Raw genomic sequence first — 121,896 nt, 5'->3', positions numbered from 1 at the left:
GAGCAAACTCAATCTGGTCACATGACCAACTACGTCACCAAGATAAAAAGTGTTTAGATGAATTTGGGCAATCTTATTATTCTTATGCTTAGCGAATAAAACTCAGTACATTGTTTTTTTATGCTCATCTTAGAAACTTATTCTATCCTTAACTGTTTCCTCTAGGGCTTCATTTTGCTTTTGTTGTGTAAGTTTATTTTTGTAAAACACACAGGTTTCATTCATATACACGCAGATACTTTTTTTCTGTCTGAATTCTTGATGTAAATTATAATATACTGCAAATATGTAAATCGTTAATTTAATGTTATGAATATTGTTTTTAAAAGAAATGTTACATTCTGTTATACCGAAATTCTCCTTCGTGTGATTTAATTCAATTTGATTTAATTCAAGTTTATTTGTATAGTGCTTTTTTTTACAATTGACAATTGACATTGTCTCAAAGCGGCTTTACAGAACAAAAACAGAGAACAAAAGGTTATTATAAAGAATAATATAAAGATTAATATAATACAAAACTCAAGATCAATATTAGATATATGTAAATGTGTATGTATTTATCCCCAATGTGCAAGTCAGTGGTGACTCAGGTGTCTGTGGGGAGGAAAAACTGCCTTTAATGGAAGGAAGAAAACTTGAGAGGAACCAAACTCAATGGGGAACCTCATCCTCATGTGGGTGACTTTAGTGGATTTAGGTTTACAGTATGTTTGTTATTTAGGTTTGTTATATTTGTTATTTAGGTTTGTTATGGGTGGATTTAGTTTGTTATGCAAATGAATCAGGGATATATCGATTACTTCATGATATTATCTTGCCGTTCTAGCGACATGCATTAGCTACTTTCCAGTGAAAAGAGTTGGAAGAGTTATAAATATTTAGAGAATGAGGTCTTACCTGTCTGCAGCCCCCCTGAGCTCAGCTCCACTTCTGACCACTCAGTTGGACTCGAAATGATGGATTTAAACAAAAAAAAAACAAAAATAACCCACGGTGTGGTTTTCAGTATCATAATAAATGTTTGTTAAAAAAAAAAAAAATACGTTAAGGATTTAAAAAAAAAAAAAAAACGTTAAGGATTTAAAAAAAAAAAAGTTAAGGATTTAATAAAAAAAAACGTTAAGGATTTAAAAAAAAAAAAAAAAAACGTTAAGGATTTTTAAAAAAACGTTAAGGATTAAAAAAAATAGTTAAGGGGATTTAAAAAAAAAAAAACGTTAAGGATTTAACGTCTCCTGACGTAACGCTTAGTTTAATCGATTTTAAATCCGTGTTTAAACTATTCTGTATAAAATACAGACACAAAAAACCCTTAAATAACGTATTTTCAAAAATTGACACTCTATCTACCAAAATTACATCTTATATCGAGTAATTAAATTACGTTATTAATATTAAAGTTGTCGGTTACTATTGAACCCTCACCAAGACGACGGCTGTTCAGGCAGCGCGCGCATATTCAGGAGCCGTCACCAGCTCGCGAGCGGCTCCGCCCACCACATTGCCTCCGACCAATGGGATTCGCGTCCGTTAGATTTCCACGCCCACCCAGGTTAGAGTAAATAATCAAAATAAATAAATAAATAAATAAACTAGAAGACAGACACTATGGTTGACACGCTCATTTTTATCAGTTGATATTACAATCATTCTTTGTCAGTTGATTGCTGATTTTCTTGCAACTCATGATTATGAACCTTAACAACCGTAATCATCTAATTAAATATGCACACACAACCAGCCAATCAAATGGTAGCAGTGCAATACATGCAATCATGAAGATTTGTTGTGTTGTTGTTGTTGTTGTTTTTTCCCATTGTGCTTAGTGCTGATTGGATAACTCCATGAATGTTCCTAATAAAGTGGACTCACTTCTTTATGTTTAGTCAATAATGTACTGTTTTGTATATATATACATATATATATATATATATATATATATATATATATATATATATATATATATATATATATATATATATACACACACAATCAACATTGGAAGATTATAATAATCCTTCTAATTAGAAACAGAGATGAATATGTAAACCTTAAACCAAGAAAAGAAACAAAATCAAAATTGTTTCATAAAACTTTTATTAATTTATTTATTTTCGTATATATCCTCTTTTCAGTTCAGTGGTACAAAATGGCAATGAATGGAAACTAAGCAGACAGCCAATGAACAGTGGTGGTGTCTGATCTTGCTTAAAAACTTTAGTCCCATGCTTTCATAGCCTAAATGTAATTTTCTGTTTTGTTCAACACCTCTTTTACACAAAAGTTCTACAATGAGTTTCTCAATTTAACCCCCACAAATGTTTTTTTTAATTGATAATTGTATAAAAAAAGGCAGTGAACCCCTCATAGGAATCAAAATTAAATAATGTCAAACATATATTTGTACATGCACATGTCATTGTAACATGCAAACATAAACACAATGTCCACAGGTCAACTGAACAAGGTACAGCATGAGGATGACAAAATGGTGCTGTGTTAAATTTGGCACCTGGCAGAAAATTTGAGTACAATAATTATTTGTAGCTTTTTTTTTATAGGAATGGCTTTAGAACAGTTACAGATGTACTAGGCGCACAAATCACATCTCCCTTTCAAAAGGGAAAATAGAAGGTAAAACATGGTCAAAGATGGATCACTTTGAGGTTGATTATTTTATATATAAAAAAAAAAATCTTTAAATCATTCACCAATTATTATGGACTGTACTGAGCCGAACAACACAAATTCAAATTCACTTTTGAGGACAGGACTATGGCATGCATTTGTCCTGCTTGTACACTTGTAAACAGAAAATTGGCCTTACCAGATTTCCAATCAAATGTATTTCACGTACAGCACTGTAACGTATAAACTAAATAAAATTGTCTTGGTCCCAGAACTGTCTAGTCTAGGAGATAAAGCTACAGAAGATGAGGAACGATTATAAAGTGTCGCCATGTTGCATAGCCCTGCTGTACTGTTTCTCAACAGTCGTCTCATCCCTGCAATTACAGGACACAGGAAGCTTGTCTGAGAAATATCATCTACACTCACCAATCACTTTATTAGGAACAATAAATTCCTTTCATTCATGTAGTTCATACATTCATCCAGTTATTCAACCAATCAGCCAATCATGTGGTAGGAGTTTCGATGTTTATAAATTTCGGGTTTTAGTTAAGCGTTCACATCATGCATTAGAACTAGGGAGAAATGTCATCTCGGTGACTTTGTGGCTTTGTTGTAAGTGTAGTTTGAGTAGTGGGGCTCTGGAGAAAGTGAGGGACAGTTCTACTGGTAGAAACATTTTTTTAATAAGAAAACTCAGAGCAAAATGTCTGGCATGAATGCTAAGGTAACTAATAATCACTACAACCATGCTGAAAAGCATCCCAGAATGCAAAACATGTTAAGTCTTGAGGCTGGTGTCCTACAACAGCAGAAACCTACATCAGCTTCCACTCCTGTTAGCCAAAGTCTAACAAAAATCTGAGGCTACAGCAAGTACAGAATCACCAAAACTAGACAGGTGAATATTATTAAAACCATAAATAAGGTTGCTCAAATTTTCGGCTATCTTGTTTCTGTATGTGTCCACTTTAGCATTAGGTTCCTGTTCTTGGCTGTAGCTCCACTGCTTCATAGTACCATAGGCTTTCTCTTCTGACCTCTTTCATCAACGAGACATCAATAACTACAGATCTGTCACTAGATATATTTAAATGGTTCTGTGTATTTTTAGACAGGGTTGTGCACATGAAAATATTAGAGGTTCAGCAACTTCTGAAATACTCAAACCTGTCCAGCACCAACAACCAAGCCAAGTCACTCAGAGATTTTTTTTCCTCAAGTAGATATTTAACTAAATATTGACTAAATATCAAGTAGATATTTAGTCAACTTTAACAAAAGCTCTCACATGATTGGCTGAATGGAAAACTGCTTGAAGGTTCAGTTGTACAGATGTTCTTATTAGAGTAGTTTGTGTGCGTGTGTTACAAATAAATATTCATTTTGTCTTATTATACAATGATTTGATGACGATGTTTGGAACTAATCAAAGTCACCCAATGTTACCAAAGAACCACATCTTCCTTCTTTACCATGAAAGGGTACAGCAATATGTTAAATTTGATAGTATGAACAAAATGTACATGATTTTAGTGAAATATATAGATTTTTCAGAATATTATTTTATGTTCCTACCAAAATGTATCATGTCTTTCTTGACTCCATGTAATTAAATCAGTTCTAATACTAGAAAGGCAAGAGCTCACCATGTACTCTTTGGCAAAATAAAATTGTACATCACACAATGCAGTTACAACAACACCAACACCAAGTGTAGAATCTCCCAACATGCATTCGATTCAGACATAGTGAAAACATTTTCAGCATCATTCAATTCCCTATAGTTCATAGTTACGGTACCTTCTTGAAGCTACGTTGTCGATGCTATCGTCACTGCAGCGTACAGATTTTTTTTTACTCACGTGCCATACTTTCAGACAAACATCTATAAAAATCTCACTTATATTCTCTCTTTTGTGCAATGTCATAATCTCTGTCTTCATAACATGCTATGATAAATATAAAGAACAAATATCTGTGACATTTTACCTACAGTGTACAGTATCCAGTATTTGCCTTTCTCAGGTTAATAATGCCTCACGGTACATCATACTCATACAGTAGTTAACCTCAAAAGGTTAGGCACTTGGTAGTTTACCACTTGAGGGTAATTTTATTTATTTTTTTTTTTAAAAAAGAGTAGACCTTACAGGATACCCAGCTACAGTACACACTTCATGTACAAGGTACAAAAAAAAAAGAACACTGTTAATAGATGCTTACTGTACTGCTTATAAAACAAATTACGATTTAGCTACTGGGACCATTTTATCTGTGCCACTTTCAAGAGGAAGAAACAGCTTGAAGCAGCAGCAGGGAAAAAATATGAAGATTAAGAATCTGGACAAAACTAAGGATTTAATATGGGTTTGTTTTTAAGACATAAAGAGAGGTCCAGGTTCTTAACAATACCATATAGATGAGCAGAAGTCCTGCACTTCCATTATAGTTTGTGCTTTCTAATCAAACATGGCTGTATCTCTTTGCCCTCTGCCGAGTTTAGCCCTATTCATTTGATTTCAGAGAGCAGAGGGCATTGCTGAACTATTTCTCCTCTTCAGTGGCAGACAGAGCTCACCTTGCTTTATCAAATTCATCATGGCACTCATATTTTCACAAACTGTACCACGTTCATGAAAAGATTTAACTCAACCCGTCTTCTAGAGCGCCTCAGGATTCCATTCTACCTTCACACAGTCATCGCACAATCTTGAGGCAAAGATGATAAAACTCATCCTGCACATTTTAAAGATACATTTAAGACATATATTGGTTACCATTTCATCAGCACCAGTCATCTTTATCTGTATCATGATAGCTTGGGGAAATCCTGGTACTGGAGCCCAGAGATGTACTAACTCCAAGGGTAAAGTGGTACCCGTTAGGTACTCCACTCTGACTCTGCTGAAGCATGGATGGCACCGCCCCTGTGGATGAATGGGTGGCAGAGACTGTTCTTGGAAAACGTCCTGAGCTGTAGGTGCTCAAAGCATCGTGGAAATCTTCGGCCTCTGACAGGTGTGGGTCTCGCTGCAGTGGGCCGAGGTTGGGGTCAGATCCGATCCGAGTAACAGGCACAGGAGATGCTTGGTGAGTGATGCCGAGCAAGGCGTCGTGCTCTGACTGCCCTCGACTCAGGTAGGTAGGGACTGGCCCGGATGAGCGGGTGGCAGCCATCTGCAATGGAGAAGAGCTGGTAGACTTAAAGGCCACTGCAGGCCTTGGGGTGAGCGGTGTCTGAGGGAGCTGTCTTCGTCCACGGCATGGTGTACTGGTGCCTGAGGTGAAGACCATCGGGCTACCCTTAGCTGAGTTACCACCCTGCAGAATAAAATATAATGAAGCACAGAATAAAGACTAGAGGTAGATTTTGGGAGCTAAATGTATACATTTGTAAACAGACAGACATACATACAAAGATATGAAAGCAGAACCTTAGGAGTTTTCAAAACTGAATGACATCATGAAACTATAGATAGGTACCGTTTTGAATCTGTTGGGTTCTTGTGGATCTCCGGGTGATGTCGATCTGCTTGGCCCAGGTGATCGGCTGTGAAAGTGCTCTCTGTTTCCATAACGATCACAGGAATAGTAACGTTGCTTTCTATCTGGGGCAGAGGACGAGTGGTGCTTCCGCTCTTGAGAGCGACCTCGGTCTCTGTCCCATTCACGTGCTCGATCCCGCGGATCGCTGATTAGATCCGGCGCTGGATCTAAAAAAAGGTCAAATTGCTTAGACACGCTTTGACTGCTTCATTATTGAATGAGGTTCAAACACAGCTGCTCCCTATCCACAAAATGAATAACATGATTAGTGCAATAAATGAAAGTATCCTGTCTGTCTGAAACAGTCATGCTATTTTCTCTTGTGGTTTTTCTGGAAAAACACCTGCACCAGTTTAGGAGTTGTGAGGCAAAAACCATCCCCACGGCAAAATGTAATCACTCAGACCTCTATCTGTGTTTATTTTAAGTTAATATTTGGGGGTTTTATAGAACTGTTATGCTAACAGAATATAAAAGCCATTACCAATGGAGAGAATAAGAAAAACTGAAAAGACACTGAACAAGACACCAAAGTTGACCAGCTTTTTGCATTCCGTTTAGCACAAACTAAGTCAGAAAAATGTGTCTAGATTCCTTTGTAACATTATTATAGTTTTCTGATATCCCCATTGGCACCTGCTCACAACCTTGGGGTAACCATTAACAATCAACTGTGCATTTTCTCCCAGGGTGATAATGTGACATGATCATGTCAGTTTCTTCTGACTGCTGCAATCCCTCCAATGGCTTCCGGGAGCTGCACGCATCAGATTCAAACACTAATGCTTGTCTACAAAGCCAAAAACCGACCAGCTCCTTCTTACCTCAAAGCTAATTTCACTCCTTGCACTGCACCTCGCTCCCTATGATCTCCCAGCACTGCTCGACTGGTCCCGCCATCTCACCAGGTATACAGCAAGACTCTTTTCTGTTCTGGCACCGAAGTGGTGGAATAACCTTTCCCGAGAAGCCTGAACAGCTGAGTCACTGAAACACTTAAACTAGCTCTTATTTTGCCTGTTTGTTTTACATATTTTTAAAAAAGAAGATAATTTTAATTCCTCTCAACAGAGTATTTAGGCTACTGGTACCCATGTCTGTGACCTAGTGAACCATTCATTCATTCATTTTCTACCGCTTATCCGAACTACCTCGGGTCACGGGGAGCCTCAGGCGTCATCGGGCATCAAGGCAGGATACACCCTGGATGGAGTGCCAACCCATCGCAGGGCACACACACACACTCTCATTCACTCACGCAATCACACACTACGGACAATTTTCCAGAGATGCCAATCAACCTACCATGCATGTCTTTGGACCGGGGGAGGAAACCGGAGTACCCGGAGGAAACCCCCGAGGCACGGGGAGAACATGCAAACTCCACACACACAAGGCGGGGGCGGGAATCGAACCCCCAACCCTGGAGGTGTGAGGCGGACGTGCTAACCACTAAGCCACCGTGCCCCCCCAATGAACCAGTGGTAATATATTTATTGATAGAGACTTTAAAGCACTTTTGTTATGACTGTCTAGATAAGAGTGTCTGCCAAATGCAATAAATGCAGATGTAAATGTTTTGTTAGATACTTTAATAGACACATAATTCACAGGCAAGTACAAACAAAAAAATAAAAACATGTCTCCATGTAAATTTCCAATTACAAACTAATCAAATAGCTTTAGTTATGAAAATTTACCTCTACCTCTGGGTTTTTTTCCAGTGAAATCTGGTTACTAGGTTATATATTGCATAAAATATCCTTTCCTGGGGTTCAACTTCATACCAACATTCCCATCATGTTCCAACAAGCTACAGCTGAGAACTACAGTATAACTCATCTCTAGATCACTATACCGTAGACGTACATATTGCTGTGGGCGGAAATGTTGTGTTTGTATCTGACTCATGACTCATCTTAATTTACAGAGACATGACATACCCATACAATATGATACCTTTCAAGTTCACTATGCTTTCCTTAATAGTGTGTGTCTCAATTGAAAAAATATGTGCATTTATGTATGAATTTTCTTACCCAAAGAGGCAGGCTGTTCTTCACTGATAGCTCGGTCCAGGGATTTATGCTTCTTGTCTCGGCGGCGGTGACATCGATGATGATGATGATGGTGATGTTGGTGCAATTTGTCTCTGTCTTTCTCCTGAGTCTGTGCTGCTGGGGGCCGCTCCAACGTATAGTCCCTCAAATTCAACTCTGTTCCTCCTCTCTGAGAAGCCAAAGAAGAGGCTGAACGCCGCATGGGACTGCTGTCCGTGATGGGCTTTAAGATAGAAAAAAGTAAAAGAGGAACGACAAAATGAGGGTTCTAATCCATGAATTAAATGGCACTTCAGAAAAGTCAGTAAAGTAAGATATTCCCATAATGTTTGAAACCAGCTCAGTGGTTTGCAGACACACACACAAAACACACACAAATACTGTACATATCAAGTAAAACAGGAGAAGAACACCATCACTGTTTGATGCAAACACTCAGTTGTTTGAATGCTTTCATCGAAATGCTTCTTAACCTTTACAGTTACTACAGAATGTATCCAAAACCAAGCAGTGACAATAGCACAAACAAAATCCTGACAAACGCGCTATAAAGTGCGTCATTTACTGCAATCCACAAAATAACAGGTCTGTAAGCTTTATTCAGTTAATCATCTGGCAAAAGACATGTCATATCACCTCACACAACAAAAAAAACAGCGTTTGCTGATTTATTCTTATTAGTGTTGTCCACTGCTTGATAACAATGTGGTTGTTGGCTTTATTTATTTATTTATTTATTTATTTATTTATTCCATTGTCTTTTTTTTTTTTTTACATTTTTTTAAGAAAACTCTTCACACATCAAACAAGCTTGGCCAATCTGTTCATTACATGTCCTACAGTACATGCACCACCGTAGACACATCTAAAATTTCTAAACTACAAAACAGCACTTCTCTTCTTCTATGAGGAACGATGATTTGTTGATTTGATGATTTGAGCCATGCCATGGCAAAGGGTCTTTAGTGAACTTCATGGTTGTGCTACCAAGTGCTTAATATAGACCCAGTAGAGACGACAAGTAGGGGAACGGTTATATGTAGGAAGATCCTAAAATTCACCCCATGAACTGTAAAGACGAAGTATATCCTGGCCAGATTAAGGTTACCAAGACCATCCTCTGCAACCAGGTCTGAGAATGCTGTCCGCAAATAGTGTCTGGAAGACCAGACCACCAATGTAACCCAAGAGCTATCTGGTTCTTGCACCAACTACAAGATGAATAGTAGGAGTCAGTGAAACACCAAACAGGCATCCAGTCTGCAGTCGTAAAAAGAGATTAGACTTTTGCAATGGAAACTGTTTTGGGGTATATGGATTGCTATTTTGCTGGAGATGAAAGAGTCTGAGTTTGGCAGATATAGACTAGATATAGTCATCCTTAAATCCACATACTCTACAAGCTCAGTATCAAAGGTCTTGATCAGAAATGTGGTCACTCTTCTACTAAAGACTTCCTACAGAAGATTGTCCTCAAGCAGGTGTGGGAATACTTGCCAGTCAGGTGGTCTAGATTGTTGCCTTTATAAGTAGTCTCGGAAAGAAAAACTCTAGAGGACACCTGAAGAGGATATTGGATGGAATGATGGAGATACTTGGAGGGGTATCACTGAAAGGAATACAGTATATACACCAGAAATAAACCTGAGTAGTGGCCTATTCGATTGTGCAAGCCATAGACCTTCAAGAGCAAGTGTTTTGTTTGGACACAAGATTGCTCATAAGATTAATTGGTTCCAGAGCACCTTTGGCCTAAGGTTGTGATTGTATCATCAAAATTAAAGCCATATGTTTTGGACACTTGGCTAAAGAGAGAGGCGGTACTGCCAGCCGATTGCCACTTGGTGGTGAGTTGGGATTATAACACAGGGTACTGGCCAGATCTACCTGGTAAACTCAGGAAGGCTTTCCAGCTTGTTTTACAGAAGCTTCATTGTAATAAATGTAATTCCAAAACTGGAAGGGATTTCTCCCTTATACCAAGTACAAGGACATTTAACAGGGTCAGGGACATTGAGTCTGAATGGGCAAGGGCTGCTACAAGAATATGTGGCTGTTGGTGCACAACATTACAGTAAGCCTCTAGTAGTCAACAGTGGTGAGGGAAGCTGTCAGCTGTCAAGTTGAAGATGGAGTCATTCCAAATAATGCTCATGGAGGTCTTTCCTGATACAGTTGTGGGGTACGAGGAAGCCAAATTGGCTGCAGTTCAAGAGAAGAAGACTATTGGCTGTTGAAACTGCAAAAGACTTTTGCATGTATATATTGCAATGAAAAGGAGCACTCTGAGACACTTCATAACCCAGTAGACACATCCTCCATTTAAAAGTCATTGCAAGAAATCTTTGGTATTTTATTGTCCATGTTTTAAGTTTATTTATTTTATAGCAGTTAGAAAATTCTATAGTGGCAAAAACGCAAGTGTGGAAGAGATTGATTTCTATTTGGCTGGAAATGTTAAATGCACTGGCAATTTTTTATTTATTTATTTATTTATTTTGTAATCTTACATCTCTCATCCCTGTCATCCCTGAAAAGACTCTCTTGATTAAACCTAGTTCAGTTCAGAGGTTAATCCATAGAGAAAGCAGATATCCTTAATGTGTGAAGAGTTTTAAAAAAATATAGTAGTTTCTATAGTTCTATAAGGGGTTTATAAATTGCTAAAAGTAAATACAAATTGATTTAATAGTGCTACCCTCACAAAAAGAACAAAACTGTAGAACTACAGTATAGCTATGCAGTTCCTCTAGCCACATCATCCTCGGTAGACATTTTCTATGGTTACTGTATAAGGGAGCATTTTATTAAATCCACTTGCATCAGGAATTGTCAATAAATGAGGACATTTCAAGCTGAGGATGTGATAAGAGAGAACTGCATCATCACTCCTACATAAACATATACCATAAAGGTATATTACTCAGACATATACACCAACAATACACACACATACATGATTCATAACATCCCATCCCCAAAATGTTATCTATATTAAATTTAGTTGTCTATAAAATACTAGAAATATTGTTTGTGATCTGACATGACCAGGCTATTTATATCTCTGAATCAGTGTATGGGACAAGCCAAGAAAGCATGGACTGGAATGGGAAAAGCACATACAGGCCAACACAGAAGTGATATGAGTGACACAGAGATTGCAATAGAGAGAATTAAAGGGGAAGATATAGTTTGAGATATAGAAGGGCTTGGAACATTGGTACATACTGCTAGGTACATCCCGGTGGTGTGGCGCAACTGGCTCCGCTGTAGGACAGGAAGAGGACACACAGGTGAGGAGAGCAGGGGAAAACACACAGCCAACATTGACTCATTCAGCATCAGAGAGACGGTGGAGCATATAAATGAGACAGCAGAGGAGAAAAGGAAGCATAGAGATGATAATAATATGTGATGATTCAATGATAAGATGGTAAGATGCTCATATGAACAGACAGATAGAAAATAAGAATGATAGAGACAATATATCAGAGAAAGTGAGAAACAGATGACGACACGATGACAGACAAGCTGGCAAAATGATTACAATGGGATTAATCAAGTAGAAGGAGGTATGGGGAGCAAGAAGGACAGAGGAGGAGGAACAGAAGTGTCTAGGGAATACAAAGGCTCTGGTGGGTGGGCTGTTAGAAAAGTGGCAAAAATTTACACAAGATAAGACAGGAACAGACAAGACACAGTACAATATTATACAATATATGTGACAGATGATGAGACAGAGACAGAAGGCAACAGCACAGATATATACAGTCTTTTACGGTCACTACAAATAAGTGAAAGTAAAAAGGTAATAAAAGACAACAGAAGGGAGATGAGAATGGAAACAACTTATAGGACACACAGGTTACACATAGGGGACATATGTATAATTAATTACTAGTACAACATCATCATTTGAAAAACGGTGTGTGTATTTAAATTTCACTCAAAAGCACATTTATTATTTTAAGATTATTAAACATGCCTATTTTTGTGCATATATGCTAATTAAGCCAAAAATCTTTGCCACATGAAATTCTAGAAACTTCTTTATCTTTCAATTCCATTGGAAAATTCGATGTATATAGTCCATGTGCTTGTTTGTCTCAGTAAAGAAGTGAAGAAAAAAAAATCATTCAAACAAAGAAAGAAAGAAAGAAATACAATCTAAATGATATTATATTAAATTATTAGCTACTTTAAATCTAGGTTTCATCCTTGACCATAAATCGAGATGTCGGTTGTGTCATCTTGATAGGAAAGATACACAAAACTAATAAGAATATGGAGTATCGCATCTAGCCCTAGTAGACGTCTATTCATTTATTTGCCATAAAATTATCCTTTGCTAACAAGAAAATTATCGCAGGCAAAGAGAGAACTTTTGAAACAACTTTTAGTTTTTCCACAAAAACAAAAAGTGTATGTCAGTTCCATGTGTAAGAAAACAGAGAGGCATAAAAAAAAACAAAAAAACTGGTGCTTAGTTACTCAATAATTGTCCCTCTATTCATTTACAACAAAAGAGACCCACCCACTTGATTTATGATGGTTTTTTAACTGAAGGTGTTCCTCGTATTGACGTAGCAAGGGATCTGCTACATGTAAGCCAGGAATGTTGTACACCCATTCAAACATGTATCCATCTATCCATCCATCCATCCATCCATCCAACCATCCATCCATCCACATCCAATCTAATCCATACATCCACTGATGCTCACAGCTCATGTTTTTCCCTTCCTCTCATTTCTTCATCTGTGTGCCTCTCCATAACAAAATCCCTCTTTAGAAATATAATAAGATTGCTTAATGAATGAGAATAAAACGATCACCGGCTTACCTGGAAGCCTGCACTAAGTCTGGGCATTGAGGCTGCCCTCCCGTGGCCCTCCAGTGTGGAGAAGCCCACTACATCAGAATTATTCTCCATATCCGTCATCTCTACTAATTCCTGTAAGATCCACACAGCGCACACAAACATATGCATCGACGAGTACACATGCATCACAACGCACACAGTACAGAGATATGCACATCACTATGGTTCGACAAAGACGTAAATGAGTGAGGTTTGATACTCGCTTGAGTAATCGACAAAAAATCCATTTGGCTTTTGGTTTGTGATGTCGGGGGTGCACTTCTCAGACGAGAACGGAGGTCTTTAAATGATTAGGCTTATAGTGCACTACAGACCATGAGCCAACGTGCTTCTTTATAAGTCTGGATTATTTATGGTAACATTGCACTAACATGATATACATATAGTATACATAACAGGTTACAGGGCACTATACAGTGTCTAGTGAGCTACAGTATAATAGGCTATAAGGAGGTTAAATGGGAATATAATTGAACTTTTTATGCTATAATTGTAAGTGTATACTAATAAAAATTTAGGCTACAATAGACTATAAAGGATTTACACCGGATTCCAGTGAGCTACAGTATAAGGATCTGTAGTGGACAACTGTATTAATATAGAGGGCTATAACAATATATTAGAGGTTATTATGGGTTGGAATCAGGTAGAAAAGTCTGCCACAGGATGCTGGTTAGCCACAAGAGGTGGAAACTGGTTAACCAGAACTCATCAGAGTACTCCAATACCTGAGATTCAGTTTTTGGCACATCTTCTGAATAGACGGAATTCTTGCCCTCCTGAAGCGTCTCTGCCGAATGAGAAATCTTCATGGTACTGCTTTTTCTGTCATGACACAAAGCACACATACAGTACACGGAAAGTCCATGTTTTGTTTATATAGTTATTCAAACATCCAAACCTTAAAGATGGATAACAAAGAGCCCAATATAAAAGCCGAGCATGAAGTGTTATAGTAGTGAGATACTCACGCTGGCTCCCCGTTAGTCAAGAGAGGGGTTGTGGGCATAAACTCTGGATGTGGAGATGAATCAGTTTGGGAAGGAGGTGGCAGTTTGGCACTCCTGAGTGATGGCTCTTGATCGTGTATGTGAGTGAGGGGCAACATGGGCTTGAACAGAGACCCCATTTTACCCTGCAAAGTAGGGAAGGGGAAAAATCTGTTGTGCTCCTCAACACAGTTTGTGTTCCAAACAAATGAGAACGAAATCATTATCCCTTACCTTTTGTAATCAACTGTAATAAAAATCCTGTTTAATTAAACATCTCACATGAAAATTTGAGCCTCAGTTCCTTTAAATGTAATTAAATCTATTCTTTTCATTGCATATTTCACGTCATGCTTGGACGTTCCCTGTCGGAACATTAGGGGGCGTTCCAGCAGCGTGTATTTTTGTACCATGTATCTTTGTACATGATCTCTGTACACGTGTGTTTGCCCCACCTTACCCTTTATCCCTTGCCGCCTCTACAAACCTACCCCTTATGTCCCCTAATTACCCTGTCTATTTATTCTCACCACGTTGCCTGTTGCATCGTGGAGTCCATGTCTTTGAGTTGGTCTCTTCAGTTTCTGTATGTTGTTTCTTTGCTCTATGTTTGGTATTTATTTCTAGCCATGTCATGTACCTGCTTAGACGTTCCCTAGTGCTCCCTGTTCAAGTTATCTATATTATTTGTTAATAAATCGTGCTTGTTTTTATTATCCCTTCACTTGGGTCCCTTCACTTGGGTCTGGAATTTTTTTACCTCAAAAGCAGTTGTATACAATGACAGAGGCTTTGTTAAAGAGTCACATGGATAGATCAAGATGGGTGGAGGAACACAATACCAGTGCTCCGGAAGTGGACTGCTGCTCCTGGAGTCTTTTGGCTCGATTCTGCTTGTAGTAATCAAAGATCATCAGCGCAGCATACACTTTCCCAACCGTCAACTCGTTATCTGATGTACACACAGAAGTTATAAGTGATAAGAGCCGTGGCTCTTATCATTCATTCATTCATTTATTCATTCATTCATTCATTCATTCATTTTCTACCGCTTATCCGAACTACCTCGAGTCACAGGGAGCCTGTGCCTACTGTATCTCAGGCGTCATCGGGCATCAAGGCAGGATACACCCTGGTGGCTTAGTGGTTAGCACGTTCGCCTCACAATTCCCGCCTCCACCTTGTGTGTGTGGAGTTTGCATGTTCTCCCCGTGCCTCGGGGGTTTCCTCCTTGTACTCCGGTTTCCTCCCCCGGTCCAAAGACAGGTTGATTGGCATCTCTTGATTGGTAGGTTGATTGGCATCTATGGAAAATTGTCCGTAGTGTGTGAGTGCCTTAGTGAATGAGAATGTGTGTGTGCCCTGCGATGGGTTGGCACTCCGTCCAGGGTGTATCCTGCCTTGATGCCCGATGACGCCTGAGATAGGCACAGGCTCCCCGTGACCCGAGGTAGTTCGGATAAGCGGTAGAAAATCAATGAATGAATGAATGAATGGATGAATGAATAAATAATAATACTAACAATAATAATAATAATAATAATAATAAATCCCTGCACTTTGTATTTGTATTATTTCTGCACTCTGAATAATTTTTTTGGTTTTAGTTCTGCAAATATAATACCAATGTTTTAAAATACGGGGAGCAAATAAAATTATTGCCAGATATTAATAGAAAAGAAATGTAAAAGTTTTTTTCCAGATTGTTTAATATATGAATGTATAAAACACCAAACTTACACCAAGCTTCAAGCAACCAAAAATGAAAATCAGTATAGTAAAAAAGTACAGTAAATCTTTTCACTACTCGCCACTAGAGGGCAGCAAACGAACACAAAACCACTGATTATATTTTAGTGAATATCAAACAGAGCCTTATAGAGCAGACATACATATTCCAGGTTGCATTATTATATTTCATTTGTGTAACTTAAACACAAATTCACCTTCCAGAATGTAAAGGAGCAGAGCTTACGTTTATGTGGTGTCACCAGCAAGTCCACGGTTTTTGATGACAGGTTGGGCCACACTTTATTTATCTCCCTCTTCAAGTCAGCATCACAGAGACGCTGGGCAAGAACACCTAAAAAAACAAGGGCAATCATTACAGTAAAGCATTGTGAACTTACAGTTCGGGATTTAATTCATCTAGTTACAAATCAGGTTTGTCTGTAAGATGAAAAAAAAAAAGAGGGCAAGGAAGTCAAGTGTCAGAGGGGCTGGTAAAAGAAAAGATTGCACCAAAGTTGAGCTGAGTGGCCATGAAATGAGCACGCACCTGATGCCAGTTTGATATCCAGGGCGGTGCGTATGAGAGCCATCAGCGTGGATGTGAAGTGGACTGTGTTGTCATCAGCAATGGGCATGTTCATCCTCACCAAGCGCTGCAGATAGGTTTATATAGAATCAAGATTACATGCAAAAGACGTGACAAGGCAAAAAAGCTTAGCATGTGCTGGCTGAGAGGAATAAGTATATAAGTGTATATAATCATGTATATAACCATGTATATAATCTGTAATATATATATATATATATATATATATATATATATATATATATATATATATATATATATATATATATATATATATACGTATATATATATATACGTATATACATATATATATAATTTATTTATTTTTATTTTTAAATTAATTTATATTATTTTCTTTTTTTTTAAAGATTTTAATATTTTACTTTTATATTCATTCTCATTCTCATCAGCACACCACATGACCTGTCATTTCATTAAAAAAAAAAAAATAATAATAAAAAACAATATGAGGGAAGAAATGATATATCATGCAGATGCTGTTCGGGAATAATAAGCTTTAGTGACATACAATGGACAGTGCATCCGCTCCATCATCGATGGGCAGCAAATTTTTAGCCATTTCTATGCTTCAATTCTATTCTTCTGAAACCTGAGCACATGCTTTGAGCGAGTTCAATTCATAAAACAATAGCCACTGATCAGGGATATGTTGATTTAAGCTTCTTTCATAAAGAAAGCACTTGGTGTCTCTTTGTGTAAACACAGCTGCCCGCACAGGCCACAGATTACTGTCCATGTATATTTTGCATTCACTGGATGGTTAGTGCTAAATTGAACAACATGGATGCATGAAGAATGTGGAGGTTTGCCCATAATGACTGCCTTTTTTTTTTTTGCACATTCAGAAAGATTGGAGAGAGTGAAGGGGGAGAGTGAAGAAAAGCTTTCGCCGAGCAGAAAGGATGAAGGTACGTGACAGGACAGAGACAGTGAACAGAAGGACACACTGTGGGACACAGACACTTATCTGTATCTGCATCTGTTTACTGCTGCAAATATTCATTTCTGTATCTGCACTGTAAAGACAAACCTATAGAATCTACTCAGTTATTACTGTTAATAAATAGGTAGATAATGATATATACGTAGTGAGGGTAGAATTTAACGATAATTATACTCCACTTGCTGATTAATAAACTTAAATGATTTGCATGGGTTGTATTTAGCAACCTTTAATATTCAAGTCACAATGCGTATTGAACCCCAAAGTGGGCGTGGTCTAAACCAGTAGGGATGTGCACAGGATTTCTTGAAACGTGTGTGTGTGTGTGTGTGTGTGTATGTATTGGATTTTTTTCCCCCCAGACTCATAAAGCTATTATTTCTGTTTGTACTACTAACTACACCAGTCATTTCAATCATATTCACAATGCAACCCTGACCATATAATTACTAATGATGAAATAAATACGTCATTGTAAAAGCATCACTTGGGCACATTTATGAATGTTGTATTCTTTTGTCCTGTGAGCTTGAAGCTTATATAAAATTCAAAATGCCCTGCTCATGTGACCACTTTGTTGGATCCGACAAGATCTCATTCCCGATGTACAACTTTTGTCACAACCGAATTAAAAAATACCAACAACAACAACTACCTAAGCCCACTGTACTGTAACACAACTAAAGGTGAATCAGAGAGCAGAAAAGCAAGAGACAAGGGTGCTGCGATGCGATTAAAGCAGGCAGCAACAGACAGTCCAGCACCGCCTTTATTAGACTCGGGCCCGCCTGAGAAAGATCAACAAACAACAAACAAAAAAAAAAGAAAAAAGAAAGAAAGAAAGCACAATTTATGTGTGTGCATTTGGGGGATGGAAAGGGGGAGGGGTGGCATGTCTCGCTTCACTGAACACACATTTACAGCACACTATTTTTCCCCCTTTCATCCCAATCAATTCACTTCTCTAAAGCGAGGGTGGAGAGAGATGTGTACACAAACACTTAGAGAAACACCGAGCACACACAGATACAGGTCTCGGAGAGCTGCCTGATAGACAGACGCATGTATCTCAGACACGCGGACGGCTGAACGTCGCCGTCTAGAGAAGACGCAGCCGTGCCGAATTCCTGACAGGTGTTTGTGTATTGAATGACCTGATAGTATTAGCTATCATCTACCGCTTGAATGAATATTTTTGCGTCGCTGAAGAGCATTTGGCTTGAAATGTTTAGTAAAGTTTTGAACAAGGCAACATACTGTATGCAACCTGCAAGATAACATTAGTTCTTTTTAAGATAAATCTTTCAGTACACGTGGACGTGTTAGCTCGTTCAGAATTACGCAGCTAAAAAATGTGATGTCAATATTTTATGTATGCACTGATTTTCTGTGGTTCCCATTCATATGATACACACCAACATTAGTCAGTTTGTAGTTCCAGGTGTCCGGGATAGAGCTTTTTTGATAGTGCTCAGGAACTTTCCATTAACTTTTCCAAAAAAAATAAATAAAACAATAAAAAAATGTTAAAGGTATTAACTGTAACTAGATTTGTAAAGTTTGTCGCAACAAACTTTGATGTTGGCTTTGACGAGGCAAGTATTCGCAAAGGCCGGTGCTTTTTGGAGGGGAGTGGACATACTGTAAGGGTCAGTGTTACTTTTGGAGGCAAGTGGACAGAAAGATAGGGTGCCAAAACATTTGGAGGCAAGTGGAGACGAGCATGTGACGTCATTCGAATACTCCTGAGGAAGTTCATTGGGCTGATTGTTTTGATATGTCACATGTTCATGTTGTGCTAATTTTTGATTTTCACGTGACATCACTTGAGGTCATCAGAATGCACGTGAGGAAGTTCCCCTCATTGTTGTGAGTGTTTTGATATGTCACATGTCCATGTTAAATGCACTTTTTAAATGTAAAAAGTTTTTTGATTTTGCATATATTGGGGGCGGGGCTGCGGTACAACGAAAGGCCAGTCGGTACACCAATTTAAAACTTTGTTCAGAGTATCACCCTAAAGGAACTGGCCGAGTTTGGTTTAGATAGTTCGAAAGCTTGCCGAGTTATAAACCTCCAAAGTTTATAATGGGAGTCTATGGGAAAAAAGGCCACTTTGAGACCCGGTACCGGAGGTACCGGTACTCGGATCGCTTATAAAAGCCATAGCAACAAACTTCAGACCAGGGTCTACAACATATCCGAATTTGGTGCATGTGGCTCGAAAGCCCTAGGCCGCATTAAATTATATAAATTTTTGTCTAAGATTAAATAGGAAAACAGAATGTTGGCTTCTACAAAGCTACATAATAACCTGCAGTTTAACATGACATGAAAATTTAGCTAACACAAGCTAAACTTTCAGGTTTTCAACAGTTATGATGGGACGTTAAAGCAAAGGCAACAAGAACACAGCACAGAGAACACGAAAAGTACTGACACCTACAGCACTGGAAGCCTGACACCAACGTTATATGGTGAGAGACGAGAGCGTACACACAAAGCGGGTATAGAGAATGTGATTAGGTAAGAAGAGGAAGAGGGCGGGACTACCTTGTAGGCAACTCGTGATGGACATTTCTTTCCCAAACCTAGCGGAGGGGACATGTGACGCAGCATTTCGTACATATCGAGGTAGGATATGCGCCCACTTCACAGAGGTGGCAGCCACAGTTCAACGGTCAAAGATCACACAAAAGGGATGGACAGCGAGCAGGAGGAAGACAGTGTAGATGAAAGAAAACAAAATAAAAACATAATCAGAGTGGAGTAACAGTCATTATAAGAGTCATTATTATTTTGGGGAGAAACTGTATGGCTGTGAGACAGCATCTTTGCTCAAAGAAGGAGCACAGATGAAATTGGGATGCAAAAGAAGAAACTCGGCTCATGTAATGAGGCTGTAAATAGGAGGGCAAGGGTCAGATGGTGAACAGGGCAATAATCTTGTCCGTCTCTTTCTCTACGGCATGCTTTGAAAGTTTGAAAGTTGATTAACCAACCAGAGCCACAGGAACAAAGCTCACACAGTCGTTTTGTTTTTTTATTCTAAATCATCACTCAGCAACACTTTCTAAGTAGGCCATAAATAACGATCTACAGACGTATTCATATTAATTACGTTATAATGCACTATAATAAAGATAAGATTCATTTATTTATATATTCATTTATTTACGTAAATGGATTGCACTTTATAGCCATGTATATAACGCAGTACAAATGGTTCACATAAACACATTATAGTTTAATAACTCTAATATAAACATGACTGTATATTATTCATTATTAGACATTTTTTGTCTATTAATAATTTACAGTTCATTCTTGGGCTGGATAAAATTCTGAGAATTTGTTTTTTAACGTTATTAACTTTATTTAGAGCTTACTAAAAATATAAAAAATTATTTAAAAAACAAAATTATTTAGAAACTGTAAGAAATAAAAACAACTAAAAACGTTTCATTAATGAACTAATTAATTCATTCCTTAATTAATAAGTACAAAACTAACTAACTACCTAAATAAATAAAGAAAGAAAGAAAGAAATAATGTTTAATAAATGTATGTTAAAATACACTAAAATATAAAGTGTAAGTTTTAAATATGTATAAATATAAAAGCCAATTAAAATGTAAATAGTTTTAAATAAACTAGTTAAAACATTACAATCAAATATATATATATACAATACACTAAATGAGATATATATTATATCTGGTGAGAAAATGTTTTAGTAACGTTTAGTAAAAGAAAAAAAACTAAACATACTGCAGAAAACAAGCCCATTGTTTTCAGACTCAGTTGATGTGATGTTATAATAAAGCTTTCCATTCACCGCAATTCATAATGCATAATAAACACTGTTATGAAGTTCAATTAGATCGATATAGCATGAATGTGTTTATAAATGATTAAAGATATAGACGTCGTAGAAATTGCACGTGCGTAAATGACATAAAGGATCAGCATGAGAGGAATGACTCAGAACGCAAGCGTGGCTTTGTTTCCTGTAGTTTCCATGGTTACCAGTATTTAGATTAGTGAAGAGGGGGGAGGGATGGGTGTAATAATTCACTAGCATTAACCAGACAGTTTTACGAGCGTTGATTAGCACTACAGCACTACCCTTTGTAGGGGAAGTGTGTAGGTTTGCAAACCTTGTATGCTACCCTATTAGGGCAGTTCTTTCCTAAGCCAAGAGGGGGCGAAATGACACGTAACAAATTGTACATATCCATATAGCGTATCCTTCCGCTGCAAGAAACAGATGCAAGTTAAACCACAATTCAATACAGAAGCTTTTATGAATAAAGGCGAAAATGAAGAGTTGACTGGCTTGAATGGCAACATTGGTGAATCTTTTCTGTTATATAATGCCATGTAGGCTCAGTACAGCTGGATTAAGTGCTCAATGCTGAATCTTTTGCTAAACCGTTACAGTTGTCATTCAGAATGTCAGATTTATGTGCTTCAGCAATGACATATCCCTGCTGTTTTACTTTGGTTTCATACTCTTGACAGGGCCACTAGATTTCTTAAGGATGGACTGTCTGTGAGTGACACATACCAGGCAGCAGGGTCGTAATCTGCCCAGACGCGGATGAACTCATCCAGATGGTGAGGACCGAGGATGGAAGCATCTCGCGTCAGGTACTCAAAGTTGTCCATGATGACAGCCACGAACAGATTTAGCATCTGAAAAGGAATAAAGAAGGACTAAGAACGGCACATCTATCGATATCTATAAATAGCTTGGCAATGGAGCTATAACGGCTTTAGCAAGGTCTCATCAGTGGAATAATAAGAACGATGTGAAGGAAACTTAAAGCAGACAGACAGCTGCATTCATGAGTGCATCTTGAAAAAAAAAATCTGTAACGCTCTACTGAATTTTTGCCACGATAATCTATGATCAACGATCATAAAGCCATGAACCAAAAAACATTAAACGTATAGCTCTGATGTCAGTCCTTTTGTGTAATTTGTACTTTGATTACACAATGTGTGCTTAGTCTATCAACGGTTCATTTCTCATCTGAAGGCATTCTGCATAAAAATTACAACAAAGTCAATAATCCACCTTATTCGCCTTTATTACACTTGCAACTATATTTCACAATAACCTTCATGATGTGTTCCAGATGCGCCCATAGATTTTAGCCCAAATGGGGAAGGGGTAGCTCAGAGGTTAAGGTGCTGCTTCATAGAGCAGATGGGTGTGAGTTCAAAACCCAGAGCCACCATGCTGCCACTCCTGGGCCCCTGAGCAAGGCCCTGAACGCTCCACTGCTCAGTTTATAAATGCAATAAATGTGTGGCACTGTGGATAAGGACATGTGCCATAAATGTAATATAAATGGAGTTCATATCTATAGGGTAGTGACTGGTGCTTCACTGCATGAATCTATAGTCTAGGGGTAGAAAGAAATCATCCCCAGCCTGTGTGTCTTTATTATGACCACCACACCAAAATAGTCTACCTATTAGCTATACAGCAAAAAAATCAGCAAATAATATTTCTATACGCATGAATGTGTGTTTGTACAAACCAGGAAGGAGCAGAGGAAGATGAAGGAGACAAAATAGAAGTACGCAAAATCACTGCCACACTCATTTCCATTGGAGCCTGAGAGCTTGTCACATTTCTTGCCACCCAAACATGACAGCATAATCTCATGCCACGCCTCGCCTGTGGCACTCCTGTTGTTCACCGCAGACACAAAACAGAAAAAAATGAAGTATAACGTATAAAAATACACCCATGAAGAAATTAGGTCTAGAATATTGGACTGAAGAAATCCATCTACATCTATGGAATTTTACCTGAAGAGTAGCATGAGTGCCTGAAAGAAGGTCTGGAAGTTGTTGTGATGGTTGATTGCTGAATCATAGCTTAACTCGATGTTTCCAAACACCTAACACAAAGACAGGAGTTGGATATATGACAACACGGCAAGTGGAACTGCACTGTAACAGCTACAGGGGCGAAATAAATAATTCACACAACCTGTAGGCAAGGCCACATTCTCCAGTTTCTTATCTCAAAATAACTATGAGATGTAGAAATGCATGATATCCTAGGAGCACAGGATATCACCACTGAGGTATGTGGTACACTATTACAAGTGGTTGGGCTGACTTTGTTAATATGTTATTGAGTTATCGTCCCTGCCTGTTACTCAGTCATACAAAACTAGTCGTGCATTAGTGATTTCATAAATTGTTCAGTTGTTTTTATAATCATATAAACCAAAGCACTGTTGTATTTTTGCTCTGAAGAATCATTCCATTCATTTTCTATACCAAAAACTCTGATAATAGTTTTTAATTAACACGGGGGACGTGTACGATAGACGCTCTACACGCTAATAAAAACTACTTAAAAAACCATGATATTTAATAAAGTAAAACAGGATATTTCCTGACATATAATATATATAGAACTCTGTGGTGATTACAGTAACACTGCTTCACTTCACACCTCATTACCTCACTCAGTCTTTGGTTATTTTCCTATGCCCCAGTCATGATTTATTCCTTATCTAAACTAGGAAAGGAAATTAAATTTCGCATTCCCATTTCTACACACAAAACTATTTGTTACTTTAAATTTGCGGTTAATTTATCAGTCTGACAAGGTAGCTAACATGAACAGATTAAATTCATTCGAAATTCATGCTTTCATGAGTAAACAAGCTCATTTATCAACCTATGATTGTACTGCTATTGTAAAAAAACTGTATTGATGACTAGCACATGCTCAACAGCTACCTCACTGCTAGCAAATTAGCTCCCACATAAAAACATATATGGTTGTAATTCCTGTTAGCTAAAGCTACCAAAAATACACCATGATGACCATGTTTTACGTTTACATTACCTCAGTTAGATAGATATCAAGCATATGTGGCTAAATGTTTACAGTTTGAGCCTGGTAAGGTAGTTAGATAAACGTTTGTTGTCATTGCTGCTGTTGTAGCATTTTTTAATTTGTTTTTGTGTCTGACAAATGCTAGTAATCTTACATATAAAAACAAGGATCGTTGTCTTAACAATGCACATATTAGCCAAAGCTATCAAAATACACAATAATCACCCAAATCACAAACATTACCTCAGTTAACATTATTCAATGCCTCACCATAATTTCTGTGACTAAAAGACACATGAAAGTCATGTGATCCAGAGAAAGAGTTTTATGACAGTGCTGCAAAATTAAATGGAAATGTTAATTGTATTAAATGGCAATATGTGAACTGAGCACTGTTGTAACAAATTTCACCCATCTGTCTAATCATAATTAACCATAACCATTCAAGAGAAGGTTGCTATTTAAAAGTCTTGCTTTTAATTGCTTAAAAATAGACACATTTACATAAATCAAATAGCACTGAATACCAAAACATGCAGAAAACCTTAATTTGATGACGCAGCCTACAGTAAGAGACCGGCTTGGTTAAAAAGTGGAGCAGACATTTATAGATGAAATATAATTGAGTAAAGGGGTTCAGTCTCAGCATACGGGTGATTATACAGCTCGCTGATTACGCAGCTCCTCTTGCATATGATGCAATTAAGCATTGATTTACAATGGCATCCTAAACGAATGAATAGCAGGCACCCTAGTTTCAAACACAATATAGGAGATTGCCTGTGCAATAGCTAAACGAGCAATCAAACTGGGAATTGATGCCGAGATCTATCCATTAGAACGAGGAGACTGCCTTCTTGCTACAGATTTCGCTTAGACAAAGCTGAACATGTCTCATCACGAACATTTTTTTAATTAAAAAAATAAGATATAAGGAACTAGAACTTTTCACACCTCATACATAATGTTTGGTTGATGGCTGTTTTACCTGCGTTTTAAACAACGGTTCAGTTTTATATCTTAGGATATTTTTGATTATACAGTTCACTGATTACGCTGCTTCTTTCAGTCCTGAAATGCAATGAACATTGATTTACAATTCCATCCTTATCGACTGAACAGCAGGCTTCCAGAAACCAATAAGCAAGATGCTCTTAATTTCATTCCGTCTGAATTGAAGTACAGGCAATGGATGTAGTAACAGATGTATTGTCCTCGTTATTTCATTAATCGGGTCCATTAAAATTATTACTCAGACTAGAATGATTTACAGATGAGCACACTTTAAGAATGGTGCTTTATTATTACAAGGTTATTTACAGCAAAATGAAGACTTAGAATGAAAATCTTATTTAACAAACATTAAACTGTTAAATTACACGCAAGATATTTTCCTTCTGACTGGAATCGAGAACTACTTAAAGAAACAGTTAGGAGTTTCCTTAGTTAAAAAAATAAATAAATCTGTGATGAAGAGAATAAATAAATCTGTGATGCAATAAAAGATAATGGAATATACTGCTGTTGCTAATGTTCATGCCCAAATGAAATACTTTTAAAACATTAAACGATGCACTGAGTATCTTTATAAATGTAATTGACAGAGCTGGAGTAGTGCTCACCTGCATCCCAATGATGGCGTAGATAAAGAAGAGCATGGCAATGAGCAGACACACATATGGCAGTGCCTACAAAATAATAAACAACATTTAATATTAACATTAACATTTTTTAGTATTAGAAATTTGTGTTATGGCTAACCATTTATATAGGTTTACATATACATCGAGATACTAAACAAAGAAAAAGTGAGCACTGGTCAGAATGGTGTGTGAATTCATACGCCGACAGTTTCTGGAAAGCTTCATATCTCACCTCTCAATTTGACCTGGACAAAAATTCAAACCTCTCACTTGCATATTTGTTTGTAGTTACATCCCAACCAAAAAAATAAATAAATAAAAAAAGAGTGAAATAATAATGAAGGTCATCAATTAACAAAAAATACCATGAAATATCATGAATAATAAATAAAACCGGCTCATGCTTTGTTAGCGTTTTCAAAGAAGTAATGACTGTCACTCATCTCAGCAGATGTCATACTTCTAACTGTTACACAAAAAAGTGCTCATACAGTATATATATATATATATATATATATATATATATATATATATATATATATATATATATATATATATATTTAAAAAAAAACATAAAAAAAATCTGTGAAAAAAGCAGAGAAATTACAAGCATTGCAAAAGAATTATAATTGGTTAGCTTGCTAGCAGTTAAAAGAGTGTATGTTTTTGCCTGCTAGCACATTTTTTGCACATTTTGCATTTCAGACATTACAGTCAGGCCTCGAGAAGGTAGAAAATATTAAAGGTTTAAACCTTAAATGACTGGACAAAGGTCCAGAGCAGGATACGGATGGTGTAGCCTTGTCTCAGAAGTTTGATGAGTCGAGCAGCTCGAAACAGCCTCAGAAAGCTAAGATTGATCAGCTTGTTCTGCTGAGAAAGGGACAATCCACACAGAACATGTTAGCTGGTACTCGTATTAGTCTTACTGGAAACTTGATCTCTGTGTCTTTCAATCTATTATGCATTACAGCAAGCATTTCCAAAATCAAAATCAGCAGATTTCAATTTCATTTCTAGAGGAGAAATGATTCCTTCTGGCCACCGCCATGCACTTTAGTGGTACAGATCGTCAAAAGAAGGATCTTAAAAAAATAGCTGAAATCATGCATGTCAAATTATCAATAGTGCCTTATATAGTGTCGGTTGGTTTCAAACATTATGTATTAAAAAAAGATTCATTCCCACAACCGTGCAGTAAGATTTAAGAAACTGGAGCTAGTTATGAGTGTGCAGGCAAATGTTACAAAATGGACAGTCAGTAGGTTGAAGTTTAGTTGATAGAAATAGAAAATCATGTGATTATTGAACAGAAATTTATACTACCCTGTAAGAAAAAAGAAAAAATTTAAGAAGAATTTTCTTGTGGATTCAGTGATGCACTTAAATGAGTGCTACTATAATTTTAGCACAAGGTAAAGGTTTGATTCACGTGTTTCAAATGACAGTAATTTGTAAACAAATAATATGCTTTAGGATTTCTAGAACTTTTCCAATTTTTCCTAAAGAGTTATCAGTACATTTGAAATTTGTACATGTCCATTTGGGTGGTGCCTTGTGCTATAACAAAGATACTTTGATTGGCATGCCTCTCGAGCATAAATAAACACAACAATGCATGCATGGAGAATCTGAATTTATCTTTTACAAATCTATCAAATTATATCAAATTAGAAGCACTGGCTATGCTTGCTCGGTTATCTTGCTTAGGCACATGGAGCCTAGTTAAGCTTTAATTGCACACGTTGTTATTCAGACCGCAGGCTTAACTATAGATTTAAAGTCTCTCATCAGTTTTTTTTAAACTCCATTGTTAAATACATACAAGCTTTCTTTAAATTTCACAATTTTTTTCCTGTATGATCTAAATATCGCAGAAAATTGACTAAATATGAATAACCTGGTCCTGAAAACATGTAAATTTCCCTGCATTAGAATTACACATTTTCTTGTCACAAATACATTATGGCACAGTGAAATTCTTTTTTTCGCATATCACAACTTTGGAGGTTGGGTTCTGTCATGATATAGTGCCACTGGAGCAGGAAGGATTAAGGGCCTTGCTCAAGGGCCCAACAGCGGCAGCTTGGAGGGGCTGGAACTTGTACCCAGATCCTCCAAAAAAAAAAAACCAGTGCCTTAACCACTTGAGCCACCACTGCCTAGACACCTATTGACCTATTGTGTCAGCATCTCTGAATATAGCCCTTGGTTGCATTGACCCAAAGAGAGTCTGAAGCAGTTTGTTTAAACACAATTATTATCCATTAAGTTTAGCATTGTAATTGGTGGAAATAACACATTAGCAAGCTTCACCAAAGATCAGGACGCCCAATTTAAATATGTAGTCATTATAACGTATAATGTAGAACATTTCAAATTATTCATATTCTCCACATTCATACTGTGTATCCACAAGTTTCCTAAATGTTTAATAAAAGATATACATCCATTACCCTAAAATGAAATTCACTGCAAAAAAAAATGTCATCTTAGCAAGCGAATAAATCTAATATTCCCTATTATAAGACTACAATACACCAGACACAACATTAATAACCTATAGCAGATATTTTTGCCACAATTAAATGTTTCAAGTTTTAACATAATAAAATATATAGAAAAAAAAAAAATAATTAACTTAGAATGAACTCATTACAGGTTCGGTTTATTGTAACCTTATAATAGGGAATATTAGATGAATTTAAAATATTGTTTATATTTTAACTTGCTAAGTTGCAGTGTTTGCACTGGATCTTAAAAACCAAACAGACAAATAGGTGATCATTCATATATGTATATGTATGTAAACAAGCAGGACAGATGGACAGAAGCAGAGCAGGACAAATAAAGCCACTTACCGTCTGTGGAGTCCATTTGGGAGAGAAGGGGACAGGTGCCAACAGAGATTTAGCATGGAAACAGAGTGACAGTGAAATCATTAGGAGGGGCGAGAGTCTACTCTGACACACTGCGACTCGACTGTCAACACTCATTGGGGAGATGCGTGCACTGCAGAGCTTCATCGGGACGAATTTCCTCTTCCAAATTTTGCCGAATGAACACGTGAGCAAAATAAGGCTTGAATTTGGAATTGCGCTACAGGCATTTTGTTTAAATGGAAGTCATTAAAATAATTATATGTAAGTTGATTTGCTATAATTAAGAGGTTTGCTGGATGCTTCAGAAAACAGAGCCCTCTTGTTTCAATGGATAATTTTTCCCAGATTTTATAGCAAACAATTTTAACACTGTCTCTGCTTTGCAACACCTGTATACTCTAATGATCCGGTGTCATCTAGCAGAGGATGGGTTTGTTTCCCTTATCATCTCAGGGAGTTTTTCCTTGCCATTGTCAGCTCTAGGAAGAAAATCTACACCTGAAGATCTTCAAAACTGCTTTGTGACATTTGGATTTTGAAGGACATTGTTGTGAGCATGTTCTGCCATCTTGCCTTCTCGAACTTTTCTTACTCTCATTATTCCACCGTGAGAAAGAGAAAGTTGCAGACAAACACATACACATAGACATAACATTGAAAGCACAAACATAAACACATCATCACTATCCTATACATGATCCTGTACTCCATAAATAAACATGCACAGAGATGACCGTCTCAACTGCTTACCATAATTTCAGTGACCAGGATGTCAGTGATACTGCCCAGTACTGTTACAAAATCGAATATGTTCCAGGCTTCCTTTAGATAGTTCTGGATGCAATTTAATAGAAAGGATCAGAGAAACAGGAGAAATAGACGCACTGTAATAGTACAAAAGTTTAAATGAATACAGAAATCAGTCCCTGGAATGAATGTTTTAAATAAAGGTCAAACCACAAGCATACAGTAGAACCAGTAGAACCTTTCCTACAATGGCTTATACATGAGAGTCTGATCTGTCAGGTCTGAATGCCACAGTGATTTGTCGAATCGTGGCTGCTGAATGCTTAGAACAACAGCAGCGAGGCCACACCATCTGCTGCCAGCTCAGAACAGGTGGAGGTAAGAGCATCATGGAGGTGCCAGAGACATTTAATAAATGAGGCTACTAAATGGAAATGGAGCTTGATACGAGCCCTGCTGCTGCAGGCACTGAGAGCGCAGACTTATGTTCCACTGTTACTGCCCTTGCTTATCCATCATCATTGTGCCGTTCTCATGTTTTCACAGAAATCCCGTCTTCTTAGCTAATTCCTTTAATTAGCCAATTTTCACAGTGGGTTGTATTCAGAGCTAGTGACTTCCTATGTTACAGCAGCGATTTTATTTAATTTAACAGTATATCTTTGACCCTGACTATTGAATAAAACAATACTTGATCCAGCACATCCTATTATTTTCAGATTATCTTCTCATATCATGTATTGACAGTTATTTCTGCGTATAACATGCAACTTAACGTAGCCACATACAGTGTAGCAATGTAGGCTAATTTATAATACTATTAATGTTATTTTCAGCCAAATTAATACAATTATGCCAATCTTTGTTAGGACAGAACAAATGACATATATTGCACTAATTGAACTCATCTGTACTTTACTGTTCTTCCATGCACATTGTACAGGAAATTCTTAAAAATAATTTTAATTCTTAAAAATAGTTCTTAAGTCTATATGTAGCTTTGAAAGATGAATTTCTGTGTATGTAACTGAACTCTGAATACAGCCCCTGATATCTCAGTGAGTTTCATGGCTGGACCTCTAATGTCCTTTAATTAGTGATGATTTCACCTACTAATTTGTCATTAATCTGACTAAAATCCAGGCACTGTGCCGTCTGTGTGCTTGAGTGTTTCTCACCAGCAGCCCAAAAGCGATGATCTTCAGGATACATTCCAGGGTAAAAAGGGCAGTGAAGATGATGTTCAGCCACTTCAGCATGTCTTCATAAGGCTTCGAAGCGGTACTAAACTGAAAGCAACAAAGCAGTGACAGCAGCCATCTCAAACACTTATTTTGCCATGAGTTATGTTGTAAAATGGGATTTTATCCTAAAACCTAAAAAATATATTTGTACTATTACATTTTAACTAGATAGTAATGGGATATATTAATCTCCTAACATACTGTAAAGCATAATGAGATGTCTTTCTCCTGGTGTATGAATATTCTTTTTTCTGTGTATTAGCAAGTCGTTAATTTTAGGATCCTATTAAAATACATAGCCTCTTTCAAATGTATACGTGTCCCAGGATAGATAATAGATTAGTTGATCAATTGATTAGCTGATTTTGGGGGACAGAGTTTGAAGTGGTTAAGGCTCTGGGTTGTCGATGGGAAGGTCAGGTTTCAAGCCCCAACACTGCCAAGCTGCCACTGTTGGGCAATTGAGGACCCTCGCCGTATCTCTAGGCACTGTTTCATAAGCTGTACTAACCTTTTCACTTTGAATATGTGAAGATATAATTCCACTGTGCTGTATTGTATATGTGGTGAGGATAAAGGCTTCTATTCCCCAATTTCAAAGCAAACAACTGAGTAATAGACATCATGTGATTGAAAGTTTAAAAGTAATACATCGCCAGAATTTTCCATATTAGATTTATGCTGTTATGCTGTGAAACTGGTCAACTTACTAAAGGCTCCAGAAGAAAGAGCAACGATAGTCTTTTTTAATCGAAATTGCAACTGTTTACCTAGCTTAACTGTGACTCAAAGTTATTAAAATTCTATGACTTTTATGAATTTACGAATATATTTACAATATAAAACGAGTGCTATTGGTTAATGTATTTTTTCTTTTCTTTTTTCCTTAAATACAATTTTTATTAAATACATAAACACATGAATACACTACATGAATGAATACACAATAAATTAGCTTAAAACCCTTTGAGATCAATATTTGGCTTTACTCTCCCTTTCCCATTTTTTTAACTGCCAAGGGAGTAGACAAAAACCCTTTCAGTGTATAAACTGCACTCTACTATGCTGAGCTGTCAATTATTAATGAATGAGCTTGGCAGTGTGGCTTGATTAGTGAAAAGATAAAAAAAGGAGGTCAGACGGTTGAGCTCTGATGTTCTGACTTGAAAGATCAGGATGTTAAATACAGTTAAATAAAGCTCTTCAATGCTTAAGAGGAAGTAGTGAATATGTATTTATTTATTTTAAAGAATAAGAAGTTTTGCAGTGTTTATAATAATACATTAATTTAAATATGGTTCTATAGTAAAAGCTGACACAGGGACTTGTAATTTATACACATCTGCATATTATCAGTGTAATTGTACTTTCAAGGATGCTTTAGGTATTTGCTATTGCTCTGTAGCTTTTTCATTGAGTTCTGTTTAATAGTGTTGTCCCTGGGACTTTTAGGTAACACCTTCGCCTTCGACGACAACGTCTTTTAAGGTCAGAAAGGGTTCCAAAGCTTTTTAGAGGCAAGTGTTCAAAATGGGTGCCAATATTTTTGGAGGCAAGCGTTCATACAGGGTGCCAATGCTTTTGTATGAAAGTGGTCAAAAAAGGAGGTAAAACCTCTGGATGTGAATGGATAGATAAGGTGTCAATATTTTTTTCACAAAGGGTGCAATTAGTTTTGTATGCAAGTGAATAAACAGGGTGGCAATATTTTTGGAGGCGAGTGGTCAGAAAGGGCGCCGATACATTTGGATGCAAGTGGATAGATAGGGTGACAATAGTTTTGGATACAAGTGGATAGATAGAGTGCTAATACTACATGAGGCATGTGTACAGACAGGGTGCCAATATTTTTGGAAGCGAATGGTTGGTAAATGCATTGAGAGTCTATTTAAGATATACATTGACCATGAGAGCATGAGAGAAGAGGGTCCTCAGCTCTGCCCATGCAAGCTAAGATTCCATCAATGTATTTCTATGGGGATTTTCAGGGCGTTCGATCGCCAGTGTCGGGGTAGACAAGTAGTGTAAAGGAATGAAAACATGTGCTTACCTTCATCATGAGAACCACAGTATTGATTGCGATCATAGTCAGGATGGAATATTCAAACGGTGTTGAAACCACAAACTTCCACATCTTGTACTGGAAGGACTGCTTATCCTGGGGCATGTAGCGAGTCAGGGGCTTGGCATTAATGGCAAAGTCAATGCATGCCCGCTGTGGTTAAGAAAAGAAAACCAACCTTAATCTTCTTATCACAAAGCCTTAAAGGCAGTTGAGTAAGCCTCCTCATTAAGAGCAGCTTCAGGAGTGTGCCACGATTCAGCATCGTTTTCGACATCGGCTCTTGATCTAACACTGTTTAATTATCAGAGAAGCAGCTCGAAGTCCCTAGAGCTCTTGGAATCAAAACTAATCAAAGTGTGAGAGACAGAAAGCAAACATCAAACTAGAGTTTGCACCCAACAGAGAAACCTCTTAGAGCATGTTTAAACAGCTAATACCACAAGGCTAATGGTCTTCCTGTTAATAAGCCATTTCATCCATAGCTGAAACCTCTGCTGAGGTCATGTAGTGAAGGGGAACAGAAGAAGAGAAAAGGAAAAATAGTCTGTGGAAATCAGTGTTCTGGTAGAAGGGATATGGTTGGACAGGTCTGTTGCCCTTATTCTCACTTAGGATAGAAATTCCCTAGGTTTTATCACCTTGAAGGTTTCTCACCTCAACGTGAGCGCATGGCAGACGGACACTGCCATCACAGTCACATACTGTAAGGAGATTTCTATTCTACCAGCTACCGGTATGTAGGGTTGTGCTTTTACCTCATTCTTCTCCAAGCTGCACTCAGACATGGCTTTGTCCCCTTGCTCCTGGAACGTGATGATGATCAAGGCTACGAAAATGTTGACGAAGAAAAACGGGAAGACCACAAAGTAGACAACATAAAAGATGGACATCTCCATGCGGAAGCCTGGGCTTGGGCCATGGTCTTCATGAGTGGCATCTACAGAATGTTTCAGCACCCTGGATACAAACAATATGCAGTGGGAAATAAAAAAAATATTGTAAGATCATGATATTGATGAATGCCAGTAACACAGGTACAGTATGTTCTTCCTATGTTTACTGGAGACTAGAGTAATTGGTAGAAAGAAGGGATTCAATCAGAATACATTTGACTCAAAATCTGACTTTTATTTCTATTTCGTTCAATGCAAGACGAGCGCCTGTACTCCTCTAGGAAATGTTTTAAGCTACAAGCTATAGCCAAAAGTATGTGGACACCAGACCATCACATCCATTTGTGCTTTCTGAACATCCCCTTCCAGATTTATCCCTTCTCCCTTTACTGTTATAATAACCAGACAATGTTGGGTGAGGAAACCCTGGGTGCAGGGTGGGTTTGAGGTCAGCTTCCACTCCACCTTTGGCAACACTATGTCTTCACAGACCTTGCTTTCTGCACAGGAGTAATGTCATGCTGGAACAGATACCTGCTTCTGCTTCTACCTAGGATTCGGTGTCCACAAACATTTGATCATATAGTGTAGGTCTCACTTTTAAATATTTCATTAGATACACCTTCATAGATTCAACTCATCTTATGTCTCAAAATACTTAAAAAAATAGTGGCTACGTTTCATTGCGTTTACATTTATGGCATTTGGAAGACAATCTTACTGTATACAGAGCAACTTGAAATGACTTTTATACAGTTGAGGGTTAAGGGTCTTGCTCAGGGGCACAATAGTATCAGCTTGGTGGACCTGGGATTCGAACTCACAATCTTCTGACTGGTAATTTCACACACCGCAACCACTAGACTACCGCATCCCATATAGTATGTTTTTATTTTGGTTTGTTTTTCATTGCAACAAGCCATAACAGAGGATCAGAGTACTGGAACTAGCGATTCCTGCAATAAAAATCTCCCTACATGAAACTACAGTATATCAATGATCACACACATTTATTGATCCATTTATACACAACATACACCATACAAGGTCCTGTGTAAGGTGTTACCAAGGAGACTGTCACACGTCAGAACGGACAGATTAATATAGTCTTGGAGCCGGCGTTACTGACCAATCAAAATCGAGCATTTAACAGCGCTGTGGTTAAAAAATAATACAGACTTTAATATACAATAGTGTCGCCTGCTGTATTGAAAAAACAAACGATTTAATACTCGGCAGGTTTTAACTGCATTAACATATCTCTAAGGGAGCGCAGATAGATTAACACGCCTGGGGGAATTATAGTTTTTTCCAGATTGGTGGTAAAATTTCTTTCGATATTTCATGCATGAAATGTTTTTAAAGTGAGTGCAAAAAATGTGAATTGAAGCAAAAAGAATAAGATGAAATGAGAACGAGATGGAAAGACGAACAGTGACAGAGAGGAATTCTGAGCGAGCAGAAAAATGTAGGACAACCGTGAAAAGAGGACAAAAATAAATAACAGAATTATAGTTATTATTCTATCTTTCTCTTGAAGCACTTGCACAGATGAAACCCTGATTGTTGTGGACAGTCCAAACCTGTAAGTAAATATTTTCCAAATATACACTGATATTAAAAAGGTGAACAAACCCTAATACTAAAAAAGGCTGAAATTCAAGTACAGACATTTTTCTATTACTACTGTATCATTCGTATTACTCTATTATTCTATTAATATTATGATTTCTATTTACTTTTCTCTTACTGTTAGAACGTTTCCTGCACGTTATTGTGATAAGAATTAAAGACAAAGCATTTTCACTAGTGATTTTTGGACTTGACATAATGGACATAATGTTATACGTCATCCATTTTCCTCACATTTGACCTACCATGGAGATTCCCTTCAGGGTCTGTGGAAAGCACAAATCTCAGGGTTTTGATATGAATGGTGGTTAATGGAATGCTGTAAGGGTTTGTGTGAGTAACTGGGATGTAAATATGCACAATATATACACTACACGACTACAAGCTTGTCAAAGCAAGGGATGTTGATAACAAAGTAGACCTCCTGGGGCGTACAACACTGGTGTACTTACATAGGCCAACCCTCTCCTGTGGAAACGGTGAAGAGAGTGAGGAAAGCCCATAGCACGTTGTCATAGTGAAAATCATATTTCTTCCATACACGTGCCTTGGCTTCCACTTTGTCTCCATCGTAATCCAGAAACTGACCTCTGACACACAGAAAGGAAAAAAAAAAGGTCTTATATAATGAGATGACATGGATTTTTGTCCTGATAATCTGTGTGTGTGTGTGTGTGTGTGTGTGTGTGTGTGTGTGTGTGTGTTTGAAGGAGAAACTCTGCACCTGCAGTCCTTCTCAGTAGCTTTAGATTCATCTGTGCAGTAGAAGAACTTTCCCTTGAAGAGCTGCACGGCGATAACGGCAAAGATGAACATGAAGAGGATGTAGACGATGAGGATGTTAAGCACGTTCTTCAGAGAGTTCACCACACAGTCAAACACAGCCTGAGGAGAACCACACACACCAGCAAAAACAAAATGTCTTCATATCACCTTGTGTGCAAGCATAAAGTTTTCATAAAGTTGTCAAAAAATGACATACGGTTAATCTGTAACATACGCATCATTTTTTAGCATGTAGCATTTAGGGTAAATATTAGAGCAATTAAATAGGACATTTATTACAGTTTATTTTAATGTCCCTCATGTATGTGTCTATGATTATGACTTATTTAAAACACAAATACACAATTAAGGAATAAAACAAGAGGCGTGCTGTTATTGGAAAACAATCTTTACAACAAGCTTCACTGTACCACCATGAAGATGATTATTTTCTAATAACAATGTGACCTGAAATGTTTTATTCATCTTGCCCCACAGCAATTAAAATTTTTTTTACAAGTGACTGTAAAAAAAAATTCTGATACTACGGACTATTTCTAAAAATCAAAAAAAAAAAAAAAAAAAAATTGTCTATCGGTGTCTCTGAGTTATTGTGATAGAAATGATAATATTCATTCATTCATTCATTCATCTTCTACCGCTTATCCGAACTACCTCGGGTCACGGGGAGCCTGTGCCTATCTCAGGCGTCATCGGGCATCAAGGCAGGATACACCCTGGACGGAGTGCCAACCCATCACAGGGCACACACACACTCTCATTCACTCACACAATCACACAATAGGGACAATTTTCCAGAGATGCCAATCAACCTACCATGCATGTCTTTGGACCAGGGGAGGAAACCGGAGTACCCGGAGGAAACCCCCGAGGCACGGGGAGAACATGCAAACTCCACACACACAAGGTGGAGGCGGGAATCGAACCCCGACCCTGGAGGTGTGAGGCGAACGTGCTAACCACTAAGCCACCGTGCCAACCACTAAGCCACCGTGCCCCCCCCCGTATAATCATAATTCACGTTAAAAAAGCACAGACACCGCTATTCAGCTTTTACATTTAATGATCTTAATTGTGTGAAATACAGTCTATCCTTTTTTCCTGAGAAGACACTATGTTTAAACGTCTGCCTTTGTCCGATTTTATTAAACGGATTTTGAAAGGCAGAGATAAGGCCGGCTTTGCTGGATCTGAGCAAAGAATTGATAAGTTAAGTAACGACATAATAATAGCACTTATAAACAATTTGGAATCTCACACCTCTGAAGGATAACAATGAAAACGTGAAGTCGAAAAAGAATATTGCGCTTAGAACTTATTAGCTCATCGATACAAAGAGAAGAAAGAAAAGAGCATAGTATGGATTGAACACAGCCTCGTGTAGTACCTTGAGTTTAGGTAGCCTTTTGATGGTCTTCAGAGGCCGGAGCACACGGAGGACCCTGAGAGATTTGATGGTGTTGATGTCCTTGCCTTTGGTCCCTCTGTGTTACAAAATCAATAAGTTACTGCACATAGGCATATAAGATATAGCCTATAGAGTCAGGAGGCTTGCATTCTCCTCCTCCACAACACACACACACACACACACACACACACACACTCACACACAGCTCCCTAGATCTTTGGTTAGTAGATGCATGCACATCAGTTAGTAGTAATGTCCATGTAACCAAAGTGAAAATCAATGCATTATTGACTAAAAAAAAAAAAAAAAAAAGATAGTTTCTTTGTGAAAGCCAATTAATTCAGCCAAACATTCACAAGATTAATAGTATAGACAGAAAAAAAAAGATGGATTACAAAATGTAAAAAAGAAAAATACAGAATTTATTTATTTGTTTGTTTTTGTTTGTTTGTTTATTTATTTTTTTAAATAAATAAAGTTTTAACAAATTAAATAATATTTTTCTTTATTAAAACTGTGACACTAACCTATAAAAATTAAAATAACAGGTAAAAAAAAAAAAATATTCCAACATTAGAATTATTCCAACATTACAGATCGGATAAAACAGATATAAAGAAGAACTTTGTAAAATGTGAGGAGAAGAGTGGAAGACTGTACATGCAGGGTGGTCTGATTTTAACCCTATTAGACTTTTTTATAGAGATTTTTTTTTAATTTTCAATTAAGGTAATATGGATAATTTACTTCCTTTATAAAACCCATTTTTTTTGGCCCACCACCAGGTGCATTATGTGCTTTATAATTTAAGTACAGACCATTTCTAATATATGGAAGAAAAATAAAAATAGAAAATGATGAAGGAGTGTACTGTATGTACTAACATGTATTGTTTAAGCAAGATCATCCAATACACAAATCTATACAAAATGGATAATGGTCAAGTGTGAATGGACATGTTGCTGCCCAGAGGTTACCTTCATTTCCCTGTATATCACTAGCACAAGACAAAAAAAAGTGTTAAAAAAAAAAAAAGCCACTCCAATATTTCCTGTCGTCTTATGCATGAATAGAAATGAAACCAAAACAAAGCAAAACATTCAGGATTTCTTTGTTGGTGTGGCAAAGCTCAGCATTGCGAATGCCTCGATCATTTGTACTCTCCCATGAGGAGTTACATTAAGGGTAACACACTGATCAGTCCTGTACACTCCTAAGTGTCAAAGATCAGCTCCTATTCTCCCATTGCCTCCACAGGTCCCACCCATCACGTTTGTACGTATACATTGATACTTCAATTCTGATTGGTCCGAATCTGTTGATTTATTTTCTATGTATGTTATTATAACAATAGTGTGAGCTGCAAGGCATGTGCCAGGGCTCATAATCTTACACTAAGCTAATTTAAAAAATGAATGAATGAATGAATGAATGAATGAATGAATAAATAAATAAATAAATAAACAAACAAACATGCATGGAAAATGGATATAATTAGATAGTAGATCAATTTAACTAATCTCAAGTTCCAGCTCTTTAAATGTCTGTAAATTTTTGCCACTGTCTGTTAGGATAGAGAACATTCTTAAAGATAACATAACCAAAGGCATTTTTTGTCTACTTCAAAGCAAATAAAACAAATGAAAGTATTGTAATTAATGTATAGTAATGAAAGTAATGTATAATGCTTTTAGACTGTAAATGAGAAGAGAAACCGACTTCTTTTGTGGATATTTGATAATGTTATTTAAACGTAACTATAAATGTATAAAACTTTGTTCGTTCTTAATGAATAACGTAAATGGTGGAAAATTGCTATGGTATACAGTAAGAAACACTTAACTTATTAAACACTTGGTGGAAACAATAGCTTTGCATCACACCACAACATAATAGTATGTTCTATTCCTTACTAGTGATTGGGCAAAATAAATACATAAAAAAACAATAAAATAATAAGAGCTCGGTATTAAATCTTGATATAAAACGTGCTACTTCTATTCACTAATACGATTTTTGATGATGATGATGATGATGATGATGATGATGATGATGATGATGATGATGATGATGATGATTAAAACTCCAATGAACCTACAGTAATGGTTCCAGTGTAATCTAAGTTTTAACAGAAGCGGCGAGTTTCCTTTGCAGGCAATGGCAGTAATAGTATCATAGCACTGCTAGTGCTGCATGGCATGTATGGAGTCTTAAAGGGCCAGAAGGAAAGTAAAGGGCTTCATCATTGATTATGTGCGATGGGTGAGCAGTGTCGGGAGGGAAAGGTCAAGGGGTAAAAGGGTATCTATAGAGATTAAGACTGCCCCCACCTGGTCACGCTTTGTTGTGATCTGACAAGGGAAAGTAAATAATACAAAGCATAAAATGTGCACATACAGAAAGAGTACAGAGAAAAAACACAGAAATGAACAGATGTAAGCTGCTTCACAGATAAAGAATAAGCATTAGAAACAGACACAGCTGAGAAAAGAGAATAACGGAAACAGAAGTCATACAGAAAAACACTTAGCACCGACAGTAGAAAACAGGAAAAATAAAACATTACATGAATGGGACATTCATTAAATGAATTAAGTGTGCAATGGAGTGAGCGTTATTTGATTAAAAAGCCGGGTTATGTGGTTACAGTTTAGGAATGTGAACACACACACACACACACACACACACACCGGTATCTGTGCACAACACACATACACTATGTTCATTCCTGGTAAACCTACTTGCATGTAACCTTTCCAGCAGAAATGAACAACTCTACAGAGCCACTGAAAAGACAGGGTGTGATTTCTTAAATAAAAATCTGGTGCACATGAACTAATAAACTATCAAGTGCTCATAAGAGACAATCTGGATATTAATACTGATGTATCCATTTTCTGTATCATGACATAGCCCCTGGATATACAAGAACAACCTCCATGTCAGGTTCTATACACAATCCCTAATCTGAATTTCAGAATTTTTGTATTTTTTTATTTGACCGATGCTTTAATACAAAGTGACATCCCATTGAAACAGGATACAACTGAGCAACTGAACCCAACAGTGGAAGATTGGTGGTATTGGGATTTGAAGGACCTTCTGATCAGTAGGCCAGTGCCATTATCATTGATCTGCCACTGGCAAGGATAGTTTTAGAAAATCCATGAATTCTCCTATCAATACAAATACCAAATGACTTCATCTGACTTCAGGTACCAGTCCATTGCACACACGCATTCACACATTCATTCACACCTTAGGGGCAATCCACTACAGCTAATGCCATGTTTTTGAAAGGTGGGAAGACACTCTAGATCCCAGAGGAAACCAAAGCGGAGGTAATATTTGCTCCTCAATTCAAAGCATAATCCTCACCTTAAAAAATACACCATTCCTTTCACTGGCTCTGTATTACAGATGAAACCTATTATGAAATTACAATAATCTCATGCATCAGTTTTTCTTAGTTTACAGTCACAAAGCGACAATATAATAAAAAGAATAATGTGTGTGTGGAAACCAGGCTGGTGATGTTTGATGAAATTAACACTATATATGATTGTCACACACCAGATGGCAGTGTGGTGGAAACACAATGAAAATACACAGGGCTGCTCATGTAGCCTGAGGTTAACGCTTATTAACCCATGCATGCACTCACTCAGACACACACACACATATATATTTACAGGCATCTAGAGAAAACAGGCAGTAACAAATGCATACCCCATGAAGCTCCTGAAAGCAACACAAACAAGGAAAGAGAAAGGAGAAGGTACAGTAAAGACAGAGAAAGGCAGAAAGCCAAGAAAGGACGTGAGCGCTTACTATGAAAATAACAGAAACATATGAAGAGGCAAAGTTCAGACAGGAAGAAAAATTACCAAACTAAAATGCGAGACTCACATTCTACCGTATGCTTAGGTTGAACAAAGGATTCTAATCCACATTTAAGCCATTAGCTGTCTCAGGAGAGTGTCTCGGAGACCCACAGCTCATACACAGCTTTCACACTAACTGAGTGCTTTTCATTGCTTTCAGGTCTCTCATGCGTTTGAAAAGTACCTTCACAAGACTAAGAGGATTTAGTACATATATAAACCAAGCCTCATCAAATGACACACACTTGATTAATGCTGTTAGTGTGATGTGGTATGTGGGTGAGAGCCCTGTTATGTATAAAGTTATATTGTTGTACGTTTACATGCTGCAGGAGGATAAAAATATGTGAGTGTTTTAAATATATGTGTAGATATTTGTTTTTATATTGAGTGTATGAGCGCATTTGTGTGTTTGGAAGTATCCGTGTGTATGAGCGTAAATGGGTGTCTATTTGCACGTGTATTTGTTTTTGACCCCAGGTAACATCACTGTTAATGTGTCTAGGTGAAAGAAATATGATTAAAGTCATCTGACTGGATCAGGCAGTGAAACCCAAGTATAGATTAGTTGTGGACCAAGAAAAAAAAAACAGTGACAGCTGAAGAAACAATCTACGGAATATGGCAGCTGTTGAGGAAGGTACTGTAGGGTTTGTGACCTGACAACCTTCGTCTGAAGCTAAAGATCTTCTCATGGAGAGATAACCCACGGTTGGGTGAGAAGGCTTTATTCTGTCTCCTGTCAACTACAGTGACAACAATGTGAGCTTTTGTATGTGGAAGAGGGCTGATAGCCAGATACCGGTGATTCAGATCGCTTCTCCTTGCTGGACGTCTGGTTGGAGTCATTTGGAGGCCGCTAACTGCTGCTGGCTAACTGGCCTCATATGGACCGCCTGGAGATTCATGGGAATGTTGTGAGACTTGGAGCCCACGGTGTAACCTTCTGGACTACTTGGAGCCCATGGTGTACCTTCTGGACTACTACAGTGGGTCGACTGAGCCCAAACTCTGAAACTGTATAAGCTTGAGAATGGGCTCATTACTGGTTGCACTATTTTAGTGATCCTTTTTGCATAAACCCACAGAGCTTCAAGCCAGTAAAACCATATCCCTGTTTTTTTTTTTTTGTTTAAAGAAAAGGATAGCAACAGGTACTACTTCAATCTTGAAGCTCATGCTGTTTTCATCCATTATGAAGTAGCACGGGCAAATTGTTTGACTTTATCTACAACCAGCCTGTCTAGCCGCAGTAGACAAATTAGGCTTACTCCAAAAGTCCAATACCTAGATATAAAAAGGCATTCCTCCACGTAGCCTATGGCCCCTTCAATGCAAAACGTTGGGGATCTTAGTGGCTGAAATTGCATTGAAATAAGAATGGCATCATCTTGTAAGCACATAACCACTTGCTGAAGCTTCCTCGTCAGAAGAATTCATGATGATCCATGCAAGGATGGTGCTGGAATATTGAGTCCTGCAACCCAAAGGTTTCTCAAGCTGCTTTAATGGTGAGGACAAGATGTGGTAGATGTGTGGTGGTGTTTAAAAAAAGGGAGGATATGTGAGTGTATTTGTTTGCATGTATGTGGGGGTCTCTGTCTGTGTACCCGTGTCTGGTTTTTACATATATGATGCTATGTTTTATATGTGCATTAGATTTGTACAAATGTATACTGTAATTTTGCTTGCGTGTAAGTGAATATTGCATGTGTGAGTGTGAATGGGTCTGTGCTCCCTGCTGAGAGAGCAATTTAAACTCATTTTGGTAAATATGGCCTCTTGTGTAGTGATGAGAATTAGAGTTAAAATGGGGAAAATACAGTATATACATCTTGGTTAGCGTCTCAGCCGCTTCAGAAGTGCTTCTAAGTTTGGCTCCACTTTCCTCTGGGAGGCACCTACAGATATGACAGTAAACCAGAAGAGCTAGCTCAGGTGTGCATCAACAATACACATAATCCCCAAACACATTTAACACTCTTTCTTTCCACAGGAAGAAGCAGACACACTACTCTACCCCTCCATCTCCCACCAGCCACTGGAGAGGCAGCAGTCAAATCTTATTTTCATCATTTTCAGCCCAGTGCTTTTTGCTGGATTGAAGTTGACAGACTGGATTTTCTCCTTTTAGCTGCTGCTCTGACAAATCTGGAAAGAAGTGTGTACTCACGTGCAGGCAAAAGCCACCAGGGCACCGCTGACCACAATGAAGTCTAGAATATTCCACAGGTCTCTGAAGTAAGAGCCGGGGTGGAGCAGCAGCCCGAGGTCAATCATCTAAAATAAACGTATTAACGACAGGTTAAAGGTAACAGAGTAAGAGTCCCTTTATTATATCCATTTTGAAAGTTACATGCAATTAAGTTATAATATTTGTCATTGTATGTAACAGTTATCTTTATTCCCGTCAATACCTTTATCACCATTTCAAATGTGAACACGCCGGTAAAGATGTAATCTAAGTATTTTAGCACCTGGAAAAATACAGAAACATAAACAGTGTTACATTCACATTCAATTTAAAGTAAGCTACAAGTATAAAGATGTTATAGGTTATCGTCGCTGTCGGGCGGAAACCTCGTATGTCCAAATTTTGTCAATTTCATATTTTTTCACATATCGATGCTATTGGTCAGTCCCCACGTGGGTCTGTTATTTTTACAAGTTATTAACCAATCTAAAGTCTTGAAAATAGCTTGAGCGCAAATCTCATAACTCCATTGGACACTTCAACTGTCCACCTCTTCCTCACTCCGCGGGAGAGCTTCACGGCATATTTCTCCTCAAGAAGAGTCGCAACGAATCAACACGTCTTCTGAGGTAAATGTCTTCAAAACACTGGGCTCAAAGAAAAAACAATCTTGACCCCCGCTAGTTCTGGTGCTCATCTGAGGACAGGAATTTAGCGCAAGACAATCCACTGCAACGCGGACTAAACCCTGTGCACTGCAAATAAGGTACGGCATTTTTTTAATTTCCTGAAAAATAACGGTTTTGGAGATACGAGGATTCCACCCGACTGCGACGATATGTACTACATTATACTAAAGATGGACTTTTATCTAAATATCGGTAATCAGATATAGTGCACTTGATACTTTTTTATTATTTAAATTTAAACCAGGGATTTTACTCAAAGCTCGTATCTGTTACCCCCTGGTGAACTTTCTGTTCACACACTGGCATTAAGGCCAAGTGAAGAACTACTCACACATGCCAGGAAAAATACTGATTACAGAGCTTTACATAAGAGCACAATTTAGCCTCTATACTTTTCCATATTTTAGAGTGTATCAGACTTGAACTGAAATAAATGTATATTTGGATTAGTCCAAAATATTATAATAGTGGAAAATCTATATACTTATATAGTAGTAACCCTCTACACCACCTGCAGAGAAGCATGGTGGTGGTGGCATCATGTTGTAGGTTACATTTACTAGTTTATGACTTACTTTATTCACTGGAAAATGACTTACTTTACTCAGGTAGCCTCCTCTAGGAGTGTTTTATACTAACAGATTTTATTGTACTCCATGGGATATTTTCTTTTATACCCAACTGATCGATAATCAGATGTGTTTTGATAGATTGTCGGTCTTCATGATTACGTTCTGTAATAAACTCAATGGCCTTCCAGAAACAGTGTAAACCAGAAATATTTTAATATAAATATGATGAATCATTTTCAGTTGTGAAAGTCCCAGACTTCTTCCTATTAATTCTTCTTTGTAGTCTTCAGAATAACAAAATGATCAGTCCTATACTGTGTATAACGTATGTACTGTACGTGTGTATATTTGTGTGCCATAGTCTCACGTTGTTCCGAAAAGCAGTAGTATTCACAGGGTCTTCCGCAGCCAGTGCGATGCTGCTCATGGTAATCACGACGAGAATGCACATCTCAAAGTAACGCAAGTTCACCACATAGTGACACAACCTTCGTACGCTGCAAAAAAACCACACAGGTTTAGAATACAGTTTTTGTGTTCATTCACTTCCATATTTTATTACACATATAAAATGCTTGTCAATGAACCCAGATAATCTGTTTTTTTTCTGATTTGTGTATGAATGAGTATCACACACTCCACTTCTACTCTATTAGAATCTTACCAGCATCTTAATGAGGGTTGACCTCATATACACTTCCCTGTCTATTTTTGAGGGCTTTAAAAGACAACATCTACATTTAATACTTACGGATTGGACTGACCAAACACAAACATAGAGCTGTAGGGTAAGATGCGTTTTGGAGCGTTCTGATTCAGTTCATCCAGATCCTTCTTTTCCTCATTCAGGAGAAGGCGCTCACCATCTATGTTATTCACTGCATAAACAAAAATATTGGATCATCATTAATGAACTCGCTGCATTCCCATGGTAATAAATATTCCGGTTAAAGGTACTGGATTACTGACTGGGAATGACGGTGGTGTCTCCTGGCGGGGCAGTGACTGTAACAGGGATGCTGACTGCTGTTGATCTAGCCTTGGTGCTGTTTTTAAGGTTATCCGAATCCTCTTGTCTCTCAGTAGGCGAGGGGACAGAACTCAAGCTCAAGCCATCACCCTCTGCATCATTAAGCCTGTCCCTGGAAAAGCAGCACAAGATAAATAGATTTAAAATGATTGTATTATATCTTGTGGAAGAAATAAAACACTTCGGGCTGTTTATTTATAGAAAAGGGTGAACAAGGGTGATTGTGCAATGTGGCCTGAGTCACTGTTATTGAGTATTTGGCATATTATTATTAATATTATTATTATTGTTGTTGTTGTTGTTGTTGTTGTTGTTGTTGTTGCTGACCTGTGGCTTGGACTATCTCTCTCTTTGTTGTCCCTGGTCTCCTCCTTGTCAAGTGTGGTTTGAGCTTTGATGCGAAGCCTGTGTCTCCTCCTCTCACCATTTCCTGCTTCACCTTCTCTGTGCCCTCTCAGATTTCTCTCTCCTTTCACTCCATTACTGCTATCACCATCAGTCTCACGGGAGCGGTGAGAATGGTGGTGATGGTGCTCCCTGTCATCATCACAATCCTCTGTCTGGTTCCTGTGTCCTCCATCCTGGTGGCCTCTGTGTTCACTGCCACGGTGGTGCCGATGTCGGCGTCCTTCTACAGACTCTCGGTTCTCTCCACGGCAGCGGTGGTGTTTGTTTGCAGGTGCCTCCTCCAGGGTGTCCGTGCCATCCGGCGGGTGCGTTTTATCCACCACCAAGGGCCGATCGTGGTGCGCCTTCATATCGGGCCGCAGGTGTAGCGCTGAGGACATGCGCAGCCGATCTTCCGGCTCCAGCTCGCTGTATAGTGCTTCACTGCTGTTGCGCAGGTTGTGGCGACGTAGTTGTGAAGTGCGCTGCTCCCAGATAGACATTTTCTGGAGGGAGCGCTGCTGCTCTTTGCTGGGGTAGAGGAAATACATATAGAAAAGTCAGGAAAAAGCATCAATAAACTACAGTTGGGGTATGAGAAGACAACTCTCATCCATAGGAAGACCATCTTTTGCTGTCTCTTTTCATTTATTTACTAGAAAATCCCAGGATCGGGAGTGTGATGGTGAGCCTGCAACTAAATTTAAGTAGAGAGGGTATCACGCTTATGATAGAGGCTACTATCTTGCGAGTCAACAACACACTGTACAGTTATCCCGCCTACAGTCTACCATCTCTTTTTAAGGCCTTTGTGTTTATAACAATGTCACTATACAGATATTTTCCACTCTATAATACTCCTTTCTTCCTCCCCATCTTTGCAATACCTTAGATAGATTAAATACAAACATACACAGGTATAGATATGCAAATATAGATATAGAATATACAGATCAAATTGGTTCTGTTCATAGATATACGGCCTGTACTTACACTTTGCCTACATTTGAAGAAATTTAGTAGATTTATTTCCAATTTTTTTAATCTAGATGAATTTCCAGTGACAATTGGACCTTGAAACACTCTCATTAACTGTCCTGTCTGCTGCTTCTCCCAACAGCATGAATCCTGTTCCAATGGTCCCTCAGTTGAGATCCCCATAGTGGTATAGAAACCATTTTTGTCTGCTACATGCAATAAGAATTAAAGACTAAATACAGATCTGCAGTGGCTAGAAAGTGTACTTCCACATGATTGTTTAACATCTAGTAAGGCGAGGCAAATCAATTGAAATTTAGCATATAGCTGTCAAAATACGTCAGATATTTTTAATTGTTACTCAATATTAATATGAGCTAATTAACATTTTTAACTAATGTATAAGGTTGTGAATAAGGGCTTCATGAAGATTAACGTTTGTTAAATGGCTGATATACAGTATGGATATGATGCCCCACCTGCCCCTGTTTATGAGCTGCATCTGGCACTCTGATAGACATAATGGAACACTGAGAAATAATAAAGCTAAGGTGAGGGTATAAAAATGTAAGTGATGCACGAAGGTTACTAGCCTAAAAGTGAAAAGATGGTCCTCATGGATGGAATCATACACATTTCGTAATTCGTGTAATTCATGTAATTCATGCTTCTACTGTATACGTAACTACAGCATACACACTGTGACCCAAGAGTGTCTGTTGTGGAGGTGTTTGCTTATCGGGATCCGAAGAAATCTTGATGATGGGTTTGAATGGCCCAAAAGGCCGAGCTAATGCTTCACTATTGCTTTTCTGAGCCATAATCGCTGTTATCCTGGCATGGAATTTGAAGCACCCCACAGCACAATCACCTAATTGCTACCCTAGAGACTGACAAACACTTGTTAACAAGGCTGCTATAGATGTTCTAAGCCATATTTCATATAGAAAAATTCGTTTAGAGACAGTTTCTGTTCTGTTCTGTATTTATTGTGTAGTTTATACATACAGAATGGGCTACGCAATATGCAAACCACCCTTATTAGACCAAAATATATGTTCTTTGTCCACTCAGGAGTTTTATTAGAATATTTTATTCCGTGTCATTTTAAGAAGCATTAGTAAAAGGTGGTGCAGTATGGATACTGAATAGGACCTAAGATGGAAGTCCCGTATGGTCACTATACCTCACAAAACGATGAACAGGGGTGTAGACATAACTCCTGTGTGCAACACAGAGAACCACACAAGCACAGAAGATCAGACACGATGGACAGACATGATGCTAGCACAAACACTGAAGAGAGAAGAGGAAAAGTGGTACACAGAAGAGAAAAAAAACAAAAACAAAAAAAACACAAAGGTGATAACAAAGGTAAAGGAAAAATAGTCACACATGGTCAGAAGCCTGAAGGCTGTAAACTCATGCTGTTGTTCAAATCCATTCATACTGAACTAAAAGCTCACTAGTGAGGAAAACAAAGACCTGGGGTACAGGATGTGTCAGAGCTATAATATACGTCATTTATTGTGTTTGTAACGAAAACAGGGATCAAATCAACTCTTGCTTTTAACTATAATAACTCTTATACTTATTTTAATACATAGCATAGCTACACTTTAGAGGTGACTCTGCAGCATGGTCTACTGCTTATCAGTACCTTCCCCTCATCCTAACTGACTACAGCTTGTGTTTAATAGTATTTCTACACTTAACTAGAATACCTGAGTCTATATCCAGGATTATGATGAGTACAGTGTGTACTTGTTTGGGTGAGAGTCTAAATTATAATCGTCATAATTCCTGTTTGATCATGCTGATATTGTTCAGCTGATACACTTCAGTCAAAAGTGTTTCCTTAGAATGCATTGCGTAAGTATTCACCCCCTTTCGGAACACATTTTATGAAAATGAATTGGATTGACTTGTTTAGATTCTACACAAAGTAATTGCTATGAAAACCATAAATTCGTCAGATGGCACATCATGAATGAAGCCTTGCTGTGTAAATAAAAACATATCTATAATTGGAAGGCATCAGAGTTTCTTTATCACCCCCTTATAACATTTAATCTCATTTTATACAACTAAGCAATTTAGGGTTTAAGGGCCTTTCTTTGGGGCCCAGCAGTGGCAGTTTGGTGGACCTGGGATGTGAATTCACAACCTTCCCATCAGTAGTCCAAAACCTTAACCACTAAGCTACCTCATCCCAAACAGAACAAACATATACAGTACAACTATTATCATGAAGAACTAAGGTAATATCAATGTCAAAGACGTGGAAAGTAATCAATTAGGGTTTTGGTTATTTTGGTAATGAATAACCCAAATCACATATGTATGAACAGCCCGTGGAGTCAATAAATCAATTTTTTAAAAATGGAAAGGTTAATTCTGGAGAAGCTGGAAAGATCCAGAGCTTAGATAGGATAAAATGTTTATAGCATAATCATTCATTCATTCATTCATTCATTCATCTTCTACCGCTTATCCGAACTACCTCGGGTCACGGGGAGCCTGTGCCTATCTCAGGCGTCATCGGGCATCAAGGCAGGATACACCCTGGACGGAGTGCCAACCCATCGCAGGGCACACACACACACTCTCATTCACTCACGCAATCACACACTACGGACAATTTTCCAGAGATGTCAATCAACCTACCATGCATGTCTTTGGAACGGGGGAGGAAACCGGAGTACCCGGAGGAAACCCCCGAGGCACGGGGAGAACATGCAAACTCCACACACACAAGGCAGAGGCAGGAATCGAACCCCCAACCCTAGAGGTGTGAGGCAAACGTGCTAACCACTAAGCCACCGTGCCCCCTATAGCATAACCATAGCCTAGTTATTCAACAAAGCTTTATGGTGAGAAGAAAGTCATTATTCAAAAAGTGCGATATGAAGTTTTAAAAATGCATGTGTCGGACTGCTTAAAATTAAAACTTCTTTTTGACACAAAACATATCATTTGGTAAAAAAACCCCAACCCTGACAATATCATTACTCCAACATTATCCTTTCCATAATGAAGCATGATACTGGTATCATCATGTTATGAAGAAAGTTTTATCATTGACAGAAACTGGGAAACTGGTCATGATCAGTGCACGATGCATAGATGCATTCTAGAAGAAACATGCTCTGTTCTTTAAGTGCACAGGGTTTACCCTCTAACAGGAGAACGAAACCAAGAACCAAGACTTTATAATTACAATGGTCCAGTCAGATCCTAGACCTCAAACTGATCTCAAGACTTCAAAATGACTGTTTACTTACAGCTTCTACCGAGAGCATGTGCAATTTTGCAATTTTAAGAATAAGAGTCAAAAATATCACAATTCAGATATTTCTAGCTGACATATTACAGACTACTACAAACCTGGTTCTTCTATGTTTTGACCCAGGGGGTGAGTACTTACTGTATGCAACCTGTTCAGGAAATTGTCTGGATCTTCAATTGTTACAGTTAAGTCCGTTCGATTTCCAGACCGTCGTTTTCAAGTGGATGTCGCATTTGACAGAATGTACAGAACTCGACATATAATATCCCAATTATCAACAGAATGAAAACAAAGATCTCCTGTACTTGTCACCAGTCATGCTAAAACCCAGGATTCAGCACTATATATTCATTGCAGTGACTGTAACCATAGTGTTGTTATTAGTTGCAAATGCTATTACAGGTAAGAGGAAAACATTGAAGAAGACTAAAAGAAAGAAATGAAATAGGAGAGTAAAAGAGAGAAGAGAGGATTGAGGTGAGAAGAACGGTGAAGACAATACTGTAAGATTATAAGTGAGAGCAAAACTCACAGTGAGTGAACGCTGCTGACGGAAGAGCTGCGAGAGAGCACATCTCGATTTTGCTTTACAAAACTGCACATGCAAAACAAACAAAAACAATACACAATAAGACGAAAAAACGAAAATTAAAATAAAACAAACAAAAAAAAAAAGTGGGCTGGAAGAGGGACATCCCTTCAGGAATGTCCATCTCACTTGTTTGTTCACCTGTACATCTCAACACACAACACACAGATTGGTAACACTCCAGTTAAAGGCAGTTAAATGGATGCATGTATACAACGTCAAATTGATGAACCACATTTTAATGTTTATAAAAAATCTACAATCCCGATCCTCTACCTGAGTGTCACCAAAACATCAGACATACAGATCAAAGATTATGATACAATTCAAGAAAAAAAACATGATTCAAAAATATAAAAAAAGGAACAAAAAAAGTAAATGAAATAAAATATTTTTAATTAACCACAGTGCAATGTTTTCTAAACTTATTATTTGATCATAGAAATGTGAAATGGTTGCCTGTGGCTGATCAAAATGATTTACTTTAATCTCTAACACTACTAGTGTCACCTTGTACAGTCGGTTAAGACACAACATTAAGAATAGAACAACAAGTTAGACAGATATAGCAATGTGCACAATGTTAGGTTACTGACTCAGAAGAGACGACACATACAAAACATACGTGGACATATAATGGACACGAAGTTGTGTAGATGGACATGAATCGAATGGTACTGTAGCAACGTTAAAAAGAGAAGACACGTAGACTTACGCTGCGATGGAAATGTTAGCTGCTGACATCGGGCTAACCTCCTTCACCTCCATGGCCTTCTGCAGTGCTATGCTCTTTTTGGCTGCTTCCTCTTGCTCCTCTTCATCCTAGTAAACACAGTATGGCCCAGTCACTCTTACTGTACACATGGATGAGACTGTGGTTGAAAAAATCTAAATAATTAAAGCTCAGCCACACTACTGATATTTTTCATTAATAAATCCCAAACCATTAAGCCAGGATTAAAAATAACGAAGCCGGTACAAACAATGCACCCACCTTTGTCAGCTCCTGAGCATTGGCAAGGTTATCGACAGCAATAGCCAAGAACACATTAAGAAGAGTGTCTGGTTCGGACCGGGTTAAAGACGTATCGTACATCGATGCCGCTTAAGTTATTAAACCTAAAATGGATCTCATGTACAGAAAATGAATTTGCTGTGAAAGCAGTTTTGCTTGTGCAGAAGAGGATACAGTTTCCAAAGAGAGTAAGAATGATGAAGTAAACGGAGGAGAACATCCCAAGCGGGACGCCGCCCTGAGACTCAATCCCATGATACATCACGGCATTCCAGTCTTCTCCTGTCAAAATCTACACACACACATACACAATGTACAGTCGGCACCCAAATGCTGTATAGTGTAAATTATTCCACTGAAAAATGAATAAAAATGAAAATTATTTACAAAAAAAAAAAGATAAAAGATTTGGTATATACCTGAAATACGGTCATTATGGCAGAAGGGAAGTTGTCAAAATTGGTAGTAGGTGTTTCGTTATCAAAATTAAACCTGTCGTGAAAAAGAAAAAAGGCAGTACAAAGAAAGAGGATTATGGGAAATTAGAAAATGTTCCAGTCATACAGGGAACTGGACTTTTAAAACTTCTGAAAATTAAAATAGTTCATAACTGTAGGGCTGTAAAAGATAATTATATATTTTCTACATAGTCAGAGAATCAAGAAATGCATCTTTCTTTCCCTTTTAAGTCTTTTTTTGACTCGAGTCAGAGTTTTACTCAGTACATCACCTGTAATGTTGGTTTGATGTGGTACATCAACTGATACACATACAACAAATAAGAATGTTTAAATAACATTATATATCTTGCAATACATTATGATTCATTATAATACAAAAAAAATAGAGACATTGTATAATTAGTCCAAGTCCTGGGGCAAGGAAATCGAAATCCTTTGCTGACGTGGTGTTTCTTCCCACTTACAAATGTTGCACAGGGGTGGAGGCAGGATTACAGCGGAGAAGCAGAGAAATTGCTAGAAGGTATGCTGTGGATGATTAAGCAAAAAAAAGTACCCAGCCAATCAAAATGCCACACTTTCTTAAATATATACTGGCAGTTGGGCTGTATGAAAAAAAAATTAACGATGTCAACAGGTCTAAAAAAAATACTTTCCACCTACGGAAAGCTCCGAGCCTGCAGACTGGTCTGGACATGTTTAAGTTAAGTGGGAGTTTGAGAGATCTACTAATCATCAGAAGAATTAGCTGTGCATCCAGATGAGACAAATAAAAAAGGACACTTAATGGTAGGGTCTCCGTTGTTTGAGAAATGCTGAGTCGGGACGACAAACAAAACAAAAATCAAAACAAACGTGTAGCCAATGAGCAGAAAGGGGTGGGTCTTGTCAGAAAAGGGTGGAGAGAGTGTTCATTGCGCATGTGTGACATTAGCAAAAAGCGGTTTTAATATTGACATGGAGGATAAAAACAAAGAAAGAAAGCGAAGAAAGGCTTACGATAAGGCAACAAGTAGGACGTGTTAATATAGGATCAGCTTTCCAGCGCTGGAGAGAACTGAAGGAGCAGGAAGTTGGCCGCATATTCACAGATTGGAGTTTCGTGAGTCAATAACTCCTGAGCTAAACACTGTTACTACACAAATAACACATCTTTTCTATTGTAGTAATGTAGAGAGGCAGCTACAACTGCGTTTGTGTAGTAACAGTGTTTAGCTCAGGAGTTATTGACTTGGGAAAGTCCAATCTGTGAATATGCGGCGAACTTTACTTAAGACTCAGAGGCGCTTTTTTCCTTCTCGATAGGTGAGTAACGTTGGTTTTGCTTTGTTACACAGAACTAATATATGCCGTCTTTTGCATGATTATGCTTGAGTATCATTTTTGCTTGTTTGTTTATCTGCAATCGTATTGTTCTTCCCTTCAGCTATGATAAAGACACATTTCTTTCCATTAGTTGCCTGGGTTACATATGTATGTGTGGGTGGAACTATCAATACAGGGATGGGACCCATTTGGGTTAGGGGGGTGTTTGTTTTGGTGATTTTATATGTCAACATTGGCTTTCAAACAAAGGAGACCCCACCTTTAACAGACGCTAAAACGCACATGAACTACAATAGCTGTGTATGAATTCATTCCAATGCTGTGAATTCATTCCAAATTTTGAAATCCACCAACATTTTGGACAATTTGATGAACGTGTTACTGCCACGTTTGAATAAACTGTTAAACGAAATTGGGCAACTTTGTTCCACACATGAACTTCATTATAAACATTTACGGTAGCCAAATGTTCTCTATTTCTGTTTAACCATCCAGTCATCAATGGCAATATTACTGGTATATATACAAGAAGACAATTACCGAGACCATTACACAACTGACAGTTGACAATTAAACGCATGTTGTTACTGGGCTTTTGCTGTCATTGATAAGACAGCCTTGCTGAACAGATGGTGCTTTTGGTTGACACTGTCGCTCTCATATCAGGCACGGCAAATAGGCTTTAGCTCCAGGGTAAGGCAGAGCACAGTAGGCAAACTATCATTTAAGCTTTAAAGCTACAAGAAGAGTAAACTTTCTCAAACTTATTTTTTCCAGAGTCATACAATGTTACTTCAACTCAATGTTTGACCAAATATTTTGGTCTCCTACATTTTCAGAGTGTCTTCAGCATCACTTAAATAACTAAAAGATAAAAAACTAAATTAACGTTAAAAATAAATGACGAAAGTGTCCACTCACTGTCCTCCAAAGAGCTGCATGCCCAGCAAAGCAAAGACCACAATAAAGAGGAAGAGGAGGAAGAGCAAGCTGATAATGGATTTCATTGAGTTGAGCAGAGACACCACCAGATTCCTCAAAGAGTTCCAATACCTACAGAGAAATTCAGTTATTATACAGTAGTAAAGAAATATATACATATATATAATATATAACCGCACACCCCATTGTGTTTAATTATTTACTTTTTTTAACCAGCACACTGGGCTCCATTGTGCCAGCAGAATGGAAATCGACTTATGGGACATATTTAATCGTTATAAAGAAATTAATAATTTTCTGGCTGCAAGTCTTATCTAGGAGGCACGGTGGCTTAGTGGTTAGCACGTTCGCCTCACACCTCCAGTGGTTGGGGGTTCGATTCCCGCCTCCAGCTTGTGTGTGTGGAGTTTGCATGTTCTCCCCGTGCCTCGGGGGTTTCCTCCGGGTACTCCGGTTTCCTCCCCCGGTCCAAAGACATGCATGGTAGGTTGATTGGCATCTCTGGAAAAAATTGTCCGTAGTGTGTGATTGCGTGAGTGAATGAGAGTGTGTGTGTGCCCTGCGATGGGTTGGCACTCCGTCCAGGGTGTATCCTGCCTTGATGCCCGATGACGCCTGAGATGGGCACAGGCTCCCCGTGACCCGAGGTAGTTCGGATAAGGGGTAGAACATGAGTGAGAGTGAGAGAAGTCTTATCTAAAATGAGTCAGGACTTTTAGTGTGAGACATGTTTTTGCCTCTCTTGGATATCCTTACACAGAATTTTAGTTGTTTTTTAACATTTGTGTGGATGTGGTAGCTTTGTGGTTAAGGTGTTGATCGTACGGTGATGAGTTTGAATCCCAAGGATACCAAGCTATCACTCCTTAACCTTTAATTACTCGGCTGTAGAAATGAAATTTGCTCTGGATAAGAGTGTCTGGCAAATGCCGTAAATGTGAATAGTTCGGAAAAAATCTAACCTTTTTAGAATTTGTTTTACTTTCATATGAGCGTAACGTTATGGAGTGTAACATGACATAGAAATTCATTGCTGAAAATGGGCACAACAACACAATCTATCGATGTCACTATCTGTGACTATACCTAAATACGGAATACCTAAATGCTAATAAACTGTCTAGCAATCAAAAACTTTTTTACCACTAATGTTAGCAGGATGAGAGTTATGCATGTACTGGTTCAACATACTTGGTCACTTTAAATATTCGGAGCAAGCGTAGAGCCCTCAAGACGCTAATACCGAAAGAGGCTCCATTTTGGCTGGTTGCCAACACCACCTCAAATATACTCCCCACAATGACCTATACAGAGCAGAGAATACAGGAAATAAATATAACAGATGCTAAATATTGAAGTAAAATTTGACAGTGAATAGCCACAGCATGTGAAAGTCCCTCCTGCGGTGTGAAATGGCTGCGAGTATCACAGTGGCTGCTTCTGGCTGAGTAAATGAAGACGCTATGCTTCTCTGATTCATCCAGCTGTGACTCACCCCAAAGTCAAAGCAGTTGAATGAGGAGTGAAAGTAGTTCCTGGGCCCCAGGCCGTACATCTTCAGCGTCATCTCACATAGAAACAGACCCAGGAACACAAACTCTGCCCAACCTGACAAACACAACACGGTAACACAACATTACATTAGCACAACTTCTAATTATATTGTAGAATAAAGAAAGATATTGCAAGAATTATTGTTTAAGGACATTTCTATTATAGTGGCTTTGAATTCTTTGATGTAATTGCTCAGAAAGTGTTGTGTTATTTAACAAATTTGAGTAGTTTTCAGTGACAGGATGCATTTTATTGTTATGCTACTACAAGCTACGTTATCATTTTACGTGGAATAAAATGCAGAAGGTACGAACAAACTAAACAAGAAGTTTAGAGAAAGTTATTTGATTTGTGGATATTGTACAACTACGTCAAATAGATAAAAGGTATGTAATGTTTTTTAATAATCACATTTTTAATAGTTGGCATATTGCTGTGGTGTAAGAATAAAACATCTTCGGATGTGATGTTATTGGAAAATAATCAACTTCAGGCTGGGGATAGTAAGTTTGCTTTGTGTCTTGGCTCATCACACCAACATGTGGTTGGTTATTTTCCAATACTGTCATGTCCCTGGTGTGTTCACTATAGTTTAGATGTTACAGATCCGAAATTAATGCCTCATAGGTTTTAGATGATGAAAAAATATAAGGATGAAATACAAGGTTCGTCTCTATGGGACTATGAATATAAATATAAAAGTACGTACAGAGTGCTTTGGTGAGCCCCTTAGGCTGGTCGTAGTGAACGATGGCCACGCAAAGCGTGTTCAAGCCCACTATGCACAAAACAATCCAGTAGAAGCTTTGGGCTTTCACCATGCGGCGAATGAAGAAGCGCGCTCGTTTCTCCTTGCGGCGGAAGTATGATGAGCTTTCGTTCTTGTTGCTTTTCAGGCTGGCTCGGGCAAAGGGAGATCCAGGGGGTGCTGTTTAGAGACAGATTTTCTGGTGTATTATTTCATATAATGGATTTCCAGATTTCAGACTTTCAGATTTTTCATTCCTGAATCTGTGTGGAAAATGTATTCTTCCTGCGTCTGAGTGGGTTTCCTCTGGATTCTGTGGTTTCCTCTCATCTCCTAAAAAATTGGTGGTAAATGGCTGGGCTGTGTTAAGTTACTCTGATTACTCTGACAGTAGAACAGTTCCTGAAGATGACTAAATGAATGAATGAATGAATGAATGAATGAATGAATGAACGAACATACAAACCAACGAATCAACGATATTACTTATATTAATGGATTAAAATAAATAAAAAGTGCTAAATATAGTACTGAAAGTCTAAAAATTAAATAATACTAGACCACTAATGCAGGAGAATAATCAACCTTCATTGATGAATTCACTAATTAACTATAAATCTAAAGAAAGCAATGAAAAATGACAGTATGGACATGAACAACCCTACAGTAGGTCTGCACTATAACGTAATAAATCTCAAAATTAGGTACCAGAGACTGAAGATGTAGTATTTTAGCGGAGCAAACCGAGCTCTTGAAAAATATTGTAGTAGAATCAATAAACAGAAATAAATTCTAGTTTTCTAAACATTAACCAGCTCGACTTCGTAGTGGTTTATACAGTCACTCGAAATTTCTGTCAATTATTAAACTAGCTAAAAAGGTTAGCTATAGAACTAGAGACATTAATTTAAAGGTGGAAATTTGATATTTAATTAAGTTGATATTTAATTTTTTTGTTTACTGGTTTTATTAACTCAAAGAATTACCTGTTTATAAGTAAGATATTTCTTAAGAAAATAAGTATTTATTCCAGTAGGGAAAAACATTAAGCTCTATTGATTCACTTTTTTCTTATTAGTTATTCATACAGATGGTAGCTGACTGGTTATTTTCTAGGGAAAATAACTCCTGAGTGTTTCAGGAGCGTGATGCCAATCATCGCCCAAATCTGAGCATAAATAGCAAGGCGAAGGGATCAGATGGTCCCACCAGTAACCAAGCACAAAAGTAAACTAAATTAAAGAACAGAGGTGGGAGTAATTACATCAGACTCCTAAGTCTGATATAGAGCCCTTGATAGAGTGCCTTGGGCTAAAGTGAGTGGTGTTATATCACGGCAGGACTAATACACAGTAAATCCCTCTCATGGCTCCACTCTGGCTGCATTTGACACAGCTAATAAGCATATAGTATCTCTAATCAAAGACTCTTGACAGATATTGCACTGGAGACTGTGCGGTGTTGTTGTTTTTCCTTTAGCAGGAAAATGAGAATTATTCTTGACAGACTCAAATCACAGTGAATTTTACTGACAATTTGAACATCACTTAATTTTTACCAGTACACTAGCATTAAATTCCATTCAGTCTGTATAAACAAATCAATTATTTTATTGCTGCAAGTCTGATTAATAAATGAGTCAGGACTCTGTTGGTTTCCGGTGTTTAAGTTTAGTGGTTAAAGATAACCTTCAAATTTCAGATGGTTATGAACAAGCACTTGAGGCATCTCAGAGAGCAGAACTGGGTTTGATATCACCATGTTGCCCCTAGTAGGCTGGATAAAATTAGAATTACTTAATTAATCAAGTAATTATTAGGCCCTTAAAGAGTGTCTACTTTCATATTAACCATTAACAGGGCTCTCAAGTTTTGAAGACAGGCAAGAGTGACATTTCCAACCCCCCAGCAACCACCACCCCCACCCTACCCCGACACCAAACCCCCCACCCCACCGGGGGAAAAAAACAACAACTGTGTTTCACCAGGATCATTGACCACATTTTAACCGAATACAAAGTATGTGTTCAATTTCCATTTATTAGTGTTTGTTTGTGTGTGTGTGTTTGTGTGTGAGAGAGAGAGAGAGAGAGAGAGAGAGAAGGAGAGAGAGAGAGAGAGAGAGAGAGAGAGACAGAGAGAGAGAGAAAGATAGAGAGAGATTATGACTAGTGTTGTTTATTGTAAGTGTTTGGACTCCTTTATTATTTGTAATGTTGCTCCCATTTAAAACAATTCGGCTCAAGCCCAGCCATTTTTAGGGTCATGATTGAGGACAATGTCCCGTCCAGAGACAAGCTGTTTCGTTTTGAGGTTATGTTCAAACCGACCATCGAAAATACCCTCTCTAATTAATGTTTTTTTTTAATTAGTTGTTGCGTTAAATCTTACCCATATACTGTACAATAGTGCTATTTTCTGATTGGCTATTGTGTAGCCTCTTTTTTTGATTGGCTGATAAGTGTCAGGCTCGACTAAGAACTCCAGGGGAGACGCACTTGATTCCTGTCCGGTTCCATAGAGACAGCGGTGCGGACAGAGACATTTTGGGCGCTACGGCATATTACATATATGATAAATAGTCAAAAAGTTTTTCTGAGTGAGAAATACGATGTGTGGTGGGAGAGCGTGATAAAAGACAGTAATGCGTGACTGTCACTCTTAATGTGTGACACTTGACAGCCCTGTATTAAGCACCATTGTGGACTGTGACATCACAAAGATATTCAATGCTAAACATGGAACCAACCAAAACAGATGGAAATTCCATTTTGTCCTAAGAGTTAATACTAGTGTATAACTGCCTTATTGACTCAATGTATAGTTAAATAATAATATTGACTAAATAATATAGTTACTGTGGGGCACGGTGGCTTAGTGGTTAGCACGTTCGCCTACGCAACCGACTTTTTTTTTTTTCGTTTTCATAATCAGACACTTTTCCTGCTTCTGTGCTGTGCTTTGATTAGCCAGTAGGTCATACTCATTAGCAGTCTGATGACTGAATAGATTAGAAGACACATAAAAATTAAGACAAAAAAAAAAAAATTCAGACTACTTTCACTTTCTAGGACTTTTTTTTTAATCGTGGTAGGGTTCAAGGTGGATCTGGAACCTATTCCTGATCAACTGAATGTGAGTATGGAATATACCCCAGATATAACATACTGTAACACACACACATCTGCACCTAAAGACACACATCTGCACCTAAGGACAATCCTCCTACCGGTGTGATTTTTTTGCAGGCGGGAGGAAACCAGAGAACTTGTAGGAAACCAATAAACCCAGTAATTTGAATATGAGAAAGTGTGCATTAGGGATTTGTGTTATTATTCACGGCATTGAGATAATGCCAGGCCTTACCAACTGAAGAAATGTCTGTAAAGTGTTCCTCACCCTCCTCGGCACTGATGAGGTCATTCTTCCCCTTCTTGACCTTTGCTCTTTTCAGCACTACACACACATCCATGGACACACAAGGTGTAAGAGAAAGAAAATTTCTGAATGCTTGTACACATGTGGGTTCATGTGTGTGTAAGAGAGTATCATACAAGCCTTTAATAGTTTAAGAAAAGTTTACTGCTCAGGAGGTTCTTACTCGAATGCGAGTGCAAATGAGAAAAAACACAAACCAAAATGAACAAGACTATACAGCGGTCCTTAATAACAATTAAATTAAGCTACTAGTGTACTGTTTATAGTTCATATAAAAGGAATCATTCTATTCGTTAGAAAATATCATGGGTAGGTTCAAACTAAAATAACAGCAAGACTGGAATTTTTTATGAAAACACTGCATATATTGTTAGTCTTTAGTTTAGACTAAACTTTATGAACTTGAGTGATGTAGCTGAGAAACAGATTCGCACACCATGCTGATAATAGTAGCATTTAATCTGAAAAAAACAAAAAAACAAAAAACGTCTGATTTAGGTCTCGCCCACATTGGGTTCAAATCCAAATACGGATGCTGATACGAATATTTTAAACCCTAAACAGATATCAATACTGATACAGATATTGTCATTGAATTTGAATACCTCTACGATAGAGATAAATGTGTGCATGCTGTAAGCCACATTTCACTGTGAGTCCTCATTCATTGTCACTCAGGAGATCTAAAAGAACATGTATGCATGACTAAGCACTAATCCCAGGGCATCGATTTTTACCTTATTCTTATCTCTCTCCCAATTCTCTCTTCATCACGCTTTCATCTCTGAGTAATTCTTATTTGGTACTTTGTACAGTGCCAGTCATTCACATTTTCCACTCTTGTATGAAAAGTGGACACTAAGGCACTAACTACAGTACATTAGAAATTTGTATTCGCTTATGTGGCTTAAGGGGAAGATAAATCCACTGTATGTTTACATTTCTAATCAATGCACTCTTTTATTTGAGGCCTGCAAGCACCATAATACGGAAGCAACCCTAAATTGCACTCCCCTGGGGTGTGTGTATGTGTGTGTGTCATGCTAATCCAATTAACCCTGTTGTCTTAATCCCTATAATTACTTCTGGCATCCACAGCAGGCATAATTGATAGAGATTATGGGCCTTGATAAGGCAGAACTACTGAGAGCATAAAGTTAAGCATGTCACTGGTTGTTCTGGAGAGAAACCAAACCCCGAGCCACAGTGAAGGGAGAGAAAATAGGATTTGAGGGTAAAAATGTAGTAGATGTCATCTTCACAATAGAGAAAAGGGCTGTCTGGCAGGATAGGAGGTTGAGGGATTATTTTAAGAGCTAACATTTTGCAAAGGACAAGATGGAAAGGAATGCTGACTAGACTAAAAAGACAGAAGTGAGGCTGGGTCATTTTTCACTGTAAGAAATTGTGGGAACTTGTGATGATCAACACGCATTAGACAATCTTTATATATCTTGAAGATCCAAGTCTTCAGATTACATCCAAATACATCCATATAATAGGCTACAGTACATTGGTATGTAAAAGTCCAGTGCCCTTTACACTTTTCTTACCCGGATTGTTCTGTTTCCTCTTGTACCACGCTCCATCCAGTGGAGATTTCTCTTCTGCATTCTGGTCTTCCTCTGCCAACAGCACCTCCTCTGGAAAAGGCAATGCATAGAAGCCTTTAGAAGCCTTTATTATCGCCACCTATACTTTACAGCACAGTGGAATTCTTTTCTTCACATATCCCAACTGAGGAGGTTAGGGTCGGAGTGCAGGGGCAGCTATGATACAGCGCCCCTGGAGCAGGGAGGGTTGAGGGCCTTGCTCAAGGGCCCATCAGTGGCAGCTTGGCAGTGCTGGGGCTTGAACCCTGATTTTCCAATCAACAACCCAGAGCCTTAACAACTTGAGCTACCACTGCCATAGTTCATTGAAATGTATAAACAAAACGTCCAATGTAAAAAACGTAAACATCAGCATGGCAATGAATTGCCAGACATTAGAACTGGATGTAATGCTTTCCTTGTGAAAGAAAATTAATGTGCCCAAGCATGCATCCCTCGTACAACTTGTATAATCATGCAATCATTCACAAAGGCTAAGAGAATTTAATAGTAATACTGGGCACATACCTGCTTTACAAATCCACTCCAGGTAGCCAGTCAACTCTCTCTCAATTTGTTGTTGCCTGCGTAGCTTCAGAAACTCCTGTCTCTTCTCTACACGTTCTCTTTCCTTGGCAAACTCTCTGAAAAGACACACATACAGTACATTCGTTTACTTGCCCGTTTTTCCTGCTTCCATCACACCAACTCTGAGAACTGGTTGTTCACTTGCTACCCAATACATCCCAGAAAGTCTTGACTTAATGACATTGCACAATAAAGCCTAATCTTGAACCTGAACTGATCTTGAATCATTTTGAACTTTGTCTAACATTTTGTATCATACACCTCAGGACCAGACGGTAGCAACTGCTCACTAATGTCTTGCTAAAACACACACAAAACAGCATAATGTGCAGAAAGATGTAAAGAGAAAAAGAAAGGCAGTAAAAAAAAAGAGTTAAAATCCATCTTACCCTGATAAGACACCCAGCACTAGGTTGAGCATGAAGAAGGAGCCGATGATGATGAGGGGGATGAAGTACATCCAGTTCCATGTGTTGCCCAAGGCATCATTGGTCTATACACAGAAGAGAAATTTTGCACCACCAATTTGTGACATTTTCAATTTCTAATCTACAAAGATACATATTTTGAATAAATTACATAAACTTAAGGGGAAAAAAATCCCACTCACTTAAAAAACATGGTAACACATTAACAATACCAAAATGTGACTTCTTTATGTCAATCTATGAAAGAAAATCTCATTTTTGGCAATACTGCATGCATGAAACCTAGTTAAGACTAATTGTATCGTTCACCCATGGAGCAAGAGTGTAATGCAAAATAAATTAAGTCATTATAACCCTTTTCCTGCATGCTGTCATAATGGAAATGTGGCAGCAAGAGCTTAAATGCAAGTGAAGCCCTCAGGCTCCTACAAAAAAACAACTGTGTAATGTAATAAAATCTGAATCATTAGGAATTTTGGCGGATTTTAGCAATGGCTTTAACCCCAATTGTACCTGTAGTAAAAAAACTGAAGTCACGTACCACATAACCACTGCGGAGTCACAAGCTCATTGGAGGAGGATCAAGAAAAGCCAAAAAGTTTGCTAGTTTTCATTACATTTTGTGAGACAAAGACATAATTGAAGATCTATCATGTAATTAGCAGGAAGAAGTAAGAAGCAGAAACAAATGTAGTTCTAATTAGACACGCTTTAACAATTTATTAACAAATGAATGTACTGGTATACGCTGGTATCCAAATCTTTATAACTTCTGCAAGTTCTCTTTAACTAGTTTGATAAGGTCAGTGCTGCTGCTTATACAGGATATATATATATATATATATATATATATATATATATATATATATATATATATATAAATATATATATAAAAAACCATGCTGCTTAAACAGTGAATGAACAGTAAATGAAAAAGCAGAGGAGATTAATCTTAATGTTAACTGGAAGTTGTTATGGTGTCTGAGACAGCAACAGAGCAAGACGACTAAATTGTCCACAAATTTTATTCATACACATCAGGGCACACTTTCTAAATTAAAAAAAAAAAAAAAGTAATATTGATGATTTTGTAGGTGTCTGAATGCCCTCACATTATATAACTAAATGTTTCTTAACAATCTGCAGCATAGTGCTACTTTATAGCTGAGCTTCAGTGGGTGACATGGCTGTCCAAAATAAGACTGTCCCCTTGAACATAGCAATACAGCTTTAAAAAAAAATCTGGACTCTCTGGAGAATCTGACAGGAGAAGCTGTTTCCAACCATATTCTGGGCACTCTACATAGCTTGGCACAAGTCATACAAAATTCATAGATTTAAGAAGCATTTGTTAGCATAGAAATGTTCTAGTTTGATGCCATCAAATCTGATGCGTTTGGCTTTGGTACGAAGGTCTAACATTATCAGAAATTTAAGGCAAACGAACACCATCGGCATGTTGAACCATGGTGGTGGCAGCATCATCTAGAAAGTTACCTTTGGCTCCCTGGTCAAGGAATATTTGTGTAAAGCACATATATTCCTTCATTCATTCATTCATTTTCTACTGGTTATCCGAACTACCTCAGGTCACGGGGAGCCTGTGCCTATCTCAGGCGTCATCGGGCATCAAGGCAGGATACACCCTGGACGGAGTGCCAACCCATCGCAGGGCACACACACACTCTCATTCACTTACGCAATCACACACTACGGACAATTTTCCAGAGATGCCAATCAACCTACCATGCATGTCTTTGGACCGGGGGAGGAAACCGGAGTACCCGGAGGAAACCCCCGAGGCACGGGGAGAACATGCAAACTCCACACACACAAGGCTGAGATGGGAATCGAACCCCCAACCCTGGAGGTGTGAGGCGAATGTGCTAACCACTAAGCCACCGTGCCCCCCCTGCACATATATTAATTTAATATAATTTTCAAATACACAATTAGTAAAAACCAGACCTCTTCCTGTAATCTCTAACAGGATCATTTTACAGAGAGACCTCTGTAAGGAGATCATGGTTTACTCTTCCATGGAGAACATTTAAGATCATACATTCATCTATTCAAAACATATGTTTTTAATATCTGGAAATCTGAAAACTTGATATAGTCCTTGTAAAAATAGGCATGACATTTTTTACTTGTTGTTGATTTGGATGTAAGTTTGACATCATTATTTTGAACGATTCATCCCTGGACCTGTTTTAGCCTTAAGGCAGAAACATTACTAAAGTTTAGACATTAAATAAACTGCAACTTTAAAAATTCATTATGCTATTGCTAGTAATTACTGCACATGCTCATAGGTCCCGCTGTATATTCTAACCGTTCCATTATTTTTTTGCAGGTAAAATCTCATATTTGTTAAAGTATGCAACAGTGAGCTTGTATGATTGTATGAAAGGAAAACTGTAATGTTAAAATTGTCAGTATGATAACAATGCTAAAAGTAATCAAAGAAAACAAAGCAGTAACAGTGATGCTAACTATAATAATTGGATAAAATTGGTGGGATGTGTTAGCTCAGTGGTTAGGGTGTTGGATTACTAGTTGAAAGGTCATAGGTTTGAATCCCAGGTCCACCAAGCTGCCACTGCTGGGCCCCTGTGCAAGGCCCTTAACACTCAGTTGTATAATTGAAATAAAAATGCAAGTCACTCTGGATAAGGGTGTCTGCTAAATGCCATTAACGTAATGATACAAATGAGTTTGCATTTTGTTTAGGGCTTTGATAGTGGACAAAGTTGAAGCACTACAGTACATAGTCCCATGTTTAAATACACCTGAAAATTTACCTTAACTAATAAAACAAGGAAAACAGAAGCTTTTGAAAAAAGATTCAAGAGTAAACAAACTATCTTGGGGTTGTAAAGTGCGTATATATATATATATATATATATATATATATATATATATATATATATATATATATATATATATATATATATTCCTGTCGCTACAGTTTTCTTGTGGAAGTCCTCTCGCCCACTGGCTGCCTATCTGTTCCATTTCCTGAAAAACTGTCCCTTCTAGAGGATGTGGAGGAGGGAGAGGTGGGCGGGTGAAAACTCTTCAAACTTGCATCATCGAGCAGGTGAAGAGTCAGCTATTTGGGAAGGAAAATAAAGTTTTGGGCCCTGTTAAAATAGACGGGAACAGATGTGTCTTATATTGGCAAGGGACCACTTTGTTCTTTTTCCCCCCACAATCCTAGCGTGTGTTACAATATCTCCTTTTTGAGCCTGCACTCACATACTGAACCTCTCTTAAAAACAAAGCAAAAAATAGCAGTAAAGTCTAGATGGAGCACGTAGACAGAACTATATGAAAAGTCCCTCTGTATTGCTCTGATTTGTATTGAATGCACAATGGGAGTGTCAATATACACATGTGCTGAGGAGGGAATAAGTTTATCTTCCCTTAAATGTCAAGGCAATATATCATCGTAGAGTGTTCAAATAAAGGCTTAATATGTCTGTGTGCTTGGGAAATACTATTCCCAAGGAGGTTGCTCAGCTAGCATGAGCTTAAATCTTTTTCACTTTCTGTTTTTCATTGGAAATTCACAAGGTTACATTTAGCATATGCTTTTGAATACAGTAAACCCTGTGGAGCTTCATACACATAAAGCAAGCGAAGAAATTCTTAAGACAAAGCAGGATCTTTGAGACTGGTTCCAGATGCAGGCACATAAATGTCTACTGCCAAAGGGCTAATAATCCAGAATTATGACGTCCAATGAACCAGTGCTGAGCATTAAGCTTATAGCAGGTACTGTGAATGTTTCCCAAATGGGATGAGGGTGTAAATAAAGAACAAGTGCACTAGACATCAGGAAAGGTCATAAAGGGTCACACCGACAGGTACAGTGCTTCAGATTGATATATCAAATTAAACAGAAAAAAGGACTATATCCTAAAATTGATTTTATTGACATAGTCTAGGAGTTAACATTAAGTTAACCCTAATCACTGCTTACTTAATTTCTCTTCTTGGATAAACATCAGGATCTAAATTTAAATTGTTAAATTGTTGTTTTAACATCCTAGTATTATATCCAAAAATCAGGTCAATTTTGTTTTTCCTTGAGTAACCATTAGAGCTTGATTAGTTATAGTCTGGATTTAGAAGAAGAAGAAGCCTTTATTGAGGGCCTTGCTCAAGGGCCCAACAGAGGGCCCACAAATGATCATGTGATTTAATACAGTCTCTTGCTTTTTTGTTTGACACCTTTGCTTGACCAAGACAAAGCTGGTACCCTCAGAGCCATGAACTGCAATCTATGATTTTCGGTGATAATCGCTCGGAAGATCAACGTAAACTGCTGACTCTAAATACAAGGAACCTTCCCTGCTGACAGAGCAACAGATTAGTAAACTGTCACCTGAATAATTTTCTGCTTCTTCACGCTGTCTTGTGAAGCGTAGAGAGAATAAAGCCTGAATAAAGTCGTCCGAACCCGTGATTGACACATGCATTACCTGCAACACAGAGAACCCTAACACAATTCTCTCAATCATGGGACAAAGGTCCTGCTGTATTGTGAGGCTCAGATCTAGCTCTCAAATGCGAGTCCTCACATGATTGAACCAGGACGACAACATTGAGGATATATTGTAAACGATAATCAATAATCTACTCTACTGCACATAGGAATTCGATGACATTTAAAGAATGTTTGCTTGAATGTTTAAATGAAGAGCTGATTTTCTGATATTCTGATTTTCTCCTCATTATTTAACAGAAATAATCAACTGCAGTTACGATAAGCTTAGCTACAATTATTTAATATTAGTTTTAATATCAGAATCGGATGCATTACATTTTTCCTGTTTTTGATGCATTCGATTTTTCTCGTTTCTCCAATAACAATTGACAAGAAAATAGACAACAAAAAGATAACAGTAACGACAAAAAAAGGAATGGAAATAAACAATGTGACCAGTTTTACAGCAGATAGTCACTTATTGTGAGAGAGAGAGAGAGAGAGAGAGAGACAGAGAGAGAGAGAGAGAGAGAGAGAGAGAGAGAGAGAGAGAGAGAGAGAGAGAGAGAGAGAGAGACAGAGAGAGAGAGAGAGAGAGAGAGAGGAGATACCTGTCAGACAAAATTATAATAAAATGATGATTATGCTGGGGGGCACGGTGGCTTAGTGGTTAGCACGTTCGCCTCACACCTCCAGGGTTGGGGGTTCGATTCCCGTCTCCGCCTTGTGTGTGTGTGGAGTTTGTATGTTCTCCCCATGCCTCGGGGGTTTCCTCCGGGTACTCTGGTTTCCTCCCCTGGTCCAAAGACATGCATGGTAGGTTGATTGGCATCTCTGGAAAATTGTCTGTAGTGTGTGATTGCGTGAGTGAATAAGAGTGTGTGTTTGTGCCCTGTGATGGGTTGGCACTCCGTCCAGGGTGTATCCTGCCTTGATGCCCGATGACGCCTGAGATAGGCACAGGCTCCCTGTGACCCGAGATAGTTCAGATAAGCGGTAGAAGATGAGTGAGTGAGAGAGAGAGTGATGATTATGACAAAAATAGTTTTGTTCCTATATCGGATAGGATAGTGTTTAAAATTTAATAATAAACCAACGAAATCTAAGACGTTAAAATGAAATATAGAAATCATTTTCTATATTCTGTAACCAAATACATTTTAACCATTGACCAATGACACAGTTTTGCCAATCCATAATGAAGCAGAACAAGATTTGATTGGGAATCTATAGAACAATAAAAAGATGTGATCTTTTAATACTACAGATGCAATTCAGGTTTCAAAGGCCAAAGATGAAAGAAGCATATTTTCTAATTCAAGCACGATCTCTTTTGCAATGCTTTTATACTAGTTGACAAATTGCAACCATCTTCTCCCTGGTCTTTTGATCTCATACATCCTGTGACTGAACTGTCGAGTATAACAAATAATACTGTTAGGAGAAAAAAAAAAACAGAACACAAACTATACAATTATTTTTAAAACTGCAGATTTTGAGTTCATCATGACAGGATATATGAAATCTACAGTTAAATTTTATAGAATAAAGATTTAAAGACAATAAAAACAAACAAACACTGATTTCATCCTATTAGCATCATCTGTTAATGTTCCTCTGCTTTCCTTTTTCGCTGCTGCCATAATTAGCTACATCATTGAATAAGGTAGGAGGAGATGCAAAGAGAAGAGCGTGAAGGAGAAGACAATACAATAATATGGAAGCAATGATTCACCATCGCTTGAGTGCAAATATACTTCCTCTCAGTCCAGCGCTGACAGGCTATTTTTAACTGGGTTTAATGAGCATGCCCGTGTGTCTGACGTCTCAGGGTGGCAAAGCAACAGGGTCAAGGTGCATACAAGCCTGGTGAGTCAGCCTGCAGTAATGAGACTGTTGTTTTTTTTTACTCACCCTCCAAAAACATCTACCGACTGCACAGGTTTCACCTGGAACACACTCGGACTAAGATGTCGCTTATTGTCAGAGGTCTTAAATGTCCCAACACTGGACAAATTAAAGGAAGAAATTACATTAATAACCTTTTTACTTTTTTTTTTTGTGGCTTCATCTCCATTGGTGCAGGTGTTACCTTGGAGCAGAACGATGCTGGATTTACATAAATACATTATCAGGAGCCGAGGTTAAGAATGGTACTGAGATGTAGATTTAAATCAGCTTCATGTTTAGTAACAGATTTTGTTTACAAAAATGTATTGCACAATTAACCTTGTTCTAATGAAGCCCCTGATTATGTAAAGTGTGGCATATCAGCAGACCTTATCAGACCTCTGGTACAGTGCATGACCCAGCAGGGCAATTAAGCAAAATTCTATTTATCTTCTCTAAAAACAAAAACACATTAAAATCAACAAGCGTAAAATGAGGACTTCTATCTCGTTAGCAAAGGGCTCCACCTCCTACTGCCTCTATCACGCTGGTGCTCCCTAGTTGCTCCTCAGACTCAAATATCCAAATTAATCTAAATTACTAGCTAGGAGATGATGTTTTTGCTTTTTGTGGATTAGCAAAAAGTAAGTCAAATATGGGGGGGGCATGGTGGCTTAGTGGTTACCACATTCGCCTCACACCTCCAGGGTTGGGGGTTCGATTCCCGCCTCCGCCTTGTGTGTGTGGAGTTTGCATGTTCTCCCCGTGCCTCGGGGGTTTCCTCCGGGTACTCCGGTTTCCTCCCCCGGTCCAAAGACATGCATGGTAGGTTGATTGGCATCTCTGGAAAATTGTCCATAGTGTGTGAGTGCGTGAGTGAATAAGAGTGTGTGTGTGTGCCCTGCGATAGGTTGGCACTCCGTCCAGGGTGTATCCTGCCTTGATGCCCGATGACGCCTGAAATAGGCACAGGCTCCCCGTGACCCGAGGTAGTTCGGATAAGCGGTAGAAAACGAGTGAGAAAATGAGAGAGAACATGCTTGCTTAGGGTGGACTTTTTTTTTGTTCAATTATGATGTTGCAGAATATTTCATGCAATTAAACTAAATATACTATCACTGAGAGTATTCTTGTGATCTCTCAGTTAAGCCCACAATTTCTTTACAGAATTCTCCCATAAATCTTCATCGTCACATGGCATGTTGTATCTCCACACAGTTACAACACAGTACATAATCTGGAAAATGGAGTCTGGAGTCTGATGCCTTTTATTAACTTATCTACTCCGGCATAAACGTTCAGTCATTTAAACTAAAGCAAGAACCTTAGAACTAGATCAGTAGTAAGAAAACACAGCTAGCAGTTAAACAGAAATAGGGAACCTAATTAAAAGAACCTGATTGTTAGTAAAAACATGATAAAATGAATTGAATTAATCTGTAACAACGTTATATTTGTCAGTTATACTGAATGATGGCCACCAAGGTGCCTCTGGGAGAGACTCCAAGTTCTCTTGGACCCTGTGATGTATAAGCGGTACAGAAAATGGATTGTTGGATGGATGGATGGATGGATGGATGGATGTGATTCAACACATTAAACTAAAAACTATTCCAGTATCTGTATGAGTTCATAAGCAGCATTTTATTGGCTGGTATTAGTTTTCAAACAATATTTACCGGATGCGTCACACCCTCACCATTTCCTAAAGACTGGGTGGAGGACAACAGTAGATGATTAAAACAAATGATCTGTATAGGATTTTAGGCAAATCACATTGTGTGTAAGTGACGAGAAATGACTTGGTGTTTTACAGGATGCATTAGCGTTGTTTACTTCCCATGACTGATTATAAGAGCTTTATATGAAATATCTGGGGGTTTCGGGTGGTTACGCAATTGGTTGGTCTTCATGTTTCAAATGAATAAAACCTTTTTTAAAAAGTTAGTAGAAGAGTCATTCCCATCGATCTACTGTACATACAGTACTAAAGAGAAATAAGTCTTCATTTTGTCAGCACTGATTACATTGTGTAATAAAAATGACTTCTCATACAAGCCAATAAGATCAAAGAATACATTACAGCAGGTCTGCCGTATATAATGTACTGCCTTATATCACTGTTGCTTTGAAATCCACTACAATGTGTATTGGAAAATGAATAGAAAAGTTTTTTTTGAATTAGAGCCAGGACCATAGCCATGATCATTACTAACCAGTGATTCTGAACGCTCCTTATTGATGTTGCACTTATTTACTGGTTTGGAGACAGGTGTAGCAACTGAACATATATAAGTTTAATCATAAGGAATAAAGGATATGAAGACAGTCTTTAACCATATGCTGAGAGAACAGCGTGTGCTTGTCTGGCTTGGACACTTGTACAGCAATGACATCTAGGTAATAATCCGCAACAAAGAGAAGAGAATTTAGTTAAGCAGCAAAATGTTATAAAATGTTGTCCTTTATGTCCAAATGGCTATAATATCAAGTTGACATATGACATTTTGCACTAGCTGAGCAAAGCATTTGTTATGCCATTTGATATTTAAACACGTTCATAGTATGAGTATGCGTCTTTGCAAAGAGACCACAAAAACACTTCCTGTTTACAGAGTAATTTCTTATAATAAAAAAAGATTAATAAATGCATAGTCAGTAAACACTGAAAAAACGTTGAGTTTCTAGGAAATTTTGTTTATGACAAATGGTGCATTTGTTCTATTAAACCTATGATACTTGGTGATGCTTTAGTAGTCCATAAACATGGAGATAATTACAACAGAGCTTATGTTCCACTGGTGCAACTGGATGAAAAAAATATTCAAAATCACTTTTAATTAAAAAATAAATAAATAAATCGGGAATAAATTCCACTGATAGCATTAAATCCCTAGTTATTGGTTAAATATTGATTGTGAAGTTAATCATGTCACATCTAAATCAACCTGCTATAAAATATCTGATTGCTACAGTGATATTAGTAGGAAGTAACAGACACTGACAGAAAAGTTTACTCACTCTCTCTCTCCCTCTCTCACTCATTTTCTACCGCTTATCCGAACTACCTCGGGTCACGGGGAGCCTGTGCCTATCTCAGTTGTCATCGGGCATCAAGGCAGGATACACCCTGGACGGAGTGCCAACCCATCGCAGGGCACACACACACACACTCTCTCATTCACTCACGCAATCACACACTACGGACAATTTTCCAGAGATGCCAATCAACCTACCATGCATGTCTTTGGACCGGGGGAGGAAACCGGAGTACCCGGAGGAAACCCCTGAGGCACAGTGAGAATATGCAAACTCCACACACACAAGGCGGAGGCAGGAATCAAACCCCCAACCCTGGAGGTGTGAGGCGAACGTGCTAACCACTAAGCCACCGTGCCCCCCACAGAAAAGTTTAGTGGTTGAAAAATAAAGAATTAGTCACTATTGCATGAGCAAGACTTCTAAGTTACTGAATATCAGCACGGCTGTGATGCGGCTGTAGGAGACAGACATCGACTGCTATTCTGACACTCTGCGTGGTTCAAAAGCTGTAACATCAAGAGAAAACCCATACCACAGGCATGCAAAGTAGGGGCAGAGTGTGTGAAGATTAGAGATAGAATGAATGAAAATGAGGCAGGGCGGGCATGCAGCTGGCCCCACAATGTTTTCCTTTCTGCCACAGACTTGCAGCATATGAGTGGCATATGCTGCTTCCCCACCAAGTTCTGGCACACTGATGCATTTCACAGCCAGTGAGATTTGGCCAGATGTAAGCATGCCAGCTTGCTACAGCATCCTGTCCACCCAAAAGCCATTGCAGAGCTCCTGCTGTGCACAGTCTTGCTTCCTGAAAGCTCAACAGCACTGAAACTGATGGATGGAAGTAACTGGCGAGGTTACCCTGACCTTAAGTCTACATTGGTCTGTAACGGCGGGCTACACTGCGGACAAATTGCTGGACATTCTTGTAGGGACTGCACAACTATTTACACAAGGTTAGATATGAAGCTTGTTGGACAATGAAAGGCTAATGTGTGTAGAAAAACAAAAGTGAAAACCATACACAAAGTAGGACTATCTGGTTGTTTGATAATGGATTAAAATCCATTATTAAGTTAGGGTTTTAATCGAAAACTGGATAGAATTTCTTTAATCTGCAACAAAATCCTGTTTTTACATACTGTATCAGAGGACCTTATCATATACCAGCTGTAGCACTACTGTGACTATATCACAATTGCACCGTAAACAAACTATAGTAAAAAAAACTGTTAAACAACCCACCAAAAGTATTTACCCTTAGGTAAAATTTAGTTTAAATCAATTTTTTCATGATTTTTTCTTGTTGTTAGCAAAGCAAGTTGAGTGCAACAACATCTAAACTGGATGTAAAGCTAGGCAATGCTAGGTACTGTAGTGTTAGCCTAGTTAGCAAGTCTCATAAATTAAATTGTCAATCCCTCATACCTGACTTACTTACTTCTATGTTTTCCTGATGTATTCTTTCACTGTTATTCTTGTTGTTGTTCTTGTTATTTTTAGCAGTTGTTTAATTTGTTAATTTTATAGAAAATTCTTGCTGTGTATTTTGAGACTATTTCCTTGCCATTGTTGCCTCTGGTTTGCTCGCTAGGAATACATTTCAAAAAGTAACATTGATTAAAAGAGCTTGTCATGTTGATTTGAACAAGTTCGTTTTCTGTCCTGTGCCATGTGATTTTGTTTATGTTTTTGCCCCGCTCGTTCCTTATCCTGTTCCCACACTCTTCATACATGTACCTCATATCTTGCTAATTACCCTCCATATACATACCTGTTGTTTCAGCGTGCTTTTGCTGAGACTTCATCGTTTGTTACCTGGGGCTGTCGGTTGTATGTTTTTTTTAATTTTCAGGTTTTTGTAACTCTTTTTGTATTGGCTCAGTTTTGTAGTTGCTCAGTTTCCCCCCCTAGTGTTTCCTGTGGCTGTTGCTTTTTTTTTAAAAAGAATCTTCTATTTTTATTGTATTTGGGCCTGGACTTTGCTCCTACGGAGGCCCCGGTTTTCCTGACAGAGCTATAACAAATAAAATAAAATTGAATTGTTAAGCCTGATTCTAGAATCCTGGAAAGAAACATTACATAAAAATATTAATTGCAATAACTTCCTGGCAACTGCTCCAAGATGAGTTAGAATGTCTCTAAATATACAGAAAAAAAAAAAAGAATTTTGACCAACAAGTAGAACAACCAGACTGTTTTTCCCTTGTGCATGTTCAATATTCATGCCAGCACACACAATCTTAAGTTTATTATTAGATGAGACAGTCAGTCCCTCTGCAGATTTCAGGAGTCAGTCAAGCACAACAGACAGCATCAAACATCCTGAGATGGCGTGTAGTGCATACATTAAAGCCCTGAAAATGAAAATAGAACCCAGTTGCGATATCCAGGCTACTCACGTCGTAAAGGATATCGGTCCATCCTTCCATGGTGATGCACTGGAAAACAGTGAGTATGGCGAACAAGATGTTGTCAAAGTTAGTGATGCCGTAGTTTGGCCCTTTCCACGCGCTGCCTATTCTACAGTCTGTGTCATTGGGACACAGCCTAGATGGAGGTTCCAAGCCACATGGGTAATCAGCAGCAAGCTCCTCTATACATATACAAACAACACACACAAACATATCATATAATACTGTATGTGTCAATTGTACTTACAGTGAAGTTTTCCATACTTAATGTTCTTTATAAGCTGATATAGCTGTACTGATATATAAGCTGTACTGGGTGTAGTAACCGCCCTAATAATCAGCACTAGCAATAACTACATCCCAAATGATCAACTAAACATATGAAGAAGAAATTTATATCGTAAGATTATTGATTGTCAGCTTGTAGAAGAGAAGCGATGCTTAGCTGACTATTTCAGATTACTGGTCAAAGACTGACTGTAAAAAAAAAACATTACTCAGAAGGACATCGTTCAAACTGGACGTCGTGTCAGAGAAAAGCTGACTGTATGTTTCACTTGGAAAAAAAAAAAACGTTTTCAGATGTTCCCTTGCCTGCACTACAGTGGCATGTTAAAATCTCTCAATAACTGATGTGTATACGTTTTAATGAGTTACAGTGTGTATTCATTATGCCCTGTGCAATTAGTTTTAATAACACAATCATTTGATCATAAATACTTATGGATGATAGAGAGATAAATGGATAGACGAGTAGATAAGCAGAGAACTTATAACGATAGTGCGGATATAACAGAGCTGTTTTTAATTTTTTTTATTTATTTAATTAAAAAAATATTAGGAAGCATACTCAATGGTATAACCAAATCTATGCACATGACAATATTACATTAATAAACGCTTTCTGATGCAGGCTTGTGCTAATATTCGTTCGTTTTTCCTTGAAAATATATGTTGATCTAAACCAATGTATGATTAATATTCTTCAAATCAGTAAAAGTAGTTTAATTTGCCACAGTTGACTAATTATGATGTCTGTTTATTTCTCTTCATAAGGTTTATATTGAAATTTAATAAGCTGTTAGACGGTTTAATATGACACCAAAATAAGCAGCTCATTTACATTTCTGGGAGCTTGTTTGATTTTTTTTTTTTTTAGGCAATTAAGAATGTCAGATATAACTCTCAAAGGATCTCAAAAAAAAAATCCCCTGTTGTAATATGCAAAGTAGACTGATGTAAAAAAAAAAAAAACAGTTAGTCTTACAGGCTCTGTTTAAGCTGATAGATTGTACAAACCTGTGCCGCGTTTGAAGCATGCCTTCTGAAACTTGCCCATGTAGAGTTCCACTCCTATAATGGCGAACATGACAATAGCAAAGAAAAGCAGCAAGCCGATCTGCAGCAGAGGAACCATGGCCTTCATTATGGACTTCAACACCACCTGTAGACCTGACATATACACACACATACGCAGACTGTTAATTATGATCATTTATGACAGGTGCGTAACAAATATAAAACATATCTCTTGCTTTTACACACTTACTAGGAATTCCTGACACCAGTTTGAGAGGTCTCAGCACTCGTACAGCCCGCAGCGTCCTTAAGTCAAAATCCGAACCTACCTTGGCCAAAATCCTGCAAAACACGCACAAGTGTATATTAGTATCACAGGTCACAAAGGTACACACACAAGTGTAGTATCCATATATCCAGTGCTGTTATAAAACAACTCAATGTACTGCTTAAGGTCGGTGCTCGGGTATTGCACCCTAGAGGGGACAGAAATCCTTGAATACACTTTGTCATTTGTGAGGAACTGTGAAGAAGGCAACATTTTGGTCACTGTGATTCATTCGAAATGGCAAATGAGGTAATCTTTATGCGAATATTATATACATTGAATTTTTCCAGTTCCAAAGCTAGGCTTTTGTTCCTTCTGGAAATAAACTCCAGCTATGATTGTCATTACTTATTTGGCCACTCATAAATTCAGTGCCAAATGTGTTTTGAGTAAGATCCTTTCCAGTGTTGATGGCAATATTTTTCCAATCTTCAACTATATACATTCATTCATTCATTCATTCATTCATTTTCTACCACTTATCCGAACTACCTCGGGTCACAGGGAGCCTGTGCCTATCTCAGGTGTCATCGGGCATCAAGGCAGGATACACCCTGGACGGAACGCAAACCCATCGCAGGGCACACACACACTCTCATTCACTCACGCACTACGGACAATTTTTCCAGAGATGCCAATCAAAATACCATGCATGTCTTTGGACCGGGGGGAGGAAACCGGAGTACCCGGAGGAAACCCCCGAGGCACGGGGAGAACATGCAAACTCCACACACACAAGGCGGAGGCGGGAATCGAACCCCCAACCCTTGAGGTGTGAGGAGAACATGCTAGCCACTAAGCCACCATGCCCCAACTATATACACATATATATATATATATATATATATATATATATATATATATATATATATATATATAGTTTTTAATTCAGATTCATGTTCTTAGCTGACAGGAGTGAAACGCTGCTAAACCAAATAATGAGCAGGAAGAGACATTTGAGTTACAGTTTGGTCATTTTTTTCAGCCCTCATGCATGAATGAAGAGTTTCTTATCACAGAAATTAATAAATGTGTTTTTTTAAGGAGATCTAGTTTCTGAAATATGAACAAAAATGCTGAGCATAAATCAATGAGCCAGTTGAAGTTGTTGACCACAATGAAATTCTTCACTTCAGGATTTTATGTATTGTTGACTGTCTTATTGGATGATTGCATGAATTTGCAAGGCTACATGTTCTAATGAATGTTTAAATTGTTTACAAACCAAATAAAGACATACAGTATTGTGTAACAGGACTGACAGGAATAAAGACGCTAGCAGATCTAAACACTTCCGTCTTTTTTAAAAATATGTACAGCATATAACATAGTGTATATAAAAATATGGTTCAATCTTTGGTGTCATATTTTCATCTTATTTAACAAATGTATCCGTGTTATGAGCTAATGTGAATTTCCAATGCATTCTCATCCAGAGCCCTGTATCTCATTATTGTTTAACTGACCATCACTAAAAGCACACTGTGTTGTTACCTCTAAAACATCGACCTTCTTAGATGACTGAACAAAACCCCTGAGTGGGGTTTTCTGGGAAATTTACATAATCTAATCCCATCACCCGTCCACTTTTAGGATGGCGGTGATTTGATGTTGCCTTGGAGATGACGCAAGCTAGCATACCACACATGAGCCTAGATTTAAGGAATTAGCCTCATTGAGCACTGAACTGGAACCAGCATGTGCATCTTCCTAAAAGTACCATTGTCTGTGTTACATCATATTCTCCAAGTCTTGGGGGAACAAAGTCACAGAGCTTTTATAACACAACTGTATACGTATGTTGCATTTGAACTAGATACAGCGGAAGGCTGAATGAAATGGAGGGAACATTGCAAAGGAGAAAAGCTGAGGGGCACGGACTGCCGAGAGAAGACGAGCGAAGGTGGGGCGGGGGGGGGGACAACAACAGCAAGGATGGATAGATGGAAAACAGATGGAGAAGTCGCGAGAATTAAGTAGGCGTAGAGAGCAGAGGAATGGATATGGCTAGAGGGGGCATGAGGAGAAAGGCAGAACACAAGACGTGGTGGAGAATGGGATGTGACGAGGCAGGAAAAAATGTGTATAGGAAGAGAGGAGGACATTGCTGAAGCTGGAGTTAAAAGATCATCCAGTGACTGTGACAGAGCTGTCGTAACACCCCCATGACGCATCCACCCACTCACCGTACACAGACTGAGCAGGAGGAAGATCAGCTGACAAGTTGTCGTGAGGAAAAGACAGAATTATTATTTTAAGACATCTTGTGGCTAAATAAATAAAAAAAATATATTAAAAAATGTAAATAAATAATAGCTATTTATTTATTTATTTATTTATTTATTTATTTATTTATTATTTATTATTATTATTATTATTATTATTATTATTATTATTATTATTATTATTATTTAGGGGTTTGTTCTGTATCTTTTTTTTTTACGTTGTTTGTTTTCATTTTTTTTTTAAGGTTTTTTTAGCTAATTTCTCTCTGATAGTATTCAACAAATTGACTTATGATAACCATTGTTTTTTAAAAGAATATTACATCATTTTTTAGACCACATTGTCTAATAAAACCAATCCGTTTTAGCAGGATATCCAGTTTTGCAATCATTTACTTGTGAATGCCTCAGAAAGTGAGGCAGCATCACAATTTAATGATTCTAAATGTTTTAGTCAAGCCAGAAAGATCCAAAGTGAGAAAAGAGGAGTGGTTTTTAATATCCCTTATCACCAGAACAGCACATCTCTGCAAAGGGCTGGTCATCCTCTCAGCCACAGGAAATACGGTTGGGAATGATATCAGCCACTAGTCACATATACACTACACACATATGCACACACAGACACAAACACACTCTCTCACACACAATTATTTAATGTTCCTTAGCTGGATATTTAGCATAGTTTATTCATGAAACATCAGACAGGGTTCAGTATAAAGACCTGAGTAATGTATCTGTAAAGTATAGCGGAGGAGTTATTATTATTATTATTATTATTTTTAAATCAAAACTTATCTTATTTATTAGGGACAGACTAACTAACAAATTATACAGACAGAACACATAGCATCCAACCGGTTTCTGTTCTGCTTATCCTACACAGGGTCAGGGGAGTTTATCCCAACAGACTAACACACCCATGTTTCTGAACTTGTAGAGGAAATCAGAGTATCTGGAAAAAACCACCACCAACCGCCAACCTCCACAGACAAAAGCCTAAGGTGGAAATCAAACCCGCAACCCTGGATGTAAGGGGCAAACATGCTAACCACTAAGCATCCCTGCCCCCAAAATAAACCTGTCAGGAACTGGCTTGAACTTTTTCCTGTTTGGACACTTGAGGGACATTGTTGCTTTTGTGTATGTGCCATATGCTTTTGTTTGTTTTTTGAATCACGTGTGTTAGCCTTGCCCTTTCCTTATTCGTTCCTTTCCTCTACCTGTTCCTTGTGTTTCAATTATTGTCACCCAATTTTACCGGTTGTCTTACAGTATGTCTACCTTTTGCTGAGTCCTTGTCTTTTGGTTTGTTGTTTTTGGTTTCCTGTCTCTTTGTTGTCTCTTATATTTGTATTTGTGTTCCTGTTCCCGGTGTTCCTGTTTTTCCATTTTCCAGTTTCCTTGCCCCTTGTTCTTTTTCCCTTAATAAACCCCCCTTTTATGTTATCCCTGCATTCGGGTCTGTACTTTAATCTGTTGTGAAATCCGCCTTTACTGACAAAACCAATTATTCCTTAATGACTTCTTTATCTTTTTTCTGATTCTGTTGATAGATGAGTAAAAAAGAGGAAGAGAGGCACTCTTTAGCAGACGGTCCTGTTGGGTAATTACTGTTGTACCCAGCTGTATTGTGTTAGAATTGTGGTTTTCACACCTCTGGATATGTGACGGAGCAGACCCAGGAGTGCGACATCAAATAGTGCCCTGTCACTCAGCATAGGTTGGGTGTTGAAACGATAGCTCGTTCAAAACAGCTAAAAACAGGCTCTCAGAATGGTCAGTGACGCAACTAGTGACGTTCTTTTAGAGGATTTTAATCTATAGCAGACATACTAGTCCAAAAATGAATTTTTCCCTCTTTCCACATATTTCCTGTGTGACAAGGATATCAATATTTGATCCTGTGATCGTCAGAAACAGATTCCACCTCCACGCTAGCTGTGTTTTTTTATATATTCCAGTGCTATGCTAGCTTCTGTACTTTGCTGCTGTTTAAGATGTTGTATGTTATTTTAATAATTATTTATATTATATGTTTTTGTTGGGTATTTTTTGCTTTTGAAGGAACAGGGGTAAGAACCTTTGGTTATTTTTTTTTTATTTTAAAAAAGGCATATATCAAAAGCTTATCCTCTCGAAATTTGTTGTAACCACAAATTTGACTAGCAATAGTTTCACATCAATTGTTTGTGCTTTTGTGGGGTTTTTTTTCTACTGTAGTTCTGTCTCCAGCCATGTCATCTCATGGATGTTTTACCTGAGTGTATTCACCTATTCTGTGTTTTATGCCCTTGACTAGTACAGTATGTTTATATCCTGTCTTCATTTGGCAACATCCCATTAAATCCAAGCTGTTCTGAGTTTTCTAGTTTTCCATTTTTTTAACCTTCAGTTTCGAACTTAAGTCTTGTCTGCCTGTGTTTGGACACATTTTCCAACAATGCTTTTATATATTTTAAGGGAGTATGTTTATGACCCTGGCTTCCTGTTGACATAAAAAGCCTAACTATCTAAATCTTCTTATTATAAGAAGAACAAAAACAAAACACCCCCTCCCTTCCTGGAGCGCATCCTCGGCTGATTAGCGCCGATTCATTTCCTGAACTCAGTGCCACTAACGTCTCTATCTATTTTACGCTACGCCATTACGCTGTGATGTAACATTTCTGCCCTTCTGTGGAACAGGAGCAGAGGTTGCTGCTCCGTCACCTTGAGGAGTTGCGGCATCACATGCCCTGCAAGGCCAAGCGTGGGATGTTCTTCCTATAATACTCTCAATGAGCAGGCTGATGTAGGCATTCAGCCTAGCGTGAGCCATTAGTGTCAAAAAGCACACACACTGAGATTTATTACTATAAAAATATAAATTAGCTAAATCTGACAATTTATATATTATAAAAGGGGTAAAATGTTTGGTATTTTAAGGGTCAGACTGCCTAAGGAGCAGGGCACCACCGGCTCTCTAAAGATTTAGTGAGTAACTGCAACTCAAATCTCCTGTGTGCAGTCACTTCTCTCAATTAAAACAGCACAATAAGAGAGTGTTTTTTTCATAACCTGTACATCATCCCTACTGTCTCTCACTATCTCTCTAAGTGCAGTCCAAAATGCTTATAATTATGCACTGGCCATTATGCACCCATACTTAAGCAGCCCCAGTCAATCTTTCAGTAAAAACAAAAGTAAAAGAAAAAAAACTACCTTTTTATCTTTATCAGGATAGTCCCTTCCAGCCTCTGAGTGAAAACAACTGCAATGGAAAACAAATATGGCTTCCAGCATACAAATAAGGCATACAGTGCAAAGCCTTGCTCGCTTTTTAAGCCAATTATTGTCTTCTTCTCTCGCAATCATTTCCTCAATCAATCCATTAGCGCAATGCTGTGCAGTTTTGTGGTTACCAAGAAATACACAGAGATATAATTATGTTTGTCTACATTATTTCACTTGTCTAAATCAATCAAGCATTTCTAGAGAGCCATAAAACTACTGACTTTCACGTTTTGGTCTGGGTCTCTTTTTTCAACATTGTTGTTGTCTCGTGTAAAAAACGGTCAGTTTAAAAGGAACAATGTTCATTTTTGCAATCAGCCAATCAGGCGGCAGAAGAGCAATACATAAAATCATGCACATACTGTACAGTTTGGAGCTTCAGTTAATTTGGACACCAAGCATTAGAATGAGGGAAAATGTGTTCTCAGAGACTTGGTGGTAACAGACGGGCTGGTTTAAGTATTTCAGAAACGGTTCATCTCCATGGAGCAACAATTCTGCAGGAGGAAATATCTTGTTAATGTGAGAGGAAAATGACCAGATTGCTTCGAGCTGACAAGAAAGCTATGGTTGCCAGCGACGGGATGCATCTTACAGGGTAAAAATCCAGACCCAAGTGCATTGATAGCCAGTGGACACAAAACAACTAGACAAGATATTAAACCAAAATTTAAACTACAGACTGGAGCCACCTAAAAGAAACCACAGACAAGAAAAAACACAAACTTGAAGATAAGGATTCTGTGCAGCAAAACACAACGAGGCAGGTATATATAGGGGGAACAGTTAAAGACACATAAAGGACAGGTGTGCACAGGTGGTAGAGAATTGAGGCTAGGGCAGGGCAGATGCACGTGAGCAGAGAACGTAAACAAAAACACATGGCACAAGACACATGCACTGCCAGAACACCTCCTAATGTTCTGGCAGGAAATTGTCCAAGCATGACACTGACAATGGTAGCTCAAATAACACATCCTCACAACTGTGGAGGGAAGAAAAGCATCTCATGACATGTCAAACTTTGAGGAGGATGAGCCACTTCAACAAAAGAGCACATCAGATTCCACACCTTGGGACCTGAGATTATAGAGGCTAGACGATTAACAGGCCTAGACCTATCGTCGAACAATCACGGAAAAAAAATAGATGCAAAATCAGATAATACACATTTCTCATTCTCACTTTGGGACGTTTCACTTCTTATGCCTAGTCAAAGCTGTATGGAAATAGATATAAAGTAAACCTTCCTACACTTTGCAATAAAAATTCTGCATGCATCATTAATAAATGAAGGCCCCACTGTGTTCCACTGTAGGGGTGCAGTGCCACAGCCTTCAGGAGGGGTAGTAGGGCATCATTACTGTATTTTAGGCCTTAGAGATCATGCAGATCGTGAACACAGAGAGAGAAAATTAAAAAGATTTGCAGACCGTGTCTCAGTGTTAAACTGCTGCTTAGCACCTGCTTGGGCTACTATACCGGCGAGACACACATGGGCACACACATAGATTGTGTTGATACACACACAGATGCACATTTACACATTCTTACACATACACACATGAACATTGTAAATTGAAAGTTGTACATTTTTTGTCAAATCTGATTGGCCAGAAGGTGTTGATGTTCATTACATTTTCTATAACGGCAGATCTGGCAGTAGGCTGAAAGGTTTATAGTAATGTATAATATGTGATGGTTTCTATGGTAACGGCACATACCATAGTCTGTGTGTGTGTGTGTGTGTGTGTGTATATATATATATATATATATATATATATATATATATATATATATATATATTATAATATACTGTATATTTATGGAGAGAGAGAGAGAGAGAGAGAAAGAAAGAAAGAAAGAAAGAAAGAAAGAAAGAAAGAAAGAAAGAAAGAAAGAAAATAAATACTGGTAAAGTGAATGTTTATAGTTGTAATAAACGGAAGTTTCACAGATATTCCGCATTAATTATTAGACATAAACTTCAGTCTGTTGTTCTTTGATAAATGTTTATTTTTAATTATGTAATTCCATTCATTCTTTTTTTTTTTTTTAACAGCACACCACGCTCTGTTTTATTGTTAACAATTTATTGTTAAATCTAATCTGTGGTGCATCACATGATTCATCTCAGTATCCTACACACATTACATATACACTACACTCTTGTATACCTGTCACTCTTAGAAACATAGCACAGTATAAGGATTTTAATCCTGATACAAGCCAGAGCACAAACACACCAACACACACACGTACACACACACACACACATCATTTAACATTGCTATTGTTCTCCTGTGAAGAGAGCTCTTGAAGAGTGCCGTCACTGTAGAGGGAGGACAGAAAGTGAACGCTTCTTTTCAGAGTGCTGTGACATGCTAGGAGTCTTTGTCTATAGAGAAAAAGGACACATTGCTTGAATCTCTCCTCAAGTGTCTCTCATTTCTGCTGTAAACGATTCCCTGTCACTACGAAGCCCATTTTCGTTTACCCATTTTATCGTCATTGGGTTTTGCTCAATATTTCAGTGAAGTAGGCCAGAAGTGAAGGGTCTACCTCAGTGCACAGAATGATTGATGGTTACCGTGATTCATCAATGTGCTTTGCAATGGAAGCTTATTTCTGGAGTAAGTGGAGGTGTATGACATTATTACTTAGTTTGTTTGTAGCCTGAAAAAAGAACACTACACATCAGCAATCCAAATGATATAAAAGGGACCATTGTTATCATTGTTATAAGAGATGTAGTCGACTATTTTAATTCCCTATGCATTTGCTCATAAGAATTTCAGACAAACAACTGATATTTCAGATGTTTTATCAGGACAAAAAGATTCAGAACTTTACTATATACTATATTAATGCTTCTTTGTTTAATTTACGCAACGAAGAATGCATCGAAATTTAATTAATATCCATATACAGGCTATGATTTAAATATTCAGCTTCAATCCTTTTTCGACTACACAGTTATGTGTAAAATAATAAATGTATGTATATTATACAAATATATTTCAATTCACAATTGAATTCTCGTCCAATTTATTTCCATTTTATTTAGCTTCAAAAGACAGAAAAACGTGATATATATATATCAATTATAATAGACATTATATACAAACATTCTATATGCTCATTATAACAATAAAGGTGAAATGTTAACAAAAGTCTTTAAAAGACTTTAATGTCTTTTAATGTTAAATACTTTAAAGTCTTTAATCTCTAGCTCTATTGGTGATGTTCGAACTCTATTTTCTTTCATATTACAGCTGTAGTTTTGCAGTGACCTATAAGATTTCTTGAAAAACAAAAAAAAAACAGTCAAGTCTCACTTGATTAGCACTTCTCCATGTCTCAGAGCTCTCACGCTCAACACATTCAACACACTTGAATCATGAAATGTGACATGACCAAAATAATTTGCAGTTTGCGCCAAATTATTGGGTGGTTTGAATTGAATTTCTTTGTGGCTAGAGACAGAGCTTTTTTCTTTCTGGAGTTGCTGTAATTATGAACACATTATGTAAGAATGTACAAAATGTACTGTCATTAGCATGTATCTGTTCTTTTGCTGCAGCTTGATCAATTCTGCAAACACACACACACACACACACACACACACAACCCACCGAATTACACCCCAGTATATAATGGGCCTTCTTTAGGGATTTCATATCCACTACACAACAAATTCTTCTCTTCTTCTCTGTGTCTTCCGATGTCTTAAAGGTGCTTTTATTTTGGTTAAGGTGGCCAAAATAGTTCAGGTGCATTCTGGCTCTTTATCTTTAACATAAAACTGCTCAACCTAAACTAGTATACTGTAGGGTGTGAACCTAAAACAAAAAAGGCAGATGCTCACCACAATCAGCTATGAAACAGAGGAAAGGCATAGTGAGGAATGAGTTATTAAATAGGCACTAGGTCAACAAAGACAGCTAAACCTCATTATACATAGCACCAAGCAGCTGGGACCCTCATCCAGAGCCATTTACACAAACCACTCAGCCAAGATCATGGCGAAAAAACAAGATTCAAGCAATATAATAGAAAAACATAATGATATGTTTTCGCAAGTACCAGGCAAGATCAAGAATGGAATTCCTGCTATAAAAACTACTATAATATATACATTCATTATCCACTTTAATAGAAACTCATTTACACATACTCATTTATCTGGTTATCTAATCAGTCAATCATGCGGCAGCAGAGGAATCTATAAAAACCTGCAGTCCGTGCTCAAATCAAACGTTAGTACCAGGAAAAAGTGTGATTTCTGTGACTTTTACTGTAGTATGGTTGTTGGACAGATTGGTTAGGAAGTATATAGAAATTTTTATGCCTTTCTGTGTAAACTCTAGTAACTGCATGTCAAAATCCAGAATATCAGCTGTTTCAGAAACACTCAAACCCACCTCTCTGTGGTCAAAATCCATGCCACAATTAAAGTCAGTGAGATATTTTCACATATTTTTTCCATGCCGATGTTTCATTTCAATATCATGCTGCTGCCACACGATTGGCTGATTGGATAAATGGGCAGGGGAACATGTGATTACAGTATAATAAGGAGTGTATATTTTAGAGGAATTCCTTCTAACAAGCATGCATTCATTGTTTCTGTCAGGCAGAATAAAAAAAATGAAGAAAGGGCTATTTATAATAACATTTAACAGGTTTACAGTACACATCATATAATTCAACACAATGCAAGTATTTAAACGAATAGAGGAGTGATCCACCAGCTCATTCTCTCTCCCATGACAGTTATCTCATACTATAACATCAGCGAGTCACCAGCAGTTCAGATAAAGAGCTGAATTTAATTTCCTGTGGAACACTTCATGACAAACATCAACCTGAGACCCATGACTCATTCACATACAGTACACACACACACATATACATATATATATATATATATATATATATGTATATGTGTGTGTGTGTGTGTGTGTGCATGCATGAGCTCACATGCATATAGACGTGAATGGAAGTGAAACCTACAATAGAGATGCAGCCAACCTCCTTTTCACTTCCCATCTGCCTAATTGATTGTAGCAGAAAGAAGCTGAGAGAAATTGGTAGCACCTGGCCAGCCATAAACCAGTCACTGTGTAAACGTACACATCAGCCTTTAAGGCAAAGGTGACTACTATGAAATATGAAAACCGATATATTCACATCGTGTGACTATTTATATTTAGATCACATTTAAATTCTGGGCTGCAGTCTGGGTAAAGGGGAAGAGGTGGCTTAGTGGTTAGCACGTTCGCCTCACACCTCCAGGGTTGGGGGTTCGATTCCCGCCTCCACCTTGTGTGTGTGGAGTTTGCATGTTCTCACCGTGCCTCGGGGGTTTCCTCCGGGTACTCCGGTTTCCTCCCCTGGTCCAAAGACATGCATGGTAGGTTGATTGGCATCTCTGGAAAATTGTCCGTAGTGTGTGAGTGTGTGAGTGAATGAGTGTGTGCCCTGCGATGGGTTGGCACTCCGTCCAGGGTGTATCCTGCCTTGATGCCCGATGACGCCTGAGATAGGCACAGGCTCCCCGTGACCCGAGGTAGTTCGGATAAGCGGTAGAAGATGAATGAATGAGTCTGGGTAAAGCATTGCACCGTTACTTTAACATTGTACTAAATCTAACGCCTGTGAAAGAATAACACTGAACGTGGCTCTACGAACACTACAAACTTTTGAGGTTAAACTATATAAAACGGATAAAGGGAAGAAAGCGACAGCATCCCTTTTCATCCCTGAGACAATGTCTTATCTCGAGAAACAGAATAGTGCAGAATGGTCTGTTTTATCTTTTACTTTAATGTACATGTACATGTAAGGTTCTGCATGTTTTTTCTGACTGAGAAGAACACGACATTTATACACTCATCCTCCAGTTTATTAAAAACACCATCCAACAAGCATCCAATCATGTGGATTCAGGAATCAGATTCCTGTTCTTTGTTGACAAGATTGAAGCCCAATGTGATATTTTACTCTTGGAACCCACTCAACATCCCCCCACCCTACATGAGGTCTGACATGTTGTGCTTTCGTAGTTACTTTTCTTCTCATCACAGTAGTAAAGAGTTATTCATTCATTCATTCATTTTCTACCGCTTATCTGAACTGTGATCTCAGGCGTCATCGGGCATCAAGGCAGGATACACCCTGGGCGGAGTGCCAACCCATCACAGGGCACACACACACACTCTCACACTACAGACAATTTTCCAGAGATGCCAATCAACCTACCATGCATGTCTTTGGACCGGGGGAGGAAACCGGAGTACCCGGAGGAAACCCCCGAGGCACGGGGAGAACATGTAAACTCCACACACACAAGGTGGAGGCGGGAATCGAACCCCCAACCCTGGAGGTGTGAGGCGAACGTGCTAACCACTAAGCCACCGTGCCCCCCTGTAAAGAGTTATCATAAACTTAATATCAGTTCAAACCTGTCTCACCATTCTGAACTCTCTCACTGCCGCCCCCTTGGATGTCTTTTGTTTTTCACACCATTCCATGGAAATTCTACAGACTATAATATGAGATCCCAAGAGATAAACATTTTGTAAAATCTTCAAACCAGCCCATCTGGTGAAAGGCATAATAATTCACACATAATGCATCATGACAAAGATGAATGGTCTACTCAGTTCTAAAAATCAATCGTTCAATCCAAACATCAATAACTTACAATCAAGTGCAAATATCTTGAAAAGAAATTTCCGTTATTTTTATGCCCCTTATCCTACACAGGGTCACATGGAGGCAAGGACGTCATAGACAGGTTGCCAACCCATTAAAATCCATCTCACAAACACTTACATACCCATTCACACACTATGGATATTTCTCCAGATGCCAATGAACCTACAAGGTGTCTGGGGAGAAAACCAGAGTACCTGGAGGAAATGCTCATTGTAATACACTGTTAGTAATACCCCCCCCCCCCCCCCCCCCCCCCCAAAAAAAAAAAAAAAAAAGTCCCATGTGAAATACAGCTTTCATTTCACATTAATGACCCAACGCTCATCGACACAATTTCAAATCAATGAAACATTGATCAAGGTCGGAGGTTCTGCCCATGCTTATGAGGTGAACACATATTGAAACATAATGAAAATAATTATTCTTGGAGATGGACAGATCGATTATTCGTCTTAATGGTAAAGGGGTGGTAATGGGGTGAAGCGAGAGAAAATGAATCTTAGATCTTGATGAATACTACGTCAGGCTTTGCCGTGGATGGAGGTCAAGCATTCCCAAAGCAACACCACAATATCTGAGATATAAAGTTGAGTAACTGGCTCATTCTGTAGCACACCAGGCTGTGACAGTGAGACATGAGCTCAACTTCTATGAAAGCTCACTTTACATTACAAACTGACTGAATTGGAAAAACGTTGTCAAAAACAATAATCCATCAAAAAGCAGGAATTCAAATATAAATGCATTTTAAACATCATATCAATGCAATACTACAATCTCAGAAGGATTTTCTTCAAAAGCCTGTTAAATAAAGTAACACCTATAAAACGAATTAAACCATTAATTTGGCGTAATAATTTAGCTTTACTATTCAAAAGCCTACCAGCTCCTTTCATTTAATGACTTCGCTATGGTGCAGTGAGATTATTTAAATATGAGATGAGTTTGCTCTCTTTATAGTGAATGGAAGCCATTAACTACAAGTTGAGAAACAAATTATTTCAATGCTATGTCATTATTTAAAATTAAATCTCATGAATTTGACTAAATAACATCATTTCAAGCTTTTATTCTGACTTAAAATTTTAATGGAGTAAGTATAAAAAAACTAATCTATTGAATAACTCATAATTCTTGTTCTGTAAAAATAATGGGAATATAGTATAGTGCAAAAATCTTGAAAAAATGAATAAGCAAGTTAAATAAAATAAATATTAATTCATTTGCCGTTCTGGTATTCCATAATAGGATATAATAAGCAGAATTCTTATTAGTTAGTATGCATTACAATACAAAAACGAAGTAACTAAAAATTCTAAACGTTTCTAATGTGAACAGATTGTGGTCTATTTCAGTATGAATCTTTTCAGTTAACTTAAGATAAGCATTGATGTGCCCTAGTCTAAAAATGTCAAATTCAAAACTTTCTTCACTTTATCTTTAATAACTAAAAATCTACCAGAGCACTATTATGTATTTGGGTTCCTGTGTGAGCATCATTTTTTTTAGTGCTGTTGTTTCAGATATCCTCCAGGGTCGGGGTTCGATTCCCGCCTCCACCTTGTGTGTGTGGAGTTTGCATGGAGTTTGCATGAATGAATGAATGTTTCAGATATTCTTTGACTGGCTAGAAGTGTGGATTAGCTACCTCTAAAAAGTACTGCTAGTGTTGCATCTTTAGTACCAGGCCTACATGCCACATTTTTTGGATTTTAGTTCAGTGTTGCAAGTTTCGCATATAGGGATGTGGTAGCTCAGTGGTTAAGGTGTTGGACTACTGATCGGAAGGTCATGGGTTCGTACCCCAGGACCAAGCTGCCACTGCTGGGCCCATGAGCAAGGCCCTTAACTCTCAGTTGTAAGTCACTCTGGATAAGGGTGTCTGCTAAATGCCGTAAATGTAAATATAGCAATGTTGTTGTTTTTTATACAACTGGAATAAGCTCTCTCTCTCTCTCTCTCTCTCTCTCTCTCTCTCTCTCTCTCTCTCTCTCTAGCACTTTTGTTGTAAAACAGAGAGATGAAAAGTGTGCCTGAATTTTTAAGATCAGTATCATTTACAGTACACTTGAATTCTTTACACCCCATGTAAGAGTCTATAATAAATTGCATGTAATGAAACTTGTGTATGTGGATCAGATTTATATGAAGAGCTCAGACAACCTTTTTTGCTATATAAATATAGAGAGCGGACACAGCAGACAGCAGTCGGATGAAATGAGGGAGAAAACGAGCAAATTAGATCAGGTGGATCTGTACACACACACTACCGCCTGCTCCACAGCAACACACCAATCGGACAGCTGTCCCTGCCAACTAGTCTCACACTGACACATTCACACCTGCTCACTCACACACACACACACACACACACACACACACACACACACACCCTGTCAACGCCCACTTATTCTTATGGTATTATTAATACGTGCAATGTTCAAGAAATACCAAGACAAAAAAAAATTATTATTAACTGTCTGTATTATAATTCACATTTTCAATCATAGTACTTCTGATAAAAATGGTTTATTTGAAAGTTTATATTTTAATCTTTAGAGAAAATGCGAATATAAACACAGTTGTTAGAGAACTTTAAATCTGAAAAAATAAATAAATAAATTTACAGTCTGATTGGCTGCACTGCATACAGAGCCCTTATGAAGTTCTCAATTTCACATAAATTACAATCATTGAATTCTGTATTTGGATAAGCGGTAGAAAATGAGTGAGTGAGTGAATTCTGTATTAATCTGCCAGGATCCTCTGTTAATAGAACACGCATCAGAGTCCCATTACCCTTGATAAAAATCACTTTACCTTAATCCCTTTCACAGCTTATTGTTTCATATGTGAGGCAATCTGTGGAAATCAGTCAGACGTTGTTGTGTCTAAATTCTGTGAAACAGCCAGCTCTGGCCTCTCTGCATAAATTAAACATATATTTTCCCAAACATCATATTATTAAGAGAATGTTTTTATTTAGTCTATTTTCTAATCTTGTGTCGTCTGTCAGAACTGACTGACTGAATCAGGGATTATTTTTCATGGGTGTTAACATGAACAGGGAGCTTTCAAGGGAAGAGACGATGATGAAGATGCTACAAGTGACTTTTACCTCGGGTGATGAGATAGAGACAGATGTGGATGATGATAATCAAATTAATTACTAATTTCTTGTTATAAATGTGTATTTCTGTCAATTTGTGCAGTAATTCTGTTTTTTCCATAAATAGATTGCATTTCTTGACTAAAATCTTATTTTCCCCATTGAATTCCATGAATTTATTTATTATTATTTATTGCTATTTTATATATATATATATATATATATATATATATATATATATATATATATATATATATATATATATGTATTGTTTAAACAAAATGGAGTTGTTGTTTTGTTCAGTTAGCACATCAGTTTCACAATAAATGATGGTGAAAAAATCGGATGATTGTTGCGTGCTAATTTAAAGAGCTCACATTAAAAAAAAAACCTGCGAAAGCAAAGTGCATTTTTTTCCCCAGCCCACATTGAGCATCTCTGATCTCCAATCTCCTGGCACAAGCACACCTGCTAGCTGACAAAAACACCAGCAGAATCAAAGCTCCACATACAACGCTGATCATTTCCCTGTCATAACCGATACTGCTTTAAATGTGATCTCTGTCATGACGGACAGATGTACGCAACACCAGAAATACACTTACTTCAGCTCCTGCTCAGCGTCTAATAACTTGACATTTTTATCGGTGCAGCCAAAATGAACAAGCCAGTTTCTGCTTTATATTCACCACTGATTCACTCAACAAAAATGTGTTTATTATCATGTGTATTCCCACAAATATAAATTCATTTTATTAACACAGTGAAAGTCTATGTAATATTCTTTTTTTTTTTTTGCCAAAACACAAACCTTTCTCCTAGCAGAACAAGCTCATTTAGATTAGCAGACTCAGCTCACACATGCACGCACACACACACACAAACCACACACACCATACACATGCTCTAATGACCTTTACTGGAGCTAAGAAAAGACTCAGAATAAACATGAAATGAAAGAAGTGATAAGCAAAGTGTTAAATGCTCCACTGACTCAGGCCAATAAAAAATGTGATATATGGCAGACTCATGTTTATGTTTCCTGTATATTCTTAAGAACTAGTGACAGAAGAGATAGCTAGCTATATAGATAGCTAGATAGATAAATAGCTAGATAGATAGATAGATAGATAGATAGATAGATAGATTGATAGATTTCATCTTTCTTTCTCTCTCTGACTTTCACTTACTCTTTCTTTGTAAATATGTCCTTAGCATGATGACACCAGGGTCATTAGCAATGGAAATTGTTTGCCTAATTTTTTGCCGCATGTTGCACTTCCTCAGCTAATATAGGTTAGCATGGATTGCTACAGAACATATACAATGCAATACAACTGATTCTGTAAGTCTAATACGAAAAACCTAAAATGATTTAAAGCTAATTTGTCACCACTGGATTTCATTTCAGCTGTACAGAAATAAGAGATGAGCATTTACTGCTTATTGAGCTTATGATCCTGAAATGACAAAACAATCTTGTATTAAAAGAAGCTGGAAGCTTTTAGTCTTTTTTACCTTACTGTATACAGCAGCCTACTGTATGGCGAGCTGAAGAACTACAAACAACAACGACATTACCATGTCAAGCTGAGATACAGACGATAAAAAGAAAAGTCGGAGACTCGCTAAAAGAGCAGCTAACGTCTCCCAAAAAGTAATGGTGGGGAAAAGTAGAGACAATATGAGTGTGTGTAAAGAATAAGACATGCTGGGTATGGTTCATTGTCCGTCACCATAGTAACAGGAAGGTGACACGGCCTCAACTTCAGCAGAGCACAGCATCAAACCGAGAAAGCAGACAGAGACGGACAACACAGCGAGATGAATCATGTGTGGCTTTGTTCATGGACTATTTATGGAAAGATAAGAGTAAGCAAGAACACAGCGCCTATGTTTATGTCCAACCAGCATTGTCAGGTCAAGGATTAGGCTCTGCTACCATGGGTTATTTATGTTTATTTACGGGTATGAGGTTGTGAATTTATTAGGTTACAACTTTTTATACAGCAATATATATTCATCTAATCAATATGAAACATCATATTCTTTAATTTTTTTAGAACTTTTTCATAAAGCTGCATGGTTTAAAACCACATACAAACATATTGTATTTTAGAATATTTCATGTAACCAATGTATAAGATTTTTGTGTTTTGGTATTAGGCTGGTCTCGAATGGTTATCTGGACATTGCTTTGTATTTTTTATTATTAAGGTGTGTATTTCACTTTAATAGGAAGAACTACATGGACAATACCTATCCAATCAGAAGATCATGAGGCAACAGCAAAAACTGGACTGTTTCAGTAAGATTAGCCTCCTGTTATTGAACCACAGGAAGGAACCCAGTGTTGCTTTTCTGCTCACCAGGGTGGTAAAGAGTGTCTACATGAGTTACTGTACTGTAGTCTTCCTGTCTGCTCAGTTTAGCCTGGCCATTGACCTCTCACATCAATAAGATGTTTTAATCTACATAACTGCCATTTAATGGATGTTTATTATTATTATTATTATTATTATTATTATTATTATTATTATTATTATTATTATTATTATTATTTTCACAATTATGTGTAAATTGATGTACTATATGTTTTGCATGAAAATCACAAAAGATCAGTAGTTTCTAAAATAACACAAGCGCTCGTGATCTGTATCTGCATTATTTTATGCATTGTGCTTCTGCCATATAATAAATTGCTTGAATGTGTTGAAGGCTCAGGTGTATATGAGTACTCCCTCTTTGCAAACATTAAGATTTACTTCCATGGAAAACAAATGCTGCTAAATATGAAAATTAAATAAAAAAAACACACCATGTCTTCCTTACATGCAATAAGCAAGGAATAAGAGACATTAAGATATAGATTATATATAAGAGACATTTACAGATTATGAATCGGACTAATCAAAATTGAGCATTCAACAGCACAGCAGTAGGTGTCAGTGTGTAGGGTTAGTTTAGCAACAGCAAGCCTCAGAAGCTTTAGCCTCTTTGAAGAGAGAAAGTGAGGTCCCCGACATGGGGGATACTGGGACATGGCCAGCATGACAGGGAATGACCCCAACACATAATAGCGTCTTTCTTTAGATCTGAACAGGCGTTAACATTTAAATGTCAGGTGAGTGAAAGGGATATGTTGGCAGAAAATAACCTGAGGGAGGAAACAAAAAGAGGTTGAGATGGAGGAAGGGCAGAGATATGAGTTAGCAGAAGGTTTTTTCTCAATCTAGATTATAGAGATCACCGTAGCAGGCAGAATGTGATAATATTTCAATGCTAAGGTAGTACCATGGATCAAAAATTTTTTAAACTGCTTAATGCATGCTGTCAGCCCAGATTTTAAAACTTAACATATCTAGAATTTTCACATTTTTAAACATTGCCACTCGACAAAACGACCCTGAGGATGGTAAATTGGTTAGTTTTGAATTTTTGATATTGCTAATGTTTTTTCACTGGTTGCATATTGAATCCTAAGTATATAAAAAATGAATGAAAACATTCTTCCATTCTGGTCTAGTTCCATCTTCCCTTGACCAAGTTCTAGCATTTCTGCTCATGCTGTTTGAGTCAGCTTTGTCATCTAAGATCAGGCAGAGTTTGCCTGAGTGACACCGGTGTTATCATTTCCTGAACACAAACATGAGAATAAAAATTTATTTTATTCAGTGGCACACTTCCCCCTCTCCATTCACTGCACATACAGCACAGAGACACAGAACCAAATCAATTGCCATGGCAACAAAAAGGCCTCCCGGTGTTCGGTGCCCTGTTCCTAAAAACCAGCATGATAATGTGAGCAGTTCATCATCTGAGTCACTTTCAATTCATACTGCATTAACCCCATCCATGTTTAAAGGTTTCATTAACTAAAATGACATTTGTCTGAAAATTTGACATTAAGGTAGTTCGAAATGAAACACAATTGTGAAAAGGTTGGATAAACATGACATGGTTCATTTGACTGAAGTCAAAATAGTGAAGCACCAACAGCAGCAGAGAAGGGGGGTTGGGGTGAGAATAAAGGAAGTCCTTGAGTGTCCTTATGACAGAAATCACAGGTTGAGTCACTTCCATTCTCACCTCCAGATGAGATGGACTCTCCTGAGACCACCCCTGTGAGCCTTATCACATGGTACAACTCCAGCCACAGTATAACAGTATTACAAAATCTATGAGGTTTGCTTCTCAGTAGAGGTTGTATTTTATGCTTAAATTGTTTTAAAAATCATCGAATGCTTACAGATTCTGCACCTCGTGCTTTCTGCTCATAGGCTATGGAGCTTCTGGTATCATTTTCCACTTCTCTGGTCACAAGCTTCAGGATCGTGAAGGCTGTAATCTTATTGGCTCTTCAGTCATCCATGTATATGCACTTCATTGCTCTAGTTCAGAATGAACATTTGAATTCTGATAAAATGTGCATTCCAGAGCAAAATATAGTCGTCTCGTCTCGTCTTTAAAGGCTGTCAGTGTAACGTGGGGTTTGGTAAAACAGGATAGAATGCAAGAACATAAACTCAGCATGGGGTTTATTAAGGTAATCTATAATCAGGATTGTGAAACCAGGGACAAGGCTAATGGAAAGCTAGCACTTAGATTTAAAGATATAAAGATAAGAATTATGGATAAGATTTTGCACCAAACAAAAAATATTGAAGAATAGATAGACAAATGGATCAAGTAATATATCTTGGACTACTGCTTGGAAGGTTGCAAGTTCAAATCCCAGGTCTACTAAGCTACCATTGCTGGGCCCCTGAGCAAGGCCCTTAACTCTCAATTGCTCAGTTGTATAAAATGATATAATGTAAGTAGTTCTGGATCAGTGTGTTACTTAAGTCGGGTGTATGCAGGGTGCTAAATTCTGTAAAATAACCAAACCAATCAGAGGTCAGGTGTGGAGACAAAACCAAAAAAAAAACACACTACTGTAGCATGTTGTGCATGTCACCATGTGAACCACAACACAAAAGAATTAGAGAGTTTTGTCAGAAGCAGGTGCTTTGGTATTATTGCGTGTTTGCAACAGGCCTCGGGAAAACATCTGTGGTTGCTCTTTTGCATTGTGCTCTTTTCTGTGAAATTAGATGATACTTAGCTTTTGTGTAGTGACAGAATTTAGCAGGCTCGCTAGCAACTGCTGGAAGTCTGCCTCTATCCTCTTTCCTGACGCCTTGAAGAACCATGAACAATATTATTAATACTGTTTATTTTCGCACGTTTGGAACAATGTGTCACTTAATTTAATCCTCCACACAAATTTATATACAGTATAATCCTATGTAACAAGCAGTACCGAAAGCTCTTGAAAGTCCAGGTACAGATAAAGGCGTTTGACACCACACTGCTGCCGTATATATCAAGCTGGTTTGCTATTGATCCATTGAGAAGAGGGTTTACTCTTTGGGATTTTGGACCAATCTAACAGATCAACTGCTATCTCAAGGTGAGTAAGGGTCAAATCGTAGACGCAAGAAGCTGACGACTCTCAGGTGACCAAAGCAAGCATTACTTTAAGTCATTGTTCGTGCAATGATCAATAATGGGTGAACTGAATTGCCACATAAGATTAGTACTTCTTATTTCGTCTTGTTTCATGTGGCTTTGTGCTCGATGCAAACGTGTGAAGCTGTGTATTAGGCTTAGCATTTTATACTCTCTAGCAACAGAAAGAAAAGAAATACACCATCTTGAGATTTTCTGAACATGGATTATTTTTTGTTGTTCAGTTTTTTTATTGAATGAAAAGAGAAAGCAGACAACAAAAAAAGGGGTTCATTCAGAGAGGCTAAGTTTGAAGGGAAGTAGGTTATAAATGGCTGTGGTTGATCATAGAAAGATCCACAGGTGCCATTCTCTGGATTTTTCACCAATTCCAACTTCAGGAAGAACATTGTACTGTATCAACAAGCCATAGTGAAGAAGTGGGTGGTTTGGTGGAGAAACTTCCAGAGAAATAGAACCCGTCATCTAACTAATAAAGTTAGCTTCGTATGATCGGAAGCGTCTCAGACAGCTGTCACATGAAAAACTTCATATTCATCATTTGACATCAGATTAACACCTTAAGGCATGCATTATCTGTACGTTTGTCTCAATTGTAAGTCTGTTTGGATAAAAAGCCTCTACCGAATTAACAGATTTAAATGTAAATGATGAAACTGGCTCTGTGTTGTGATCGTTCAGGTGATGCAAAGTAAAAATAGACACTAATGACCTCATGAAAGATGAATACAATGCAAGGCTTTAAGACAGGGAGTGACTGAAAAGACAATAAAAGCAGGTAGAATGATGCAGGATCAGTGTGCAGTGGAGCTCGCAGAGGTTAAGAGACAGGTACACAGGCTCTGGATGCCCATAAGTTACTCCTGTTGTGCCATGCTCTTTTCCCAAAAACTTTCTCTCTATCAGTCATTCTACATAATCCAGTCTTTATCTCAACCCTTCTTTGTCTGTAGGAACAAAGGAGGCATGTGTAAGGGTAATTCTAGGTTGCTCCTGACTTCTCTGGCATGCTACAAACTCTGTGTTATCATAATGAGTAAAACACAGAAGAAAAAAAAACATCATCACACATGGGGAAAGCAACAAGATTGCAGAGCAGATGGTTTTCTTACCCTATGCTCACACTAGTGACAAGTCGCTCGTGTCGCTTTTAGTTTGTCTCCTGTGGACTTGTAGCGACCGCTGCTGTTGTCGCTTGTGGTTGTGCTCTGTTCAAGATTTTGTTTTTTTATTTTTTTATTTAGTGCTAGGATTTGTCCTATCATCATTGTTAGATAAGCAAAGCAAGCTAGCTACCTACAGTACAGTCACAGGCAGCACTAACAAACTCTGCTACATCCTTCTAAGCTTTATTTTTCTACAGAATACAATCTCTGTATACATTTCAGATGACAAGATAAAATAAAGCCATGGTTATTCATCCATTTTCAAGTTTCAGATAGTAAATGGGCTCTAATTATATCTAGGAATTGAAGCGAGGAACTGAAGAAATGTCAGAACACATGCACCGAAGGTTTGCTCTGAGGAATCATTTGATCCGCTTCACTCTGTCATACCTAATTTACATACAGTTGAGAAAATCATAATTCAAGTGACATTTTCCTTTCTTGGAGAGTTGTTTGGAGAGTTTGCGCATCACCTGAGTCTGTTTTACACACAGCATTTTCCTCCACCCAACTAATTTCCTCCTAACCCTGTCCTCTTTCCTCCCCTCCTCTCCATCCCTGTAACAGCTGGTTGCATTCATTTATTAAGCTCTTGTGTGATCACAGCATTTCACAGCCCACAAGATCTCTGGAGTCCATCTCGATAGAAATAAGAGAACACAAATGTAGACAGACATGATTAATGCCTTTAATTATTCAACAAGTGCTTGCTTTGTCTGTTAGTGGGCATTATGTGTACCATCACCAAGGGGGTGCCAGGACTTAATAGCCTCACTAAGATGGCAAACAAACACAAGTATACCACAGCATTATACACTTGATAATCATGTGTACTTAATGGTCATCATCAGGGTTATGAAACAAATTCAAACTTTGCTTTTAAGCAAATTTAGCTATGTTTGTCTTTCTAAGAGGGATTGAACTTGATATTATTTCATTACCTTGAATATACAGATGCAAATAGAAGGCATGCTATTTGTTGTTGTGTTTTTATTTTTAAGCTTGACACACAGTACATCAAGTATAAATTCTAAGAGATCTGACAGTTCGGTTGAAATCGGCAGGTGACAAAAAGCAGAAAAGAAAAAAAAAATTGGTGCACTGTACAGGAACAGGTACAGATAGTGGCACTGCGTTATATCATCCATATTTCCTACAGCATCTTTTCAACGGGACATTGTGTATGTTTTCTACACTCAGAGACATAAATAAGAGGATATAGACATGGTGTAATGCTGCAAAGGTGACCCTTTCCCTCGAGGACCGAACCACAAAATGGGACAATGCTGGAGAAGAGTTTTCAAATGTCAACATTACTACCACAAATAACATACACACAGGTTTCTAAATGTAAAGCCATAGCTTCATATCTAAGAAACATGATATGATGTTTATAACATACTGCTTATATATACTATATATAACATACTGCAATATAACATACTGCTTAAAGGTTTATAGATATGTAAGTGATTGAGGTGCCAGTTGTGATATTTTTCGCTTACAAATTTGCATCTAATCTAAATATGAAAGACATTTCTATATCAATCTCTATGCAGTATTATCCAAGTAAGCATGAGACCTATGGGAACATGATGCTACCACCACCAGGATTTAACACTGCAAAATATAGAAAACCTTTTGATTTTAATGCTTATGCAACACACTGCAAGTGTGCAAGAAACAATGAACACAATAGGTCCCCACTGGACCTGAAAAAATCCTGCACAGTAATGATTATAATTATGATATCGCACCAAGAAAGGCATTTTTCTAAGGAAGGCAAAGCTAGGTAAAATAATTGTAGTAATTTACTAGAACGAAGAGAAATGAGAGAGAGTTTGAGACCTACATAAGCACTGAAAGTAAAGAAAAAATAACACGACTCTGGTAGCTGTCAAAATCCCTTCAAAACTCCCCACTAAGTGAGAAGAAATGTCACTTGTCATTGTTTAGACCTTTCAGCATTTCAAGGTGCTGATATTTAAACTAGCAGAGCTGAAAAAAAAATGCTCTGGTACTAAAAAAGCTTTCGGTTCAATATGTAAATACAGTAAATGGGGAAACACTCTTTTATGCACAGCTACTATCGTCTCTCTGAGTGTTATAACTGTCTTACAGGAACGGTTCAGCCTGGGACAGATGGAACGACAACCGGTTTCAGGTATTATGAGCAAAATGTGAGTTTCAGAGGTGGGAATAGTAAAATGGATGGATGAGAAACAGAGGAAAAAGACATTTATGCAAAGACAGAAGCTTAGTTGAGATTCAAGATTAAAATTGTATTTGTAATCACATAACTAAAGATAAAAAGAATGCCTTGTCTTTTGCAACATTAGTTAACATTAATAGCTAGAAGATGAAATCTTTTAGATTAGTAAATATCAATTCCACCTAAACTGTCATCATGGATTAATGATTTAATGATGTTTCTGAAATCTGAAAATATCAAATATTTTCTCAGGAGATCAACCAGAATATTTTACAAAACATTTTTTTTTTTAAATTAATTCATTTATTTATTTTTATTATTATTTATTATTTTTTTCCTGGCATATTGAAGGTTAGGATGAGAATTTGTGGGAATAAATTGTGAAAAAGCAATGCATTTAAATGTGCTTTTTGTCACTGAATGCATGCTTTGTACCTTGTTCTGATAATAATAATAATAATAATAATAATCATCATAACAGATATTTGTTATGTACCCATTTCTATGCAGTATGCAGCTTGCGTTGAAATCAAAATACAACCTGCTCCTCCTTGGACGATGCATAGAAATAAACTAATTTTAAGCGGCTAAATTAAAAATAAGAATGAACAGAATTAAGAAGAAATAATAAGAAAGGTGGAAGGCACGGTGGCTTAGTGGTTAGCACGTTCGCCTCCAGGGTTTGGGGTTCGATTCCCGCCTCCGCCTTGTGTGTGTGTGTGGAGTTTGCATGTTCTCCCTGTGCCTCGGGGGTTTCCTCTGGGTACTCCAGTTTCCTCCCCTGGTCCAAAGACATGCATGGTAGGTTGATTGGCATCTCTGGAAAAATTGTCCGTAGTGTGTGATTGCTAAAGACCTCAAGGCTTTTGAGTTCTGCCAAAGCTCAAGTGTTTCTCTAAAGGATGAGAAGAAGATATAAGAGTAATGGAATGGGAGAGAGAATGAACTGAGAAAGCCCTACACTCTGTTCACCATGCTTCGCACTAGGTGGAGTGTGTGAACATGATGGAAAAGAAAGTGACACTGTGCTCTCTTTTACTCCCACAAAGACGCTCCCGTGTGCACGCCATTTAACATCAAAACTGGAGCGCATCCCTTCGTTTGGGGGGTAAAGAGACACTGGCTCGCGTTCAAATGGCACTCGAGCTTGCATCATTTTGGCAGAGGCAAACTGAGATGAGACCATGGCACTTTGAAGCCCACCGATGCTTTTCAGCGCACAGACACATGAAAGAAGCCGAGCCCTCATGCTCTACGTTTGAAGTCTGGGCTTTGCCGCTTGTCCGAGCTTTAAAGTGGCCGATATGGAATATTCCAAATGGCAAGGCCCTGATACTCTGTCAATAATATGCAATGAATGCACATGAGTCAGACAACAAGTTTTAGAGTGTCAACATTACAGCCAGACAGATGTGCTTGAGACAGGAATCGCAGGCACGTGTATTGGTCCTCCTCACACTGTAGATCACTCAGGACAAGTTTCACTTAGATGGTCAGATTGAAACAAACATCTTGGTGGGCAATAATGAAAAGCTATCATATGATCATTTTTCTAAAAGTTTAAGTGATCTTATCCAAATATATATATATATATATATATATATATATATATATATATATATATATATATATATATATATATATATATATATATACATATATATATATATATATATATACATATATATATATATATATATAATGAGTAATATATAGTAAATATGAGTAATTATATATATATATAAATAATATAATATATATATATATATATATATATAAATAATATAATAACATAAGTAATATAAATAAACATAATTAATATTATATGTCTTGTTGAACTGTTTTAGACATTATTTAAGCCTAAGCACATTTTTTTTTCAAATATAAATAGACAAAATTTCAACACATAAATATAATATAGACAACATATATAACACACACATTATAAGTGTAGTCTTTGGGTCTCTGGGTCTCTTAGTCTCTAGTTGCAGTCTTTGATACTTTTACAGCATTTATCACAACCAGACTTACATTTTTTACATTTTCAAGTGTCTTATGAAGTTTTATTAATAATAATAATAATAATAATAATAATGCTTTTTTTACAGCTTCTCAAACGAAACCATGATGCTTCTGAATCCTGCTGTTCCTCTGAGGAGTCGAATTAAGAGCCTCAGGCCTCAGGTCATTGCCAGCATTTTGAGCTTATCAACATGTTCAAACACATAGCTAGGCAAGGTGAGAAGGTAACCATGGTAACCACAGGTAGTAGCTAAGCTTCAGCATGATGTCAGGAGAGACTGACATGACCCCAGACCTCCACCAGGATCAGAAGGAATGAAGGTCAGATGAAACAGAAGCCTGGTTGATGAGTCTAGGATTATTGTATTGGGCTGAAGAGTGCGCTTTGATCAAAAAAAGCAATAACTCGGAAAAGAAAACAAAATCTCAAATTCTGCAGTTCTTCCTGACACCTTGAGCACTGTGCTTACCATCAAAACCATGTTATTCTTCATATAGCAGCACATAATGCAAGAAACAGCATACATTTCTTTAAAAGATTGCAAAGACAATCAGATTCTGTTTCATTCCACCTCTGAGAAACAAGTCAAAGAATACAGAGTAGAGCTAAAGCGGTGCTGACGCTAATAGAAATAAATATTCACTTACTGTCAGTATTTTAGATGAGAACACTGTGTCTGTGTCTGGTGTTTGTGTTCCTGAGCTTGGTGCACTATCGATCTATACCTGAGGCCACAGGGTACAGACTTATTCGCCTATTAATGGCTCCACCTGTCTGATGGCCATGAAGTAAACCAGTTGTCTGGTGCTTTTCATTAAGCAGCCAAATATTAAGTTACGGCAAGGCTGTGGATGATAGAGTAGAGCCAAGGAAACACCAGCAACAGAGAAAAACATCTAACAAAATGGCGTTAAGTACAAATGAGGGAGTATAATATGTTTGCATTTCAAGCACAGGGTATGTAATAGGTTGTATCAATCAATCAAAAATACTCCAACAGAGCAGTGTTTTTCTCTTCGCTAAAACAGGAGCCAATCTACATATGAATCAGAAACAATTTGTACAGGTGTTTTGAACGCTCTGCTTTGAACAGCCCTCTTCCTCATCTCATACGATGTTGACTAAACTCACAGGACAGATCCTTGCTTTCCGTCAAGGTACATGCAGAATGTTTGAGTTATAAAAAATAAATTCTATCATTGTGTATCAAGTCTTTATTCAAGTGTTCAAATGAATTAACAGCAGTTAACAGTATATGTTAAGGATAAAACCTAAAAAAAAAAACCGAAAAATAAAACCGAAAAATCGGTACGTTCAATTTTTGGAGTCTCCATGTTGTAACTGTTTACAGCTTCTATAGTGTAAGTGATAACAGGAACAATCTAGTTTGTGAATATTCCTAAGAATAAACAACATTATGAAAAGATTATTTTTATGGATAAAAAATATAATCAGCAAGAGTGCTGTGGTAGAAAAGATATAAAACATGACATTAACATGGACCGTTACATTTTGGGATGCTGTTAGAGGAAACTAATCAACATTGGAGTGTTAATAGTAACTTCTCATCATGTTGGTGAGATCACTCCAATCTGTTGTTGATTATTTTCCTATAAACAGCACATTGCATTTTATTAGTATTCAAGTTAGTACTATTACTTAATTTCAAATTATTAAAGATAAAAATAAGAACCTTGAGTCTTCAAGTCTTTACCTGATAATCCCCAAGTCAAATGCTGAATATACGGTATGTTTGGACAGAAGTAGAACAGCATGTTACAATGTCTTTACAATAAAATCTTTCTACTAGACTTCAAACTGACAAATATAGTTAATTGTGACCACAAATACAAAAAAAATAATACACTAATTCACAATAGTTTTATTTGTCTGACAGCCCTAAAATTTTCTTCCGTCTCCGCACGGTTACCATCAATCAACATCGTACTGAACAACACAAAGGGAACTGAATAGAAGAGGCGGAGACAGAACAGATGGAGAGTTTAGAAGAACAGCAACACTGTGTGAATTTGTTTAATCATTGACAATTTGACAAATTAAAGAAGAAATTAAAAAACACTCTTTTATGCCATTTTATGGTGTTTCTGGAATCTGTGGGTCTCCTTGGAATGGAAATGTCAATGCAAATCAATACAAATTTTTTTCTTATTCATATGATTGGACAGTTCTATCCTGATGGGTGTTGCCTCTTACACTCCACTACATAAGGAGCAAAGGCTCACTTATTAGCTTATGGTATGCCCAAAATCTTCCTTATACACCTACAGCTTTTATATAAACCTAATCATTATCTTTATCTCGGGATATTTCTTGTAACAGGTTATAAATATATATTTTTGGATTAAACAGATAATATGTTCTAAACGAATACAAGAACATATAAATAGCAGACTAAATGCTTTTTTTTTAAGAAGGCTTGCCAGAAAGGTTCAGACTAGGCCTGTGAATCAGGACTGAGAGTTTAACCTTCATGCTGGTCGAAAGGGCAGCTTGCGAATGCTTTAGTGGGTTAGGGTTGCCAGGTTTCTGCAAAAAAATACCCAACTTGTTATCTGCAATAAGCAGATGTTTTATACAGAAACTGAATGCCTGTTTCACATTCAGCCAGCATCTGCAGTTTGACTCACATCTGTATTGCAATTGTATCCCCACTTCATAGCAGATTCTGATAGTGTGTGCAGTGAGTTTTCTGATCTTTCTGGAATGTATCAAACACACATAAAATGAAGTAAACATGACTATTATTGTTATGTATTTTCCAGTAGGGTTTCTATTATATATCTTTTAGGGTTTACTGTATATATGGACCAAGTGTTCAATGTGGGTTGGAACACTTTGGGTTTTTGTTTTTTTTTAGGATCTGAATTTTCATCTTTCATCAACTTTTCACCTTGCACACACATTTTCATTCACAACTGTAAATACAACACATACTGTAGTCCCTCAGGTCAGGTCAGAGAGCTGACACAGCCAAAAGTAGACTAGCTTATGTAGAGCAGTTTATCTCTCACAATGGTGGCCATTTTCAGCATGTAACAGTGCTAGCAAATCTGTAGCTCAGCTTCGGATAGCTGCTTATTACAAAGATCTTACACTGAGATGTCAATGTTATATCATGTTATATCATGTTTTATATATATATATATATATATATATATATATATATATATATAAAAAAATATATATATATATAAAATTATAGAGAGAGAGAGAGAGAGAGAGAGAGAGAGAGAGAGAGAGAAAGAGAGAGAGAGAGAAAGAGGGTTCTATCTGGAACTTCTGTGTAAAGATTATAATATGATGCAAATTATTACAAAAGGAACACCATCAGCCAGCTCTAGTCTTTTACTCTGAATGACTCTCCTGGCTTTCAAATAGTAAAACCAGTTAACATGTATGTTATTTGTCATAACAGCAGTTATATAATATACATAAATATACCCCAATGAAAGACAGCCTTTTCAATCTCTCTTTCTTTTAGATTGCTTACAAAAATCAAATCTTCCACTTCTATGAACACATTAATATTCAGTTTATATTCAGCCTGTTCTTCCCAGCACTCCTGCTGGCACACAGCTAAAGATTAAATCAGAATTTCTGAGCAATGTGAGTATAGTAGAGTACTACACTCTGTGCTTCTGTGTCCACAAAGGGAGATAACAAGAAGAGAAAAGTGAGAAATGTCAAAATGCAAGAGAAACTGTTATCAGGCTTCAGCATATTGAGCTTGGATTCCATACGGAACATTTACACTGTAAAACAGTAGACATGACCTAGGACTGCTAAAAGGTGTTAGCAGGCGACGGTGCATTGTAGAAAGATGGTGGAAGGAGATAACAGAGAAGATGAACAGGAAATTCCATCATCTGCAGGAATCAGGGGTGCCTGAGGACAGCATAGGGCCAGGCTTCTGTAGTCAAGGTAACGATCAGTGATAGAAATTACTGAGCTCTGTCTGGAGTCTTAGAGGACATCACCCTTTAATTGTTCACATTCAGCTCAGGCATAACACACAGTCCTTATTTACATCTCCTGGAAATGACTACAGATTAACGTTCGTGTCGTTTTATTTTAGCGCGACATCAAAAACAATCAATTTTTGGTAATGATAAATTAGTTTATTTTGATTTGATAGATACACATTGTATTTCAAAATACATAGCCGTATTCTGACAAAACCTACAAATCTATTTCAAATGAATTCAGAAATTCTATTTAATAGAATTCATTCAGTTCAAAAATGTTCAAAATTCCAAAATATGTCAGTATTAATGTGGGGAAAATTACAAATATTCAGAATCGGGTTATGGACCTGCTAAAGTTTATTCACCGACTTCCCCTATTTAAGGTTATGCAGATTACTATTGCATGTTTTCAAGCGTCCAAGGTTACCAGATTCCTCTTGAGTAGAGGTGCTAAGGGTAATCTTCAAATAATGTTTGAATTTAAGCCTGAAAATAAAATCTAGTCCAGTAAATACGAACTGAGGAAGGAAATGATCCCTATTCGAATAAAATGAGGAGATCGCTCTATAGAGTTCTGACCAAACATGGTTTAGGTCAAATATTGAACATAGCAGATCGACAATCCAGAGAAAGGATAACTAAACACTATTACTCTTCCTGATATTTAAAAATTAGTTAAATGCATAGCTAATATGATTACTGAAACAGATGCAAGTGACAAGCCATGTGTGACGTTATTTATTGCAGGATAAAAAAGATTGTTTATGAGGTCTTGGCCAAACCTAGAGTGTATTCTCTCACACAATGATTCGAGCCCAGCATTTTGAAATCACCCCATATATCATCCGTGTGTTCTTGCATTCCTGCTCGCTCACTCACTCATACACTTTCACCACCTTTTCATTGCTTCTGTCCAGATCTGCTGTATGATTTATCTGTTTATTCACTTCTCAGAATGGACATTATTGGATCCATAAATAAATACAAAGTCTAGACTTGTACTAACATAAGAAAATATTGCAGAAATAGAAATGCAGGACTATACTAAATGAAGGTGTTGAGAAAAGAAAAAAAGACAAAGGAACTAGACTATACTGGATCAATCTGCAAGTAAGCCGGGAAGGATGTAGTATGTCTAAAATTATTCAGTGAAATCAAATTATAGGCGATAAGTGATAATGAGAGCTCAAGCATCAATGTATACTTGAACTGGGCCAGTTTTCTTTTCCACAGCAACTCAAGTGACGCTGGAGATTAATTTCAGTTTCACTAATATGACAAGCCACATCGTAATGCACATAAACAGCAGTGAGGTAATGACATGTGACAGGCAACCAGCAGTAAACATCATTCCAACCATAACATGAATGTAGTATGGTTCATTAAAGTTTAGTAGAAATACTGATTCTGAGATGCAGTTAATAACTTAAACCCAAACTGCTCCAGCTGGACTGAGTATTTCATGAATGCTTCATGACACAAAGAAAAGAAACCAAAAAATTATCATCGGTTCTGTTTAAACAATAGAACCCTAAAAAATACCCTAAAAAACTTTGCTAGGACTAGATCGACTGTTGCTACTGGATTTATACTCAATTTGTCAATACTATATATTTGATTTTATATTTTGTACTGATTTTATTTTTAAAAAGAGCAACTGATCTAGTGAGTTTGTCAGCAGACCATAGCCTGCACTTAATATGACTCTCAATATCACATTAATGGTTAAGTAAAAAAACCAGAATAAAATTCCAGCTTCACACGTTTACATTTGGAATTCATTTGGAATTCAAAAGAGATCAGCAAATCAGTGTTTCCAGTGACTTTTTATTGATAGACTCATTGCAAGACCCCTCAAAAAGTTGCTGGTTATGAGTCTAGAAAGTCGGTGTAGTCAACTAACCAATCAGTGTGATAGAGTTGGCCTTGTGTGAGCCTATGTTCCTAATGACTAATCACTGAAAGCCATTGTTACTCGAGACCAATCAATGATCACTATTGTACCCAACAACCAATCTATAATCAACATTGTTTCCCCCAACAACTAATGACGGATTAACATTTCCACCAATTATTGATCACCACTGTAACCAACAATCAAACAGTGGTCAACATTTCCCCAACAACCAATCACTGATCAACATTTTTTCAACAAGCAATAATCAACACTGTCCCCAACAACCTATCAACGATCTCCATTTTTCCTATCAACCAATCATTACTTATCACCATTGTTCTCCGTTGCCCATGGTCCACTGATCACTAATTCTCACTATCATTTCTACTTTCTGTGTCCTTGATAGAAATTGTAGTATTTTGTAAATACATAAAAGGTTAGTCGTTGGTTCTATGAATGCAAATTATCATGACAATACAAAAAATATGCAAATGAGACTCCTCTTGACTTTTAACGTGTGTATTAACATTTTATGCCCTGAGAAGAGCTGACAACCCTTTCTAGATAATTGAAAAAGTAAAAAATCTTCTATCCTTTTAAGCCATACACACATTCACTTGTTCTGAGCCAGTAATCGTGACCGACAATGGCTGCACCACACAGTGAGACAGAGAGTTCACGGTTCAGTCTTGTGAGTTAAGTAGGCCTCTGGATGGACTCCTAGCGCCATGCTGTCTTAGATAGAACTAAAACACTGAACCATGAATCACTCGACTTCTGTCACTTAAAATCCTCCATCTCAGAGAGTGGGTATGGGATAAGGTCAGCCAAGTTAGGCTTTATGGTTGTAGAGTCAAAGACAAAGTGCATTTCAGTGCAAATTGAATTACTTCAACGTAATTCAATTTGTATATTTATAGGCAAGTAGCTCTTTTGAAACAGAATGCAAATATGTTAATGCTGAAATTGCGTATACACAAGCTCCCAAAGTGAGTAACAAAGGCCATCCATGCCACAATATATATTAGGAAGAGAGCCCAGAGGCTATGTTAAAATCTGATGTATAATAAATGAACGAGTGGGACAATATATCACAATATTCTACAGTGATTTTTAAATTTGAAATGTGATTTGTCAGAATCAGAATGTTTTAACTGCATACCAAATCATAGGTTTATATAAATGCAGCCATTTTTACTGATCACAACTAACGTTGTATGGGGTTGGGAAAAAAAAAGGTTCTCCAGGATCATTTAGATAAAGATGTAACTTTAGGTTCTCCACTTATGGATTCTTAAGGGAAATCAGATTACAGTGAAAAAAGTAACTATAAATGGATAAAAAGTAAAATGCATTACATTTTAAGAAATAAAAAATATATGGAATCATTGGCAAATTTCGATAGTAACAACATCAGTGTGGTAACAGTAACTCCATGTCACATCACACCATCCACTGTTGATTATTTTCCAATAACAATATATCCCATGTTTCATTCCTCACTTATGTATTTATTCACCAAATCAGTCACTCAGTCAGAAAAGCAATCAACAGTCCAAACCAGCCATCTTCATAAGCTGGGAATAGGTTACAAGACCTGATGATGCAAGGATATTTCTACAGTATACACATCAAAAATTTAATCATCACATATAATGGAAAATGAACCAAATCAAAGAATCAAATATCATGTAACAAAAAAAAAATGTTGTTGTCTATAAATATGTCACGTTGCTGCCCTTGTTTCCGTTATGTTACGTTAAGTTGAACGTCAAATGACACCGAAACCTCGGAACCGATTCAAGTATCTAATCATTACAAACTAGTACTTTTTTATGTGGCTCGGACACATTAAAATACATAAATACTTAAATACGGTGGAATATTTTACACAGGTACACAGCTAGAAAGGCTAAAATAGTAAATAGTAAGTAGTATTCAGTCCATAATCGCATAAATAGTTCCTTAGTACCACCGTTTTGGTATAGAATCACTTCCCTAACCGCAAACTGTAAGTGTTGTTTCACAGCATCTTTCTCTTCTGGCTTTTTGAGTGACATAAGGAAGACTACCAGAAGGCACTGTTTACGAAAATGCAGATGGCAACCAATCAGCATTCGATGTTGCACACATTTCTTGTTTCTTAGTACACAAGCAAGCAAACACACACACACATGCACACACTCACAAACGCACAGCACACATGGATAACCATCCATCTCCAGTGCACTGAGTTCTATCCGCAGGCTGTGGACTCACCCGGTGAGGACAACCACGAAGTCCATTACGTTCCAGCCGTTACGAAGGTAGGAGTCTTTGTGAAAGACAAAGCCCAGGGCGATGATCTTAATGCCAGCCTCGAAACAGAATATCCCGATAAAGTAATGCTCTGTGTCGTCCTGTCCAGAGAGAGGGAGTGAAAGAAGGGATTACTGTTTTTGTTCAGAGGAAGAGAGAATTTAATGAAGCATCGAAGGAGAAATGGAGTAAGAGAAAAAAGCAACGAAGAATGGCTTAAGAAACATGGGCTCACTTTGTGATGAGGGAAATGAAATGAAGTGTTACACTGGGTTAAACCTTTTCAAACGATAAGTAAGCTTATCTTCTGCAAATTGAATTGAAGCTATGTGGCTGAAAGAATTCCCTGAGATAAGCGTAATAAGATGATGATTATTACTTAAAATGAATGTTCTTTAGAGGGACGGAAATATGAAACACTGAGCAAAGCAAAACTAATTCTGTATAAATCTCTGTTTCCTTATTGGCTGGATGTTGCTGGATTCCTCTGGTATTGTTTGGACAGTTAATGGTTCTCATTTTAAATGGATTTCTGTTTAAAACCATTTCCAAATGAAAATCCATTTTTATGAACCGTTAAGAGATTGGACAAGTAACAGAAACCTGAAATTTTCTCCATTGCATGAACAGATAGTTGATAAATAGATATTTCTATCCTTCCAGGATGACTCCGCCCACTTCCACATGATCTCAGGCTGTTCAACAGTGTAGCAGTCAAAACCACCAGCATCAATGCATCAATGTGAGGCAATATCTTTTGGAAGAATAGGGTTTATCACATCAATACAGTTCCAGAGGCTTCTACTGTACAATCTGTGGCAAAATTGAATTAATCTGTTTTGGCAGCTCTCTGTTTCACTTACGTTTGTTGCCTGTCTATATTTTACTAACAGCTCACAGGATTTAAGAAAATCCATTCCCAGCATGGTTAAATGGTACATTTAATCGCTGGTATAAACATCCAAATATCACATATTTCAACTCATCCATTCATTAAATTTGCCAAGATACTTACAAACCTGGATTTTTTTTTTCCAAGTTTAAAGTCTACAAATGATGAACACAATCCATCAAAGGTATATCTAAAGACTTGCACAATAATTAATTACCAATGTGAGGCACAGAGAAAAGATATACTGCTATCTGTTACCTACCAGTGTGATTAATACGTATCAGTGTGATAAATTGTCTATAGCCGCGACTCTAACAATCACTACTGCAGGATTTATATTAAAGTGTTAATTCTACTATGTTAAAACCTAACAAAGAGATGTGTATAGTGGACAAAGAACTTCTTTTTAAAATGTCTACATTATAAGAGGTTGTTCATTCATTCGTTCATTCACTCATTTTCTACCGCTTATCCGAACTACCTCGGGTCACGGGGAGCTTGATCTGAGTAATTTTAGATACGCTTTTGTTCAATTGCAGCAGCAGGTGTGTATACCATAAAGATGCACACAAGAGACCTAAAATTATTAACAAATGCTGTCAGCAACTGCATACCAAAAAACACACAAAAATCAAGGAAGTGAAAAATTGAGACACATTTTTCTTCTTTTTCTCAACCTTTAAGTGGGCAACAAGGTCACCGTGATGTGTGCGCATTTCCGATGTACAGACATTATACACTATATACTTTCTCTTTCCCGATCTTTAAAATATATATTAGAATAGAAATGGTTGTGAACACACTGTCTGCACTTACACCCCTTTATTTTAAATATATTCAGTTTGATTACTCTCTCTCGCACTCATTTTCTACCGCTTATCCGAACTACCTCGGGTCACGGGGAGCCTGTGCCTATCTCAGGCGTCATCGGGCATCAAGGCAGGATACACCCTGGACGGAGTGCCAATCCATCGCAGGGCACACACACACACTCTCATTCACTCACGCAATCACACACTACGGACAATTTTCCAGAGATGCCAATCAACCTACCATGCATGTCTTTGGGCCGGGGGAGGAGGCACGAGGCACGGGGAGAACATGCAAACTCCACACACACAAAGCGGAGGTGGGATTCGAACCCAAACCCTGGAGTTGTGAGGCAAACGTGCTAACCACTAAGCCACCGTGCCCCCTAAGAGGTTGTTGGTGGTGTGAAATTGCTGCTGATGATGTGAAATATTTTGACTAATTGAGAACAGACGTAGGTGGGTTTTTCTGTGAGAGTGTCATTGACCTTGCCTAAGTTATAGAATAGAACTTGTATTAAAACAGATCCACATTTTTGTGATTTCATTGGCTGCATGTATAAAATAAACCTCTCCCATACTGCAGACGACCAGCAGTCTTCTCTGATTGCTCTACAACAAGCTTTTAAGCACCTGCTGGTTGTTAATGTGACTGAAAAAGTTCACTTGGTGCTTTAAACAGAGCGTGATGGCTGAGAAGAGGAATCAAAGGCTGCTCGGCATGGGATGGGTCCCGGTCACAGTGAGAGCATGTATTCTCATGTATGTCAATATTCCCCGGCAGGCTCCGGCTTAATGAGGCACAGATGTCGTTCCTGTGTGGACTGCAGGGAAGAGTGCCAAGCCTTACACCAAAATGAAAGCTCTCTATGATCCAATCTGAATGTCAAGATTAGGGGTAACGTGAATATTGCACCAAGATCTGTGCACTTATCCGGTCTCTCTTTAGAAAAACAGAAGTAAATCACAGATTTTGCATTTTCTGAAGACATTTTCAAAGAATTTAGCAGTGCAATGAAAGAAAATACTACAGAATGCTCCAGCAGCAGGTCATGAGTATAGATTTTGTTAGAGCATGGAGACATTAATAAAAACAAAGCCTCAATACGGTTTGAGGTGCTTTCACACTTGACTGATGCTATAGGCTATTGTGAATTTTTAGAATGACCCAATTATAGGCACTTGAGAGTTGAGAACATATCCTCATCCAGCATACAGTCCACCAGCTTGATCTGAGTAATTTTAGATACGCTTTTGTTCAATTGCAGCAGCAGGTGTGTATCCCATAAAGATGCACACAAGAGAGCTAAAATTATTAACAAATGCTGTCAGCAACTGCATACCAAAAAACACACAAAAATCAAGGAAGTGAAAAATTGAGACACATTTTTCTTCTTTTTCTCAACCTTTAAGTGGGCAACAAGGTCACAGTGATGTGTGCGCATTTCCGATGTACAGACATTATACACTATATACTTTCTCTTTCCCGATCTTTGAAATATATATTAGAATAGAAATGGTTGTGAACACACTGTCTGCACTTACACCCCTTTATTTTAAATATATTCAGTTTGATTACTCACTCACTCACTCATTTTCTACCGCTTATCCGAACTACCTTGGGTCACGGGCGTCTCAGGCGTCATCGGGCATCAAGGCAGGATACACCCTGGACGGAGTGCCAATCCATCACAGGGCACACACACTCTCATTCACTCACGCAATCACACACTATGGACAATTTTCCAGAGATGCCAATCAACCTACCATGCATGTCTTTGGGCCGGGGGAGGAAACCGGAGTACCCGGAGGAAACCCCCGAGGCACGGGGAGAACATGCAAACTCCACACACACAAGGCGGAGGCGGGAATCGAACCCCCAACCCTGGAGGTGTGAGGCGAACGTGCTAACCACTAAGCCACCGTGCCCCTCAGTTTGATTATTTATTATAAAACTAGATCTTGGCAGCCATGAAGATTTTGTACAATTTGGCAACCGTGTCATTAACTGTCCTGTCTGCTGCTCTTCCTCCATTGAAAATGTTCAGAGTGCAAGCACAGGGCAGCGTGACTCAAACTCTAATGGGCTTCTATTAGCGTTCGTTGTAGTTGTCAATTTTTCAAATCATTCCTCATTCAAAAGTGATAATTCAGACTTTAAGGATGGTGAACGACTCGGGATCTCCACCACTGTTCTTACCTGTCTATCTAATCTATGTAGCAGAAAATAAAACAAGGAAATTTAAATACTAAAAGATGATTAAATATAACAGTAAAAGAAACATACTTACCAGGCGTTCTGACATGGGTGTCTTGTCATTAACCGGCAGATGTTGCTCCAACGCCAGTACAATACAGTTGGCAATGATGGTTGCAAGGATCATGTATTCAAATGGAGTGTGAAGGTCAAGGAAAACATTGACAGCCATTGAACAAATAAAACAATAAACATGCAAGTAAAATAATATATAATAATATATTTTTACATTCAAAATGTCTACTATTTGTTGCATAAGCATACATAATCAGGACAATTGGTTTTGAGATTTTACACCATGTGCTGTTCTGTGTGTGCACAGTCAATATTTGATTATATTAACCCCCTCACCAGGTGGTGAGCAGGTGCCTGAATCGAAGGATGGTATAAAAGTCTGAATTGCTTATGGTGTTTTCTGGTATAGTAATAATTGCTAAACAAATCAGTGCATAATACAAATTCCACTTATTCCAATATATAATACAGTCTTCTTTTCTGACAATTTAAGCTGATACATGAATACATTAAGCTACTGTGTATATCTCAGCCTGCCTGTATGTAAATACACATTTAAAAGACATCCTCACAACTGTTGGGAGTCACGACTTTAATAATTGAATGCGCATTATGTGATTAAGTGCTTAGGATGATAGCTAAGATATCACACAATCCTATGACCTGTGAAAGCTTTTTTTTTTTCCAAATCCCAGTGGGAAGATGAATAAACTCTGAGTTGGTCTCTATAGACAGGTGTATATTTTGTTTTATTCTTTCCCCTTTCCCCAGAACTAAAATCCATTTTTTAAGCTTGCTTTTTTTAATTAGCAAATCGCTATATTATGAAATGGATAAAAACATGCTGTTACTGAAAAAAAGATCAACGACGTTTGATGTCAGGATGCATCACATCACTCAGTCATTGATTTATTTCCTATAACATTGTTCCTTGTTTAGTTTCATTCCTGATATGGTTTCTAACTGCACAGCCAGTATGTGCACATTAAAAATATATTCAGCAATGTCTGTACATTTTTTTCTGTGATCGATTACTTGTGTTTAGCTATAGCTGCATTATATTTTGAGCAGGCACAAACAGAATAATGCCTATTTTATAACGAAGTCAAACATCATACATAAATTGATGTCCCTTCGGGCATTTTTAGAGTTGCAATAGGGTTAAAGCAAATCTAAAACTATGGCACACACACACACAGACATACTGGCTCAATCTTGCAGTCTGGTTCATATTACAATAATTCAAGGTTTATTTTTCCCCCATTCCTTCATTCATTCATCTTCTGTAATTGCTTTATCCTGGTCAGGGTTGCTGTACTGTAGATCCAAAGTCTAACCCAGCAACATTGGGCATAAGGGCATTGGGCATTGAGAATACATGGATTAGATGTCCACTGGGTCACACAATCACTCATTCGGACCTATGTGCAATTTAGGTATCAAATCTATCTCCATGCATGTTCTTGGGAGTCGAGAGGAAGCCAGAGAACCCAAAGGAAACCCAAACAAGCATGAGAAGATGCAAAAGTCCACACAGGTATTAACATGTCCTCAAGATTAAACCAAGAAGCTGTGAGGTTTAAACCTTCATGCCACTTAATGTGGATTCAAGGAAATGTGATCTGTACATTAATAGAAATGATAGACATTTACATTTACAGCATTTGGCAGAAATGATAGATCAATCTAATTTAATGTGGTAAAAGAATGCAAATATGGACTTAAAATGATTTTCCAAAGGGTTTAGAAAAGAGTTCCTTGAAAGTTTAAATTTAGTTTCTCTCTTCACCTAACTGACTTCCAGTCATGGCTTCTTGTTTTGCTTTTATAACAGGAGCAAGCTGAATATTTCAGTACCATGGAAAGCACCTTTGCAATAGGCCTTGAGTGAAGCAGCAAATTTCCCAGTTTAGCTATAAGTCTGGTGGATAATCAACAACAACCAGCAACAATAATCACACCTGGGCCTTAAAAAGCAAACGTCTTACATTTTAGCAAACGTAGGTCTATCAGGATGACATGATCCTATTGCTTTGTGCTACTTTTACTTCTCTAATATCTGGGTAAAACCACTTCCTGGTGTAAATCAGGTGAATCACAAGCACAGCTCCCCCCCTTTGCATCTGCTTACAACTGTGTGGACATGCCGTAACCATGGCTACGCCCACATTTACATACTTCCGTACTAAATAGTACCATAAATTATGCAGTGAATGTGGTAGAGATGAGCTTTTTAATAGGCTATACACGAAGTTGGCTTCTATGCATGTTTATCTTTCATTTTCATCTTATTATTCTGATTTATTTTACTTGACTAGATAATCTGAGAAGCCATATTTCTCTTCATTTCTTATGCACACAGATGGTAAAGACAAAAGCCTACACTCTTAGAAAAAGGGTACTAGCCTGTATTATTCTTGTTGCTACTATGTTGTCGTACGTAGCTTTAATATGTATATTTAACCAATAACGATGGATATAGAGTGCGATTTAAAATAATTTAAGGTGCATAGATAAAAGATAAACTAAGCTATTTTCACCAATTTAAATACGGTACAAAAGATTTATGCTTCAAGGCACCAGGAATGGCACAATTTAGTACCTTTTTATCTGTGAAAATAAAATTATCATAGGCTTATTAGGTTGAACTAGAAATGAATTATGCCTTAGTGGTTTCACATTTGGTGCACACCAAAAAGACAAAAATTAAAACACAGAAAGTGTTCAAATAATGAAATAACAGCTACAGTGTAAAAGTGAAGCTAAACATGTGCATGAAGTCAGCGTTTCTATCTCTCAATAACAGATGTGTGTCAGTTTTCCAAATTGAATATATAATTGTATAGTTAATAGAAATGAAGGTACCAGACTGTAGTTTTCCTTGTGACTGTGGTGGTATCATTAAAGGGGCATGTTTTGTCGGTTAGGTGTGTATTGTTGTATTTTTATTATTATCATTAATAATAATAATAATAATAATAATAATAATAATAATAATAATAATAATAATAATAATAATAATAATAATTGGAGGTACATAGATACATAATATCTATGGTACATAGATACATAAAGACCACAGATGTACCTTTAATACACTACATAGACCTTTTCAAATACTTAAAGGTACAAAACATGGTACCACCCCAGTTACATGGAAAAGTACAGTTATTTCTGAGTGTGTATTCGATGGTTATTTAATAAACTTTCCAGAGCCAGGTTTGGTCGGAGAGGATATGGCCACTCGGTGATCCTCTTGGCGTATTTCCGGATCACGTTGTCCTCGCTGAAGATGAACAGCGAGCGGTTGACAGTGAAGCAATTCTGCTTAGTCTGCTTAGGGTTATACAAAGCCATTGTCCGGGCTCTCTGAGCCATCGACTGCTTGTAGAGCCTCTGAGTGCCCGGTGCGCCTCCCGGCCGCGCACCTCCTCTCCCCGCGCCCGGCGCAGCTCCATAGCGCCCAGACGCGTCGTCGCCGAAACGAGCCATCCTAGACATGCGGGTATATCCAACAGGTTACTGGCATCGGAGTCAACAAGCATCAGAAAAATTACAACGATCCCGCTTGCTGTGATTCACAGTTTCCATCACTGTTTTTTTTTTTTTCTTTCACAATGAATACCAAAAAAAAAGCCTCGCGCGCTTGATCGCAGCGGATCTGATTTGCTCTCCTTACCTCGCGCGCTGCCCTGTTTCACTCCATCCTAGGTATAGAAACCTGAACAAACAGAAAACTTAGCATGCAAATATAATCCACGTAAAGAGCGCGTCAAATGACAGGCAGCATCTAAACCGTGCCACACGTTAAACCCGAATTCGGTGCTGAGAGCTCGATGAACCGACACGTAGTCACCACTCGTGCGTCATGCCAGAGATCTGGCAATGCAAACAAAAATGCAGGGGGGAAAAAATAACACTTTTTCATTCAAATCTGTCTGGAGCTAATTATCTAATTCCTATTGGCTATTTAACTCGTTTGATTAGATATGGGGGGAAAAAACGTCCTTTATTCTTGCACAAAGACGCGCATGATGTGCGCAATGTGCAGCGCGCACTGCCTCTTAAATACACTATGACGCTTAATTGATGCTTCTTATGCCCGCGCGCAGTCTATAAGGCAACGCCATTACATCTCCAGAATGGTGATCAGCCTTGATGATAATGTTGATGATGATGGTCATGATGGTGTGTGTGTGTGTGTGTGTGTGTGTGTCTGTACTTCTCGCGAGCATAAGCATAAAGAAATTCCTCAAGCAAGCTAATGGAAGAACATTTCTGATTGGTTAAAACCAGATTGTGGGTGTGGATACAATCTTGTTGGTCAGGGACATGGATATACATATAGGTGAAACAACATTAAACCTTGACACTCTTTTCACTTTTCTTCTTTTTTGGTTCACGTGCACTTATTCAGTGGCAGATAATTGGTGGGATGGAAATTTGACAGCAAATTCAAGAGCAAATTAGGACATGGCACCAAATAATTATGCATAGAAAAAAAATAAAACATGCATAATTGAGAATATGATTGATTTCTTAGTGCAAAATGGATGCCTTCATAGCTGTGATATATTTCTTAATACTGTAAGGATTTGGACAAAAAGAATTTGGACAATAGTACAATTATGGTGTCACACATAGCCACACCCTGTCTGTAGCTTTCATTCAGTTCAAAATGGCCACCTGCTGAAGTGTAGAATCAACAAAGACCTTTCCAGCAATGCACTACATACATATTTCAACAATTTTTTTATCTGTTAAGATCTATATATCTGTCCCTGAAGATCTTACTTCATACAAAACACATAACCAATGAAAACAGACCATCATGTCAGATGTTTTCTAGCCTAACAAAGGCTTTTCTTGTAATGAATATTGAGAATTCCTACATCGAAGATTCTTCAACACTGTTGCACTGTCAAAGAGAGCAAAAGTCCACTCAGTGGTCTGCTACGAGTCCATTCACACTCTGTCAGTCTTAAGTGTCTGGGTGGACAATAAGCTCTCACAATCTCGTGCTTCTTTCTACTTTGTTCTTTCTTTCTTTAACCAGACTGTATATGATGATCAGAGATGCTGAGCATTTCTGGACATGTTGGAATACAGGGTGTGAAGGATCAGTTAATTAGACCATCACACTGCCATATATTAACCCACAGCTTTCTTAGAAGAGGAAACTCAGAAGGAAACATCTGTCAGCACTGAAAAACAGCACAAGCAACGACACCACATTTCTATTAAAAATGGACTCTTTAGTGAATTAAGCACAAATTAAGACCAGATTAATCCATCACTGTTCATATCAGTATAAGGGCTTAGTATATCTACATTTACAATGTAAAATAAGAAGCAAGCCATGCGTTTCATTGTGCTTTCAGATTCAGGAGGTTTTTTTTTCCTGCTCTAAATCTGTAACGCCATCTAATGGCAAACGAAAGCACTGCAAAAACCTTTTTCCCAGTATGAGCCAAGATCTGACTATCTACATAAATGTGTTTTGCTCTTATGTATGTTAATATATTAACTTTTATCTTACTGCTAGGGTTTTGTAAAATAAGGAAACCTATAAGTTTTTTTTTTGTCTTAACAGTAATTGCAGTTCAAAACTCCATTTGAAAATATTTTATGAAAGCCCTGAGCTGCAAGAAATAAAATACATCTATGCTGTCATTTTTTTTGTCTTAAGATTTCATTATTTCAAGATATTATTGCTATATTGACACCATAATAACCTATTTCAGGTTCTGCTTCGGAGGTCTCAGCGAGAAAGTGTGTTTTGACCAAACAATTTTTTTTTTAGATATAAAGCTGTAAATGTCAGTGAAAGTGGATCTGACAACCAAGTGTTATTGCATCACGCTTGAGTCGATCAGGTTCAATTATGCAAATGTAGGTCATGTAACACTGGTGAGTGCATGTTGGTTTGGTCATGTTACTCATTTGCATAATAATAGAGTCAAGATTGCTTGACAGTAAAGATGTAGGTGTTGTTTCTTCTGTTGTCTAGCTTTTTTATTTTTTTTCTTACTATTATGGAGCTTCTATTCCTCAAAACGTATTCAATAAATGGAAAAAAAAATAGCCATAAAAAGAAAACAATCTATTTTTGGGTGTTTCTCATTGGAAAACTAATAGTAATTTAAGGACAATGTATCTCATTTTTAGGTCTCACCTGCTCCACCACAGTGTGGCATCATCTTGGAACATCTCATGTGCACTAATAATGTCTGTTCCCTTCAGCTCTTCAGGCCTCTCTAAGTCAATAATGGTGTCGTAGCTGTTGGACTGATTCATGCTCTGGACATCTTCACATGTTTGATCAGGCTCAGCAAGTGGAGCTGTGTGTGTCACGTCAGCCATCGCTAACCTCCTCATCCTCTGCCTGTCAGGGAGCTCAGGGGTGTGAGCCCAGGAGCTGTACGCCACTCCCAACGTCAGCATCCGCCATGTTCTTAGTGTCACCGAGCGCACAGCTGTAGTCATGGTACAAACAGGCGTGAGGTCAAACCATTTAAAAGCTATGGCTTAACACTTAAGCAATGGAACAAACACTTGTGAGAGAGTACAAACAAATTCAAAGCAACGGTTTAACATGAGAATAATATGCTTTTGTATTTTTTTTTTTTATTTAGTCTTTAAAGCAAGACTTAAAAATAGAATTCTCTTTATGTCCAAAATGTACTTTATATATACAGTATATGTGTGTGTGCAAATTATATCCAAACAACCAGAAAAATTGTCATACATAATA

The 121,896-nt window shown here is 37.7% G+C and overlaps 2 protein-coding genes across 2 annotated transcripts; both read right to left on the bottom strand.

Moving 5' to 3' along the window:
• Positions 1-2,083: 2,083 nt before the first annotated feature.
• LOC132859654 (voltage-dependent N-type calcium channel subunit alpha-1B-like) lies at positions 2,084-115,258 on the bottom strand. The gene is made up of 47 exons (XM_060890464.1): positions 115,162-115,258; positions 111,131-111,270; positions 76,663-76,754; positions 76,413-76,565; positions 75,102-75,295; positions 63,234-63,337; positions 62,785-62,900; positions 62,218-62,307; positions 60,626-60,682; positions 57,189-57,407; positions 56,421-56,533; positions 56,117-56,229; positions 54,905-55,036; positions 52,616-52,688; positions 52,371-52,488; positions 52,176-52,243; positions 51,897-52,003; positions 51,125-51,187; positions 46,266-46,856; positions 45,878-46,050; positions 45,660-45,786; positions 45,276-45,405; positions 43,871-43,930; positions 43,627-43,733; positions 37,549-37,645; positions 36,100-36,260; positions 35,828-35,965; positions 33,606-33,807; positions 32,836-33,000; positions 30,720-30,830; positions 29,545-29,628; positions 26,666-26,785; positions 25,892-25,957; positions 23,222-23,313; positions 22,948-23,098; positions 21,966-22,093; positions 19,949-20,045; positions 16,393-16,498; positions 16,090-16,197; positions 14,957-15,066; positions 14,097-14,260; positions 13,854-13,950; positions 13,087-13,197; positions 11,472-11,510; positions 8,223-8,466; positions 6,121-6,350; positions 2,084-5,958 (listed from the first exon to the last, which is right to left on the bottom strand). Exons 1-47 carry the CDS (start codon positions 115,252-115,254, stop codon positions 5,422-5,424), a joined length of 6,591 nt encoding a protein of 2,196 aa, XP_060746447.1. The 5' UTR covers positions 115,255-115,258; the 3' UTR covers positions 2,084-5,421.
• Positions 115,259-118,310: 3,052 nt separating this feature from the next.
• Positions 118,311-119,017, bottom strand: LOC132860367 (voltage-dependent P/Q-type calcium channel subunit alpha-1A-like). Its single transcript, XM_060891555.1, has one exon. It carries the CDS (start codon positions 118,641-118,643, stop codon positions 118,311-118,313), a length of 333 nt encoding a protein of 110 aa, XP_060747538.1. The 5' UTR covers positions 118,644-119,017.
• Positions 119,018-121,896: the final 2,879 nt, after the last annotated feature.

This window comes from Tachysurus vachellii, chromosome 17 (genome assembly GCF_030014155.1).
Source record: "Tachysurus vachellii isolate PV-2020 chromosome 17, HZAU_Pvac_v1, whole genome shotgun sequence".
In the NCBI taxonomy this organism is placed as follows: domain Eukaryota; kingdom Metazoa; phylum Chordata; class Actinopteri; order Siluriformes; family Bagridae; genus Tachysurus; species Tachysurus vachellii.
This window is presented reverse-complemented; position numbering and strand designations above follow the sequence as displayed.

Bases quoted from the DNA above. Each gene is read 5' to 3' on its own strand.
- LOC132859654 (XM_060890464.1), bottom strand. From the start codon at position 115,254: ATGATCCTTGCAACCATCATTGCCAACTGTATTGTACTGGCGTTGGAG. The intron at 37,646-43,626 runs GTGAGTACACAC...TTTGTAACACAG, and splicing joins CTGGTGGCTTTTGCCTGCAC to AGGGACCAAAGGCAAGGACA. The intron at 11,511-13,086 runs GTAAGCCGGTGA...CCTGTCCTACAG, and splicing joins GACTTAGTGCAGGCTTCCAG to CGGAGCCAGTTGCGCCACAC.
- LOC132860367 (XM_060891555.1), bottom strand. From the start codon at position 118,643: ATGTCTAGGATGGCTCGTTTCGGCGACGACGCGTCTGGGCGCTATGGA.